Genomic DNA, 141,889 nt, shown 5'->3' with positions numbered 1-141,889 from the left:
GTCTGTTGCCTCAGTCCATGGAAGGGACAATAATGGGACTCACCTGGGACCAGGAGCTCCAGGGGGTCACTGGGGTGTGACCACACCTGGGGGGTGTTCCTGTAAAAGCCATAGCATCTGAACATCCATCTGTGGCTGGGGGTCACGGGGCCCACAGGGAACAGGGCCTGGTACTGCCCTGTGCTGTGTCGTTGTGAGTCCAGGGTCCAGGAGAGCCTGAGTTCTCCTTCCTCTCTCAGAATGAACCTGTCAAACCCCTGCCCTGAGCCACACTGGAGGGTCACGTTCTCTCCTGAGGTCACGACAGGACTGGGCAGGGCTGAGAGGCTGGGTTTGCTGTAGGATCCTAGGAGGGGAGGAGGCAGAATGTTAAATGGGGTCACACCTCCCTCGTGTCCCCCAGGGCTGGGCTGTGAGAGGGCAGAGGCCCTGAGAGCAGCCCCTTCCTGAGGGCAGAGCCTGAGGCTGGGACCCCTGAATGTCCCCTCACCTGTTACCACCAGCTCCAGGGTGTCACTGAGCGCTGACCTGCCAGAGGGGCTGCGATAGTAACAGTAATATCTCCCTGCATCATTGCCTGTCACTTGATTGATGGAGAACTTGCCCTTGTTTATGGACCTCCATTGATGATGTATTTCTTCTTTATACAGATAGAACTCATTGCCTTCCTGGGTCCCCCGACAGGAGATGGTAACGCTGCTCCCCCAGGAGATGACAGAACCTGGATCAGCCCTGATGTCAGGTTTGAGGAGGGTCCCTGGAAGAAAACCAGAGGTTGATTACAAAAACATTCCCCACCCCTCATTCCCTTGCTCTCCTCAGGACCCTCACACTTTATCACCTCATCCCAAGATCTCTGGGCTCCCTCCTGAGCCCCAGAGGTGAAGTAAGAGGTGGACATGGAGCCTGGGAGGACTCACCTGCCTGCGTGTTCGTCCTCTGGCCCAGACTCAGCCCTGGAAGAGAGACCCAGTCAGAGATTTGCACCCAGATGACAAGCTGATTCCCTTCCCATCAGGGCCCGTCCACTAGAGCTGCCTGAGTCTGAGGTTCTGCATGAACAAGGGGTGTAGCCACCTACCCCTTCCCCACATCCACAACTGACCGAGGCAGAGAAGAGCGGGGAGGAGGGACGTCATGGCACCTGCTCTGAGTGCTCTGCAGATGGACGGGACCCTGCGCCTGAGGACGGAGATGCACAGGAAGTGGTGAGTCAGGAGCTTCTGCTGCCTTCCGGGTTCGCACAGCTGGGCACCCACAGCAGGGGACTCCCCCGACGGGGCCTGGCTCTGGGTTTCCCCAGGATGAGGGATCAGGAGGAGTGAACTATCTCAGGAGACAGCTCAGCAATATCAGACGTCTCTCCTGATTGTCAGGGTCTCATCTCTCCGCCTCGTCCAAACTCCTGCTCAGAGAGGGTGGGACCCGGTTCTGGGCTTGACTCAGCCCCTGACAGCCGGGCGCTAAACAGCACAATGAGAATCTGACCACAGCTCCTGAGGGGGCTCACTGTTCATAGATTCTGCTGAGGAGTTTCCCAGTGGCCACCGCATTTCCACAACTGTCCCTGTGTCTGAGGGTGCCGGCAGGTCCACATCCACGCCAACACTTAGTGTTTTCTGCTTTTTTTTTTTTTTTAGCCATTCAGTGCATGTATTGGTACCACCCTGTGATTTACTGTACGTTTCTTGGATGATGTACAAAACTCACCACCTTTTACAAACATTACTGCACGTTTGCACGTCAGTGTGAGTTGCTTGCTCGAGTTTCTTGCTTGCCTTCCTGTTGTCTGCTTTCAGGTGACAGCTTTGTGGCTGTTTCTTCAGTGACCTGAGTCCCAGTCCATCGTCTCATTGTGGCATCACAACCCTCTTCTCCCACGGTGTCCACGGTGTAGCTTCCTTTTTGCTCTCAAGCTGGTGTTGACAAAGAACAGAACTTCCGAGTAGTAGTGGATCCCACTGAGCCCATTTTCCTCTAAGTTCGTGGTTTTGTGTCCCAAAGCTTCTGCACAGTAAAGGAAACCAGCTTCAAAATGGAAAGGGAACTCACTGTACGGGAGAACATGTTCACCAATGATACATCCGATAAGGGGTGAGTTTCTAAAATAGACAAAGAACTCATACAACTCAACACCAGGAAGACAAGCAATCCAATTAAAGAAGAAACATCGGTAACAAAAATAAATTAATAAAAAATGATTTAAAAAATAAAAGAAAAAAGAAATAAAAATGGGCAGAGGATCTAAATAGACACCTCTCCAAACAGGACATACAGATGCCCAATAGACATATAAAAAATTGCTCAACGTCACCAATCATCAGAGTGATGCAAATTAAAACAACTATGAAGTATCCCCTCTCACCTGTCAGAATGGCCGCCTTCAACAAACCATCAAACAACAAGTGCTGGCGAGGGTGTGGAGAAAAGGGGACTCTAGTACACTGCTGGTGGGAATGCAGACTGGTGCAGCCACTATGGAAAACAAAACGGTGTTACCTCAAAAAATTAAAAATTGAACTGCCATTTGACCCAGTGATCCCACTTCTAGGAATATACCCTAAGAAACCTGAAACCCCAACCAGAAAGAATATATGTACCCCTATGTTCATAGCAGCTCTATTTACAATAGGTAAGATCTGGAAACAGCCCAAGTGTCCATCAGTAGACGAATGGATAAAAACACAGTGGAACACTAGCCGCTGTAAGAAAGAAATATCTCTTGCCCTTTGAGACAACATGGAGAGATCTGGAGATTATTTTGCTGAGTAAAATAAGCCAGTTGGATAAAGACAAGTATCACTTGATCTCACTTCTATGTGGATTCTAATGAAGAAACTAGACTAAAGAACAAAATAGGTCCGGAGACACGGAAGCATGAAACAGACTGACAGATCTCAGAGGGAAGGAGGGCGGGGGGAAGGAAGAGATTAACCAAAGAACTTATGTGCATACATGTATAACCAATGGACCCAGATAATAGTGCAGTGAAGAACTGGGGTGGGGCGGGAGCTGGGTTGAGGGGGACAAAGGGGGGGAAATGGGGGGCATCTACAATACTCTCAACAATTTTAAAAAATGTTTAAGAAGTAAACTTTGTCTCCCACAAACTAATGAGATAGTTTCCTGTTATTTTTGCTAAAGAAAAAGCGATTGATTTACTCTTCATATTTTGACCTCTAGTCTATCTGACATCGACTTTGTGGACGATACGAGGCAGGTTCGGAAGTTCACCTTGTTGCGTAGACGCACCAACTGGTCCAGCACAGTGTGAGGGAGAGACCAGGATCTGCCCCCTGCCCTGCGAGGATCTCCGTAATGATTCAGGTGACTCCACACGAGTGGTCTGAGTCTGGCTTCTTCCTTCTGCCTCACTGGACGAGGAATCTAAATTTCTCAAGCCTCCAAAATTTCCATCTGCTTTGGATGACTGGTTTCACTTCCTCCGTATCAAAATCAAGAAGTGTTCTCGCCACATTGGTGGGGCTGGGGTTGGGATCCCTGAGCTAGAAATCAGGGAAGTGAGACTAAGAGAGGACGTACACTGCTCAAGTGTCCTTCAGCCATTCAGAGGGTAGTGTCACAACGGATATTTACACTGTGTGTGTGTGTGTGTGTGTGTGTTTACTGCCTTCAGACAGGACTCTCATGAGTGTCCATTTTGTCTGAATCCTGAGAGGTCTCCACGGTTTGAAGAGGAGAGTGACGCCCAGCTTCAAAGATGACACCCAACATATACACAATGGAGTACTATGCAGCTGTAGAAAAGAAAGATCTCTTATCCTTTGAGATGACAGGGAGGGACCTGGAAAGTATCATCCTAAATGAAACAAGCCAAACAGAGAAAGACAAGTGTCATATGATCTCACTTATCTGTGGAATATAATGAACATAACAGTCTGAGGAATGGGGTAGTCCCAGAGATGTGGAAGTGGGGTACAGACTGACAATCCCCAAAAGAGGGGGTGGTGGGGGAGAGATAAACTACAGAACTTATATGCATGTGTGCATGAACAATGGACATGGACGACAAAGCTGGGGACAGGGTGGGGTGAGAGAGAGGGGGGGGGATCAGTGGGGGGAGAAACATCTGTAACAAAAATAAATTAATTAAAAAAATAAAATAAGATGCCCTGGCCGGTTTGGCTCAGCGGTTGGAGCGTCGGCCTGCGGTCCAGAGAGACCCGGGTTCGGTTCCCGCTAAGGGCACGTACCTTGGTTGCAGTTTGTCCCCGGCCCTGGTTGGTCGTGCGGGTGGCAGCCACTCGATGTGTCCCTTTCACATCGATGTTTCTCTCTCTCTCTCTCTCTCTCTCTCTCTCTCTCTCTCTCTCTCTCTCTCTCTCTTCCTCTCTCTCCCTCCAGCTCTATCTGAACAAAAAATGGGAAAATGTCCTCGGTGAGGATAAAAAAAATAAATAAATAAATAAAAATAAAAATAAAATAAGATATAAATTTTTTTTAAAAAAAGGTGACACCCAGCTTGAAAAGGCAGACATGACTCAAATGATTTACCCCAAGGAGATGGAAGGAGAGATCCCCCTGCTCACAGAAACAGAAAGTCAGGTGGAAACAGTGTGAGGACAACCTGGGATCCAGGGCCAGAGGAAGGGCTGAGCTGCCCTGTGGGAGCAGAAGCACATTGCACAGCCCCCAGGCTCGTCCCTCCCCCACCCCTTGGCTCCCTGTCTCTGAGGGCACCTTGCTGTCCCCATCAGCAAGGCAGGAAGGGAAGGTCAACTCCCCACCCCCCAAGGCAGTGGTCATGTCTACTTCTTCCCTGAGTTCTTAGCTCCACACCCTCACTCCCTTCTCCAGTTCATCCTCCACATAGGAGTCTAACTTCCTTCCAGAATCTGTCCATCAATCTCTTCCTGGTCCTCACTGTCTTTATGGTAAATCCGGACTCTTCATTCCGAGTGGAAGGCGGCTCATGGCCGTCCAGATGCGACCCTCCGACCTCAGCCTTCATTTATGCTTCCCTCAACCAGACACGTGCTGTGACCCCGTGAACACACACTCACACGTACACACTCACACATACTCAGAAACGCACACTCACGCACATAGCACGAGGCGGGCATTCAACACTTTCATGCTTCTCCAGATCTACTTTTCAGAACCACGTAGACCTCACAAACCCCTTCCCACACCTCTAGCTTGGACGAGAAATAACCCTGAGGTTCCTTCTTCTCGCTTCTCTTCTGGATGTGCTTGTGACTGACCAAAGGTAGGCGAGAATTATACGGCAAATCCATATAGAGCCTTTTAGGTAACATTGTGCTTGACACACAATATTAGAATTCATTACTGCTGCCATTTTTATGGTTGACTTTATTACGGATGCCTCCCAATTTTTCCCTTATGCTCCCCTCCACCTAACCCCTGCCCACCCCAGGCCTTCCCGATGCGATTGTCTGGGCCCGTGGGTTATGCATACATGTTCTTTGGTTAGTCTCCTTCTGTTCCCTCCCACACGCCACCCACCACTAAGATCTGTTATTCTGTTCCATGAGTCAGTGTTTCTGGACTTATTTGTTCTTCAGCTTATTTTGTTCATTCGATTCCACATGTAAGTGAGATCATATATTTGTATTTATCTAATTGGCTTACTTCGCTTAGCATAATAGTCTCCAGGTCCATCCATGCTATCTCAAAGGGTAAGATTTCCTTCTTTTTAATGGCCACATCGTATTTCATTGAGCAAATGTACCACAGCTTTTTTATCCACTCCTCTACCGATGGGTACTTGGGCTGTTTCCAGATCTTATCTATTGTAAATAATGCTGCTATGAACATAGGGGTACATGTATTCTTTCTGGTTGGTGTTTCAGGCTTCTTCTTGTTGTTTATTTTTTATATTTTTCTTTTTAATCCTCACCCGGGGATATTTTCTATTTATCTTCAGATAGAGTGGGAGAGAGAGAAAGGAAGAGAAAGAGAAACATCAGTGTGTGAGGGACACATCGACTGGTTGCCTCCCGCATGGCCCTGACCAGTGGCAGGGACAAAAACCAAAGTACGTGCCCTTGGATAGAATTGAACCCGCGACTCATTGGTCCATGGTCCAACGCTCTACCGCTGAGCCAAGCCAGCCAGGAAGTCCTTGAGCATTCTTATAACCATTGTTTTCAACTCTGCATCTGGTATTTTAGTTGCTTCCATTTAATTGAACTCCTTTTCTAGAGATTTCTCCTGTTCTTTCCTTTGGAGCATATTTCTTTGTTTCCCCATCTTGTCTCTGTGTATGAGGTAGATCTATTATGACTCCCAAACTTGTCAGGATGGCTTTATGATAGAGGTGTCTTGTTGGGCTCAGTAGCCCAATTTTACAGATCACCTGAGCTCAATGCTCCAGGAATATTTCTCATGGGTTATGTGCAACTTTCTCTTGTAGTTGAGTTTTGACTGCTGTTGGCTCTTTCATGAATGGCGTTAACCCTTCAGGCTGGCTGGCTTTGAGGATAAACCTCGATCACTGTCGTGGCTCCACAGGGGCTGCCTTCTGAGGCAGAGTTGTTCCCCACAGGGTCTGGTGTGTATGGCACCCATCTTATATTCTGACCAGGCCTTCCATTTAAATGTGAAATTTTGTCCAAAGAAGGATTTAAGCCCCATTAGACACCTCTTGAGAAAAAATGCTTACTTCTAATCTGAAAAATAAACAGGAAGATTGGTCTCCTCTTGGACTATACCCAAACAAAGTTCTTTGGGAATGAACCAATCCCTGTGGGGCAATAAATGTAGAAATTCTCTGACGTTGGGTTCCGACTTCATATTTCCTGTGAATCAATCTGTTTTTTGAGCGTCTGTCATTCTAATGTTCCTAACAAGAGGCTAACTGGACTAAGGACGTGTAGGGATCATGGCCTCCAGAGATACCACCCTCCTCTGTTTTGGTGAGTCCTAAAAGGCCAGTGGGTTAGAGGGAAGATGGAGGAACCCCAAAATAGTTAGGGTCCCTCTTACCGTGAGGAGTCAGTGCTCTTAGTGGCTGCCAAGGAGAGTCTGGTCTCCTTAGTGGAGAGATGCTCTTTGCCCAGATATCTGTCACTGGGTCTGTCCAAGTCAATTCTAGCTTGTGGGTCTCAGCTGTCAAGTTGTCTAGTTGACCTTGTAGGGCTTATTCAACTCACGCCATGCTGTCTGGGGATGCATGATGGTTGCAGAGCTCCTACAGATGAAAGCCTTGGGGATGGATTCTAGATGATCAAACTAAAAGAGGAACCTCAATGTCATGTTTGCTGTGGGAGAAAAAATGGCACTCTGCGTGTCACTATGTAGGGTAATTTTATTTAAAAAAATAAACTTTAATGAATTATAGGATAACGAAATTCTAAAATCAGTGCCACAGAACATGTATGCATAACCCATGGACACAGACAACAGCGTGGCAATGGCCAGAGGAAAGGGGGGCAGATGAGGGAAAAGTGGGGGGGGGAGGCCTACGGAGACATCTGTAAGACTGTCAACAACCAAAACAAAGAAAAATTTTAATAAAATTTCAACACTCAAAATAAATAAATGAAAAATGCAATGAAATGAAAGATCCAGCAGATTTAAAGCAATAAAATCAGGGCTAACAGATTATATAACAAAATTCTAAAATCCATGAGTTGGTAAGACCAACTCAACTTTAAAGAAAATTTGGGGGGTTTTTTCAATCTCTTCATTATCCCTTCAAGAGAGCCCAAGACTGAGAAAACTACCTAGCCTTCAAGAGATCCAAATAAGAAAATGTTGAGAAATAATAAAACCATGAAGTCATAGAAGGTCTATGTGTAGGGTGATTTTTCATAGAGATTGAAAACTGGAGGATTGATTCTCTCTCTCTCTCTCTCTCTCTCTCTCTCTCTCTCTCTCTCTCTCTCTCTCTCTCCCTCTCTCTTAGTGCTCTGTCTGACCCAGAGGATTCAGACACCAGAAGGTGTTTCCCTAATCTTCCCCGTACCTCCCCATACCCCCTCTACCTTCAGCTCTGGGATAGATGGGCTGGAAAGAGTCTAAAGCCAAAATTGATTCCAACTTTATTCCCCTTTCTGCTTGTCTCTACTGTGTTCCTCTTGCATAATTTCTATTTCTATCTCCAGACCCCTCAAACCCATCAATCACAGAACTGAATTTAGTGTTTTCCTCCCTCTGTTTTTTTGTTTTTTTTTTTAATCAAAAGTGTGTTTTCCTGAAGATTTCCAACTGCAGAGATGAGAAAGTCAGGACGCCCAATATTCTTCCTTATGTTGCCCCTACTAGTTTTCACAGCCCAATTCTCCCCAGTCTATCCAATTGCCTTATTTAAAGGGATGCCGCTGCCCAGGCCAGTTTTGCTCAGTGGTTAGAGCACCAGCCCAAAGACCAAGGGGTCTCAGGTTCGATTCCCAGTCGAGGGCACGTGCCTGGGTTGCAGGTTCCATCCCTGGCCCCAGTCAGGGTCAGGCAGTAGGCAACTGATCCATGTGTCTCTCTTACATTAATGTTTCTCTCTCTCCCTCTCTCATTCTTTTTCACTCTCTCTTTAAAAAAATCAATAAAAAAATATCCTCAGGTGAGGACTAATAAAGGGATACTGCCTTAGTCCAACCCTACTGCCCCACCTGTGTAGTCCTCTGTGCCGCTGCAATACTAAGTCCTCAGTAGTACTAAATCACTACTGTGTATTCCGTTATCACCACTCCCCCGCCACTACTGTGCTGGCCCCCTGATGAGTGTGACCCCATATTCATCCATGTCTTCTCTCTTCCAGCTAGCTCCTTGTAAAGACTGCAGCCTGGATTATTTGCATCTTCAAAATACAAATAGGTTTGTCTCCCTCTTAAAACTCTTTAGTAGTCTATCTGCAGGTAAACCTAAAGACTTCCCCAGGTCTTCTCAGCCATGCCCACTGGGACTTGTGTCTGCTCCTTTGATGTGGCTTCCACTCTCCCTCTGAGCCTCTGCTTCTTAGCTTCTCCTTTACTCGTTGCACTTTATTAACTCAGGGACTTCTCCCATTGTCCCTTCTACCTGCAATGCTCCAACCCTGCCTATCCACCTCACCTCGGCAGTTCCTACTCATCCTCTTCTCTCAGCTGAACCCTCACGTCTGTTATCAGATTTCCCAATTCTACACCTTTCTTCTGCAGGCCCCGTTATGCTAGGCAAAATACGCCAAATGCATAAAGACAAATACGGTATGATTTCACTGATATGAGGTACCTAGAGGAGGCAAATTCATGGAGACAGAAAATAGATTAGAGGTTACCATATGTGGGGGGAGGGGAGGAAATGAGGAACTGTTGCTTTAATGGTGATAGGGTTTCTGTTTGGAGTCATGATGGTGGTAATATTTAAACAAAATGATAAATGCAATTAACACCACTGAGTTGCACTCCTAAAAGTGGTTAAAATGGTACAAATTTTAACGCATCTTTATTGTTGAATGTATTACAGATGTTCCCCCCTTTTATCCCCAATCCTGCCCCCCTCCTGCCTTCCCCACACTATTGTCAGTGTCCATCAGTTATGCACATATGCTTAGAAGTTCTTTGGGTTATCCCATCCTGCCCTCCCTCCCCTCTTCCCTTTGAGGTTCATCAGTCTAACAACCAATTTGTGCTTCTTAATTCCTTCATCTTTGTCACCCACCCTCCCAGCCCTGACCCATCTGGCAAGGTACAAAAGGTTCTCTGTATCTCTGAGTCTGTTTCTGTTCAGCTAGCTCATTTTTTTGTAGATTCAATTGCTGATAGATACGTGTTAATGGCAATTTTATTGTTCATATTTTTGTTCTTCTTCTCCTTCAAGAAAACCCTTCAACATTTCACGTAATACTGGTTTGGTGGTGATGAACTCCTTTAGCTTCTTCTTGTCTGAGAAACTCTTGATATGTCCATCAATTCTAAAAGATAGTTTTGCAGGATAGAATTATCTTTGTTGTAGGTCGTTGCTTTTCATCACCTTGAATATTTCTTGCCATTCCTTTCTGGTCTGCAAAGTTTCTTTTGAGAAATCAGCTGACAGTCTTATGGGAGCTCCTCTGTAGGTGACAAACTGCTTTTTCTCTTGCTGCTTTTAAGATTTTCTCTTTGTCTTTAACCTTTGGCATTTTGATAATGATGTTTCTTGGTGTGGACCTTTTTGGGTTCATCTTGTTTGGGATTCTTTGTGCTTCCTGGACTTCTATGTCTGTTTCCTTCACCAAGTTAGGAAAGTTTTCTGTCATTATTTTTTCAAATAGGTTTTCAATTTCTTGTTCTTTCTCTTCTCCTTCTGGAGCCCCTATGACACGAATGTTGGCACACTTGAGAAGGCTCCTTATACTATCCTCATTTTTTTTATTCTTTTTTCTTTTTGCTGTTCTGATTGGGTGTTTTATGCTACCTTATATTCCAAATTGATGGTTTGCTTCTTGGCTTTACCTACTTTACTATTGCATCCCTGTAAATTATTCTTTATTTCAGTTAGTGCCTCCTTCATTTCTGACTGGTCCTTTTTTATGTTGTTGATGTTCTCATTAAGTTCCTTGGAGGTTTCCTTAAGTTCCTTGAATGTCTTACCAAGTTCCTTGAGCAACCTTATAACCAGTGTTTTGCACTCTACATCTGGTTGATTGCTTATCTCCATTTTGTTTAATTCTTTTCCTGGAGTTTTGTTCTTTTCTTTCATTTGGGACGTTTCTTTGTCTCCTCATTTTGGCTGCTTCTCTGTGTTTGTTTCTATGTGTTAGGTAGAGCTGCTATGTCTCCTAGGCTTTGTAGGGTGGACTATTGTTGTAGGTGTTCTGTAGGATCCAGTTCCTGATCACCCCAGGTGGGCCCTCAAAGTGCAACTCTAGTGTGGACTGTACACCCTTCTGTTGTAATTGAGTCTTGATTGTTGTTGGCACGTCAATGGGATGGATTTACTCCGGCTGATCAGCTGCAAGGAATGGTTGTGCCCACTGACCACTGGCCTATGACTACCTTGGAGGATCAGCTGTGTAGGGGCCCACCACACAAAGCAAGACTTACTTCAACAGGGTTCTGCTACCCACTGAGTCCATTCCTTGAATGTGTCACTTTTGGAGGTGGTTGGGTGGTGGCGTTTCGATGTGGTCTGAAGCTATCCACTGGGTGTGCTGGCTCTGGGGCAAGGTCAGCCTCTGCCTGCGTTCTATTCGCGGCCACCTGGCATAAGCTACAGAGTGATCTGAAGATGGATGCTTCTTGTGCTGTGCTTGGAGGTGCCCAGGAAAAGCCAAGTTGTGAGCCAAGGCTGGTTACTTCTAGTGCCAGGCCTGGGGCCACTTAATGAGAGGTATGGGGCTCACTGAGACCAGATGCTGCTTGTTTGAGAGATTTTAGGAAACTCTCTTGGATGCAGGATCCAAGACAGGCCTATCCTATGGTAAAGCCTTTGGAAACAGATTGGGTGGGCCAAAGATGGATTGATGGTTGCCTAAAGCTAGGAGAGTGGAGAGGTAATGGGCAGTGACTGCTAATGGGTGTTGGTTTCTTTGGTGGGAGGGTGGTGAAAAGTTCTAAAATTACATTGTGGCAGTGATGGAACAATTCCATGAATATACAAAAAACATTGAATTATACACTTTGAATGGGTCGATTGCATCATGTGTCAATTATAGCTCAATACTTTTAAGTTTATGTTTTACTGTTCATATTATTACAGGTGCCCCCTATGATGTTGCTTTTTAAAGAACCAGAAATGAATTATTAGTTACATTCTTGCTGTCACTTGGTGTTTACATGGTTGAGTCATGACTTAAAATCCATCGTGTCCAACATGACTGACAGTCTGTACCTCAGGGGAACACTGGGGATGAATGAAATAGAAACAGAAGACAGACTTAGTAAGGATGGTCAGTATGGTTGACCTGGGGGTGTGGTGTCAAGAAGAGACACTCCAGGATTGGAGGTGATCACCCGACACCTCTAATTAGCTAGATGAAACATGGCATTGATTTAGCTTCTTTGGGCTCGTTCCTCACCAGCAAACTAGTGAAATAAATAGTATCAGCTTCATGAAGTTACCATGAGGATTCAATGCATTAGCCATTGCTGACCACCCAGAACAGTAGCTGACATAATGCAATTTTCAGGCCCTGGCCAGGTAGCTCAGTTGGTGGAAGCATCACCCCGATGCACCAAGGTTGCAGGTTCAATCCCCAGTCAGGACACCTACCAGAAATGACCGATGAAGGCATAAATATGTAGGACAATAAATTGATCTCTCTCTCTCTCTCTCTCTCTCTCTCTCTCTCTCTCAAATTAATTTTTTTTTTTAAAGAAAACAATTTTCAAGTCTGGTTAACACAACATGCCTCTAAAGATGGTTCTATCTTCAGATTTAACACTCTGTTGAATTTAACACTGTTCCACTCTGAGTGGCCTCCTACACCCAAAGTCTACGTTGGTGAGTTCTGGAGCAATAAAAGGGGGGAAGGAGGAAATAATCACTTATTATATGCTCTCCCCATTTCCACACCAACATTAAAGACTTACTATAAAGCCAAAATGAGGCAGTGTGGTGTTGGCAAAAGACTAGACAAACGAAGGAAAGAGAATAAAGACGTCAGCAACCCACTTGAATGTGGTCAACTGGCCTTTGACAAAGAAGCACACGCAACGGAGCAAAGATAGTCTTTTTTTCTTTTCAACAAATGGTTCTTGAACAACTAAACATCCACCTACAAAAAATAATAAGAATACTCTAGACATGGACCTTACACCCTTCACAAAAATGGACTCAACATGGATCACAGAGCTACGTTTGAAATGCAAACTTGAAATCTCCTAGAAGAGAGAAGAATATGCTCACCATTCCAGAGTATCCATTTTCCTGCTGCTAGTCAGTTTCTCCCCAAAGGACAACTAGCTCTCTCCTGAGTCAAAGACTCACTCACTAGTAACCTTACCTTCATGCTATGGATGAAGCTCGGGTTTAAAAAGATGAGAGATGGAGATATTTCATGAAGGAGGATGAAGACAAGATGCTCTGTTGATCCAGAGACATCTTTCTCATCTATAGGTGAGCTTGCCCTATCATCTCCTTCAAAATAGCCACCCTGGCCTCCCTCCCCCATGTTTTAGTATCTACATGTTTCCACAGGCCAAGTGTGATTAAAACCCATAGCACACAGCCCACTTTCTCACAAACATAAGCTGTGTTCTCTCTATGTCTATGTGGTCAACCTGGAAACTCTGATGGGTGGCCCTGAGTTCTCACCCATTATTTCCTGTGCACCCGTCAAGGCTAAGGTCTCCGAATCATGCAAAACTGAAAGTTAGCTTGAAACACTTCACTTTATTCTTGATTAGCCCTGTCCTGGAAAACCCCCAGAATAAAAGGACAAGACATTAGCCATCCAACAGGTGAATCTGTACCCAGCGAGAACAGAATTTCTAATTCTAGGTCAACATCTGCCTAGGAGGGGAGTTTTTTGTTAGTTTTGGTTTGCTTTTTTTGGTTTGGGTTTGTTTGTTTTTGATAATCCTCACTAGAGGATTTTTTTTTCCTTTGAAATTGAGAGAGAGAGACAGACAGAAAGAGAGAGACATTGATGTGAGCGAGACACAGCGATTGGTTGCCTCCCATAGGTGCCCCAGCCAGGGCCAGGGATCAAACCTGCAACCCAGGGACATGCCCTTGACCAGGAATACAGCCCAAGACCCTTTGGTGTGCAGGCCAATGCTCTAACCACTGAACCACACCGGCCAGGGCTGCCTGGGAGTTTGACATCCAAGCTCTGATTTCAATCAATAATGAGTATTTCACTTCCCCCCACACACCAAGGTAGCTTCTGAGCAAGATGTCTATACACATAGGAATGACATATTATAAGAACATCGAAGTAGAGACTGTCTAGACAGACAGAAGAGATGCACATTGGCTGGAGAAGAAAAACGCTGAAATTTGGAGCTGAGGATTGAAGACCACAGAAAATAATGGAATGGAAGGCTGTGATGTGTAAGAACATGGATTAACCTGGGGGACATGATGCTGAGTGAAATAAGCCAGACACACAAGGACTGATATTACTTGTATAAGGATGAAACTGTTCTATATTTTTTTCAGTTACAGTTTACGTTCAATATTATTTGGTATGAGTTTTAGGTGGACAGCACAGTGGTTAGACTGGCATACACTTTGCAAAGTGGGCCCCTTGATATTCCCACTGCCCACCTGACACCATACCTACTTATCACAATATTATTGACTGTATTCTCTATGCTGTACCTGACATTCCCAAGACTATTTTGTAACTGCCTATCTGAAATGGTTCTATATTTTCATTGAGGTGCTTTTATCAAAACCCATAGAACTAAACATCAAGAAAGTGACTTTTACTGTATAAGAATGTGAGTGGGAAAATAGTCAACAACACTAAGAAGTAAGAACAGCCCTGGAGGGTTTGGCTCAGTGGTGAAAGTGTCAGCCCGTGAAACAAGAGTCATGGGTTGAATTCTGGTCAAGGGCATGTACCTGGATTGCAGTCTAGCCCCTGGCCCTGGTCGGGTCATGCGGGAGGCAACTAGTTAGTGTGTGTCTCTCTCATATCCATGTCTCTCTCTCTCTTTCTCTCTCTCTCTCTCTCCACCCTCCCTTCTTCCCTCCCTCCCTCCCACTTTCTCTGAAGATAAACTGAAAAAAATATATCCTCGGGTGAGGATATTGAAAAAGAAAAAAGTAAGAACAGCTTTGGCTCAGCAGTTGGAGCGTCTGTCCCTGGACCAAAGGGTCACAGGTTTGATTCCTGGTCAGGGGCACGTACCCTGGGTTGCAGGTTCCATCCCTGTTCCCAGTTGAGGTCATAAAGGAGGCAACCAATCGGTATGTCTCTTTAGTGTCAACGTTTCTCTCTCTCTCTCTCTCTCTCTCTCTCCCCCTCCCTCCCTCCCTCCATACCCCCCTTCCACTCTATCTAAAAATCAATAAAAAAGTACCCTAGGCTGAGGAATGAAAAATAAAATAAAATAATAAAATGATTCTAGCCCTGGCCAGGTAGCTCAGTTGTCTAGAGCACTGACCCAATATGGTTCAATCCCCAGTCAAGGCACTTGCAAGAATCAACCAATGAATGCATCAATAAGTGGAACAACAAATCTCTCTCTCTCTCTCTCTCTCTCTCTCAATTTAAAAGATTATTCTAACCTTGACTGGTTTGACTCAGCAGTTAGAGCATTGTCCTATGGACCAAAGAGGTCATGTGGGAGGCACAGTCAGTGTGTGTCTCTCTCACATTGATGTTTCTCTCCCTCTCTCTCTCCCTCCCTCCCTCTGTCTCTCCCTCCCTCCCTCCCTTCCTCCCTCCCTCCCTCCCTTCCACTTTATCTGAAGATAAATGGAAAAACATATATATCCTCAGGTCAAGATTTTTTCTAAAAAATGATTCTAAGGTTTTTGCTCAAACACTGCCCGATGTCTCCCCTGAGCATAATGTCCACATTTCGAAATGTAGACGTTGACCCAGAAAATAGTTTCAGGCAGAGCAGACAATTGTCGGAGGATCTGGTTAGGCCTCGGACACGACCAGAGGTATCACGAGGGCCACACCCTCTGCTCGCGCCACATGGTCAGAGGTAGGGGAAGAGCTGTGACCCTTCTGGTAAGCCAGTGGCTGTGAATGCACCATGGTGATGGGTGCCGGACCTCACCTACCACATCCTGTGCATCTGCCTGGCCTGCTGGGTGCCGTCTCCACCCAGCCGATCCACATTCACCCAGTCAGCTCAGCTATGCCTTCTCCACTCACCGCCCTGCTCTGCCTCGGTGAGTTCCCTTGTGCAGGGGAGATGGAAACCAGGGTCCGGGTGCAGCCAGCCCCCTGTGTTATTATTCCTGTCTTCCAGGTCTGTGTCTGAGCCAGAGGGTCAGCGCCCAGAAGCGTGAGTCCTTTATTCAAAGCCTCAGTGTCACTGTTCTGGGTTCAGACTGGGCCTAAGGTCCACATTTCAAAGTGTAGACGTTGACCCAGAAATGAGTCGCAGGTGGGGCGGATGGTTGTCTCCACCTGGCTTGCTGGGCAGGCTTGAGGCTGGCCGCTGGGTGGAACCGGGGGTGGGGATGGGGTGGGAATGGGCTTTGTCTGGAACTCCAGTCTCTGATTCCCTCCCAGAGAGCCTCTCCAAGCCTGTCATCTGGGCCAAACCCAATTTCATGATCCCAAACGGAATGCCGGTAATGATCTGGTGCCAGGGAACCGGCACGGCCGTCGAGTACCAACTGTATTTTGAGAAACAACTTTCTGACTGGAAGAAACCGGACCCACCTGGGCAGATGAGCAAAGTAAACTTCTTCATCCAGACCATGAGCTTACAGACTGCAGGGCAGTACCGGTGCCTCTACCGAATTGGGGAGCACTGGTCAGAGCCAAGTGACCCCCTGGAACTGGTGGTAACAGGTAACTGTCCCATTCTGTAGCTAGCGTCATCTCCGCAGCCTGAATCCTGGGGAGAATCTCCACCGATTAACCTCCTTTAGTCTTCCCCCGATCTCACACAGATACTGTTTTTCTTGGGAGAGGGGCGATGATCAATTCCTACAGGGGTTCTCTATTGAGGGTTATCTCTACGTCCTAGGATCAGATCTGGCTTGGGTCAAATCCTTCTGGTAAGAGGCTCTGAGATGGATGTTTGTGTGCACCACCTGTGATGGATGAACAAAGAACAGGCTGGGGGAGGGGGGGGTTGTGAGACTGTGATACTTCATCTGAACCCGGCCAAGTATGTGTGGGGCTCAGGACCTGAGACGGCCCTTCCCAGTCATCTCAGAATGATGCTAGGGGTTCCGCCAGATACCCCCACCCTTGGGCACTTGTGTTTTTCGCAGGAGAAGACAGACCTTGAGTCAAAGTCAGGATCCGTAAATCAGTTAGGCAGCTCATGAGGAGAAACCGCGGCAAGGAAGGAGACCAAGCAGAACTTCGTAAATGTGATTGGGAAGGAGCGTAATCTGGGGTGTACTTCAGCCGAGGGGTGTTCTCAGACGCAGGCAAAGAGAGAATCGCTTGGCTTTTGCCGTGGCTGGTTTCGCTCAGCGGTTGGAGCATCAGCCCACAGACCAAAGAGTTCCAGGTTGGATTCTGGTCAAGGGCATGTACCTCGGTTGCAGTTCATTCCTGGCCCTGGTTGAGGTCAGGCAGGAGGCAACCAATTGAGGTGTCTCTCTCACATCGATGTTTCTCTCTCTCTCTTTCTCAACCGCCTCCCATCCCCCGCCACTCTGTCAGTAGATAAATGGAAAAATATCCTCGGGTGAGGATTTAAACACACACACGCGCACACACACACACAGCTTTAGTACACCCATGTTCATGGAAGCCTGGCTCACCATCGCCAAAAGACAGAAACAACCCATGTGTCTATCAGCAAATGAAGGGATAAACTAAGCAGGATCGATCCACACAGCGCAATGTTATTCAGACTTAGAAGGGAAGAAAATTCTGACACGGGAACAAACCTTTAGTGAAATAAGTCTGTCACGAAAGGACAAGACTTTATGGTTCCACTTACCTGAGGTACCTAGAATAGTCCAAGTCATCGAGACAGAAAGTAGGATAGGAGTTAGGGGCGGTGCCAGGCTAAGGGGAAGGGAAATTGAAACTGATGGTGTAACAGGGACAGAGTTTCCGTTTTGCAAAATGGAAAGAGTTCTGTGGATGATGGTGGTACAACCACGGGAATGTGCTTCATATCCCGAAACTGTACTTTAAAATGGTTGAGATGGTACATTTTGAGATGTACAGGTACTTTACAGCAATTAAAAATAATTATTTATGTATTTATTTATTTATGTTACAACATAGATGTCCGTCCAACTCCTGAGTCCCTGATACATGGGTCTGGGGCAGAGCCTGAGAATTTGAGGATATTTTTACATTTATCTTCAGACAGAGAGGAAGGGAGAGAGAGAGAGAGAGAAACATTGACATGAGGGAGACACATGGATTTGTTGCCACCCACACGACCCAACCAGGGCCGGAGACAAACTGCAACCGAGGTACGTGCCCTTGGCTGGAATCAAACCCACGACTCTGTGGTCCGCAGGCCAACACCTAACTGCTGAGCCAAAACAGCCAGAGTGAGAATTTGAATTTCTAAAACGCTTCCAGGTGGCGCCGATGTTACTGGTCCCAAGGACCAAACTGAGAACCACGGTGTAGGGTGATTCCCAGAGAGAGACTTGTATTAACATCCCTGAGAGATGCAGAAGTGTCTCCGTGCTGAAGGGCAAGATCTTGGAGAGTACATCCATGACCAAGACAAATTTAGAAAACAGCCCTGGCCTGTTTGGCTCAGCTGTTAGAGCGTCGGCCTGCCGTCCACTGAGACCTGGGTTCGGTTCCCGCTAAGGGCATGTACATCGGTTGCAGTTTGTCCCCGGCCCTGGTTGGGTCATGCGGGTGGCAGCCACTCGAAGTGTCCCTTCCACGTCGATGTTTCTCTCTCTCTCTCTCCCTCTCTCTCTCTCTCTCTCTCTCTCTCTCTCTTCTCCCACTCTATCTGAACAAAAAAATAATAATTTAGGAAACAGAAGACACTGAGCTTCTAGGAGTGACTCCCGGTCTTAAAGACAAGGGGGTGAGAGGTATAGGAGGCAGGATAAAGATGCTCATTACTGTCCGGCTGGTGTGGCTCAGTGGATTGAGTGTCAGCCCACGAACGGAGAGGTCCTGGTTTGATTCCCAGTCAGGGGGCGTGCAGGAGACTGCCAATCAATGTTTCTCTCTCACATGAATGTTTCTATCTCTCTCTCTCCTTTCCTCTCTCTAAATAATCGATAAAACATTTTTTTTAATGCTGTTCACCTGCCAACAACCTTCTCTCGCAGGGATGTATGACACACCTACCCTCAGGATTCACCCTGGGCCTGAGGTGATCCCAGGGGAAAACGTGACTTTCTACTGCGATCTGGAGACAGCCACAAAGACGTTCTTTCTGCTCAAGGAGGGACCATCCAACCACCCACAGCACAGATCTGGGAAAACGCCGGCCGAGTTCCTCATGGGCCCTGTGACGACAGCGCACAGAGGGACATACATTTGTTTCGGTTCTTATAGCAACTGTGTATGGTCTTTCCCCAGTGAGCCTGTGACGCTCCTGGTCACAGGTAAAGAACCCTCTCATTTCTCCTCGTGCCCTCTCTGGAACCCCAAGTGAACCCCAAATAATGAAGGATAAGTGGAAAGATGTAGAGACAGCAGGTCCCTCCCACCATCATCTCAAGCACTTCGTTCCCATTGATTGCTCATGAGGAAGAACACCAGATGAATAGGGAGGGACGCGCACAGAGAATAGGTGGGAAGACCAAAGGAAACCCAAAACCCTTACTTTTTGTCCCTGTCTCCATTGTCAGGAGCTGCCGGGGTCGCCAACCCTGCACCCACAGAACAGCCCTCTTCTTCTGGTGAGTAACAGTTACTCCTGAACTTGGGGAGGGAATCAAAGCCCCCCAAGACCATCACCTACAGCCGCATCGGTCAACCCCACAGATACCCTTGCCCTCGCGACACCTGTATTCTGGCAGGAGAAGACAGACCATGAATCAAGGTCAAGATACATAGATCAATTAGGTAACTTGAGAGGAGGAATTGGTAATATAAAAAAAGACAAAGCAGCTGCATAGTACTCCATTGTGTACATGTACCACAGCTTTTTTATCCACTCATCTACTGATGGACACTTGGGCTGTTTCCAGATCTTAGGTATTGTAAATAGTGCTGCTATGAACATAGGGGCGCATATATTCTTTCTGATTGGTGTTTCAGGTTTCTTAGGGTATACTCCTAGAAGTGGGATCACTGGGTCAAAGGGCAGCTCAATTTTTAACTTTTTGAGGTAACACCAAAGGGTTTTCCACAGTGGCTGCACCAGTCTGCATTCCCACCAGCAGTGCACTAGAGTCTTATCCTTTGAGGCGACATGGAGGGACCTAGAGGGTATCATGCTAAGCGAAACAAGCCAAGCAGAGAAAGACAAATATCCCATGATCTCACTTATTGGTGGAATATAATGAACTAAACAAACTGCTCAACCAAATAGACCCAGAGACATAGAGGTGGGGTACAGACTGGCAAGCCTCAGAGGAGAGGGGTTTGGTGGGGGAAGAAATCAACCACAGAACTTACATGCATGTACGCATGACCAATAAACATAGACCACAAAGCTGGGGACGGGAAAGGGGGGAGAAGGAAAGAGGGTGTCAATGGGGGGAAAATGAGAAACATCTGTAACAAAAACAAATTCATAAATAAAACATTAATTCATTTTTAAAAATAAAATTAATTAATTGATTTTAAAAAGACAAAGCAAGACAGTCGGCGTGAAGGTGGTCGGGAGGGCAGGTAGCAATATTCGGCAGCATGGCCTCGGTTGTCCTCACCGAGAAGGAAGCATCCCAGGAAACACTGTGACCACCTGGACAAAGAAGGTTCCAGAGAGAGCAGGTGGCCACGGCATGCGCCCTAAGGAGGCCAGTGGGTCTGGAAATGTCAAATTGGGGATGCGGCGAGGCCCAGGCAGCTCATGTAAGACCTTGAAGACCAGGGCAAGCCTAGATTTTACTATGTGTGAGGAAGAAGATACGACGTCGATTAACTTAATGAGGGAACGGAGGCTCAGAGAGAAGACTGGCATGAAGGCACATGCCTGTTCGTCCTAGAGCTGAATTCCTCCCCGAGTCCACCTGCTTTTTAACTCTTCCTCAGCCAGATGAAGCCACTAGGACCCGGAGGGTGAGGTGGGGACCTTGAAAAGCAGCCAAATGCCATGGGGTGTGTCCAAGAGAAAGAGCTGCTGGTGGAAATGGTTGACATCCTCTCTTTCCTTCACTTATCCACTTTTTTTTATCACCTGCAGACTCTTGGAAGCCCCACATGTTGACCACCAAGAGGGGTTTCCATAAAGGTAAGCAAGACGCTGAGGGGGTGTCGACGCTGAAGAACGAAGTTGGCAAAGGAGTACGACCTGGGAGAGAGAGGGCATGAGCTGGTATTCCTGTGTTCCCGCCGGTGATGCTTGTTCTTGTGCTCCCAGATCTCGCCTTGTGGGATCACACCTCCGAGAACCTCTTTCGGATGGGTCTGGCTTTCCTGGTCCTGGTGGCCCTCGTGTGCCTCCTGGCCGAAGACAGACTTTCTAGGAAGAAGACGGAAGAGCAAGTGAACCGGGCTTCCGGTCAAGAACGCAGGATGGCGTTCAGAACCCTGAATGGGTGACCAAGAGATCTGGTGGCCGTAGGTAACCCTGAAAGCTGATCGTAACCTTGGGTTGTGGGTTCAACAGAAAGCAAGGAACAATGGCGTGGCGTTGGATGAACCATCCTGAAGAAGGAGGGTGAAGATGCTAACTTTTGTTGTCAGGCAAATCCCACTGTCTCTTCTAAGGTCTAAGTATAATTTTGTCGACATTGAATGTGTTGGGGTGACATTGGTTAATAAATTACGTAGGTTTCAGGGGTACAGTGCTATCACACATCATCTGGGTATTGTAGTGTGTGTTCATCACCCCAAGTCAAATCTTCTTCCATCACCACTGATCCCCCTTCACCCCCTTCTACCTCCCCCTGCCCCCTTTTCCCTCTGGTAATCACCATACTGTTGTCTATGAGGTGTTTTTTTGTGGTTTGGTTTTGTTTCTTTTAATCTTCACCCAAGGACACTTTTCTATTTATCTTCAGAGAGGGATGGAGAGACACAGTGTGAGAAACACCAACATGAGAGAGATGTATCGACCGGTTGCCTCCCACGCAACCCCAACCAGGGCTGGGGACTAACCCCAACCAAGATACATGCCCTTGACCGGAATCTAACCCTTGGCTCTTTGGTGCGAGGGCCGACACTAACTGCTGAGCCAAACCGACCAGGGTGTTCTGTTTTTTCACTTAATCTCTTTACCTTTTTCGCCCAGCCCAGAAGCCATCCTCCTTCTGACTATATTCAGTGGTCTCACAGAATTCACGTTTTAATTTGAACAGTTTTAGGCTCTTTTTAGTTCAAACACTTTAAGAGTTGTTGTTGTTTTTTTCCTAAAATTGATTTATCAGAGTCCTATTCATTAGAACCTCCAGTCTATTATTAAGTGGGAGTAATGATAGCAGGTGGCCTTTTCTTACCACCAATGTTGAAGGGAGTATTTTTAGGATCTTACCATTGTGTAAGCTAATTGTTATGATGTTTTGTAGATACTGTCCCCATTGGAAAATTCCTTTGTAATCTTCTCTTGCTAGGCTTATTTCTATTTCTTGTTGTTGTTGTTGTTAATCCTCATCCAAGGATATTTTTCCCATTGATTTTTAGAAAGAGTAGAAGGGAGGGAGAGAGAGAAACATCAATGTGAGAAAGACACACCAAGCCCTGGCCGGTTTGGCTCAGCGGTTAGAGCGTCGGCCTGCGGTCCTGAGAGACCCGGGTTCGGTTCCCGCTAGGCACACGTACCTCGGTTGCAGTTTGTCCCTGGCCCTGGTTGGGTCGTGTGGGTGGCAACCACTCGACGTGTCCCTTTCACGTCGATGTTTCTCTCTCTGTCTCTCCCTCCCACACTCTATCTGAACAAAAAAAAAAAAATAGAAAAAATGTCCTCGGGTGAGAATAAAAAAAGAAAAAAAAAGAAAGACACATCAATTGGTTGCCTCCCACATGTGCCCCAACCGAAGCTGGGGTTTGAACCAGGCACGTGCCCTTGACCAGGAGGCAACCCCATGACCCTTAGGTGCATGGGTTGATGCTTTAACCACTGAGCCACACTGGCCAGAGCAGCTTATTCCTATTTGAAGATAAGAAGGAACATATCCAGTGAGACCAGTTAGGAGGCTTCTGTATTGTTCTAGGTGGAAGTTGCTCACTACTCAGAGGAGGTGGGAACCCGTCACATATTTTAGGCACAGAAGCCAGACTTCATTTTATGGTTTAGAAGTGATGACTGAGCCTGTGGCAGAGTCCCAAACAACTCTGAAGTTTGTAATCTGGGCAACAGCATGGATGGAAGGGACATTTTCCCCTCTAATTCCCACCCATCGGTGTTGCTACTGTAAATGAACCCTGAGCGCTGTGGTAAGAAGAAGATATTTGGGGGCAGAGTTCGGAGATGCCAATTAGCAACTCATCTTCCCAAAGTGAAATATTTTCCATTGAAATATAATTGGAAATATAATATAACTATAATTGCAACATTGTGTACGTTTAAGGGGTGCAGCGTGTTTACTTGATACATTTCTAGTTTGCAATATGATTGCCACGGTGACATTCAGTAACACCTGTATGGGGTCACATAATTATTTCTTTTTTTGTGGTGGGAATAATTAAGACCTAGTTCCTTCGAATAATACAATATTGCTGTCTATCGTCACTGTACTGTGCTTTCTCTCTCCAGGACTTATTGATCTACTCATTGCAAGTTTTTACTTCTATTTATTTTTTTTTTCAAATTAAGAGAGCTTTAATAACCGCACTGCGACTGTCCCATCCTACACAGAGGAGAGAGCAGCCGCAAGTTTTTAGTTTTAAACAACATCTCCTCACTTCCTCCACCCCCAGCCCCTGGCATCCACCACTTACTGAGTTCCTATAAGTTCAGCTTTTTTAGATTCCGCCTACACTTTTTAAAATTTATTTTTACGGTTTCCGCTATTACACATGTCTGCATTTCCCCCCTTTGCTCTGGCCAACACCACACTATTGTCTGGGTCTGTGGATTATGCATCTTTGGCTAATCCCTTCACCTCACATAGAGATATCATACAGTATTTGCCTCTCTTTGCCTGACTTATGTGACTTTGCATAACGCCCTTAAGGTTCATCCCTGATGTTCCAAATGGCAAGATTTATTTGGTGTTTTGTTTTGTTTGGGGTGGTATTTTGTTTCTTTTTTCATCTTCGCCCGAGGGTATTTTTTTATTTATCTTCAGATAGGGGGGAGGGGAGAGAGAGAAACATCAATGTGAGAGAGGCACATTGATTGGCTGCTTCCTGCACGACCCTGAACAGGGCCAGGGACGAACCACAACCCAGGTATGTGTCCTTGACCAGAATCAAAACTGCGATTCTTTGGTCCACGGGTCAACGCTCTAACCATTGAGGCAAACCAGCCAGGGCAAAATGTCTTTGTTTCTAATAGCTGAATAACACTACAGTGTGTGTGTGTGTGTGTGTGTGTGTGTGTGTAACCTGTCTCCCTTTCTCAAGGTGTCTACAGGCTGGGCCATCCGATTTTGCAGGTTGATGCTACAATATCCTGGTCTCGTGGGCATTAGAAAAGGTGATGTGCAAAAAATGATACAGCATCTCCGTTCCTGACCTCAGCCCAACCTCTCTGCCTTCTGCATTTATCCCAAGTTTTTGCATATTCCCATCGACAACAGTAAGACCAGATAACCATTCTGCCTTCCCTGTCTTTTCTTCATCCCATTTCATTCAATACATCTCTTCAGAGTTGGTAGGGGGAGAGGACCCAATTCTATCTCCATTGCACCCTGAGTTTCTAGAGCAAGATACCTGTCTTCTATTTCCACCTTCCATTTGCCAAAGGAGGGGGGGCGGTAGCTCCTTCTTGGCCATGTTAAGAGGACCTGATGTCCCCTTAGGGATCTACCAACTTCCCACAGTTATTACCTCACCACCACTACCACCACCACCGAGAACAAAGTTTCCCAACTCTGAGTTAGAAGTAAAAGCTACAGCCTCAGGACATGGCGACAATTCTGCAGGGAGGATGTCCGTCTCTCCAGTCTTACTGGGCCATGGCTGAGGCACCCAGTTTCCCTGAGCCATTACCCACACCTGCAGCGTTTGCTTTGCCCCCTCGTGTCTCTTCAACCACTGGAAACTGGTTTCTCACCCACCCTTCCTCCGAAGCTGTTTTCGTGACAGCGCTAGTGCGTTTCCTAGAATTTGCAATGGACCTTCTGAACCTTTTATCTTGGTGCCCCTGTCTATGACCACTTCCTCCTTGACTCACCGGCTGTCTCCGCCCGTTCTCTAACTGTCCCTGTACCCTCAGGTTTTCAGACTCTGTAGTGCTGCAGCTTTGGGGTTCGCCGGACAGACCCACCTGTCTCTGGACACAAGTCTGGGTTGATCTCATTAAACTCCATGGTTTTAATTTCTCCAAGGTGGAGGCCCAAATCCTCTGTTTCTCTGAATCTAGTGCTTTTTGTTTTTCTGAAACCTCAGATTATTTTTATCAGTTTTGTTTTGTTTTGTTTTTTTTTTTTTACTAATCTGAACTCATCTTTCCACCTACAAAGTTGTCCCTCTAACTTGTAAACGTTGACACCCTGTTCAGGGTCTCTTTGTTTTGTTCGTGGTACCTACACTTGTGCTTCTGATCACTGTTAGAAAAATGTGTCTCATGAGTTGGCGGATAATAATACAGTTGGTCGTTTCTGGGTTTCTGGGTAGAGAGCTATATGTTTATTATTTCTCCCAACAAGCATCCTCCTATCTACTTGTCTTTTGACATTCTGGTCAGGTTAAATTTATGTATAAACATTTCTTTTTCCAGAAGGTTCAGTACAAGAGTGTATATTTCTCTTTTATTATTATTGATTTTGAGAGAGATAAAGCAGGGAAAGAGAAAGAGAGAAACATTGGTTTGTTAGTTCACTTATTTATGCATTCATTGGTTGGTTCTTGTATGCACCCCCACCAGAGATTGAACCCACAATTTTGGCATATTGGGAGGGCGTTCCTACCCATGGAGCGAATCAACCAGGGCTCTATTTTTTTAACTTTAAAATTTTTTTATTTTTTAAGTTGATAGAATTTTACACCTGAAACCTATATAATCTTATTAACCGATGTCACCTGAAGAAATTCAATTTAAAAAATAAATGTTGATTGTATATAGACATTGTATATATGGACATTAAAGAATAGGCTGTCTTCTAATAAATTAGAATAGAATAGAATAGAATAGAATAGAATAGAATAGAATAGAATAGAATAGAATAGAATAGACAATAAAATATAACATAAATAATTTCATTATTTTATTCATGTCACATGTTTCGGTGGCAACTGACAGCACTGTGACTGACGTGCCCTCGTTGGTAAATAGTGCCTACTCCCATGCTCCTGCATTTCACCGGGAAAATCTCACAAACCCTAATGCACACTGCCCTCATCTTTCCCATGAAGCTTCTTTTTCTTTAGATTGCTTCTGACATGTATGTCATGTATGTTTCTATGGTAGAAGGTACTTGTTTAACTTAATAATCAATGTAATTGTTGTGTAGAATGCTGCATAATGCAATGGTTAATGTAAAAAAAAAAAAAAAAAAAAACAGGATGAGGCGGTCACTCACTTGCAAATCAGACACTCCCGAGGTGGACCTCCCTCCTGACGTATGCATGCCTGAGACTTTTCAAACTCAGGCTGTTATCAGGAGTTCTCAACCCCCACACTACTGTCACCTGGGGCCAGGTAACCCTGACTGGTGAGGGACTGTCTTAGAAACCACAGGGGGTTGGCTAAGACAATGGAAATGTCTTCTCTCAGTTTGGAGGCTGAGAATTCCAAGATCAATGTGCTGGCCAATTTGGCTCCTGATAAGGAAACTCTTCCTATATGACATGATGAAGGGTCTTTTTGAAGAAAAAGATAAAATGTATGAACAAACAAAATGGCAATGAATACATGTCTATCAACAATGGAATCTACAAACAAAATGAACAGATAGAACAGAAACATTCTCATAGATACAGAAAACATTTTGTTGGTTGCCAGTTGGGAGAAGGGTTGGGGGAATGGTGAAAAAGGTGAAGGGATTAAGAAGCACAAATTCATTGCTAGACTGACAAACCTCAAAGGGAAAGGGGTTGGGGGGGTGGGAAGAAATAAACCAAAGAACTTATATGCATAGCCAATGGACACAGACAATAGTGTAGGAAAAGGTGGGAGGGGGGGCGGGAGTGGGGAGGAGGGGGTCAATGGGGGAAAAATGTGGAACATCTGTAATACATTTTACATCCAACAATAAAGATTTGAAAAAAAAAAAAAAAGAAAGAAAGAAAACTCTTCCTGGTTTCATTGAATCCCCAGTCAATACATTCACTTTTCTACCTTGAGTTTCAAAAGTTTCAGTTCTGGGGTTAAGTCTTTGTCATAGATATTTCTGCATAGTAAAGCAATCAACATAAAACAGCTCTTCCTGACTTACAGGAAGACTTACTTCCTTTTTCCTGGCCATGTACCACCTGCTTCACCTTTTCTTTTCTTTTTTCTTTTTTTTTTTTGTAATTAAGACTTTCTTTATTTGCTTTGAAAAACTGTATATTTGGTTGAAAAGTGTATGCTGTAAATTCTTCTAAAGTATTTGAAATTAAATAATTATTTGTATAAGATAAAATCCACTCTGTATTTCATTTGTCCATAAGATAAGAAATGAAAAAGTTGTAAATATTATTAGATGGATGAGACGTGAAAGGCTAATAATAATCAGTTCTTATTAGAAAGATAAACTGGGAAAACTTTGGGATATAAAGACAACATATCACAAGATATATTGAAGAGAGTTTACTTTAACAAATTACAAATTGAAAAAAATCATTAGCTGTCAAGGGACAATCATTTTACAACTATTTTCAAGAATGGAAAATATTGACTAGCTGTGTGAATACAAACAAGACTGTATACTAAAGAGTGAGCACAAAACGTCTTCCTTGGGAAAACACAGGAACAAAACCTTTTCGGTCTACAAGACATAAAAACGCAATAAAACTTTTAGCAGTTGTTATAGGGTGTTTAAACTGCAGTTTTGCCTGTTCACCTTGGAAACTTCTGTTGATTTCACCAAGGTAAACTGCTTAGCAGAAGTAGAATTAATTTTAAAACCTAAAAGAGAGAGATTATGCCATTAAAAACAAAAAGTTTTAACAATATACAAAGCATTTTATTTTTTTAAATATTTTTATTATGCAATTAATATATTTTTGTTACGGATGTTTCTCCTTTTTCCCCCATTGACACCCTCCCATGCCCGCCCCCTCCCCCACAGCACTGTAGTCTATGTGCATTGGTTATGCTTATATGCATAAGTTCTTTGGTTTATCTCTTCCCTCCCTCCAACCCCCTCCTCTAAGGTCTAGACATAGAAGTAGGGTTCAGACTGCTTCTTCTTTTCATGATACCACCAGTCCTACTGACTCAGGACCTCGCCCTGATGACCTCATTGAATCTTCATGGCTCCTAAAAGCCTTATCCCCAAATACAGTCAGACTAGAGGTTTGGGGCGTCAGCATTTGGGGTTGGGGGGAGAGATGCACAATTCAATCCATAGCAGTGACCTTCCTGGGCATTGCATAATGTTGAACAGCCTGGCCTCTACCCGTGAGATTCCAGGAGCGACCCTCCACACACACACACACACACAACTGTGACAACCAAAAATATCTCTGGATATAACCCTAAATAACCACTGTCTTGGAAGGCTACAAACAAGGTGATAGGAGAAAGCAAGCATGGTGGGGGAGGGGCCTACATGTGGTCTGGCCAGGGAGCCGCTGGTGTGTGAATCATCGGCCACACCCAGAACGCCCACCCACCGAGCAGAGCAATGGAGAGCCCGAGGCGGGTGCATTCTTGGGGAACCTGCAGGAGCCACAGCAGGGCGGGAGCAGAAGGAGCCGGGCAGAAACCTTTGCGCAAGGTGAGTGGAGACCTCCGCGGCACCTGAGGGAGCACTTGTTCGCCTTTCTGTCGGTGAAAGAGCTCACTGTTTCCCTTTTCCACCTCTGCTCTGCCTCTTTTCATTGCCCTGGAACCCCATGGAGAGTTCTCTAAAAATGGGGGTGCCCTCTATTCCTTCTCTGAATCTGAAACGTACAGCAAGTAAAGAGAGAACTTTCGGATCATGAGAGCTGTACCCTGTCCTCAAGCTAACGGAACTCTTAGGTAGCGATTTCTCCCCGCAGAGAGCTCCAAGTGTTATAACCCAGTAATTCTCCATCTGCTAGAAGAAGGAAGCTCTCCTGGGTTCCTTGAGCCCGAGTTGTTTTTGCAAAAATTCTTGAAGAGATGCATCAGCCATGACCATGAGCTTAACTAATCAGGAGATGCCAGACGGGGCGATGAGGCATTCAAGGCTAGGGTTTAGTAAACATTAAGAAATATAAAACAAACAACTTGTACAGCTACTAACTGCTGATATCTGCTTCTGTCCACGCAGCTTGCTTGCTCTGCTAAACCCTTGAGTAACCCCTGTCCTATATAAGCAACCCTCCCCCTGAGCTCGGGGCTGCAGTTCTCCTCTGTGTAGGTTGGCTGCAGTCCCTGTGCAGGTAATAAAGCTCCTAATATTCAAAATTACTTGATGTCTGAGTGAGGATGACTCTCCTGGGTTACAACACAAGGTTGTACTTCTTCTTAGACCAACAGTACTCCGATTTAGCGATTACAACTGGTATTTTAATAAATCAGCTGTCTCCTGGACTGTTCAAATCAGGGGGAGCGGGGGGATGGGGGTGTCTTATTCTAAGTTCAGTTTGGAAATTTGCCCTGAACTTGCAGCCCTGCCTTTCCCCCACACTGAGTGGTTGAAGGTGATGGACAGAATCAGCTAAGCCAGGTTTCTCGGCCTCAGCACCGCTGAAAGTTGGGACCAGATCATTCTTTGTTGGGGGAGGGGCCGCACTGTACACCGTGGGATGTTTAGCAGCATCTCTGGGCTCCACCGTCAGATGCCAGGAGCATCCCCTCCCGCAGCTGTGACAACCAAGAATATCTCCAGATACTGAGTTGGGGAGTGGGGGTGGGGGAGACAGGGATCACCCCCAGTTGAGAACCACTGGTTTGGAGGGAGACCCAGGAGGCCCGCCTGGGCCCCAGAGCGGTATCTAGACAAACTCTGAGCCAGACTCCAGCACACTGAGTTAGGATGGGAGGTTGAGCCTCGGATCTACTGGTGCCCCCCTGGGTCTATGATGGAATGTTCCACCTCTGCCCTTCTTGGTCTCTGGTGAAATGTTCCGTTTCCTTCCCCACGCCCACCCCTCACCCCTCACCCCCTCACCCCGACTGTGATGCATTGCCCCCCCCCCTCACTCCCCTGGGTCTATGATAGAATGTTCCACCTCTGCCTCCCAGGTCTGTGATGGAATGTTCCACCTCTGCCCTTGGTCTATGGTGAAATGTTCTGCCTCTGTTTCCTTCCCCACTCCCACCCCCCAACCCCCCGTCTGTGATGCATTGTCTCCCTCTCTGACTCCCCTGGGTCTATGATGGACTCTTCCATCTCTGGCCTCCCCCATCTATGATGGACTGTTCCCCCTCTGACTCTCCCTCCCACCCCCACCCCGGTCTATGATGGACTGTTCCCCCGCTGACCCCCCACCCGTCTATGATGCAGTGTTTCACCTCTGCCCCCTCCCAATCGATGATGGACTGTTCCACCCCCCCCAGCTATGATGGACTGTTCCATCCTGGAGGCCCCAGCACAGACCTCCTGTTGGGAGCTTGGCCTCAGCCCAGCTGCAAGGCACGTCTGGCCGGTATCCTGGGAAGAACCCTGTGCCCTGAGCCTCCCTGGATTCAGCTCTGTGCCATTCTCCCTACTGAGACTTTCAGAGAGGTGAGCTTAGGACCCCAACTCTGTCTTCACAAGCACTTGGCAGGGAGGAAGAAGAGGGTTCAATGAGATGTTGGGGGGAGGATTCACCTTCCCAGGCCTGATCTCTGGCTCATACTCAAGCCTGAATAAACCGTGGTAAGATCCGCCCAAAATCAAGAGTCTCCCTCCTTCCTGGGCAGGTATGGCCCTCCACCCTCTCTGGGGCTCACCGAGGCTCAACAAGAAACAGTGGGAGCCCTGACCCTGCAACCCTCTGGCCCCTAACCCTGCAGAGCTGCGCCCTGAAGGATGGGTGCTGGGAGGTCAGGTGGAGCTGCAGGCTGTGGGGAGTGGGGCTCCCCTGACATGGTGAGGCGGAGGGTTTAACCCCTGCTGTCTGCAGGAAAGAGAAGAAAAAACTAAACTCTTCCTCCCTGACTTTGGCTGCCCAGGGTGGACAGCAGCCTGCAAATCCACCTCAGACGAGAAGCCTCACCTGCTCTCAGCAGTGAGGTGTTCAACCTGAGGCGGGCACAAGGATTGCGTGGTGGGAGCTGCCCCGTGCATGGCACCCTGGTCTCTGCCCACTGAAAGCACCAGTCAGGAAGCTGATTCATGGTTCCCAGGGGCGGGGTCGGGAATGCAGAGTGACCCTTTAATGGGCAGAGCGGTTCCTTCTGGGGTGGTGAGAGAGTTCTGGAAACTGGGCAGTGGTGACGGTTGCACAACATTTTGAATATACCACATGCTGCTTCAGTGTACAGCTCGAGACGGTCAAACAGAAGGGCACCCTCGTGCCCTGCCGGCGGGACTGCAGACTGCTGCAGCCACTGTGGAAACAGTGTGGAGTTTCTTCAAAAATTTTAAAATGGCCCGGCCAGTGTGGTTCAGTGGATTGGGCGTCAGTCCCATGGACTGAGAGGTCCTGGTTCGATTTCCGGTCAGGGCACATGCGGGGGTTGCAGGCTGATCCCTGCTTGCAGGAGGCAACAAATGGGTATTTCTGTCACACACGGATGTTTCTATCTCTCTCTCCCTTCCTCTCTCTCTAAAAAGTCAATTAAAACATATGTTTTTAAATTTTTAAATGGAACTGCTATCTGAACCAGTGATCCCACTACTAGGAATATATCCTAGGAGTCCTGAAACGCCAATCAGAAAGTATATATGTACCCCTATGTTCATAGCAACACTATTTACAATAGCCAAGATCTGAAAACAGCCCAAGTGCCCATCAGTAGAGGAGTGGATACAAAAGCTGTGGTACGTTTACACAGTGGAATACTATGCAGCTGTAAAAATAGAAGGAACTCTTACCCTTTCAGACAGCATGGATGGACCTGGAGAGCATTATGCTAAGTAAAAGAAGCCAGTCAGAGAAAGACAAATACCATATGACCTCCCTTATGTGTGGTGTTATCATGTGTCAGCGAGATAACCAGAGATGCACAGCCAAATTGTAAAGGAGTCCTTTATTCTCGCCGGTGGGCAGCGGAGGGCATAGTCTCCCCTCAGATCAGCAGCCACGATTCTTCTTGCTCATCTGATTTTAAAGACAGAAGCCCCATCCTCATTTTGTGCCCTCCCCCTCAGAGGACCAGTACAATAGTGGGTGTGACAGCAATTACAGAAGTCAGAATTAGCATTATTCACTGGGCTCATGAGTACCTACCTGCAAATGCCAGCAATTACCGGTACTCGAAACTGCAAATGCTCCCAACACATGGGGCAGCTATAATCTTAGGCAAAATTTCTTTACTTCTAGGGGTAATTGACCTATTATTGGAAATATACCAAGGAAAGTCCACGGATGATAAAAAAAAAAAAAAAAAAAAAAAAAGGAGTCATTTAGTCGCCTTAGCCAAGAGACCTACATAAGAATGGAATCTAGTCACCTTAACCTTGGGACCCAGGTCAGTGGAAACTAATGAGCAAAACAAACTGATAAACAAAGTAGAACCAGAGGCATGGATACATGGAACAGACTGACTGGCAGAAGCCAGAGGGAGGGGGGACTGGATGAAAAAGGTGAAGGGATTAGCCAAAGAACATATATGCACCACCCATGGACACGGACAACATTGTGGTGAGGGCAAGAGAGAGGGGCTGGGGGCTGGGTGGTGGTGGGTAAAGGCGGGGAAAGTAGGGGACATCGGTGATAGTGACAACAATAAAAAATGATTAAAATAGTAAGTTTGATGTCATGTGTATTTTACAACAACAACAACAAAAAATGTCTCTAATGTTGCCAAGTGTCCCGTATGGGGCAAAGTTGCCCTCAGTTGAGGACTACTGTGTTATTCTGTGGTGGTGAGTAGGGAGACCACGGATCTAGGGTTTTTCTATTTCAGTGCTGTTGACATTCAGGCTGGGTGTTTCTTTGTTTGAGGGGATTGTCCTGTGCATTGTTGACATGTTTGGCAGCATCCCTGGTCTCCACCCATTAGATGCCAGGAGCGTCCCCTAGTCATGACAATAAAAATATTGAAAATATCCTGGAGATATTTTTGGCTCAATGGTTAGGGCGTGGGCCCACGAACCAATGCATCACAGTTCAATTCTGGCCAAGGGCATGTACCTCAGTTGCAGTTCAGTCCCCAGCCCTGGTCGAAGTCATGCAGGAGGCAACGGGTCTTTGTGTCTCTCTTGAATCGTTGCTTCTCTCTCCCCCTTGCTCCCTCCTACTCTACCTGAAGATAAATGGAAAAAGTATCCTCGGGTGAGGATTATTTTTAAAAATTACTCTGGCCAGTGTGGCTCAGTTGGTTGGGCATCATCCCGTGCACCAAAAGGTCACCAGTTCAATTCCCAGTCAGGGCACATGCCCGGGTTGCAGGCTCCATCCCTGGAAGGGGGCATACAGGAGGCAGCCAACTGATGTTTCTCTCCCTCCTTTTCTCTCTCTCTAAAAAAAAAAAAAAATCAGTAAGCCCTAGTGGGTCTGGCTTAGCAGTTAGAGCTTAGGCCCAGGGACTGAAGAGTCACAGGTTCGATTCCCGTCAAGGGCACGTACCTGGGTTGTGGGTTCACTCCCCAGCCTCGGTCTGAGTCATGTGGGAGGCAACCAATCAATATGTTTCTCTCATGTCGATGTTTCTCTCTCTCTCTCCCTCTCTCTCCCTCTCTCTCCCTCTCTCTCCCTCTCTCTCCTTCCCTCCCACTCTTTTTTTTTTTTTTTTTTTAGTCCTCACCCAAGGACATTTTTGTATTTATTTCCAGATAGAGTGGGAGGGAGAGAAGGAAGAAGACAGAGATAAAAACATCGATTTGAGAAAGACGTTGACTGGTTGCCACCCACACGACCCCAGTCGGGTTTGGGGACCAACTGCAACCGAGGTACATGCCTTTAGCAGGAACCGAACCCAGTTCTCTGGTCTGCAGGCCAATTTTCTAACCGCTGAGCCAAACCGGCCAGGGACCTCCCACTCTATCTTAAAAAAAAAAAAAAAATCAATGGAAAGATATTGTCAGGTGAGGATTAACCAAAAATAATAATAATAAATAAATAAATAAAAATCAATTAAAGTAATAAATGCAGCTTCAAACATAGTGCACTTTGCTTTTTTATTATCCTGTGTCCTTATGCAAGAAAACACATTCGACATAAAGTGGGTACATGACTCGTGCAGAACCCGCTGTAAACCAGCGAGTATGAGCTCACGCCTCGGTTTTGACCCAGTAATTGACACGGGACCTGTACATCGCTAGACAGTGTTCTCAGCCGTGCGTTCAGAAAAGGAAGTCACAATAGGGGGGTCTGCTGGCTCCCCCGGCCTTCCAATCTATTGTCAGCGTGGGGTTGCTGTCTCTCAATTCCTCCAGCAGCTTCTGGGTTCGCGCACTGGCTTCGCACGTCTTCAGCCTGAGTGTCTTTAACCGGCAGGGACTGCGTTTCAAAGCCTCCAAGAGCGCCGTGGTTCCCCTCTGCCCCAACGTGTTCTGGCCCAGGTCCAGGGCCTCCAGCCGCTGGTTGCTGGTGAGCGCAGAGGCGAGATCCTCACAACAGAAAGGCGAGATGGAGCAGCCACAGAGTCTGTTGAGAGAGAGAACAGGTGCTGAATCGCTCGCCCAGCAAGACAGACAGCCCTCAGAGGGAGGGTGGGAGGGCGGGCTGGAAGAGATTAATCAAAGAACTGCTATGCATATATGCATAGCCCGTGGACACAGACAACAGACAGGTTAAGGCCTGGTGTGGAGCCAGGTGGAGGTGGACAAAAGGGAGGAAATGAGGGCCATCTGTAATACGCTCTACAATAAAATTAATTAATTAATTTTTTTTTTTATCCTCACCTGAGGATATTCTTCCATTTTTTGTTCAGATAGAACAGGAGGGAGAGAGAGAGAGAGAAACATCGATGTGAAGGGACACATCAAGTGGCTGCCACCCGCACGACCAACCAGGGCCAGGGACAAACTGCAACCAAGGTACGTGCCCTTAGCGGGAATCGATCCCGGGTCTCTCTGTACCACAGGCCGACACTCCAACCACTGAGCCAAACCGGCCAGGGCAAAATTAATTATTTTTAAAAAGCACTTTCAGCCCGGCTGGTGTGGCTCAGTGGCTGAACATCAACCCATGCACCAACAGGTCCCGGTTCCATTACCGGTCAGGGCACATGCCCAGGTTGTGGGCCCGATCCCCAGTGGGGGGCATGCAGGAGGTGGCCAATAAACATTCTCTCTCATGGATGTTTCTGTCTCTCTCTCTCTCTCTAAAATAAATAAAGAGCCCTGGCTGGTTTGGCTCAGTTGGCCCGTGGACCAGAGACACCAGGGTTCGGTTCCTGCTAGGGGCACGTACCTTGGTTGCAATTTGTCCCTGGTCCCCGTTGGGGTTGTGTGGGTGGCAGCCACTCGATGTGTCTCTCTCACATAGATGTTTCTCTCTCTCTCTTTCTCCCTCTCTCCTTCCTGCTCTATCTGAAGATGAATGCAAAAATGTCCTCGAGTGAGGATAAAAATAAAATAAAATGAATAAAGAAAAAAATTAAAAATAAAATGCACTTTCACTTAAAATATTTCAAATATACCAAAAAAAAAAAAAGAATAATGTAATAAACACTTATACACACTAATTTAAAAAGTCCTTATTCAGAACCTGCTGTTAGCCACACCCCAACTTGCTAGTAATGAAGAGACGGGGGTGGGGAGAGCTTTTTCTTCACAGAGCTTATTTTGGGGACATGGGACATCAGGACATGTTTTGAAGACCATATGGATGAGTTGTTAGGATAAATCCAGTAGAGAGAAGGATTAGGTAGGTTGACGGTGGTCAGTGAATTTTCGTTGGGAAGATGCTATGAGGAAAAAATAAATAAAAACTAAGGGACGGTGTAGCTGAGATGCCAACCTATGGTATATAAGTCACAAGAGGACCCCGTAGGTCTTGGAGGCTACTGTCAAAACCTTCCGATTTTATCTGCAGCAAATGGGAGGCTTTCAAGTCTTCTGAAACATAGGTGCTGCTCTGGCTGGTGTGGCTCAGTTGCCTGGGCATCGTCCCATGCACCAAAAGGTCGCCAGTTTGATTCCCGGTTAGAGCACATGCCCTGGTTGGGGGCATGCAGGAGGCAGCCGATCAATGTTTTGCTCTCACATTGATGTTTCTCTCTCTCTCTCTCTCTCTCTCTCTCTCTCTCTCTCTCTCTCTCAAAAAATACAATATTTAGCCCTGGCCGGTTTGGCTCAGTGGTTGGAGCATCGGCCTGCGGACCAGAGAGTCCCAGGTTCGGTTCTCACTAGGGGCACATACCCCCCCCAAAAAAAAGTCAATAAAAATACAATATTTTTGTCTTAGAAAGAAACAGATGCTGTGGTTTGGCTGGAACCTTGAAAGGTGCCTCGGGGTGCTGGGTTGAGAATAAACTGCAGGAATTCAAGGCCAGCACCTGTAGACCAGCTCAGAGATCGCGTGGCCCCTGGTGGCTCAAGTGAGTGTTAGCAGTGGTGGGGCAGACGGTTATCTTCAAGGTGCCGGGAAGGAGGAGCCCCAGAATGGTTCAAATTTGAGGTGTTAAATGGAGGGGAAAGTAAAACATCAGGAGCCTTAGAGAACGTGACCAGAAGGATAGGACAGTGGTTCTTTCGACCCAGCAGCCCATAGAGTTAACTGTACACACGAATGCATGTATGTGATCATGGCTTTCACTGTTCACCTGCTTTTTCCAGAACTCCTTCTAGACCAAAAGATGCCACTGCCCATGAAGGACGGAGGGAGGTGCTATTTAGAGTCGACAGAGCTCCAGCCAGCTTATATAGAGCTGAGTGGGCTGGCTCAAGCCACACCGACCCCTCAGTCACGTGCCCTTGCCCCCTCTACACACCTATGTGTGGCACCTCCAACCATCCTTCAGCTGCTCCAGGAGCTGTGACAGGCAGGGGATACAGAAAATAGATTCCATCCCCCCTCCAAAATAACAGTTACAATGCATAAATGAGTGAACAAATGGTGGTATCGCCATACAATGGTATATGGCTTAGCCGCAGAAGGAATGAAGTACTTCCACACGTTACAATGTGGAGAAACCTTGAATATATTGTGGAATATTACTCGGCCATCAAAAAGAATGAAATCTGACCATGTGGTTGGACCTAGAGGGTATGATGCTCAATGAAATAAATCAGGCAGAGAAAGACAAATACCATATGATTTCACTTGTATGTGGAATCTAATGAATAAACTAAGCAAACCAAATAGAAACAGACTCATAGACACAGAGAACAGACTGATGGTTGTCAAAAGGGAGAGGGGTTGAGGGACAGAATGAAAAAGGCAAAGGGATTAAGAAGAGAAAAAAAAAACCCTCATAGACACAGAAACGATATGGTGATCACCAGAGGGGAATGGGGTATGGGAGGTAGAAAAGGGTAAAGGGGGGATGAATGATGATGGAAGGAGACTTGGGGTGGTGAACACACAATACAATATCCAGATGATGTATTGGAGAATTGAGTGCCTGAAACCAATATAATCTCATTAATCAATACCACAATAAATTCAATTTTAAAAAGTTAAAAAAAATTTTTTTAAGAATTGTCCATATAGTAAAGGAAAAATTGAATGTCAGAGGTCACAGCTAGAAGATATTAGATGGGATCTAAACCATGTTGTCAAAGCCCCGGGTTTCATGCCTGTGCTGGGGCACGGGGTCCTTGTTCAGCTATCTAGAACAGTGATCCCCGTCTCTGGATGCTGTGAATTTGTATGTTCAGCATCTTCACCAACTTGCAATTCAGGGGAGCTCAAACCTGATGGAATATTGGATTCCTCCAGGGAAAGCCTGGTCTCCAAGACTTTAAAGAGTTCCCCAGGTCCAGCCAAGTTGGAAAACCAAAGTACCTGGTGTTCTAGAGGTCTTTCTGGTTTCTGCAAGTCTGAGCAAGTTTTTACATGACCCAGGCTCTCTTTCCACTGGGGTTCTGGTTGCAAAGGAGGTTGCATCGGTGAGACTTGAAGAGAGACATGCTGCACAGCTCACCATTCGTTGATGGAGACGTTGCATTTCCTGAGTGCTGAGCTTGGGCAGGTCCACAGTATTCTAATCACTGGACCCAGCACAGGCAACATATTCCTGAAATCCATCCCCACCTGCATCTACTTTTCCAGTCCTTCTGAATGACCCTGACCCTCTTACCTGTATCCAACTTCGGCAGGGGTTTTGCTCCTAACATTGGACCCGCCGCGATACGATTACAGTCTATACCCCAAAAATACCTCAGAGAGGTTAAATATTTCCAAAACACCTTTAAAGCGAGCAGAAGTACCTACCCCAGGCATCTGAGGTTGCAGTCTGGCTTCTTCAAAGCCTCACAGAGAAACCGCAATCCGGTCGCGATGGGATTGAGACCCAGGTCCAAGTGGGTCAGGCTGGAGCCTCCTTGAAGAAGATCTGAGAGATGTTTGCAGCCTCGTCTGGTTATGTTGCACTGACACACTCTACAAAGACAGCCATGAGAGAAGTCTGTCATCTCTCTGTGACACACGCCCTGCAAAGGGACTGTTACCTCCGACACCAGGTCTCGTCTACCTGGAGCCACACGCTTTCAGAGGGGCTTGTCCATAGCCTACAAACGGAATGATGGTTATGTGATCACTGCCCGTCTAAGTGATAGCGAGTGAAACTGGCTTCTGAATACCACCTTCGATTGTGGATAAACACACACACACACCTTCTAAGATACAGGTGTTCCTAGAATGGCAGCATCTTACAAGTCAAGAGCTTAGGCTCTGGGTACGGACAAACCTGGGACTGGATCTGAGTTCTAGTTTATTTTTCTTTTTTTTTTTTTAATGTTTCCACTGTAGTTCACATTGAATCACTCATATGTGGAATCTGATGAACGAACAAGCAAAACAGAGACAGACTCATAGACACAGAGCAGGTTGACAGCTGTCAGGGCGGGGGGGGAGTTAGGGGGCTAGGTGGAGTGGGGAAGGGATTGAGTGAAAAAGAAAAAAACTCATGGACAGGCACAACAGTGTGGTGATTGCCAGGGGTGGAGGTGGGTGCAGGGAGGTGGAGGGGGTATAAGTGGGATAAATGGTTTGACTCGGGGTGGTGAACACACAAGACAGTGCACAGGTGATGTGTTGTGGAATCGTGCCCCTGAAACCTATATAATTTTATTAGCCAGTGTCACCCCAATAAATTCAATCAAAAGGGGAAATTAAAATTAAAAAATAAAATAAGCCCGGCCAGTGTGGCTCAGTGGATTGAGCATCATCCCAGGGACTGAGAGGTTCTGGTTCGATTCCCAGTCAGGGTACATGCCTGGGTTGTGGGCTCAATCCCCAATAGGGGGTGTGCAGGAGGCAGTTGATTGATGTCTCTCACAGGTGAGAAACATCAATCAACTGCCTCCTGCACACATCAATGTTTCTAACTCTCCCTTTCTCTCTCTCTAAAAAAGTAATAAAAACATATTTAAAAATAAGTACATAAAATAGGGCTGTCTACATAATGTCATATATGAAAATTTGTGTTCCCATGAACACTGTTTAGGGGAGATTATGAACTTCTTTATTTTCTCTGTTTACTATAAGCTGAATACTTGTTTTTTCCTCTTTAGACTTAAATGATTGGGGCATGTCTAGATTAAGGCATATCTTTTTTGGTTTTTACTTTGACATTTTTAATTTACTTTTCCATTGCAGTTCACATACAATGTTACATTTGTTGCAGATGTACAACACCCTGATTAGACATGTATTTATATACCTTACAAAGTGACCCCCCTGATAAGTCTAGTGCCACCTGGCCCCATACATCATTATTACAATATTATTGGCTATATTCCCCATGCTGTACTTTAATCCCTGTGATGTATCTTAGACTGAGACATCAGGTGTTTCTAGGACCAGCTAGAAGCCATGGAAATAACTGTCAGACCGTCTTTTTAGGAGAAAAAGAGTCCTAGAGAAGTCAAACCCAGATAGAATTTCTGAGCAGAAATAGGTCTCCAACTCTACACAGTCTCTTGAATGTTGACTTCCCTGTGATTCCAATGGGCACGGGTAGTCCACGCTGGGCTTGTTCCCAGGTAACGAGGTCAGTGAACTACAGTCCATGGGTCACATCCAGCCCACCACCTGTGTGGGTTTTTTTAATTGAATTTATTGGGGTGACCTTGGTTCACTAAACCATACCGGTTTCAAGTGTACAACTCAACAAAAAACATCATCTGCACATTGCATCGTGCACCCATCACCCAAAGCAAAGTCTCTTTCCATTCCCGTTTATCCCCCCTTTGCCCACCTCCACCTTCCCCCAGTCCCCCTTCCCTCCACCTTTTTTGTAAGTAACATTTCAATAGAACACAACTACACTCATTCTTCTGTGTGGTCATGTGACAGCAGAGTTGAATAACTGGGATGGAGATCATATGGTCCACAAAGCCTAAAATATTCACCGTCTGGCTCTTTGAAGAAAAAAAAAAAGTTTGAACCCATACCCTGTAACTCAATCCATTCCCAACTGCAGGAAGAAGTATGTCATATGAACTTGAAGAACACACACAAAACGTCAGACTTGAGCCCTTGGTATGCTCAGTGGTTACAGCGTCAGCCTGCACTCTAAGGGGTCTTGGGTTCAATTTCCAGTCAAGGGCACCTACCTGGGTTACAGGTTTAATCCTCAGTCAGGGCACATGCGGGAGGCAACCAACAGATGTGTTTCTCTGTCTCTTTCTACCTACCACCACCCCTTTCCACTCTCTCTAGAAATTAATGGAAAAAATATCCTTGGGTGAGGATTAACCAAAAAAGAGTCACATCTGCCCTGGCCGGTTTGGCTCAGTGATTAAAGTGTTGGCCCACAGAGCAATGAGTCTCGGGTTTGATTCTGACCAAGGGCATGTACCTTCGTTGTGATTTGATCCCTGGCCCTGGTCGGGGTCGTGCAGGAGGCACCAATTGATGTGTCTCTCACATTAATGTTTCTTTCTCTCACTCTCTTCCTCTCTCCTCTCTCCCTCCCACTCTATTGGGAAAAAAAAAATCAATGGAAAAATATCCTGGGGTGAGGGTAAAGATTTAAAGAAAAAAGTCAGATCTGAGAACCCATCTCTATCCCAAATTCCCAGGATAAAAGAGACCAGAAGGTAAACTCTGTCCTGAAAGGCAGACAAATAAGAGCATCTCTGTTTCTACCCAGTGTTTCCCAAATTTGTATCAGGGTCTTACCAGTTTCATTCAACTAGAATTAAGTGGTCTCCTCTCTTTCCTATGTGTCTGCACACACACACACACACACACACACACACACACACACATACACAGAGCCAGTGAGGACTTACACCAGGGTCTGTAGTTGACATTCAGGGTAACTCAAGCCCTCACACAGAAGTCTCACCCCGCCATCCCCAAGGTTATTCTTGGCCAAGCACAGGTGTGTCAGCCTCCGGTTGACCATCAAAACGGAAGAGAGCTCCTTGCAACAGACTTCCGTAAGGTGACAGTTCTCCAACCTGTGGAAGGACCACACCCATGGTAAGATGGTGAGAACATTCCCAGAGCCCAACCTTCTCTGCTGAGAGCTATGGTTGTTCACCCCCACCCTCTGTATCTTGTGCCCTGAAGGATCAGAAATGAGAGACAGTCAGCCACTATGGAAAACAGTGTGGAATTTACTCAAAAAATTAAAACTGAAACTACCGTTTGACCCAGCAATCCCACTTCTAGGAACATATCCTAAGAAGCCTGAAACATCAGTCAGAAAGAACATATGCTCATATGTTCATAGCAGCATTATTTACAATAGCAGAAACAGCCCAACTGCCCATCAGTAGATGAGTGGATGAAAAAGCTGTGGTACATCTACACAATAGAATACTATGCAGCTGTGAAAAAGAAGGACCTCTTACCCTTTTTGACAGCATAGAGGGACCTGGAGAGCATTATGCTAAGCAAAATAAACCAGTCAGAGAAAGACAAGTATCACATGATCTCACTTATATTTGGAATCTAATGAGCAAAATAAATTGATGAACAAAATAGGTCCAGAGGCATGGAGGCATGGAACAGACACAGATCTCAGAGGTTGGCAGAGGGGCGGAAAGAGATTAACAAAAGAACTTACATATACATGTATATGTAAGTAGACACAGACAATAGTGTGGTAAAAGCCTGGGGTGGGGTAGAGGCTGGGATGAGGATGGTAAAGGGGGAGGGGAGGTGGAATTGGAGGACATCAGTAATACTGTCAACAATTTTTGTTAAAAAGAATAAAATGTATGATTCATCTGCCTAAGACCAAAACTAGAAACCAGGTGTTGTGCACATCAGTAGGTTGCCCAGTGAACATGGGTGTTGCCATACCTCTTCTCTATGTGGTTCCAGATCTCAACACAAAGATGCCCCATGGGAAAAGAGGAGACACTTACGATAACCTCTGCAGGAAGCACTTTGGGTGTCTCAGACTCAAACACAGCAACTTGACACCCTCATCCTGGAGCTCACTGGCTGTGAGGTCCAGAGATTGCAGGGACTGGTTGATTTTGAGGGCTGAGAAGAAATCATCCCACTGTTGCGTGAGGTCAGAACAAGACCCCAACCTGTGGGATGCATGGGGACAAGTCATTCTCCTGAGAAACAGAGAGCCCCTACCAGCTTATCACGCTTCCTTGAAGGTTGTATCCTTGACTTTCATCTCATTTTGCTCCTAAAGGTGTCCAACCCTGGCCTAAAGGATTGGAAAGACTTGATCTCATTTGCTTCTTCGAATATCCCCATGGCCATTCAGTCAATGTGCAGCCTCTTCACAAATATGTAATACAATTCTACGTGAAGTTTCACCAACATGACCTGCTAGTTTCCTTCACATTTCATTTTTTAATAAGATCATGTTCCCTGCCGAAGTCTGTTCTAATCTCATTGATGTCTAGATACATGATTCTACAGGGGATCCCTGGCCAGGTGGCTCAGTTGGCTGGAGCTTCATCCCATACACCTAAAAGGTAGTGGTTTGATTCCCAGTCAGGGCACATACCTAGGTTACAGGTTTGATTCCCAGTCCGGGTACATATGGGAGGCAACCAATCAATGTCTCTCTATGTGTGTATGTGTCTTTCTCTCCGTCTCCCCATCTCCCCATCTCCCCATCTGACTGTCCCAGGCAGGGCACATAGGTTTGATCCCTGCTCAAGACGTGTACAGGAGGCAACCGATCAATGTTTCGCTCTCACATCGATGTTTCACCCTCTCCACTCCCCCTTCCTCTCTCTTTAAAAATCAATAAAAATACATCCTTCGGTGAGGATTTTAAAAAATTTAAAATGGGCCCTGGCCCGTTTGGCTCAGCGGTTAGAGCGTCGGGCTGCGGTCCAGAGAGACGCGGGTTCGGTTCCCGCTAAGGGCGCATACCTTGGTTGCAGTTTGTCCCCGGCCCTGGTCGGTCGTGCGGGTGGCAGCCACTCGATGTGTTCCTTTCACGTCGATGTTTCTCTCTCTCTCTGTTCCTCTCTCTGCCTCCCACTCTACCTGAACAAAAAAATGGAAAAATGTCCTCGGGTGAGGATAAAAAAAAAAAAAAAATTTAAAATGGAACTGTCTTTTGATCCAGTGATCCCACTTCTGGGAATATGTCCCAAGAAACCCAAAACACAAACCAGAAAGAATATAGGCACCCCTATGTTCATAGCAGTGTTATTTACAATAGGCAAAATCTGGAAACTGCCTAAGTGCCAATCAGCAGATGAATGGATAAAAAAGCTGTGGTATATTTACACAATGGAATGCTATGCAGCCATAAAAAATAAGAAAATCTTACCTTTTGCAGCAGCATGGATGGACCTGGAGACTATTATGCTAAGTGAAATAAGCCAGTCAGAGAAAGACAAATACCATATGATCTCACTTATAAGTGGAATCTAATGAACAAAATAAGCTGATGAACAAAATAGAACCAGAGGCATGGATACATGGAACAGACCGACAGAGGTCAGAGGGGAGGTGCGTGGGACAGACAGGATGAAAGAAGGTGATTAGCTAAAGAACATATATGCACAGCCCATAGACACAGGCAACAATATGGGGCTGGGTGGTAGTGGGCAAAGGGTGGGTAAAATGGGGACATCTGCAATAATGCCCACAATTAAAATAAAGTAAAAAAAAAATGGTGCCCCAAAGATGGATGATGGTGATCAGAGTACTTGTTATGGGCATTCACTGAGGAATGGGGACTCTCTCAAACCATTGAGCCACCAAGAATCAGGACCCCTGATGCTTCTACTGGGTTACTGAGAGGGCAGTTCAGGTCAACAGCTGCTCTGAATCCCAGCAGAAAGGCAACACGCTGCCTGAAATGTTTCATCCCTAAGCTAGAGGATGACACAAAATTCTAGGTGTGTCTTTGCATTCGGGGCTCATTATTCAATGCGGTAAATCAGCTGGGTGGAGAGAGAGAGTAGAGGCTGAAACCCCAGGTTCTATTGGAGAAGATGCTCCCCCCATGCAGTGTGATAGCCAATCAGAGAGGTACCCTGGTCTGCGCAGCTCACTCAGCTCACAGCCATGACAGAGGTACCTGAGATACTGCAGGTTACACCTCCTGTGCTTCAGGGCCTCACACAACAGCAGCAGCAGCATCTTATCACCGTGGACACTGCCTTCCAGGGTCAGGTGCGTCAAGGTCTTCTTACCAATGAGAGCTAGACAGAAGTCCCGATAGGCGTCCGTGGGGGAGACGTTTTTAATCCTAAGAAATAGAAGGGAGGCGGGGTTCCATGTTGGGTGCTGAAGATGGTTGGTGCTCGGAACACTGTGAGGGGAGACGTCACAAGTCAGGACAGAAAAGGGAAAGCTGGTTAGTTCCCAAGTCAACTAACTTGAAGGAAAGTCAATGGCAAGATGGCTGGGAAAGAGCAAAATGAGTTGTGAATGGAAGAAGTATTGGGTGATGGGGGCAGACAGAATCAGAGGATGATGAGGTTAGCATACCTTGTCTTTGCTCATGCAATTTCTGAGATAAAATAGCCTTATCCTCTCTTTTTAAATATTTTTATTGGCCTGGCCAGTGTGGCTTAGTGGTTGAGCATTGACCCATGCACGAAGAGGTCACTGGTTTGATTCCCATTCAGGGCACGTGCCCAGGTTGTGGGCCCCATCCCCAGTGGGAGGGCATGCAGGAAGCAGTCGATCAATGTTCTCTCTCATCAATGTTTCTATCTTTCTTTCCCTCTCCCTTCTTCTCTCTCTAAAATCAATAAAGGGAAATTTTCAAAAAATAAATATTTTCATTGATTGTTAGAGAGAGAGGGAGAGAGAGAAAGAAAACATCAATGTGAAAGCAAAACATGGATCTGCTGCCTCCTGCACGCCACCTACTGGGGATCAAACCTGCACCCTGGGCATGTGCTCTAGCTGGGTATTGAACTGGCAATCTTTTGGTGCATGGGACAAGGCCCAACAAACTGAGCCACACTGGCCAGGGCTCCTTAATTTTGCATTACTATCATCTTCTTCAGCATTGAGCTCACGCACGTCTTCCCCTCTCCGTCATGCCTACTGCCATTTTCTAGTAAGAATAAATCACATCTTCCCATAACCCCTCGTGGTCTCTATATTTCTATAAAGCAGTAATGATGTAGGCTATAGTACATTATGCTTATTAAGTTAGTAAATAAACTGTGGACTCCTTGATGGTATGGACCCTTAAGAGTTGTTGTTCTTTAACTCAGACACAGACAACAGTATGGTGGTTACCAGAGGGAAAGGGGGTAGTGGGTAGTAAAGGGTAAAGGGGGTCAAATATATGGTGATAGAAGGAGATTTGACTTTGGGTGGTGGACACAAAATGCAATATGCAGATCATGTATCATAGAATACTACACTTGAAACCCGTATGATCTTATCAACCAATGCCACCCCAATAAATTTAATTTAAAAATAAATAAGAAAAAGTTATGTTGTTTTCTTGTCATCCAGCATGATTGTGGAATTTTACACGGGATTAAAATAAATTCTAAATGACCTATAACATGGATTTTTCTCTAATCAAACTCTGGGCTTCAAGAAACAATTCGATGTTTGAAATGGTGTACACTTGGCCCAGTGATCCCACTTCTGGGAATATATCTTAAGAATTGCAAAACACTAACCAGAAAAAATATATGCACCCCTATGTTCACAGCAGTGTTATTTACAATAACTAAGATCTGGAAACAGCCCAAGTGTTCATCAATAGATGAGTGGATAAAAAAGCTGTGGTACATTTACACAATGGAATATTATGCAGCTGTAAAAAAGAAGGATCTCTTACCCTTTGAGACAGCATGGAGGGACCTGAAGATGATTATGTTAAGTAAATTAAGCCAGTCAGAGAAAGACAAGTACCACATGATCTCACTTATATGTGGAATCTAATGAACAAAATAAACTGATTAATAAAATAGAAGAGGCATGAATACAAGAAACAGACTGATGGACCTCGGAGGGAAGGGGGCAGGAAGAGATTAACCAAAGAACTTATATTTATATATTAATTACCCAAGAACATAGACAATAGGGTGGTGAAGGCCTGGGGTGGAGTGGAAACTGGGTGGAGGGGGGCAATGGGGGAAAAGAGAGGGGACATGTGTAATACTTTCAAAAATAAAGTTTTTTTAAAGAACAATAAAAATAACATAAAATCCAGCCCCCAAAAACATGATGCCTGGGGAGAGCCATTGCAAGGTTAGCTTCTACTTACACCATCTTCTGGAGGTGACAGGTGACACGGGTTATCTGATCACAAAGAATCCTCACAGAGGAGTGACTTAGGAAGCTATGATTCACATCCAGAAAGCTCAGGTTCTTGTTTGAACTAAGCACAGAGCAGAGATCTGTCCAGAGACACAGGGCATGATGGTCATGCTTGGACCTAGGAGAGAGTGACAGAAAAAAGCACCTATTAAAAGAGCATATGGGGCCCTGGCCGGTTTGGCTCAGCGGTTAGAGCATCGGCCTGCGGTACAGAGAGACCCGGGTTCAGTTCCCGCTAAGGGCATGTACCTCGGTTGCAGTTTGTCCCCGGCCCTGGTTGGTCGTGCGGGTGGCAGCCACTCGATGTGTCCCTTCACGTCGATGTTTCTCTCTCTCTCTCCCTCTCTCTCCCTCCTGCTCTATCTGAACAAAAAATGGAAAAATGTCCTCGGGTGAGGAGAAAAAAAAAAAAGAGCATATGGGCCTGGCCAGTGTGGCTCAGTGGATTGAGCATTGTCCCATGGACTGAGAGGTCCCAGTTCTATTTCTGGTCAGGGCACATGCCCAAATTGCGGGATCCATTCCCAGTATGGGGCATGAGGAGACAGCCCATGGATGTATCTCTTTTACACTGATATTTCTATCTCTCCCTTCCTCTCTCTATGAAATAAATAAATAAATAAAAACATTTTTTAAATAAATATAAAATGCATATGGAATGCAGACTGGTGCAGCCACTGTGGAAAACAGTATTGAGTTTGCTCAAAAAATTAAAAATGAAACTGCCATTTGACCCAGCAATCCCACTTCTGGGAATATATTCTAAAACCCCTGAAATGCCAATCAGAAAGATTGTATGCATCCCTATGTTCATAGCAGCACTATTTACAATAGCCAATACATGTAAATAGCTCAAGTGCCCATCAGTAGATGAATGGATAAAAAAGCTGTGGTACATGTACAAAAGAGAATACTATACAGCTGTATAAAAGAAAGACCTCTTACCCTTTGAGACAGCATGGAGAGACCTGGAGAGTGTTATGCTAAGTTAAAAAAAAAAAAGCCAATCAGACAAAAACAAATATCACATGATCTCACTTATTTGTGGAAGAAGATAAAATGAACAACAAAATAATTCCCAAGGAATGGAAGCATGGAACAGACTGATAGATCTCAGAGATGGTGGGCAGGAATGAGAAGAGATAAACCAAAGAACTTACATACTTATATGCAAAGCCCATGGACACAGACAGTAGTGTGGTAAAGGCCTGGGGTGGGCTGAGGATGGGAAGAGGGGTATAAAGAGGGGGTAGGAATGAGGGACATCTGTAATACTGTCAAGAATAAAAAATATATTTTTAAGTACTTATGGGACCCAGCTAGTGTGGCTCAGTGGTTGAGCATTGACCCATGCAGCAAGAGGTCGCTGGTTCGATTCTCAGTCAGGATATATGCCCAGGTTCTAGGCCAGATCCCCAGTGCAGGGTATGCATCAGGCAGCCAGTGGATGTTCTCTCTCATCGATGTTTCTATCTCTTTCTCCTTCTCCCTTTCTCTCTCTCTAAAATCCATAAAGAAAAAATAAAAATGTTTTAAGTACTTATGGGGCCCTGGATGAATAGCTTGAATGCTTAAAGCATCCCAATACACCAAGGTTTCAGGTTCGATCCCTGGTCAGAATACGGAGTACAAGGGGGAAGTGAGAGGGAAATAATAGACATCTGTAAAAATGTCAACAACAAAAAATAAACTTAAAAAATTAAAACAATGAAAAATATGCCCCCCCCCAAAAAAAGAATCAACCAATAAGTGCATAAGTGGAAAAACAAACTGATGTTTCTCTCTCAAAATCCATCAATAAATTTGTGTTAAAGTACATATGGGGAAAGTAATAAGAATCAATGGTTGTCCTGCAGAGGACAAACCAAATGAAAAAGGGACCTACAGAGTGGGAGAAGATATTCTCAAATCATAGATCTGATAAGGAGTAGATATTAAAAATATATAAAGAACTCATACAGCTCAATAGAAAAAACTCCAATTATAAAAAGGGCAGAGGACCTCAATAGACTTTCCAAATATGATATACAGGTGGCTGACAGGTACATGAAAATGTGGTCGATGTCACTAATCATTAGAGAGGTGTAAATTAAAGCCACAATGAGATATCACCTCACACCTGCCAGAATGGCTGCCATCAACAAACCCTCAAACAACAAGTACTGGTGAGGGTGTGGAGAAAAGGAGACTCTAGTGCACTGTTGACAGGAATGCTTTGGTGTGGCCACCGTGGAAAACACTATGGAGCTTCCCTAAAAATTAAAAATAGAGCTACCACCCAGGCCAGTTTGGCTCAGCGGTTACAGCATCAGCCCTCAGACTCAAAGGACGAGGGTTCAATTCTCAGTCAAGCGCACATACCTGGGTTGCAGGTTCAATCCCCAGCCCCATTTGGGGTCATTCAGGAGGCAACCAATTCATGAGAGCTCTCTGCCCCTCTGCCCCTCTGCCTCACTCCCTTCCAGTCTATCTAAAAATCAATAGAAAAATATCCTCCAGTGAGGATTAACAAAAAAAATAGAGCTGCCACATGACCCAGATATTCCACTCTTGGGTATATATCCTAAGAAAACAAAAATCACTGTCTCAATAAGATAGCTATCTCCCGTCTTGGCTGGTTTGGATTAGCGTTTAGAGCATCAGCCTGTGGACCACTGAGTTATGGGTTCAATTCCGGTCAAGGGCACGTACCTCAGTTGCAGTTTGTCCCCAGCCCTGGTTGGGGTTGTGCAGGAGTCAACCTGTCAATGTGTCCCTCTCACATCGATGTTTCTCTCTCTCTCTCTCACTTCCTCTCTCTCCCTCCCACTCTATCTGAAAAAAGGTGGAAAAATGTCCTCAGGTAAGGTTGAAAAAAACAAAAACATACACATATAAGAGGCCGAGAGTGTCTTGGGACATCCTGAATCTCTTCCCCACATGAAAACTGTGACCCAGAAATGGACAAAGACTGGACTTTAGGTGGTGAGCACACAGTGGTGTATATAGATGTCGTATCATAAAATGATCCGCCTGAAGTTTATGCAGTGTTAAGAATTAATGGTAACCAAAAAATTAAACGTTCCAAAGCCCTTATTCCTGATGTAAACATCATGGGATCCACCTTGAGTGGTGGTGATCCGGCGGGAAGAGATTCCAACAGGAAGAAAATACTGCCCTTGAGCCTCAGGGGGCCGGACACTGTCCTCCCCCAGGAGCATGGATGAGGCTCAAGGCGGGAAAAGGAGTCGAGCAGGGGAGGAGAGTTCTTACCTCTCCACCCACGTGTCTGGTTCCGAGGCACCCTCGTTCTCCAGGAAAACCCCCTTCTCCACCCGCAGGGACACTCTCCGCAAGTCCCCACAGTGCTTGAAGCAGAAGGCGGACTGCGCCAGGTCCACCGGGCTCTGCAGGTGCAGGGACACCTCCCGGACGTGCCCCGTGGCCTCCTTCACCAGCGACTCCTCCTGGGACTCGTAGAGACAGGACACCGCCTCCTTCACGTCTGTCCTGCAGGAGAAGGGCCCGTGCCCACCGGACAGGCCTTTCAGGAGTTCCTGCCTGAGCCCCAGGGACACGCGGACGCCGAACGTGGCCTCCAGCTCCCGGGCTCGCTCCTCGTTGGCGAGGCCGAACAAGAAGTGGCCCACGGGCGTCAGGTCGGGGTTCTTCAGCCTCTCCTCCTTGGAGAGCAGCGCCTGCACGTCCTCAGTGTCCCCCCTGCCGCCGTCCCCGGCTGCCCGCTCCCCGCTGTCCAGCGCGTAGAACACGGCGGCCAGAAACTGCTGGACGCTGAGGTGCAGGAAGACATAGCAGCCCTCACAGTCGGTGTCCACCTGCAGGAGGTTCTTGTCCAGGAAAGGGCGCAGGTCAGACTCCTGGACCCCGACTCTCCCGAGGTCTCCTCGGTCGAACGCGGACGTCTGCGTCCAGACGCCCTCGGCGGCCAGGACACACAGGGCCCGCAGGGGCGCGGGGAGGTGCTGCGGGGCGCTGCGCCCGGGCGCCGGCGGGAACTGGCCGCACAGGAAACGCAGGAACAGGGAGGTGGCGGTCCGGCAGGTCAGCGCGGGGTCCGCCCCCTCGTCCATCCGCAGTTTCAGACACGTGCACACGACCCAGCACACGGCGGGGGCCGAGCCCAGGCGGAGCAAGGCCGGGTTGCCCCGCATCGCCTCGAAAGCGCGCAGGGCTTGGTCTTCCTCCTCGAAGTGCTGCAGGAAATACTCCCTCCTGTCCTGCTCCAACAGCCCCTCCACCTCGATGAACACGGGCTGATCCACCAACAGGCGGAGCTGTCTCAGGGCGCCCGGGCGCGTGGTGACCAGCAACGTGGCCTTGGGCAACAGCTTTCTCATCAGCAAACTGCCCAGCAGGACGGGCGCCGGCTTCTGCTGCTCCCAGTCGCCACAGATGTCGTGGAGGAGTGACCCCGAGGGGACTCTCAGCTCATCGAAGCCGTCGATGACAAACAGGAGTTTCTGCTCTTGGGCTAGGACCTCGGGCCCGGCTTGCTGCACCTCTGGGCGCTGCTTAGAGATCAGCTCTGCAAAAGTGCACGGCCCCTGGCGACGGAGTTCCTTGCAGCTGAGATAGAGAGTGGAACTGAGTGACTCCGAGCGCGTGTCCTGGGTCCAGTCCAGCATCCACTTCTTGGCCAGCGTGGTTTTCCCCACGCCCGCCGGGCCATGCACGACCACCGTCAGGGGCCTTAGCTGTGTGAGTATTTGAGCTTTCGAGAAGGATGTGAATTTCTGGCTTCCCTGGGTGACTGTACAGTGAAAGTCATCCGCTTCTCCACACCCAAATGTACGCTTCCAGATAGAATAAAATTTCTCCATGGTGTTGCTCTGTTATTTTTCCCCTGTAACGATAGGCAATGGGAGAAAGTTGGGGCGCTAGTCCTATTTAACCAGAAAGTTAACTTTTACAAGGACCAGAAATGAGGAATACCAGCAAGAAACAGAGTATCTCGTAATGTACCGCACAGCCAACGTATGACTATACGATCATCTGTGAGACAGTATTTACCCACCTGGCTTTTGTAACCTCCAAGACCCCTTCTGTCTTGCTCAGCTTTGGGTTATCAATTCTCTGCACTCATGTGCCCTTTGTAAAATATCCGTGGATGTCAGCTTGACCCACAGGGTTATTTGTACTTCCTAGATTAGACACTGTCACAGACAGAGAAAACTTAACATATTCTTTTTTTTTTTTTAATCCTCACCCAAGGATATTTTCCCATTTATTCTCAGACAGAGAGGGAGGGAGGGAGGGAGGGAGGGAGGGAAGGAGGGGGAGAGGGAGAGAGAGAAAGAGAGAGAGAGAAATTTCTGTGTGAGAGAGACATGTCCATTGGTTGCCTCCCACACAAACTTGCAGAACCCAAGATTGTGCTTGAATGTCCGTGTCATGGATGATTTTGTCCTGATAGTGTCCTTTTCAATGCCGTCTTCAATCAGCATGCATTTGGTTTTGTGAGGACATAAAAAGGAGACTGGGTCACCCAGGTCACAGAGAGTCATTCAAAGGGGCACACAGCCCTGGTCAGTGTGGCTCAATGGTTAGAGTGTAGGCCAGTGCAACAAAGGGTTTGGGGTTTGCATCCTGGTCAAGGGCATGTACCTGAGTTACAGGTTCCATCCCAGGCCTCAGTCAAGGAGCATGCAGGAGGCAACCAATTTATGTGTCTCTCTCCCTCTCCCTCCCTCCCTTCCATTCTCTCTATAAATCAATGGGGAAACATTCTTGAATGAGGATTAACAAAAAAGGGGGGGTGACACTGGTGGGGGTGAGCCAAATAAAATTAGGTGAAGGGATTAAACAAAGAACATGTTTGTGGCCCAGCCAATGTGGCTCTGTGGTTGAGCATCAACCGGTGCACCAAGAGGTCACTGGTTTGATTCCCTGTCAGGGCACATGCCCAGGTTATAGGCCTGATCCCCAGGGGGAGGCATGCAAGAGGCAACCAATTGATGTTGTCTCTCATTGATGTTTCTCTCTCTCTCTCTCTCCCTCTCTTTCTCTCTCCCCCCTTCCTCTCTCTCTAAAATCAATAAAGAAAACAAATTTTATTTTTAAAAAAAGAACATATTTGTGTAACCCATAGACCCAAACAATAGTGTGGTGATGGCCAAGGCAAGGGGGTTCAGGGGCTGGCTGAAGGTGGGCAAAGGGGGGAGAATGGGGTACATCGGCAATAGTGTCAGCAATAAAAAAATGTTTAAATTAAATTTTTAAAAAGCTAAGCAATCCAGAGGGGTATATTACTGTTAAGTAAATACCTACTTTTTTTCAGGATTCACTCGTTTCCCACTAATGCCCTTTTCTGTTATAGTAGCCCATTCACATTACATTTCCTCAAATGGGTATTTTTGTCAGTCTCGATGAGCAAGTTATAGGTCATAAACGCAAACCTATAGTGCTATACTAATAAAATATCTATTTTATCTATTTTTCATCATGAAAAAGAGGGGGGACAGCATATCTGCCCCTGTTTTTGGTTCAGATTGAAGGAAGCAATTTTGGGGAGGCAGTGGGGTTAGGAGGTAGAAGCCAGACTTGAGTGGCCCAGGACACACAGGTGCAGCAAGGATCACAGAATCCCAAGTGGGAGAGCAAGAACCTAGGGTCCTGGCCACGAGAGCCCACAGGGTAGGCAGAGGGGTAAAGTTTGGCAAACAGACCACCACAAGGAGAAAATAAGGTCTGATGGCCTTTCCTATAAGACAATGAGGAGGACTACAGTGCGATACCACCTCACACCTGTCAGAATGGCCTCCATCAACAAATCATCAAACAACAAGTGTTGGCGAGGGTGTGGAGAAAAGGGGACTCTAGTACACTGTTGGTGGCAATGCAGACTGGTGCAGCCACTATGGAAAACACTATGGTGTTACTCAAAAAATTAAAAATGGGACCAGCCGGTGTGGCTCAGTGGTTGAGCAGCGACCCATGCACCAAGAGGTCACCAGTTTGATTCCCGGTCAAGGCATATGCCCAGGTTGTGGGCCAAATCCCCCGTGGAGGGCATGCAGGAGGCAGCCATTTGATGTTCTTTCTCATAGATGTTTCTATCTCTCTCTCCTTTCCTCTCTCTCTCTAAAAGCAATAAGGAAAAAAAAACTTTAATAATAAATCAATTTTTTTAAAAAAATTAAAAATGGATCTGCCATTTGACCCAGGGATCCCACTTCCAGGAATAAAATAAATCCTAAGAAGCCTGAAACACCAATCAGGCAGAATATCGGCACCCCTATGTTCACAGCAGCACTATTTACAATAGCTAAGATCTGGAAGAGATTCACCAAAGAACTTACATACATCTATGCAAAAGTAATGGATACAGCCCTGGCCAGTTTGGCTCAGTGGTTAGAGCATCGGCCTGCGGTCTGGAAAGACCCGGGTTCGGTTCCCGCTAAGGGCACGTACTTCGGTTGCAGTTTGTCCCCGGCCCTGGTTGGTCGTGCGGGTGGCAGCCACTCGATGTGTCCCTTCACGTCGATGTTTATCTCTCTCTCTCCTTTCTCTCTCTCCCTCCCACTCTATCTGTACAAAATATGGAAAAATATCTTCTGGTGAGAATTAAAAAAAAAAAAAAAGTAATGGATACAAACAATAGTATGGAGAAGGCTTGGGTTGGGGCAGGGCTGGGAGGAGGGGGTAAATTGGGTACACCTCTAATACTGTCAAGTGAGGAGGGAAGAGGCTGGTACCTACAGACAGAACACACAGGAAACCTGTGTGAAGCTGGCAGGCAGGTGAACAGAAAGTCTCCAGTGGGTCTATCACGAGCACTGCTTACAGATGAACAATTTGGTCTTCGCGTGGCTCGGAGGAGACCAGCCAGAATGGAAATTAACACCAACTGAGATCTGCTCACTTTCTAGCCAGGGAGCCCCAGACAGCAGACCCCCAGCAGATATTAGAGCCACATGGGGCCAGGCAGCATAAGCTCTCCGCACCCCCCAGGGGATGGCCCCAACTCCCAAAGGGAGAAATGGGGTGCAGTCAGAGGAGGAAACAAGAAAGGAATTTCTGGTTCCGTCCAAACGTGTAAGAAGGAATGTGCGCAGTTGAGAACCCCGGCAGACCCTGGTCCAATAACTGTGGGTAATAAATTATTTCAATCCAGTTTTCACGGATCCCCCCTGTTCATCCAGCTGCCCCGCGTGGAACCACGTGATGCCAAATGGCAGGAGCCCCTTCCCTGAGTGTCGACGCCTGGTGATCGCAGCAGTTCATCCTTCTCTCTACCCCGTCCATTGTGAAACAGTTCCCACCCAGAACACATGGGTGGGGGAGAAAAGGAAGTTAGAGATGTGGGTACATTTTGGGGCAGATAAGACTTGAGAGGGAGCCTTGGATAATGAATAACAAGCAGTGAGTTGATGAGGACGGACAAGTCCCATGGGGAGCCAGGTGAATAGCTTTGTCCTGGGAGGGGATGAAGGGCGGTTCTCTATTTGAATAGGTCTGAGTGATGAAGAATGAACACCAGAGTTGATAAACCCAGGAGCTGAGCAGAATGAGCCTGAGAGGTTCTATCATCGTGGTGAAATAAAAATAAAGGCATCTGGGCACTGGGCCGGGTAGTTCAGTTAGTTAGAGCACCCTACTGATATGCCAAGATTGCGGTTTCAGCATGGTCAGGGTACACATATGAGTCAACCAATAAATGCATAAATTAAGTCAATCAATGAATGCATAAATTAAGTCAACCAATGAATGCATAAATTAAGTCAACCAATGAATGCATAAATTAAGTCAACCAATAATGCATAAGTAAGTCAACCAATGATACATAAGTAAGTCAAGCAATGATGCATAAGTAAGTCAAGCAATGATGCATAAATTAAGTCAACCAATGATGCATAAATGAGTCAACCAATGAATGCATAAATGAGTCAACCAATGAATGCATAAATGAGTCAACCAATGAATGCATAAATAAGTCAACCAATGAATGCATAAATGAGTCAACCAATGAATGCATAAATAAGTCAACCAATGAATGCATAAATAAGTAACCAATAAGTAAATAAATAGCAAAATAAAGGCACCTGCTATACTGTACACCTGAAACGAGTATAAAATAATATTGAATATCAACTGTAATAGAAGAATAAAGTTGATCATGCTATGCCGCAAAAAAATTATTATTTTCTTTTTTTTAGTAAAGGCACTTGCTGGGAGGAAGTGCTGTGCCACAGCCTAGAAGGACAGAATTGTTACAGACTCCACACATGTCACTAGCAACAATGCCTGCATATTCTGTCGCCACAGGTATTTGTGGGGGGAGGAGGGTTGTAAATTCCATGACATCACTCTCCTGGAACCTGCATTTTTGCAACACTTGCATCTATCTTTTGGGACCTAGCCATGATACCATCCAATCTACAGATGAAAGACTAAAAACAGCCCGAGTGCCCATCAGTAGAGGAGTGGATAAAAAGCTGTGGTACCTTTACACAATGGAATACTATGCAGCTGTAAAGGAGGAGGAGGAGAAGGAGGAGAAGGAGAAGGAGGAGGAGGAGGAGGAGGAGGAGGAGGAGGAGGAGGAGGAGGAAGAGGAGAAAATCTTACCCTTTGCAACAGCATGGATGGATCTGGACAGCATTATGCTAAGTGAAATAAGCCAGTCAGAGAAAGAAATACCACATGATCTCACTTACAGGTGGAATCTAATGAACAAAATAAACTGAAGAACAAAATAGAACCAGATGCATGGATACATGAAATAAACTAACAGATCTTAGAGGGGAGGGGGAAATGGATGCAAGAAGGTGAAGTGATTAGCTAAAGAACATATATGTGTAGCACATGGACACAGACAACAGTGTGGTGATGGTCAGAGGGAAAGGGGGGTAGGGGTTGGGTGGATGTGGGTAAAGAAAGGGGAATGAGGACATCTGTAGTAGTGTCAATAACTTTTTTTTTTTTAAGACTGAAACTCAAAGTCATGCCCAGCTTGAAATGACAGTGGGGAGGCAAAGACACCACAGATGGGCAAGAGGGGTCTCTTTGGGGGCCACAGAAATGTTTTGAAATCGGATTGTGGCACTCCTACCAAAAATCATGGCACACTTCCAGCAAGTGGATTTGACGAGATGGGAATATACCTCAGTGGAACACTTAAAATAACATCAGAAGAAAAAGATTGCATGTGGCATCACAGGCAGCTGCCCCTCAGAGTCTGTTTCCTCATCCTTATAAAAGGAGGTTCAGCCTGAAGACCTCAGAAAATCATCTAAAAAAACCTCACAGCAAACATTAAAGTTTGCAACGTTATGTGTGGTAGAGACTAAACGGCTGTTTACTAAAAAGAGGAAACAGAGAAAGAGGTACAAGCACTGGTACTCACCTCCCTGAGGCTAGGGCTTACTTCCAGCCTGAGGGCATTTCATGCAAAGGAAATCTCCAATAAGAGGAGTTCTTCTGCTAACCCAAGCTCTGTGATTGGCCGATGGGACCCTGGTGGGAGCACATCTCCCTGCCCAGGGTGGAATAACCCCACTAATGATAATCAATGGATGTTCCTTGATCTTTACATTGAGGCTCACATTGAAATGACCTGGGCCCTATTTTCGGTGATTTTAATTGAATTGGTCTGAGGTGGGCTTTAGAGAACCAGGAGCCTTTAGAAGCTCCCCTGGTGATTCTAATGCTCAATCTTGCTTCTAGACCATCTAGGGTTTTCAGACTCAACACTACTGACCTTTGGAGATGCATGATTTTTTGCTTTGGGGTGGGGGTAGAGCTGTCTCGACTACAGTAGTAGAGTGTTTATCAGCATCCCTGGCCTCCTCCCACTAGGTGTCAGTAGCATTTGCAGTTGTGATGGTCGAAAATGTTTCCACAGCCCAAGTGTCCATCAATAGATGAGTGGATAAAACAGCTGTGGTACATTTACACAATGAAGCACTATGCAGCTGTAAAAAAAGAAAGATCTCGTATCCTTTGAGACAACATGAAGGGACCTGGAGAGTATTGTGCTAAGTGAAATAAGGCAATCAGAGAAACAGATATAGCACACGATCTCACTGATTTGTGGAATATAATGAATAAAATAAACTGATGAACAAAATAGACCCAGAGACATAGAAGTAAGGTTCAGACTGACAAACGTCAGAGGAGGAGGATGGGTGGGAGGAAAGAGATAAATCAAAGAACTTATATGCATGTATGCATAACCAATGAACATAGACAGCAATGCTGGCAGTGTGGGGCGGGATCAGGAGGAGGGTGTCAATGGGGGGAAAAGAGAAACATCTGTAACAAAAATAAATTAATTAAAAAATAAAAATTAAATTAAGAATTTTTTTAATGTTTCCAAACATTGTCAGATGTCCCCTGGGGGACCAACTGGACCCCAGTTGAGACCCACTGACGTGATTGCAACTAAGTGCAAGTATATTGAAATGCACACACATTCTATGTTAAATAAAATGTACATATCACAACAAACTCAGCTGTTCTACAGGTGATGTATGAATGTGTGTTGACATTTAAATGTGACAAATTTAAATGAGACATTTCAATGTGTATTAATCTAAAATATTTTTTATTTTATTTTATTTTAATCCCCACCCAAAGATATTTTTCTCTTTATCATCATATAGAGTTGGAGGGAGGAAGAGAAAGAGAAACATCGATGTGAGAGAGACACATCAACTGGTTGCCTCCCACACGACCCTGACCAGGGCCAGGGACAAACTGCAACCAAGGTACGTGCTCTTGACTGGAGTCGAATCTTCAACTCATTGGTCCACAGGCTGACGCTCTAACCACTGAGAAAAACCGGCCAGGGCTAAATTATTTTATATTATTTCTTATGTGTATTGATTTTGACTCCTTTTGCCCATTTGGAAGCCAATTTTTTCCTGGAAAAATTGAATATTCTCTAGGCTCTATTACTGGAAATTAGACTGTGGCTACATAAAATGAATGAAAGAATTCAACAAATCATTTGTTTGTTTGTTTGTTTGTTTGTTTGTTTGGTTGGTTGGTTGGTTGGTTGGTTGGTTGGTTGGTTGGTTATTTATTGGAGGGTCTTGGAAATTTTCTCTCCAAGATACTTGCTTCTCTCCAGGATTATGGCTCTAAGACAGAGAGAGAGCGCTTGTTAGACCTATCTAACTTTAGCATTTAGGGGGGAAAGTAGGGAGAAGAAGTAGAGAAATACCTCACACCTGTCAGAATGGCCGCCATCAACAAATCATCAAACAACAAGTGTTGGCAAGGGTGTGGAGAAAAGGGGACTCTAGTACACTGCTGGTGGGAATGCAGACTGGTGCAGCCACTATGGAAAACATTATGGTGTTACCTCAAAAAATTAAAAATTGAATTGACATTTGACCCAGTGATCCCACTTTTAGGAATATACCCTAAGAAGCCTGAAACACCAATCAGAAAGACTATATGTACCTCCATGTTTGTAGCAGCACTATTTATAATAGCTAAGATCTGGAAACGGCCTGAATGTCCATCAGTAGACGAATGGATAAAAAAGCTGTGGTCCATGTACACAATGGAGTACTATGCAGCTGTAAGAAAAAAAGATCTCTTATCATTTGAGATGACATGGAAGGATCTGGAGACTATGATGCTAAGTGAAACAAGCCAAGCAGAGAAAGACAACTATCACATGATCTCATTTATTTGTGGAATATAATAAACATAACAGTCTGAGGAATTGGGTAGACCCAGACACGTGGAAGTAGGGTACAGACTGACAACCCTCAGAAGAGGGGGTGGTGGTGGGAAGAAAGAGATAAACCACAGAACTTATATGCATGTACACATAATGGATGGACACAAACAACAAAGCCAGGTATGGGGTGGGGGGATGGGGAGGAGGGTGTCAATGGGGAAAAAAAGGAGAAACATCTGTAACAAAAATAAATTAATAAAAAATGTTTTTAAATCAATAAAAACATTTTAAAAAGGAGAAGGAAGCTTGAACTGTTAGCTAAGCACAATAACTAACTAGCTAGTTAACTAAATAAATCAGCACATGCACAAATTAAACTATACAGTTGTTTATTCACACACACACACACACACACTTATTTCAGAAAACCAACTGGAAGGCGAAATAATCACATATATATTTATGGACTCATATGTTCCATGAGCCAGTTATTCCATTATTCCATTTAATCATCCTATGACATCTGTGTGCTCATAACATCCCCCATTTATAATGGAAGAAGTTGAGACTAAAAGATTGAGTGACACCCCACCCCCACCCCAAGTTCACAGAATTCACAGGTGGCAGGGGAGTGGAATGGATTTAAACAGACTTCTGTTGGAATGAGTGAGTCTGAGTGGGGTAGACAGAGCCTGAAATGGTGGTTAAGTATGAAAAAGAGGAACTACATGACCAGAAGAGAGCACAGGATGAACTGATAAGAAGCCACAATTAAAAATACTTTAACAGAATGCCCAGTGTCGTTAAAACAGATCTCAGCCAGACCATGGGTCTCTGCAAGGGGGCAGATGAACCACATGACCAAGGCAGGACTGTCACCTGGAGTGGGAGAAATAAAAACCACCCTCTCAGTCACCTGCTTCAAAATAAATTCTCCAGCTTGCTGGCATGGCTCAGTGGATTGAGCATTGTTCCATGGACTGAGAAATCCTGGTTTGATTCCCGATCAGGGCACATGCCTGGGTTGCAGGCTCGATCTCCCAATGGGGACATGCAAAAGGCAGCCAATTGATGTTTCTCTCTCACATGGATGTTTCTATCTCTCTCTCCCTTCCTCTCTCTCTAAAAAATCAATAAAAACGTATTTTAAAAAAAGAAATAAGTTCTCCAAATCCTGCTGTTTGTGACAACGTGAATGAACCCTGGAGGACATTATGCTAAGTGGAGTAAGTCAGAGAAAAACAAATACTGCATAATATCAGTTATAAGTGAAATCTAAAAACACTGAACTCACAGAAACAAAGAGTAGAATGGTTGTTACCAGGGGCTGGGGTGGCAGAAATGAGAGATGTTGACCAAAGGATACAAACTTTCTGTTATATGATGAATAAGTCCTGATTTCCATTTTTTAATTGGATTCTTTGTCTTCCTTTTGTTGAGTTGTATGAGTACTCTATATATTTTGGAAATTAACCCCTTATTTAATGTATCGTTGGCAATTATCCTCTCCCATATGGTGGGTTCCCTTTTCATTTTTATGCTGTTCAGAAGCTTTTTAGTTTGATGTAATCTCACGTATTAATTTTTTTCTTTGGTTCTCTTGCATTAGGTGATGTATTGGTGAAGTCTGTTGTGGTTATGTCTGAAATTTTGTGGCCCACATTTTCTTCTAGGGTTTTTATGGATTCACAAGCCGCATGTAAGTCTTTTGTCCATTTTAAGTCTATCCTTGTGTATGGTGTAAGTGGGTGGCCTAGTTTCTTTTTTTGCATGTAGCTGTCCAATTTTTCCAACACCATTTATTAAAGAGGCTGTCTTTTCTCCACTGTATGCTCTTGCCACCTTTGTCCAATATTAATTGAGTATAATGTCTTTGGTCAATTTCTGGGTTCTCTGTTCTGTTCCACTGATCTATCTATATGCCTATTCTTGGGCCAGTTCCAGGCTGTTTTGATTACAGTGGCTTTGTAGTATAACCAGATATCTGGTATTGTTCTCCCTCCTACTTTTTTTTTTTTTTTTCAAGATTGCTGTGGCTATTCAGGGTCTTTTTTGGTTTCATATAAACTTTTGGACAATTTGTTCTAGTTCTGTGAAATATATCATTGATATTTTAATGGGGATTGCTTTGACTCTATAGATTGTTTTGGGTAGTACGGACATTTTAATAATGTCCATTCTTCCAATTCATGAACAAGGTATGTGCTTCCACTTTTTTATTTCTTCCTCTATTTCTTTCTTCAACATCCTGTACTTTTCTGAAAACAGGTCTTCTACTTCTTTGGTTAAGTGTATTCCTAGGTATCTTATTTTTATTGCTGCAATAATAAATGGGATTGTTTTTGTAGTTTCTCTTTCTGTGAGTTTGTTATTGGTGTATAAGAATGCCATCGATTTCTTGATGTTAATTTTGTATCCTGCTACTTTGCCAAATTCATTTATTAAATCTAGTAGATTTTTTATGGAGTCTTTAGGGTTTTCTATGTACAATATGTCATCTGCAAATAATGACAGTTTCACTTCCTCTTTTAGGATTTGAATCTCTTTTATTTTTTCTTCTTGTCTAATTGCTGTGGCTAAGACTTCCAGCACTATGTTAAATAAGACTGGCCAGTTTGGCTCAGCGGTTAGAGCATCGGCCTGTGGTCCAGAGAGACCTGGGTTCGGTTCCCGCTAAGGGCACGTACTTTGGTTGCAGTTTGTCCCCGGCCCTGGTTGGGTCGTGCGGGTGGCAACCACTCGATGTGTCCCTTTCACATCGATGTTTCTCTCTCTCTCTCTCCCTCCCACTCCATCTGAACAAAATATCAAAAAATGTCCTCGGGTAAGGATTAAAAAAAAAAAAGACTGGCAAAAGTGGGCATCCCTGTCTTGTTTCTGTTCTTAAGGGAAAGACTTTTAGTTTTTGCCCTTGAGTATAATGTTGGCTGTAGGTTTTTCATAAGTAGCTTTTATTAAGTTGAGATATTATCCTCTATTCCCACTTTGCTGAGCATTTTATCAGAAATGGGAGCCAGATTTTGTCAAATGCTTTTTAAGCATCTATTGATATGATCATATGATTTTTATCTTTCATTTTGTTTATGTGGTGTATTACATTTATTTGCAAGTATTGTACCTTGCATCCCTGGAATGAATCCCACTTGGTCATGGTGAATAATTTTTTTAATGTATTGCTGGATCCAATTTGCTACTATTTTGTTAAGGATTTTGGCATCTATGTTCATCAGGAATGTTGACCTGCAGTTTTCTTTCTTTGTAGTGTCTTTACCTGGTATGGAATTAGAATTATGCTGGCCTTATAAAAAGAGTTTGGAAGTCCTCCTTCTTCTTGAATTTGTTGGTATAGTTTGAGGAGAGTGGGTGTTAGTTCTTCTTTGAATGTTCAGTAAAACTCTCCTGTGAAGCTGCCCAGGCCTGGACTTCTGTTTGCTGGGAGTTTATTGGTTACATCTTCAATCTCCTTAGTCGTTGGTCTGTTCAACTTTTCTGTCTCTTCCCGGTTCAGTTTTGGGAGACTGTGATTTTATAAATTTGTCTATTTTGCCTAGATGGTCCAATTTGTTGGCGTGTAATTGTTCATAGTATTTTTTAACGATTGTTGGTATTTCTGTGGTGTCAGTTGTTACTTCTCCTATTTTGTTTCTGATTTTGTTTATTTGGGTCCTCTTTCTTTGTTTCTTGGTAGTCTAACTAGAGGTTCATCAATCTTGTTTATCTTTTCAAAGAACCAGCCTTTTGTTTCATTGATCTTTTGAATTAGTTGTTGTTGTTGTTATTGTTGATGTTTTTTAGTTTCTATATAATTTATTTCCACTCTGACCTTTTCTATTTCTTTCCTTCTACTTGTTCTGGGTTTTTCTTTTTGTTTACATTCTAGTTCTTTAAGTTGTGAGGTTAGATAGTCAATAAGTCATTTTTCTTGTTTCTTGAGGTAGGCCTGTAGTGCTATGAACTTCCCTCTCAGGACTTCTTTCACTGCATCCCATAGGTTTTGTGTTGTTGTGTGTTCATTTTCATTGGTTTCCAGGAACTTTTTTTTTATTTATTTGTTTTTGTTACAGATGTTTCTCATTTTTCCCCCATTGACACCCTCCTCCCCTTCTCCCCACCCCATCTCCAGCTCTGTTGTCTATGTTCATTGGCCATGCATATATGCATGTAAGTTCTGTGGTTTATCTCTTCCCCCTAAACCCCACTCCTCTGAATCTTGTCAGTCTGTACCCCGCCTCTATGTCTCTGGATTAATTTTGTTCAGCAGTTTGTTTAGTTCATTATATTCCACAAATAAGTGAGATCATGTGATATTTGTCTTTCTCTGCTTGGCTTGTATCACTTAGCATAATACTCTCCAGGTCGGAAGTTTTTTATTTTTCCCTTGATCTCTTTGATAACCCATTCATTGTTTAATAACATGCTATTTAGCCAGCATGTGTTTGAGTGTTCTTATTATAATTAATTTCTAGTTTCATGTCACTGTAATATGAGAGAATGCTTGATATGATTTCAATCTTCTTGAACTTGTAGAGACTTAGTTTGTGTCCTAACAGATGGTCTATGAGAAGAATGTGAATTCTGATGTTTTAGTGTGTAATTCTCTGTAAATATCTATTAAATCCATTTGATCTAGTGCATCATTTAGAGTCTCTGTTGCATTGTTAATTTTTTTTCTAGAGGATCTATCCAGTGATGTCAGTGAGTTGTTGAAGTGCCCTGCTATTATTGTGTTGCTGTCAACTTCTCCTTTGTAGTCTTCCAGAAGTTTTTAGTATATTTTGGTGCTTCTATATTGGATGCATATATGTTTACAAAGGTTATATCCTCCTGTTGGATAGATCCTTTCAATATTATGTAGTGGCCTTCTCTGTCTCCAGTCGTGGTCTTTATTTTGAATTGCATTTTATCAGATATGAGTGTTGCTACCCCAGCTTTTTTTTCCTTTCCATTTGCTTGGAAAAAATTTTTCCATACAACATATATATGAGTCATGCTTTCTTATCCATTCAGCTACTTTGTGTCTTTTCGTTGGAATATTTAATCCATTTACATTTAAGGTTATTATTGATATGTACTTATTTATTGCCACTTTTATTTATTATGGCTATGTTTCTCTCTATATTTCTTCTGCCTATTATAGCAGTCCTTTTAACATTTCCTGCAGTGCTAGTTAGGTTTAATGTATTCCCTTATCTTTTTTTTTTTCCTGAGAAGCTCTTTGTTTCACCTTCTATTTTGAATGATAGCCTTGATAGATAAAGTAGTCTTGGATTCAGATCTTTGTTTTGTATTGCCTTGAATACTGCATGCCGTTCCTTTCTGGCCTGTAGTTTCTGTTGCAAAATCAGCTGATAGCCTTATGGGGGTTCCTTTGTAGGTAACCTGTTGCTTTTTTCTTGATACCTTTAAGATTCTCTCATCTTTCATTTTTAGCATTTCAATTATGATGTGTCTTGGTGTGGGCCTCCTTGAGTTCTTCTTACTTGGAGCTCTCTTCACTTCCTGAACTTGTATGCCCTTTTCCTTCAACAAGTTAGGAAAGTTTTCTGTCACTATTTCTTCAAATATATTCTCTAACCCTTGTCATTTTCTTCTTCTTCTGGAACTCCTATGATGTGTATGTTATTATATTTCATGTTGTCCCACAGCTATCTTAAACTGTCCTCTTGTTTGGTAATTGTTTTTTTCATTTTGGTTCTCTGATTGAGTGATTTTTATCTACTCTGTCTTTTAATTTACTTATCTGATCCTCAGCTTCCTCTAATATGCTGGTTATTTCTTCCAAATGTGTTCTTTATTTCTGCTATGTCATTCTTCATTTCTGCTTGGTGATCTTTCATTTCCAATTGGTTGATTTTTATTGTTTCTATATCTTTACTCATGCTGTTGAGCTTCCTCATAATCATTACTCTGGAATCTACCTCTGATAACTTGTTTAATTCCATTTCATTTATCCCTTCTTCTGTAGAATTCTCTTGTTTTTTCATTTGAGAGTTGTTTCTTTGTTTCACCATTTTGGCTGTCTCAGTGGGTTTTGGAGCCTACCAAATTTTCCCTGTGGGTGTCAGTGTTCTGCTAATTGTGGCTCCCTCTACTGGGTTTGGCTGAGTATGGAAGGGACCATGTTAAACACCAATGTCTACTCTTTCTTTCCTGGGTAGAGTCACAGGCCAAGAAATTTTAAATTTTCCCAGAGTTTTTGCCTGCAGGCTTACTGTTTGTCTTAGTTACTTGATGAGCCTCAGGTTGCAGCCCTCAGCCTAATGAAAAAATCCCTCAGGTGGGTAGGGTAAGAGGATTCCCAGCACATGGGGCCATTGCTTTTCCTGGGCTAAAATTGTTTTGAGAAGAAAGTGGTTTCTGTAGTGTGGGTTATTGGTTCAGTGCAGGGATCCAGGCCTCAGGCTTCACAGCTCACTCCCAGAACCATGACCCCAACACTGAGAACCAGGTCCAAAGCTGAAAGCTTTCCGACCCTTTTCTCTGCCTACTGGCTGGCAGGTCGTCTCTGGCTATTTGTGAGCCTCAGGTTGCACTTCTCCGGCCAGGTGGTGTTACATTCCAAGGGAGGGAAAGTTGCTTCTCCCCAGGCTATGGCCACTCTGGGAAGGGGCTCCTTGAGGAAAATGGCTCCTGTCCTGTGGGGAAAGTGACTCAGCATAGAACTCCTGATGGCTTCCCTACAGGTCTCTCCCCAGTGCCATGAGCTCCTCACACGGTTCCAGTCCAGCCCGCCCTCCCTCTGCTGGCGAGTGGATGTAGCTGTAATTTAGTGCACTGGCCCTTCAGGTAAATGCCAGTGTTTCCCATGTCTCTCCCTGCTGGACAAAACCTCTGCTCTGATGATTTTCTTGGCCAGCTGTTATGTGGGCACCTTTTCCTGTTCCACCACTCTGTGCTGGGGAGCCAGCCTGGGGTTTTAACCTCCGGTTTCTCAGAGGGAACTGCTCACAGCTAAGACAGTCTTCAGCTGTTGCCCATGGGCACCCAGCAAGGTCTCTCAACCTCCGCAGCTCCTACCAGTCTTGATTTGAGGTCTTCTTTATTCAGGGTTCTCTCCAGCTGCTCTTTGGTTGGTTTTTCCTGATGACTTGTCTTTATTTTGGTTGTAATTCCAATTTGGTCTTCGGAGATGGTCTGCGTGACTTCCATTCACTCCACCACCATTTTTCTCTCAGAAGTTCCAACTTTAGATGCAGGAGCCATGGGCTCACAGAGTAGTTCAGAACAGACCTCAGACTGGGAACTGCTTCTGTCCTGTTCTTTACTTGTGAACTTCCTGCTGCTGCTCACTTTATACAAAAAAATTAAATGGTCATGAGGGAATGGGGACAGAATATACGGACCCAGCTGGACTGATAGAGATTGAAGGTTCAGATGAGTAATATCTTCATAATTTCAGTTGCATCTGCAAGACTAACCCAGAAGAGGTTGTAAAATGCCTTCACTCTAGGAGTGAGAACTGAGGCCATCACAATTCCCACCACTTCCTGTTGCTGTGTTGACTTTTAGAGAAGTCTGTTTCTCATAAAAGCAGCATCCCTGAAGCCAGCAGGCCAGCTAGACTGAGGATCATGGCTGTGGTTCTTCACACTCTGCTCTGTCTTGGTGAGTCTGGGCAGAAGGGTCAGGGTGCTAACACAACACTGCAGGGAATAGGCTGGTGGTTCTATGTCACTGGACTGTTCTCCATTATAAATGAACAGACACAACAGAAACAGACTCACAGACACAGAGAACAGATTGATGGTTTCCAGAGAAGAGGGGGTTTGGGACCTGGGTGAAAAGTGTGAAGGGATTGAGAAGTATAGATTGGTAGCGACAGAATAGTCACAGGGATATAAAGTACAGCATAGGGAATAGAGTCAATACTGTAGCAATTATGTATGGTGCCAGGTGGGTACTGGAAATAGCAAGGGGAAACACTTCATAAAGTATATGATTGTCTAACCACTGAAATGCATACGAAATAATGTTGAATGTGAATTTTAATTGAAAAAAAAATGAGTTGTTCTCACCCAATGTTTCCTTCCAGGGTTGTATCTAAGTCAGAGCACTCAGGTGCAGGAGGGTGAGTATTCTTTTAATATTTCAAGAACTGAGTAGGGTTTGGCCAGATATCAGCTCTCTTGGGATCTGGGAGGAGTGGTCTCGGCATTTAACCTCATGGCTGTAAGGGAGGAAGGTGTAGAGAATGGTTTGAGAAACAAATACACCTGTAAATGTATCACCTCTTCTTCTAGGGTATCTTCCTCCACCTGTTATCAAAGGTCTGCCTGGATCCATGGTTCTGTCTAAGAAACCAGTGACCATCCTGTGCGATGGGCCTCCAGAAGCCGAAGCATATGAAATATATAAAATGAAAGGACCTGAGCTTAGAGACAGAACAAAGTCATTGGTGACAGGGAAGAGCAACACTGTAAATATCTCAGAGATAAAACCAGACCTATCGGGATTGTACCGCTGTTCTTACAGGAGTGGAAGGAACTGGTCCCTGGTCAGTGAACCTCTGTATCTGGTGATGACTGGTGAGTGAGACCCAGGCAACAGAGCCAGGAGAGATCTCTTTGCAGAGGGGAGAACCAGGCTCCGAGATACAAGCAGGAAGCAGCAAAGTCTCTCTCTCTCTCTAGGGAGGAGTCAGGGATGATGCAGAGACAGGGTCCCTCAGAGCGGGACATGGAGGGAACAGAAACCAGAGCCCTGCCTACTCTTGGGGAACAGAAAGGGACAGTGGGTGGATGTGACCTCCTCTTTATCACCAAACTTCTTTCTTTCCAGGGGCTTATGAAAAACCCTCACTCTCGAGCTTGAGTGGCACCGCGGTGGCTTCGGGAAACAATGTGACATTACTGTGTTTCTCAAAAGATAAGTTTCAGGCATTTATTCTCATGAAAGATGGACTTCCCACCATCCAGAGAAAAAGCTCCGCACACAAGAACAACAAACATCAGGCTGTCTTCCACTTGGGCCGTGTTACCTCCACTCAGGCAGGAACCTACAGATGCTGTGGTGCCTTCGACGATTACCCTTATGTGTGTTCTCATCTCAGTGACCCATTACAGCTTGTGGTCAATGGTAAGAAGCCTGTCCCCCTGTATGTCCCCTCCTGACGTCGATGATGTTTAGTGAGAGTGAAGATTGGGAAAAAAGAAGAGAGTGGGCTGAGGAGGTGGTGTCTGCACCCTGTCCTTAGACATGAAGCTGTGAGGTCAACCTCATTCCTTACCCACCATGCAGCCCTCCTACCACGTGCCCAGGGCTTGATGAGGTCATGTAGGTCATTGCAAGTCTATGTAGAGAGAGCCTGGAAAAAAATAAAGAAAACACCCCCATTTCCTTTTTTTAATATGTTTTTATTGATATTAGAGAGAGAAAAGGGAATGAAGAGAAAGAAAGAGAGAGAGAGAGAGAGAGAGAGAGAAAGAAAGAGAGAAAGAGAGAGAGAGAAAGAGAGAGAAAGAAAGAGGAAGGAAGGAAGGAAGGAAGGAAGGAAGGAAGGAAGGAAGGAAGGAAGGAAAAGAAAGAAAGAAAGAAAGATGGAAAGAAAGAAAGAAAGAAAGAAAGAAAGAAAGAAAGAAAGAAAGAAGAAAAGAAGGAAGGAAAGAAAGAAAGAAGGAAGGAAAGAAGGAAGGAAAGAAAGAAAGAAGGAAGGAAAGAAGGAAGGAAAGAAAGAAAGAAGGAAAGAAAGAAGGAAGGAAAGAAAGAAGGAAGGAAAGAAAGAAGGAAGGAAAGAAAGAAGGAAGGAAAGAAAGAAGGAAGGAAAGAAAGAAGGAAGGAAAGAAAGAAAGAAGGAAAGAAAGAAAGAAGGAAAGAAAGAAAGAAGGAAAGAAGGAAAGAAAGAAAGAAGGAAAGAAAGAAAGAAGGAAAGAAAGAAGAAGGAAAGAAGAAAGAAAGAAAGAAAGAAGAAAGAAAGAAAGAAAGAAAGAAGAAAGAAAGAAAAAGAAACACTGATGAGAAAGAAACATTTGTCAGCTGTCTCCTCCACACGCCGTACTGGGGATCGAACCCATAACTCGGGCATGTGTCCTGACCAGGAATTGAATTCTTGACTTTCTGGTGCATGGGACAATGAGCCACACCCACTGGGCAAAACCATTCACGTTTCATCTTCACTTGCAGAAGTTCCTGACGGTCCCACACCCACAGAGCCCAGACATCCACAAGGTGAGTCACTGAGTTGGATGGAAAACAAAAAGTATAAGTTTCCATATCTCTTCTCTCAGACTTGGAGTAAGCTTTTTAAGAGGACTTCTGATGGCTAGAGGCAGGGAGCAAATGGATCAAGAAGTGGGGCTGTTTTCCATTAAGGAGAGCAGAAGGCTACGTGGTCTGTGGATGGCAAAACCCATCTGTAGTGTCCATAGATACCATTCACCACCGACCCACATGCCAGTGTTCCTGAGTGTCATCATCCTCATCATGATCTCTACTCCCAGAAGGCAGATACTCTATATCAACCCTAGACCATTGAGATCATCAGATAACATTTTCTCCGGAGGCTTCATCCCTGTCCTGCACTGAAAGCTATTTGTACAACTAATTCACAGTGTTCTCTTGCTCGTCTTTTCCTTCCTATAAACCTCATTTTCTCCACACATAAGGAAGCAAATTCTGTAAAGGATTAAGAAGGACTGTTGAAAGGCAGGGATACGTGGCATAGACTGAGAGTTGTCAGAGGGGAGGGGGTTTGGGGGACTAGATGAAAGAAGGTAAAGAGATTAAACAAAAAACATGTACATATATGAGTATATGTGATAGATGATAGATGATAGATAGATGATAGATAGATAGATAGATAGATAGATAGATAGATAGATGATAGATAGATGATAGATAGATAGATAGATAGATAGATAGATAGATAGATGATAGATAGATAGATGATAGATAGATAGATGATAGATAGATAGATAGATAGATAGATAGATAGATAGATAGATAGATAGATAGATAGATAGATAGATAGATAGATAGATAGATAGATAGATAGATAGATAGATGATAGATAGATAGATGATAGATAGATGATAGATAGATAGATAGATAGATAGATAGATAGATAGATAGATAGATAGATAGATAGATATGCACACAGACATCAGTGTTTTATTGAGTTGTACATGTGAAGCTTCTATGGTCTTGCAAACCAATGTCACCCCAATAAATTCAATAAAATAAATAAGAACAAAAGAAGGACGACTGAACCAAGATCTTCTGTGGTTGTGGCCAGGATCAGTGAGTCCCTCCATGTTGAGAAAAGTTTAGTGTAAGCTTGCCTCCAGCCCCACGACACATCCCTGTCAGTGCCTGTGACATGCATGTATTGCAGGACCACTCACAGATAGACACCTGTGTTTTCAAAGGTGGAGCAGGGCAAGGTGAGGAGGTTTGTGTTGGACTTGTTGCTTCTGAGATGGTCATGCAACATCTTCCACGCATTCAAGAGTTGGTTTTATATGTCATGATGTAGAACAGCAATCATTAAGCATAAAGATTGCAGATAACATAAGGGAGATAACCCGGATACCATGGTAGAGTGAGAAGAAAGTCCTACAGGGAAACATCGACGTACAAATCTATGGGGGTAAAAAAAAAAAAAAAAAAAAGTGCCTTATTTTACTTAGCATAAGAATCTCTAGGTCGCCCTGGCTGGTTTGGCTCAGCAGTTAGAGCGTCGGCCTGCGGTCCGGAGAGACCCGGGTTCGGTTCCCGCTAAGGGCACGTACTTCAGTTGCAGTTTGTCCCTGGCCCTGGTTGGTCGTGCGGGTGGCAGCCACTCGATGTGTCCCTTTCACATCGATGTTTCTCTCTCTCTCTCTCTTCCTCTCTCTCCCTCCCTCTCTATCTGTACAAAAAATGGAAACATATCCTTGGGTGAGGATAAAAAAAAAAAAGAATCTCTAGGTCTAACCATGAGCAGCTCAATTCTTAATTCTTGAAGCAAGCGCTCCCATGAGCTTTGCTCTCTGGACACTCTCTTTAATCTCTATTACATTTATTGCAGTGACATTGGTTAATAACATTATAAGTTTTAAGTGTACGATTCTATAGTACATCATCTGTATATTGTATTGTGTGCTCACCACCCAGACTCAAGCCTGATATATCATCATATATTTGACCCCCTTTACCCTTATCACTTCCCTGCCCCTCCGGCAACCAACCTTCTTGACTGTGTCTCTGAGTTTTTGTGTGTTTGCATTGTCCACGTGTTGCTTTCTGTTTTATATCCCACGCATGCGTGCAATCATATGGTTCTTAATTTTTTTTTTCAATTGACATATCTTGTTTAGCATGATATTGACACTCTTGATTTCTCTTAGCTGGCTCTTTCCTGAACTGTCTTGTCTCAGCAAATAGTGTCTATCATGGGCCAGATCACAGATGACACTAGACACAGGTCAGCATGGTCATGTTCCCACGAAGCGTCACGTACGGGCGCTGAAATCTGGGTTTCAGGTGTTTGCACACGTCATAAAATATTCTTCTTCTCTCGATCGATGTCAACAGGTTAAAAGCATAAACATCCACCCTAAGAACAAGGTCCACACAAAAACAGCCGATCCCGATATTGACACAAATCTCCATAGATAAGATCTTTCTTTTGAGGAGGAGGAACGCAAGAACTTTATTGACATAAAAGTGCGAGTAAATGTGTTAAAACCTAAAAAGGGAGAACTTGGAGAGCACCCCGCTTCAAGCATGGCACCAGCTGCAGATGAGACTCTTTCCAGATGTTGCAGTCAGACAGGGTGTATCCATCTTCCAGCTGTTTTCCCGCAAAGCTCAACCTCTGCTGATCAGCAGGGATGCCCCCTTGTTCCTGGATCTTGACCTTGACGTTCTCAGTCATGTCACTGGGCTCCACCTCCAGGGTGATAGTCTTTCAATTAAGGTCTTCACCAATGTGTGCATCCCTCCTCTGAGGGGGATAGCCAAGACAGAGGACAGCCCCTCTCCTCCAATCAGCAGAGGTTGATCTTTGCTGGGAAGATGGCATACCCTGTCTTACTACCATATCCAAGTTCTTTCTCATCTGTGACTTCATGGCCCAAGCAAATAAGGTGACCAAAAGCCATTCCCTTTATTTATTTATTTGTTTATTTTTAAGAAATAGGGGTGTTACCCAGCCATTGTTGCTCAGTGGTTGAGTGTCGACTCATGCACCAAGAGGGAGCCAGTTTAATTCCAGGTCAGGGCACATGCCCAGGTTGTGGGCCCCATCCCCAGTAGGGGGCATGCAGGAGGTGGCCAATCGATGTTCTCTCTCATCAATGTTTCCATCTCTCCCTCTCCCTTCCTCTCTCTCTAAAATCAATTTTAAAAATTTTTTTTAAAGAAACAGGGTATTAACCTAAAAAATAAAAGGCCTTTGCCTGGCCAGTGTGGCTCAGTGGTTGAGTGTCGACCCATGTGCTAAGAGGTCGTCGGTTTGATTCCCGGTCAGGGCACATGCTCAGGTTGTGGGCCCAATCCCCAGTAGGGTGCACTCAGGAGGCAGTCAATTGATGTTCTTTCTCATCGATGTTTCCATCTCTCTCTCCCCCTCCCTTCCTCTCTCACTAAAATCAAGAAAGAGAAAATATTATATAAATAAATAAATGAAATTTCTGCACAGTTACAAAATTAAATCAAAGCAATGTTTGTTTTTTTCAATTTTCAGTCCCGTAGTCATGATATCTGCTTTCTTGTCTTGCAGACGGTTCTTTGGGACACAGTGCTGCTAAGCCTGAGTCCCAGTGTTATGTTGCCCTGTTTTTACCATTCCAGGGTTTGAGCTGTAAGACATCCAGACAGTTCCTCTAGGGCAAAGTTCCAGGTCCATTTTATTTTATTTTATTTTATTGTTAATTCTCACCAGGATATTTTTCTTTTCTTCTCTTTTTTTTTTTTTAATCCCCACTCAAGGATATTTTTCCATTGGTTTTTAGATAGAGTGGAAGGGACGGAGGGAGAGAGAGAGAGAAACACAGATGTGAGAGGGATGCCTCAATTGGTTGCCTCTCGCAAGACCCTGACCAGGGCCAGGGATTGAGCCTGCGACCCAGGTACCTGCCCCTGACCGGGAATCACACCCACAACCCTCCGGTCCTCAGGCCTATGCTCTAACCACTGAGCAACAGCGGCCACAGCACCCGATCCATTTTAAAGTGTCTCTGTTTACAGTATGATTCACAGGAGCCGACAGTTCGAGATTGTGCTGGGTCTGGAAGAGCAGGCAGGCCCTGTGCCTTCTGTGAAGGTACTTTAGACAGGGCAGCTTGATCCAACACTATTTTATTTTTGATCCAACACTATTTCCTCTGTAGCCCCACACCACAACCCAACCAAGGGCTACCAGCACGCTCTGGTTGGTGTCTCAGCGGCCAGCATCATCAGCATCATCAGCATCATCAGCATCATCGTCCTCTTCCTCTTCGTCATCCGCCATTGCAAAGCCAGGACCGGTACGTCCTTCGGAGAGGAAGGGAAGCTGAGCAGAGACCCCAGTGGTGCAAATCATTCAGGGAACTGGGGAGGGGCGTTCGCTGGGGGCGGGGCAGCCAGATGTGGAGACATGGGCTGGTTTGCTGATTCAAGCTGTGGTTGCAATAGCTTTCTTTTCACTTATTATTTTTTTTAATCCTCACCCGAGGACATTTTTGCATTTTTCTTCAGACAGAGCGGGAGGGAGAAGGGGAAAGAGAGAGAGAAATATCTACGTGAGAGAGACACATGGACTAGTTGCCACCCACAGGACCCCAACTGGGGTTGGGGACAAACTGCAACCGAGGTACATGCCCTTAGCGGGAACCAAACCCTGGACTCTCCGGTCCGCTGGCCAACACTCTAACCGCTGAGCCAGACTGGCCAGGGCAACTTTCTTTTTATTGATTGATTGATATTGAGGGAAAGAGAGAGAGAGAGAGACAGAGACAGAGAGAGACATCAATCTGTTGTTCCATGTATTTATACATTCATTGGTGGATTCTTGTATGTGCCCTGACTGGGGATAAAAGCTGAAACCTTGGCCTATAGGGACAACACTCTAAGCTGCCGAGCTACCCGGCCAGGGCCTTGTGATAACTTTCTGAGCCCCAGCTTCTGTCAGTGAAAGCAAAAGACAGGGCTGGGGAAGCCCACAACAGCGTCTCAGAAGACTGGACCCCGTCTGTTCTGGTCTGTCCCGTCACAGAAAGCCGTGCATTGGGAGGCTGAGCCCGCCTTCAGTTCTCAGTCCCGGAGGCGCGGAGGTCCTCCACGGGCGTGCTAGCGCTCTGGTCCCTGGTGGGGTTCCCTTGCAGACGGCGGCCTTCTCGCTGGGCCCTCACACGGCGGCAGAGAGAAGGAGCTGGGGCTCGAAGGCCGTGAATCCCACTGTGAGGATCCCACCCTCATGACCCCCTCTCAACCTAATCGCTTCCCAGAGGCACCACCTTCTAGTAACACCGCAGTGGTGTTAGGGTTTCAGCACCTGTGCCTGAGGGGAAGTCAAACATGCGGTCCTTGCCCTGGTCCGTTTGCTCAGCTGGTTAGAGGGTCGTCCCAGACACCGAAAGGTTGTGGGTTCTGTTCCCGGTCAGGTCACATGCTCAGGTTGCTGGTTCGATCCGGGTCAGGACGCACACAGGACGTCATCGGTTTGATGTTTCTCTCTCAAGAAAAAATTAAACCCTGGCCAGTGTGGTTTCGTGGTTAGAGCGGTGGCCCATGTACCAAAGGGTCTCGGGTTTGATTCCCAGTCAAGGGCACATACCTGCGTTTCAGGTTTGATCTCTGGCCCCCGTGAGAGTTGTTCAAGAAGCAAACAATCCATGTGTCTCTCTCACATCAATCTCTCTCTCTCTCTCTCTCCTCTTCCCTCCCTTCCACTCTATCTAAAAATTAATGAAGAAATATCCTTGGGTGAGGATGAAATCTGTGTGTGTTGTCCTCAGGTGAGGTTAACAAAAAAAAAAAAAATTTTTTTTAATGTAATATGCAGCCCCGCCCAGCCAGTATGGCTCAGTGGTTGACCATGGACCCATGCACCAAGAGGTCACCGATTCGATTCCCAGTCAGGGCACATGCCCAGGTTGTGAGCCAAATCCCCACTGGGGGGCATGCAGGAGGCGGCCAATCGATGTTCTCTCTCATCGATGTCTCTATCTCTCTCTCTCTTCCTTCTTCTCTCTCTAGAATCAGTTTTAAAAAATTGTTTTTAATGTGCAGCCCCTAACAAGGTCCTCTTCCCTTCAGATACCGCCAAGAGAGAGAGACAGCCACAGAGAGCGGGACCCATGAATGGACGGGTAAGAGTTCCCTCCTCGACTCTCCCCCACGACCCCCGACAATTCCTTGGTCCCCGACATAACACTATCATATCATATCCTCCCTTCCTTCCTCAGGCCTCTGGAGCTACAGACTCACAGGATGTTACCTACTTCCAAGTGGACTTCAATGTCCCCACCCAGGGGACAGCTTCAGCACCCTCCTCATTGCCCGGGCAGACCCAGACCAGCGAGTATGCAATGGTCACCCTGAGATGAGCCATCCTCTGGACAATACAACTCAGAGCTCTCACCCTGGCCGGTATGGCTCAGTGGTTAGAGTGTCAGCCCGCGGTCCCGAGAGACCCGGGTTCGATTCCCGCTAAGAGCACATACCTCGGTTGCAGTTAGTCCCGAGCCCCAGTTGGGGTCATGTGGGTGGCAACCACTCGATGGGTCTCTCACGTCAATGTTTCTCTCTCTCTCTCTCCCCCTTCCTCCCAACCTCCCACTCTGTCTGAAGATAAATGCAAAAATGTCCTCAGGTGAGGATTAAAAAAAAAAAGACTCAGCCCTGGCTGGTTTGGCTCAGCGTTTAGAGCGTCCGCCTGCGGTCCAGAGAGACCCGGGTTCGGTTCCCGCTAAGGGCATGTACCTCGGTTGCAGTTTGTTCCCGGCCCTGGTTGGTCATGCGGGTGGCAGCCACTCGATGTGTCCCTTTCACGTCGATGTTTCTCTCTCTCTCTCTTCCTCTCTCTCCCTCCCACTCTATCTGTACAAAAAATGGAAAAATGTCCTCGGGTGAGGATAAAAAATAAAAAAAAAGACTCGGAGGTCTCTGTTGGAAGGCCCCTCCTCTGGCATCATTGCTTCTAAATCTGGGGCTGTCAGCTAAGCTGAGGGGACCCACATACACAGAGGCCCTACTGTTCCCTAAATCCTCTTGGGTGCCAGGTTTTATGGAATAGCCTACATGTACAGAAAAGATTCTAAAACCGTCCCTCTTGCTAGGTGGCCCAGTTAATTGAAGCGTGGTCCCATACACCAAAAGGTTGCAGGTTCGATTCTAGTCAAGGCACATACCTAGGTTGTGAGTTCGATCCCCAGTCAGGGCACATGCAGGGGGCAACCGATTGATGTTTCTGTCTCACATCAATGTTTCTCTCTCTTGCCTGGCCGGTGTGGCTGAGTGGTTGAGCATTGACCCATGCATCAAGAGGTCATCAGGCCCTGGCCGGTTTGGCTCAGCGGTTAGAGCATCGGCCTGCAGTCGGAGAGACCCGGGTTCGGTTCCCACTAAGGGCATATACCTCGGTTGCAGTTTGTCCCCGGCCCTGGTTGGTCGTGCGGGTGGCAGCCACTCGATGTGTCCCTTTCACGTCGATGTTTCTCTCTCTCTCTCTCTTCCTCTCTCTCCCTCCCACTCTATCTGTGCAAAAAATGAAAAAAATGTCCTCGGGTGAGGATAAAAAAAAAAAGAGGTCATCGGTTCGATTCCCAGTCAGGGCACATGCCCAGGTTGTGGGTTCAATCCCCAGTGGGAGACATGCAGGAGGCAGCCAATCGATGTTTTCTTTCATTGATGTTTCTCTCTCTCTCCCTCTCCTCTCTCTAAAATCAATAAAGAAAAAAAAAATTTTTTACAGAAGCTATATCAGAGAAGGTCAGGTCTGAGCCAAAATTAGGTCATGAGCATGAAAAGAAAGAGCAGAATTTAGAGCTCCCCCGAGGCTGCGGCAGCGGACAGGCTGCTGTGATGGAGTCAGAGGAAGACGCTGGGGCTCTCCTCTCTAGGAGCACACCCCCACCTTGCTCCTCCTTCTCTTCTTCCCACCTGGGCATTGCCTTGCCCCCTCTGTCCTCTAAGCTCCTACGGCCCCTTTTCCACCTCTGTGACTTTTCTAAACTGAATTGTAAGAAAAAATAAAGCAGGCAGAAGTCTCCATTCTGCAAAAGTCCTGGAGAGCACTTGACCACGTGTCTCAGAATTTACGATGAGTCCCACTCAAGTCGACATGCCTCGTTGGGGAACTAGACCTGAAGGGGTTGGTTCCAGAATGCGGAATCCACAGGAAGTCTCGGTTCAGTATTCTGTAAATAGCCACAGAAAAACACACATGTGCACACAAACACTCACACACACCACACTCACAGAATGTTATGCAAAAGTTGGCCATCAAGTGGTAAAGACAAGTATGTACATGACCGAATGGAAAACGATCTAGTCATTGAAATCAGCTATATTTACATATTTAGATAATATGTAATATACTACATATTATACCAGTTACATATTCTAACATATTATATGTAATTATCTACACATATATTTGCATATGTGCCTATTCAGACATTAATATGATGTATAATAGATTATACATGTAATATACTATCATCTATTATATGTAAAATATTTATATCTATATGCATGATTTAAATGACTGAACAGTTTTCCATTTGATCATGTAAATAATTATAATTCAGGGTCTCATGTATTACATATATAATTGCAGGGTACAAATGAGCCTATTTGATGATAACTTTTGGATGGTAGGAAACAGAATAATTTCCTTTGTTCTTTTTTTTAATTAAATTTATTGAGGAGACATTGGTTCACAAAACCATACAGGTTTCAAGTGTACAGCTCAATAAAACACCTGCACACTACACTGTGCGTCCAACGCCCCAAGCAAAGTCTCTGTCCGTCCCCATTATCCTGCCCTTTGCCCTCCTCACATACCCCCACACACCCACCCTGACATTTGAATCAGGAAGACATTATTTCTATAAAAATAAATCTACTTTAAAACATTCGCCCTGGCCAGTTTGGCTCAGCGATTTGAGCATCGGCCCACAGATGGGAGAGTCCCAGGTTCGGTTCCCGCTAAGGGCACGTACCTCGGTTGCAGTCGGTCCCTGGCCCTGGTCAGGTCGTGTGGGAGGCATTCAGTCAATGTGGCTCTATCACATCGATGTTTCTCTCTGTCTCTCTCTCTCTCCCTCCCTCCCACTCTATCTGATAAGTAGAAAAATATCCTCAGGTGAGGAATTAAAAAAAAAAAAGATTGCAGGTCAGATTCCCCGGTTAGGGCACATAGAAGAATCAATCAACGAATGCAGAGATGAATGGAACAACAAATCTCTCTCTCTCTCTCATCATTTTTTTTTTAAATACCTGTATGCGAGCAGGAGGCACCCAGTCACAGCTGAAGCTTCCAAGTCCTGGTTCGCACGCTGGGCCACGATTACGATCACCTGGCCATCTTTAACGACCACTGACATCTGAGCAGCCCCCACTGACCCATACGTCCGAATCTCTGGGCGCTGGGACTTGGAAATGATGCTCCGCACAGGTGAGTTGTAGAGCAGCCCTGGTAAAGAATGCTGAGAACACAGCCCTCAAATTAAAGAAATGACCGCCACCTCTTGGTAATCACATTGGATGCAGAGACACAGGATTGGGCTGCCAAGGGCCAATCACAGAGCTCGGGCGGAAAGAGGAGCTTTTTTATGGGAGGGTTGTCCAACCCTCTGCCCTCTTAGCCAGAGAGTAGATCCAGGTGTTGGCGAGGTGAGTAACATCCCGGCTTCTTCTTGACTCCGTGCGTCTATTTCTTCATTCAACGGTTAAGTCTGCACTAAAAATTCCTCCCCCTTTATTCTTTTTAACATGTGCACGTTAAACCTTTGAAGGATTACAGCAGCTTCACGTCAGATTCCCTTTTGTGAAAAGACGGAACCGTCTTGGAGGGGAAGCCTCTGGTCGTGACTCCTAGAACTCTGAACGGTTTTTGTTGTGTGTTTTTTTGTGCTGAATCCCAACATCCTAAGGTCTCTGGATATAAGTGTAAACTGGATGAACTTGGCTCCAAATGAGAACAGTATAAAATACCCTGTTCTGTTTGAAACATGCTATTCGGAAAGTCTTAAGGGTAAAGACACACTCAGTAGGTCAGCAGGCTGAGGTGTTACTGTGTGAAGCATTGGTTGTGCATACATGCATATAAGTTCAGTGGTCTAACTCTTCCCTCCCCCCACCTCCCTCTTCTGAGGTTTGTCAACCTCTACCCACACCCATGTCTCTCGGTCCCTTCTGTTCATCAGCTTGTTTTGTTCATTATATTCCACAAATAGGTGAGATCATGTGGTATTTGTCTTCCTCTGATTGGCTTATTTCACTTACATAATACTCTCCAGGGCCCTCCATGTCCTCTCAAAGGAAAAGAGATCTATCTTTCTTACAGCTGCATAGTACTCCATTGTGTACATGCACCACCGCTTTCTTATCCACTCATCTATTGATGAACACGTGGGCTGTTTCCAGATCTGAGCAATTGTAAATAGAATGGCCGCCATCAACAAATCATCACGAGTGCTGGCGAGGGTGTGGAGAAAAGGGGACTCTAGTACACTGCTGGTGGGGATGCAGACGGGTGCAGCCACTATGGAAAACAATATGGTGTTACCTCAAAAAGTTAAAAATTGATATGCATTTGACCCCATGATTTCAGTCCTAAGAATATACACTAAGAAGCCTGAAACGCCAATCAGAAAGAATATATGTACCCCTGTGTTCACAGAACCACTATTTACAATTGTTCATGTAACAATTCCACACCTAAGTGTCCCATTTACTTTTACATTTCAATGTAAATACAGGCACTGAACATTTGGGTGTGTGTACACTATTTCTGTGTAAGATTCGTTTCATTGTAACCACACTGCGTATATAACTTTCCTCTTTTCCACTGTAATGATACCAGGAGTATGGGGTTACGATCAACAACCTTGAAAACCCACCAGGTGTTGACACATTCCACTTACTCTGTTTCCCAGTTTAACAGAACATTCGACTCTGTGTTTAATCAGCTGACTTTCTCTCCTGCAAAGCCTGTATTTTTGTATCTGATGCTGGGGAATGTTAGGGCGGTGTCTGTTGGAATCAGTTCTCGGAGGAATTGAGATCACGGGTTCTGAAATAAGACAGCTTTGATTAGACTGTTGGCGTCCACACTTCACAGCTGGGTGACAAGAGACCATCACTAACCTCTCCAAATTTCCTCTCTCTGTGTTTTAAAGGCTCATCCTTACCAATGACCTCATTCAACTCTTTCCAAAAGGGCTAAATTATATGCTTCACACCTGATTAGCATATAAATGGCATTGAAAATGAGGTGGTTGCCAAGGTCTTTCTTTCTTTTTTTTTTAGTCTTTTATTTTTTTGTTGACACTATTACAGATGTTCCTCATTTTCCACCCCTTTGCCTACCTCCACCCAGCCCCCCCCCCCCCCCCCCCCCCCCCCCGTCCTCCCTCTCCTGGCCCTCACAAAACTGTTGTCTGTGTCCATGGGTTATGCATATACCTTCTTTGGCTAATCTCTCCACCTTATTTCATCCAGTTCTTCTCCCTTCCCCTCTAGCATCTGTCAGTCTGTTCCGTGTATCCATGCCTCTGGTTCTATTTTGTTCATCAGTTTATTTTGTTCATTAGATTCACATATGAGTGAAATCATATGGTACTTGTCTTTCTCTGACTGGCTTCTTTTACTTAGCATAATAATCTCCAGGTCCATCCGTGCTGTCGCAAAGGGTAAGATTCCCTTCTTTTTCATGCCTGCATAGTATTCCATTGCCAAAAGCTCGGCTCTCCCACACAGGACAGGATGGAACCTTCTGCACAGCTGGATTTCAACCTGCGGCCTCTTCTGGAACAGCTCAACCAGGACGAGTTGAGCAAGTTCAAGTCTCTGCTGAGGACCCTTTTCCCACAAGATGGGTTACAGCACATTTCCCAAACAGAGGTAGACGAGGCCGATGGGAAGTGCCTGGCAGAAATTCTCACCACCCGCTGCCCCCTCTCTTGGGTAGAGACAACGACCATCCAGGTCTTTGACAAGATGAACCGAGCAGATCTGTCTAAGAGAGCTAAGGATGAACTTACAGGTGAGCAGAAGCTGTCCACACTTTGTCCTAGAAGGAAGGAGTGATAGGGACCAGGGTTTGAGGAACACAGAGATAATGTTGAGCCGAGTAGTATTCCATTGTGTAATTGTACCACAGCTTTTTTATCCACTTATCTGCTGATGGTGTCCTACAATATATTTTTTTCTTTATTGATTTCAGAGAGAGGGAGGGAGAGGGAGAGAGAGACATTGACAAGAGAAAACATCAATCGACCACCTCCTGCACACCCCCTACTGGGGATCAGCCCACAACCTGGGCATGTGGCCTGACCAGGAATCAAACTGGCAACCTTTTGGTACATGGGTCAATGTTCAACCACTGAGCCACAGTGGCTGGGCTCATAGGATGTATTTTCAAAAGCAGGATCACTGGGTCAAACAACAGCTTTTGTTTTTAATTTTTAAGGAAACTCCATACTGTTTTCCACAGTGGCTGCACCAGTCTGCATTCCCACAAACAGTGTATGAAGGTTCCCTTTTCTCCACATCCTCCCCAGCACCTGTGGGTTGATTTATTGATGATAACCATTCTGGCAGATGTGAGGTGATATCTCATTGTGGGTTTTGTTTTTGTGTGTGTGTGTTTTTTTATCCTCAACCGAGGACATTTTTTGTTCAGATAGAGTGGGATGGAGAGAGAGAGAGAGAAACATCAATGTGAAAAAGACACATCAAGTGGCTGCCTCCCACATGACCCAACCAGGACAGGGGACAAACTGCAACTGAGGTACATGCCCTTAGTGGGAACCAGACCCGAGTCTCTCTGGACCGCAGGCTGATGCTCTAACCACTGAGCAAAACTGGCCAGGGCTCTCATTGTGGTTTTAATTTGCATCTCTCTGATGTCCTCCAAGATATCAAATTACTACACACCCTGTGTTTTGTTTTCAATTCCTATTTATAGTGTTTCCTTCCCACATAGTATGTCTATAAACATACTTGCACAAACTCACAAATTGAAATCCTTACTTTTCTTGAGATCGGCAGCATTCAGGGCTGGGTGAGTCTTTTTTGGGTGAGGAAGAGACATTCTGTGCATTATAGGATATTTAACGTCATCCCTGGTACCCAATGCTAGCATCCCAACACTTTTAATTGTATATGCTTACAGCACACTGCCCCCCACTGGTGACAACCAAAAATGTCTCTACACATTGCCAAATGTCCCCTTGGGGGCAACTTTCACAATTTACGGGGGAGCTTTAAATATACTGATATCTAGAACCTGTCGCCAGAGATACTGATTTAACTAATTGATCTATGACTCCCCCTAGGCATGAAAATTTTTTTTATTACAGTTGACATTGAATATTTTATATTAGTTGTAGGTGTACGGCATAGTGGTTAGACATCCATATACCTTACAAAGTGATTGCCCCAATAAGTCTAGTGTCCACCTGACACCACCCATGGTTATTACAATATTATTGACTAGATTCCCTGTGCTGCACTTGACATCCCTGTGACTACTTTGCAGCGACTAATTTGTACTTCTTCATCCCCTCCCCATTTCCACTCAGCTCCCCAAACCCCGTCCCACCTTACAGCCACCAGTCTGGTGTCTGTATCTGAGTCTGTTTCTGTTTGGGTGGTTTATTTTGTTCTTTAGACTCCACCTAGAAGTGAAATCATACGAACTCGTCTTTCTCTGACAGGCATATTTCACTCAGCAGAATTCTCTCTAGACCCATCCATAGGCATGGAATCCTTCCAAGCTTCCTAGGTGACGCCTGTGTATATCCAAGTTTGTTTGCTCAATCCTCACCCAAGGACTTGTTTTTATTGATTTAGAGAGAGAGAGAGAGAGAGAGAGAGAGGGGTGAGAGACAAATAGGAGCTACCTCTCCTATGTGCCCTGACCAAGGATCAAACCCACAACCTAGGTATGTGCCCTGACTGGAAATCGAACCTGTAACCTTTTTTTTTTTTTAATAAGTGTAATGTAACATTTATTGGTTCAACTGCTTTTTTCTTTTTGCTTGATGAGACAAATTTTAATAATTGTAGGTATTACAATTTTTTTCTTTTTTTATTAATTAATTTTTGTTACAGATGTTTCTCCTTTTTCCCCCACTGATTCTCCCCACCCCCTCCCTCCCTGCCCTTTCCCCAGTTTGTTGTCCATGTCCACTGTTCATGCACACATGCATATAAGTTCTGTGGTTTATCTCTTCCCCACCCCCCCCCACCCCTATTTAGGGGATTGTCAGTCTGTATCCCATTTCCGCGTCTCTGGGACTACCCCCTTCCTCAGACTGTTATGTTCATTATATTCCACAAATAACTTCCATTTGACCCAGTGATCCCACTTCTAGGAATATACCCTAAGAAGCCTGAAACACCAATCAGCAAGAATATATGTACCCCCAGGTTTGTAGCAGCACTATTTACAATAGCTAAGATCTGGAAACAGCCCAAGTGTCCATCAGTAGATGAATGGATAAAAAAGCTGTGGTACATATACACAATGGAGTACTACGCAGCTGTAAGGAAGAAAGATCTCTTATCCTTTGAGACTACATGGAGGGACCTGGAAAGTATCATCCTAAGTGAAACAAGCCAAACAGAGAAAGACAAGTTTCATATGTAACCTTTTTTTTATTATTATTCTTCACCAGGGGATATTTTCCCATTTATCATTAGATAGAGTGGGAGGGAGGGAGAGAGAGAAAGAGACAGAGAGAAACATTGATGTGATAGAGTCACATCGACTGTTTGCCTCCCGCACAACCTGACCAGGACCAGGGATGAACTGCAACCAAAGTACATGCCCTTGACTGGAATTGAACCCGCAACTCATTGGTCTTCAGGCCGATGCTCTAACCACTGAGTCAAACCAGCCAGGGTGAACCTGCCACCTTTGGCTGCCCGGGACGACACTCCCACCAACGGAGCCACCCAGCTGGGGCTGTATCCAAGGTTTTATAATGTAGTGTAGGTCTCTGCTGCTTGATACAGTAGTCAGGTGACACTTTGGAGCCCTTGAAATGTGACTCATTCAAATTGCCATGTGCTAAGCGTTAAAATACACCCCAGCTTTTACCTACAGTGCTCTGTGCGCTGACTCATTAGTAACTCATATGCTGATGAAGTGGTGACCTTTTTAGATCATTGCTGAGGAAAAAAAATAAGATGCACCTCTTCTTACCTTTTGCAAAGTGGCTCCTAGGAACCTTCTGACTATATGGGTAGCCTGCTTCTATAGCAGGCAATGTGTTTGTCTTGCAGCACACGGCTCTTGCAATATTTTTTCTCTCTCTTGCCTCTCAGCAGGGTTTCAAACAATTCTAATTCCAATCTTATGATTTAAAAAAAAAATTGCTGCCCGGCCAATATGGCTCCGTGGTTGAGTGTCAACCCATGCACCAAGAGGTCACCGGTTCAATTCCTGGTGGCTGCACCACTTATTTATACATTATTTGGTTGATTCTTTCTTTTTTTTTTTTTTTTCCATTGGTTGATTCTTGCATGTGCCCTGATCTGGGATTGAACCTACAACGTTGATGTATTGGAATGACACTCTAAACAAATGAGCTACTTGGCCAGGGGTCTGATCATGTGTTCTTAACTCCCTAGAGAGTCCCTTACCAGAAAAGGCATGTCAGCTGGACGTCATGCCTGTCACACTTGATCTTGCCTACATCCTTTTTTTTTTTTTTCTTGATTGATTTTAGAGAGGGAAGAGCGGAGAGGGAAAGAGAGAAACATCGATAAGAGAGAATATCAATTGGCCGCCTCCTGCACACCCCCACTGGGGATCAGGCCTACAACCTGGGCATGTGCCCTGATGGGGAATCAAACTGGTGACCTCCTGGTACATGGGTCCATGCTCAGCCACTGAGCCATGCCGGCCAGGCTCACATAACCCCGGGCTCCTTAACTCCATGTCATCTGGCCTTAAATATTGAGACCCAGTTGTTGACCTTGAACCACCTTGAAGTGCCACTGCCTGCCAGACAGAACACTCCAGACTAGTATATTGACAAGCCCATCATGTACCCTCTTTTCTTCAGGGATAACACGGACTCGGGAACCTCAGTGTGCAAACCCAGCAGAAATACAACCGCATTCAGAAGGAGAAGGAAAAGCGACAGGTTGGTCTTAGAACGTCCCGTGTTGGAACAAGCTAAGGGCAGCCCCAACCTCTTTTTCTCCACTATATGGAGTCACCAATTATCTCTCGGAGGCATCTCCTCCTTAAAAGAGGGAAATGAACATCAGAAAGAATTAGAGTTCGCTTCCTACAAAATTAGGAGTGTGTCGGAGAGAGCTTCTCTTAGATGTTTGCACTTGAAAATGCCCCACTTTAATTACATCCCACTGAGACCCTCACTGGGCTATGGGGGCAAAAACTTGCCCCAGCTGGTCTACGTAACATCAGTGGTTCTCTCAAGGCCTCCTGGTGGTGGTTTTGAATGGCTTTTTTTTTCCCCCAATTTTTATTAATTTATTTTTGTTACAGATGTTTCTCTTTTTTGCCCCCTAGACACCCTCCTCCCTATTCTGTCCCCCACCCCCTTAGCATTGTTGTCTATGTCCATTGGTTATGCATACATGCATATAAGTTCTTTGGTTCACCTTATTCATTCCTCCCGCCCCCCCAGCTCTGAGGTCTGTCAGTCTGAACCATACTCCTTTCTATGTCTCCGGGTCTATTTTGTTCATCAGCCCACCTTGTTCATTATATTCTACAAATAAGTGAGATTATGTGGTATTTGTCTTTCTCTGATAGACTTACTTTGCTTAGCATAATACTCCCAAGGTGCCTCCATGTTGACTCAAAGGATAAGAGATCTTTCTAGCAGCTGCATAGTATTTCATTATATATATGTACCATAGCTTTTTTTTCCCCCCTCATCCGAGGGCACTTTTGCATTTATCTTCGGAAAGAGCAGGAGGGAGAGAGGGAGGAAGAGAGAGAGAGAAACATCTATGTGAGAGAGACACATCAAGTGGTCACCACCCATACGACCCAACCAGAGCCTGGGACAAACTGAAACCGAGGTATGTGCCCTTCGCGGGAACCGAACCCGGGACTCTCTGGTCTGTGGGCCGATGCTCCAACAGCCGAGCCAAACCGGCCAGGGCTGTATCACAGCTTTTTTATCCACTCATCTATTGATGGGCACTTGGGCTGTTTCCAGATCTTAGCTATTGTAAATAGTGCTGCTATGAACATGGGGGTACATATATTCCTTCTGATTGGTGTTTCAGGCTTCTTAGGATATATTCCTAGAAGTGGGATCACTGGGTCAACTCAATTTTTAATTTTTTGAGGAAACACTGTACTGTTTTCCATAGTGGCTGCACCAGTCTGCATTCCCACCAGCAGTGTACTAGAGTCCCCTTTTCTCCACACCCTCGCCAGCACTTGTTGTTTGATGATGTGTTGATGGCAGCCATTCTGGTGCAGGTGTGAGGTGATACCTCATGAATGGCTTCAATGAAGTACAATCTATGCATCATAAATGTTACTCATGTTAACCACATCTTTTTCACCCAGCTCCCCAACTCCCCTACCCTTTGTTGACCATCAGCTTATTCTATCTATGACTCCGTTTTTGTTCTGTTTGTTCGTTTCTCTGGGGGCTTTTATTGTTTTGTTTTTTAGATTCTGCATGTAAGTAAAATCATATGGTACTTGTCTTTCTCTGTCTGACTTACTTCCCTGAGCATAGTACCATCTAGGTCCATCCATGTTGTCGCCAGTGGCAAGATTTCCTTCTTTTTCCTGGCTGTGTAGTATTCTATTGTGTATAGAGGACACCTGTTGTGTGTCAAGGTCACTTTGATTTCTATTTTCAAGAGCTCACACAAGTGCAGGGAGAGAGTGTCACACACCAAGAAGAAGTAACAGAAAGATTGGAAGGAGAGAAGCCAGGTCAGCCTCATACCTTCCACGAGTTGGGCTTGGTGGCAGGTGGCTCTTTGGAAACCTAACTTCTCCATTTGTTTTGGGTTTTGGGTTTTTCTTCCTTACTTCACACCAAGTCCTTTTTTCCTAGTGATTAACCAGCGATATCCTGTCTCTCTCCTACCTCATGCTACTGAAGGCAAACAAGGTACACACAGCCCTGCATGAAAGACATTTGGGCAAATCTGCAAGACAAACATTTGGCCTGGAGCCACTGAAGATGTCCATAAGTTCACCCAGAGATATGAGAAGTTTGTCCCCTTCCGTGATCCGAAAATGCTCCCAGGGCCGTTCCCACACACGGTGGTCCTGCATGGCCCCGCCGGCGTGGGGAAAACCACGCTGGCCAAGAAGTGGATGCTGGACTGGACCCAGGACACGTGCTCGGAGTCACTCATTTCCACTCTCTATCTCAGCTGCAAGGAGCTCCGTCGCCAGGGGCCGTGCACTTTTGCAGAGCTGATCTCTAAGCAGCGCCCAGAGGTGCAGCAAGCCGGGCCCGAGGGTCTAGCCCAAGAGCAGAAACTCCTGTTTGTCATCGACGGCTTCGATGAGCTGAGAGTCCCCTCGGGGTCACTCCTCCACGACATCTGTGGCGACTGGGAGCAGCAGAAGCCGGCGCCCGTCCTGCTGGGCAGTTTGCTGATGAGAAAGCTGTTGCCCAAGGCCACGTTGCTGGTCACCACGCGCCCAGGCGCCCTGAGACAGCTCCGCCTGTTGGTGCATCAGCCCGTGTTCATCGAGGTGGAGGGGCTGTTGGAGCAGGACAGGAGGGAGTATTTCCTGCAGCACTTCGAGGAGGAAGGCCAAGCCCTGCGCGCTTTCGAGGCGATGCGGGGCAACCCAGCCTTGCTCCGCCTGGGCTCGGCCCCCGCCGTGTGCTGGGTCGTGTGCACGTGTCTGAAACTGCGGATGGACGAGGGGGCGGACCCCGCGCTGACCTGCCGGACCGCCACCTCCCTGTTCCTGCGTTTCCTGTGCGGCCAGTTCCCGCCGGGCCCCGGGCGCAGCGCCCCGCAGCACCTCCCCGCGCCCCTGCGGGCCCTGTGTGTCCTGGCTGCCGAGGGCGTCTGGACGCAGACGTCCGCGTTCGACCGAGGAGACCTCGGGAGACTCGGCGTCCAGGAGTCTGACCTGCGCCCCTTCCTGGACAAGAACCTCCTGCAGGTGGACACCGACTGTGAGGGCTGCTATGTCTTCCTCCACCTCAGCGTCCAGCAGTTTCTGGCCGCCGTGTTCTACGCGCTGGACAGCGGGGAGCGGGCAGCCGGGGACGGCGGCAGGGGGACACTGGGGACGTGCAGGCGCTGCTCTCCAAGGAGGAGAGGCTGAAGAACCCCGACCTGACGCCCGTGGGCCACTTCTTGTTCGGCCTCGCCAACGAGGAGCGAGCCCGGGAGCTGGAGGCCACGTTCGGCGTCCGCGTGTCCCTGGGGCTCAGGCAGGAACTCCTGAAAGGCCTGTCCGGCGGGCACGGGCCCTTCTCCTGCAGGACAGACGTGAAGGAGGCGGTGTCCTGTCTCTACGAGTCCCAGGAGGAGTCGCTGGTGAAGGAGGCCGCGGGGCACGTCCGGGAGGTGTCCCTGCACCTGCAGAGCCCGGTGGACCTGGCGCAGTGCGCCTTCTGCTTCAAGCACTGTGGGGACTTGCGGAGAGTGTCCCTGCAGGTGGAGAAGGGGGTTTTCCTGGAGAACGAGGGTGCCTCCGAACCAGACACGTGGGTGGAGAGGTAAGAACTCTCCTCCCCTGCTCGACTCCTTTTCCCGCCTTGAGCCTCATCCGTGCTCCTGGGGGAGGGCGGTCTCCGGCCCCCTGAGGCTCAAGGGCAGTATTTTCTTCCTGTTGGAATCTCTTCCCGCCGGATCACCACTCAAGGTGGATCCCATGATGTTTAGATCAGGAATAGGGGCTTTGGAACCAGACCTTGTTTGGGGACCTTCCTTCAACTGAGCAAATTTTTTTTTATTCATTGTTGAAAGTATTACAGATGTCCCCCACTTTTCCCCCATTGCTCCACTCCACTTTAGGACATGTTTATATTGATTTTAATTTTTTTTTTCTTTATTGATTTGAGAGAGAGAGGAAAGGAGAGGGAGAGATAGAAACATAGATGAGAGAGAACATTAATTGGCCGCCTCCTGCACGCCCTCCACTGGGGATCGGGCCCACAACCTGGGCATGTGCCCTGACCGGGAATCAAACCGGCGACCACTTGGTGCAGAGTCAATGCTCAGCCACTGAGCCACACACATCGATTGGCCACCTCCTGCACGCCCTCCACTGGGGATCGGGCCCACAACCTGGGCATGTGCCCTGACCGGGAATCAAACCGGTGACCTCTTGGTGCAGAGTCAATGCTCAGCCACTGAGCCACACCAGCTGGGCCCTCCTCCAACTTTTAGAGTTGTACTTATTTACTAAGGGCATGTGCCCAGAGCAACCCTAATAACCCTCCCGGTGACTTACAAATGTGAGCTTTCTCTCCCACAGTCTGTGGTAAATCCCCTCCTGTCTCTCTTCCCCGTAGGTCCCAGCGTGATCAGCAGGCGTTTCCATTCTGGGTAGAACTTTGCTCTATGTTAAGCTCAAACCAGAACCTGATATTTCTGGACATCAGTCACAGCTTTCTCAGTACCTCCGCAGTTAGGATTCTCTGCGAAAAGATAGCCTCTGCCCCCCGCCACCTCCAGCACATGGTGTAAGTAGGAGCTACGCCCAGGATTACAAACCCTGAGGGCATGACCGAGCTTTTGGAGCAGTCTTTGCATTCTTGTCCCTGACTCCAACCAAGTACTCAAGACACAAGACATGGAGGTGGTTTGGTCCCTCAATGTGTCTACTGAATCATATAAAGTAATTTTTCCCAGTTTTCTTGTGGCAAAATGTGCATGACATCAAACTAACCACCTTAACCATCTCCAGGAGTGCCGTTTGCTGGCGTTCAGTATGTTTATAGTGTGTGGCCATCACCACCATAAGTCTCCACAACACTTCTCCTCTTGTGAATCTCAAACTTTGTACTCATTTCGTGTATTGATGTTGAGAGAGAGAGATTGGTTTGTTGTTCCACGTATCTGTGCACTCATAGGTTCATTCTTTTGTTGTTGTTTGTCCTCACCCAAGGATATTTTTCCGTTAATTCTTTAGAGAGTGAAAGGGAGGAAGGGAGAGAGAAACATCAATGTGAGAGACACATCGATTGGTTGTCTCCTGCCCATGCTCCAACCAGGACCAGGGATCAAACCTACAACCTAGGTACCTGCCCTTGACTGGGAATCAAACCCTCAACCCTCCAGTGCATGGCCAACGCTCTAACCGCCAAGAAACACTGGCCAGGGCCATTAATTGCTTTTTGTATGTGCCCTATCTGGGAATCAAACCCACAACCTTGGCGTATCAAGACGATGTTCTAACTAACTGAGCTACCCAACCAGGGCCAAACTTTGTGCCTATTAAATCATAACTCTCTACCACCCCTACTCCCCAACCCCTGGCAACACCATTCTACTTCTTTACAAAGTAATTTTAACAAAATGCGAAACATAGTTGAACAAAACACCACAAGGAACATCAAGAGTATGATGGCAGTTTCGATCCTAGTATGACAACCACAGGCCCTGGCCGGGTGGCTCAGTTGGTGGAACATCATCCCATGCACTGAAGGGTCACAGGTTCGATTCCCAGTCAAGGCACATACCCAGGTTGTGGGTTTGATCCCCAGTCCGGGAGCAGACAGGAAGCAGCTGATAGATGTTTCTCATATAGATGTTTCTCTCCATCTCCCTTCCTCTCTCTCTCTCTCTCTAGAATCAATGAAAAATAGCCTCACAGAAAAAGAAAGAAATTGGAGCTTCTAATAGTTTCTAAAATGAGATGTTCGTCAGGGGTACAAAGTTTCAGATATGTGAGACGAATAAATCCTGGAGACCTAACGAGAGATTGGGCCCTAAGTGTTCTCACCACAAAATAAAGAAAGGGAACAGTGACTAAGAGAGGGGATGGGTATGCCAATAGCTTGATTGTGGTGATGACCTCACCTCACCAGGTACATGCATATCGAAACATTGTCGTATACCGTAAATATATACATTTTTTTTCTTTATTGATATTAGAGAGAGAGGAAGGGAGAGGGAGAGATGGAAACATCGATGAGAGAGAACATCAATCGGCTGCCCCCTGCATGCCCCCCACTGGGGATCAGACCCACAACCTGGGCATGTGCCCTGATCGGGAATCAAACTGGTGACTTCTTGGTGCATGGGTCCCTGCTCAACCACTGAGCCACACCGGCTGAGCAAATATATACAATTTGTATTTGCTGCTGATTCTTCAATAAAGGTGAAAATATTTTTAAAAATAGTTTCTGATGTTTAAATATACTGTATCCTTTTGTTTTTGTGTCTAGGTAGTGTACATAGACACTCGTTAACCTTTGCTTTCTCTGCCCTAGTCTCAAGGATATTTCCCCAGCTGATGCTTACCGAAATTTCTGCGCCGTTTTTGGTGGTTTTGAGTCCCTCACGCACCTGACCCTTCAAGGAAGTGATCAGAAGAATATGCTTCCCATACTGTGTGAGGTCTTAAAGCACCCGAAGTGTAATCTGCAGTATCTCAGGTAGATCTCACCGTCGCTGTGAACCCTTGGCCTGTGAAGACAGCTGCCGCACGCCTATTCAGCAATTCTGCGTAAATTAGGGTGGGAGGGAATATCTCCTTCTGACTGGCAATGTTGCCACTCAGGGTACACGTCCCAGAATAGCAGACGGGCTGGAGTTCAGTTTCTACTTGTGTTATCGCTGGACAACTGTGTGTCATAGCTCTGAGTCCGAAACAAACTCCCAGGTAATGTAGCGTTACCGTCCTCAACCAGAGATCATTTGTTTATGGTTCATGTCTCTCCTGCGGCATGATTCAGAATACCAGCTACGGGCCTTCTGTTTCTAGCAAAGGACCAGGGGCTCCCCTTCCTGGTCTGAGGGACCTCCCCTTGGGAAGTTCGCCATGTGGTTGCTCCATAATGATGGTTATCACTCATCATCGGGGTCCACTGGTCCTCACGTCACCACACGTGAATAGTAAGAGAAAACAGTTGAACGTGATCTGTTGGTGTCAAATGATGGCTCTCCTTCTACGGATAGAATCTAGGGCTATTCAACGAGGTCTTCTCCCCCTCGGTAGAATAGAATAATGCCCATCTCACACGGACTTGAGGATTGAATGAAACCACTTCCGACCACATACACATTCAGAGTAGGTGCTGTCATCACGAGTCATTCTAATGGCTTTCGTTTCTCTCCCCTGTGAGGATCCACCAGGAAAATACCTTGTGTCCTTTCAAGATTTGGGGGTCACTGATTTGTTTCTCAGTGACTAAATGGACACCCCCAAATGGAAGGAGACTCCATATGCGTTTGGCTTGTTTGGGCGGAAGCGATCAGGATTCGATTTTGTCTTCCAATTCCCAAGCTGACTTGGCTTCCTCTCCTATAGCTGAGACTTAGAGAGGAAAGTGTTTTCACTGAGTTTTAGTAAATTTTAGCTATGTGGCAAATATCCCACTAGGCACATACTTTGTGTGAATTTTCATGTGAAGTTAGGACTTATTCCCGACGTAAAGATAAATTTAAGTAACCAGACCACGTTTTCATACGTAGCCAATGGAAGAACCAGGATTTTTATTTTTATTTATTTATTTTTTTAATCCTCACCCGAGGACATTTTTCCATTTTTTGTTCACATAGAGTGAGAGGGAGAGAGAGGAAGAGAAAGAGAGAGAGAGAAACATCGACGTGAAAGGGACACATCGAGTGGCTGCCACCCGCACGACCCAACCAGGGCCGAGGACAAACTGCAACCGAGGTACATGCCCTTAGCGGGAACTGAAACCAGGTCTCTCTGGATCGCAGGCTAACGCTCTAACTGCTGAGCAAAACTGGCCAGGGCAGAACGAGGATTTTTAGAAACCTCACCCTAAAGGCCATGAGATACATGTAATATTCCAATGAAATCTCATTGCCCCATAATAAGAATTCCCAGTCACCCAGGATCAAATGTTACATGATATGCTTAATTGACTATATTTCTAAGTAATTTGTCCTCCACATGTGATCTCCAGACCAACAGTAAGAACATCCCCTAGAAACTTTTTGTTTAATTGATTTGTTAGAGAGAGGAATTAGAGAGAGATCAATTTAATGTTCCACTTATTTATTCATTCATTGGTTGATTCTTGTGTGAACCTGCAATCTTGCATATCAGGATAATGCTCTGACCAACTGAGCTACCAAACCAGGGCCAATCAGAAACTTCTTAAAATCCAAATTCTTGAGTCTTACATAGATCTTCTCAATCAGATTCTGGGTATGTGACCCTAGACTTTCTTTTAACTCACCTTCCAGGTGATTGTAGGATTCCTGAAAACATTGATTTCAGGACTCCGCGCCCAGGGTTTCTGGAGATTTGCATTTCTAGCTGGTTGCCAAAAAGTGGTGATGCAGGTGGTCCAGGGAACCCCACTTTGACAGCCACCACTCCAAACCGTGTAGTCCAGGGTGTCGAATAACGGAGAAAAGTGAGGGATGAAACAGTGGTCCAGGGTCTGGTTCTCAAGGGTGACTTCCTCCCGTGTCTCCTACAGGTTGGGATCTTGTTCCGCCACCACCCAGCAGTGGGCTGACTTCTCCTCCTCCCTCCGATTCAGCCAGTCCCTCATGTGCTTGAACCTCACGGGAAATGAGCTCCAAGATGAAGGAGCCAAGCGGCTGTACCTGACTCTGAGACACCCCAGGTGCTTTCTTCAACGGTTATCGTAAGTGTCTCTTTTCCCTGGGGCGTCTTTGTGTTTCGATCTGGGACCACGTGGAGAAGAGCGACGGTGATACCCATACTCTCTGGGCAGCCTGCTGATGTAGACACTTGGTTCTCGTGCACCTCACTCCCCTCGCTCCTGTTCCTTCGCGAATGTGGTCACTAACCCGTGCGCGATCATCGAGAGAAGGCGAAGAAGAAAAGCACTCAGCTGAGAGGGCCGGGCTGCTGTGGGGATGTTCTCACCATCTTACCAGGGGTGTGCTCCTTCTGCAGGTTGGAAAACTGTCAACTTACAGGAGCTTACTGCAAGGAGCTGTCTTCTGCGTTGATCGTCAACCCGAGGCTGACGCACCTGTGCTTGGCCAAGAACAACCTTGGGGATCAGGGGGTAAAACTTCTGTGTGAGGGCTTGAGCTACCCTGAAAGTCAACTGCAGACCCTGGTGTAAGTCCCACTGGCTCTGTGTGTGTGTGCGCGTGTGCATGCATGTGTGTGCATGCGTGTGTGTGCGTGTGCGTGTGTGAGTGTGCTGCATTCCAGTAGGAATGAATCATTTTTCTGAATACCCCAAGTATGTTGCGGATGGTTCGATCTGGTAAGACCTTGGGAGAGAGTGATAGCAAAAAAAAAAAATGAAATACAAGTGTTATTAATATTTCTATAGGAATTTGGAAGATGTAGCTGACTTCTAAGTTTTATTTTTTTTTTTAATTTTTTTTTTATCCTCACCCGAGGACACTTTTCCATTTTTTGTACAGATAGAGAGGGAGGAAGAGGAAGAGAGAGAGAGAGAGAAACATCGACGTGAAAGGGACACATCGAGCGGCTGCCACCCGCACGACCGACCAGGGCCGGAGACAAACTGCAACCAAGGTACATGCCCTTAGCGGGAACCGAACCCGGGTCTCTCCGGACCGCAGGCCGATGCTCTAACCGCTGAGCCAAACCGGCCAGGGCTAAGTTTTATTTTTTTATGTGTATTCTTAGAACTACATAACATAAACTATACCTGCAGTTGGATATAGATAGTGTTATTGACCAACAAACTCGATATACTGCTCCTATAAATACTAATATCATAGGACAAATTTTTAGATGGAAATGGGGCTGCACTGTTTCTATTTGGAGGTTTTGTTCAGTTTTAACATCTCTGTTGTTCTTGTTATCTATGAAACCACCTCCAATAGTTAGTAACTTGTCAACTTTTCCTAAGTTTGATCTCAGCTATGCCTTAACCCCCACCCCCACCCCCCAACCTGGTAACTATGCACTCCCTTATAATTCCATGTAGTATTTAGTTTACAGTTGGAAAGAGATAAAAAGAATTTTCCCCTATAAGCTAAGCCCCCAAACACTATACTAATATGAAGTTCCATAGGGAATAAGATGCTACCCACCCACTAGCCCTCTCTGCAAATCAAATTGTGCTAGAAGTTGCCATCATCCAAGGCATCGAAACAGAAAAACAAGGTTTGCCAGAGATGATTTTATCCAGTGCTCCTAGCCTTATCTCTTCCTCTGTGCAGATGAGGAAACTGAGACTTAGACATTAGGCCTTATCAATTTTGGCCCTAACCAGGTAGCTCAGTTAGTTAGCGCATCGTCCTGATACTCCAAGGTTTTGGGCTCAATGCCCGGTCAGAGCACATACAAGAGTCAACCAATGAATGCATAAACAAGTGGATCAACAAAATGATCTCTCTCTCTCTCTCTCTCTCTCTCTCTCTCTCTCTCTCTCTCTCTCACATGCACACACACACACCAATAAATGTTAAAATATTAAAAAATAAAACAGTTAAGGTGAAATACCACTGATATTCTGTGTAGTTAGATAACTGAAAGCTAGGATCTAGTACCAGATATGTTCAGCTCAGAGCTGGTGCCCTCCACATCTAAGATGCTACGTTTCTAGCCCTGGCTGGTGTGGTTTAGTTGGTTGGGTGTCATCCCATGGACCAAAGGTGGCTGGTTTAATTCTGAGTAGGGCACATGCCTGGGTTTCAGGCTGTATCCCCAGTAGGGGGCTTGCAGGAGACAGCCCACCAATGTTTCTCTCTCATATAGATGTTTCTTGTTTCTCTCTCATATAGATGTTTCTCTCTCTCTCTCTCTCTCTCTCTCTCTCTCTCTCTCTCTCTCTCTCCGCCCCTCCTTCCTCTCTCTCCCTAAAAAAAATTTAATAGTATACTTGATCTTAGCCAAAGGCCGGGAAATAATTGAAACATATTTTTTTATCCTCACTCGAGGACATTTTTTCATTTTTTGTTTAGATAGAGTGGGAGAAAGGGAGAGGAAGAGAGAGAGAGAAATATCGATGTAAAAGGGACACAAGTGGCTGCCACCCACACGACCAACCAGGGCCGGGGACAAACTGCAACTGAGGTACGTGCCCTTAGCGGGAACCGAACCCGGGTCTCTCTGGACCACAGGCCGACACTCTAACCGCTGAGCCAAACTGGCCAGGGCTAGAAACATATTTTTAAAAGAAACTACTCTTCTAGTAACTAGATTTAGGAATAATTGGGCACTACCCCAAGAGAAGGTGGCGGACCAAGTTCAGATGGAAATTATCTACCCCGTGGTTAGAGTAGAAATAATATAGACCAGCTGTCTTGGTTTCTCATTGCTTCTGTGACAAATTATCCTGAACGAAGAAGCTTGGAAAAACACAAATTTGGGCTCTCAGAGTTTTGGAGTGCTCACTGGGCTAAAATCCAGGTGTAGGCAGGGCTGCACTCCTTGAGGCTCAAGGGGAGAACCCGTATCCTTAACTTTTCCAGCTTCTACAGGCCCCCACATTCCTCAGCTTATGGCCCCTTCTTCTGTCTTCAAAGCCAGTAGAGAGTGTCTCCAAATACCCTTCTGTCTTCCTCATCACATCTCTCCCTCCAGTTTGGACTGTACTTCCTCCTTCTCACAAGGATCCTGTGATTCCATTGGGTGTTCCTGGATAATTGCTGGATCTCAAGATCCTTAACTCATCCTGTCGACAAGGTCCCCTTTCGTGGATGTAACATATATGTGTAGAGACCAGAGATTAAGATGTAGACGTCTTTGGTGGGGAGAAGGGAGCGTCATTCTGTCTGTCCCACTGCCCCACGATTTCATGTCCATGTGTCCACTGTCTAAACCCATGGCTTGAGGTCGTCGATCATGGTTTGGGTACATCACACCAGTGAGAACTGACAGAGGTGTTGTTATTGTTGTTGTTCATCGTATGCTTATTATATTAAAACAAAATCCTTCACTGGGTGAAAGAAAACTTTTTATTATTGACACTTATAGACATTCCCCACCCCTTTACCCAACTTCACCCAGCCCCGCCCCCCTCCCTCTGGCCAGCACCACACTGTTGCCTGTGTCCATGGGCTGTGCATATACGTTCTTTGGCTAATCCCTTCACCTTCTTTCATCCAGTGCCTCCCACCCTCTCTCCCCTCCGACCTCTGTCAGTCTGTCCCATGTATCCATTCCTCTGAAAAGAGCAGTAAAGAAGTGGATAAAAAAGCTGTGGTACATTTGCACAATGGAGTACTACACAGCTGTGAAAAAGAAGGAACTCTTACCCTTTGCAACAGCATGGATGGACCTGGAGAGCATTATGCTGAGCAAAATAAGCCAATCAGAGAAATACAAGTACCATATGCTCTCACTTATAGTGGAATCTAATGAACAAAATAGAAACAGAAGCATGGATACCTGGAACAGAGTGACAGATGTCAGAGGGGAGGGGGATGGGGGGACTGGATGAAAGAAGGTGAAGGGATTAGCCAAAGAACATATATGCGCCCTGGCCAGTTTGGCTCAGCGGTTAGAGTGTCGGCCTGTGGTCTGGAGAGACCCGGGTTCGGTTCCCACTAAGGGCACGTACTTCGGTTGCAGTTTGTCCCCAGCCCTGGTTGGTCGTGCGGGAGGCAGCCACTCGATGTGTCCCTTCACGTCGATGTTTCTCTCTCTCTCTCCCTTCCTCTCTCTCCCTCCCACTCTTTCTGTACAAAAAATGGAAAAATATCCTCGGGTGAGGATTAAAAAAAAAAAAAAAACATATATGCATAGGCTATGGACACAGACAACAGTGTGGTGGGGGCCAGAGGGAGGGGTGATGGGAGCTGGGTGAAGGGGGGCAATGGGGAAAAATGGGGACACATAAAATAGTCCAAAATTTTTTAAACCAATGAAATAAATAGATGGAGAGAGGGGTGGATGGATGGAGAGAGGGGTGGATGGATGGAGAGATGGGTGATGGATGGATGATATATGGATGGAGAGATGGAAGATAGATAGATAGATGATAGATAGATGATAGATAGATAGATAGATGATAGATAGATAGATGATAGATAGATAGATAGATAGATGATAGATAGATAGATAGATAGATAGATAGATAGATAGATAGATGATAGAATAAACTGACTAACCGAGGTTTCGCTCTCCTTCATGTGATTGACTTCCAGGCTATTCCACTGCAACATTACCTGCGACGGCTGCATTAAGCTCTCGATGCTTCTCCATCAAAACTCCAACCTTACACGCTTGGATCTGGGGCTGAACCACATTGGAATTACCGGGATGAAGTTTCTGTGTGAGGCTTTGAAGCAACCACCGTGTAAACTAAGCTGCCTGTGGTAATTATGTTTCTTTAATCTGTATCTGAAATGAAACATCAGTGTAGCACGTCATTCCCCTACCAACTCTAACAAAAAAGGTTAGAGTATGTAAAATTCAGTATTTGTAAAATCTTCTAGAATAGCCCTGGCTGGGTAGCTCCATTGATTAGAGTGTTGTCCAGACGTACCAAGGTGATAAGTTTAGTCCCCAGTCAGGGCACATACAAAAAACAACCAACAAATGTTTGAATGAGTGGAACAACAAATCGATGTTTCTTTCTCTCTTTCTCTCTCTCTCTCTCTCCCCCCCCACCTCTTCCTCTCTCCTGAATCCATAATTTTTTTTTTAATATTTAACATTGTTTTGTTTACTCAAAACAAAATCCTTCATGTGTCATCTTTTATTCCTTTTTCCTTTCAAATATCAAGTCTAATCCTTGTTCAACTCATGTTACCCCCTTCCAGATATCTAGGTCTGTTCTCCACCCCTACACACATACTAGTAACATGTGGGTTGTTGTAGAGCCTTCAAAGCAATCTGTATTCTGCCTTCTTTGTTTTCCTAATTTTTCAACCAAGCATTAGACTAACTTCTAACGTGTAATTTATCACCTTTCTGATCAACACCCTCCTTCCAAATAAAATGCTAAGTTTACAATGACCAAAGGGCTTCATTCAAGCTGGCCCTCTCTTATCTATGACCATTGACAACCCTCCCTGGCTCACTGTCAAGATGGCTACCTTGATGTTGTTTGACATGCTAATCATATGCAACCTCAGGACCTTTGCACAAGCTGTTGCTCTGCCTGGAGGGCTCCCACTCCAGCTCTCTGTATGGCTCATCCTCTTCACCCACTCAGGTCTTCTTCAACCATTGTAGTGAGGAACCCCAGCTTCTCCCTTTACCCTTTGTGCTTCATAGCCCTCCTCTATATTGAACTAGTATGTGACACACTGTATTCATTGCTCTGTTTCCTATTACCAAACTCTGAGGGAAGAGACTCGGGTGGTTCACTGTTGGATCTCCAACACCTGAGAGCGTGCCTGGCATGTAAGCTGGTGCCAGTAAGCATTGAGTGAGTGAACGAGTGAGTGAGTGAGTGAGTGAGTGATGGGTGAATGAATGAATGAGTAAATGAGTGAGTGAGTGAACGAGTGAGTGAGTGAACAAGTGAGTGAGTGAGTGATGGGTGAATGAATGAATGAGTAAACGAGTGAGTGAGTGAACGAGTGAGTGAGTGAACAAGTGAGTGAGTGAGTGAGTGATGGGTGAATGAATGAATGAGTGAACGAGTGAGTGAGTGAACGAGTGAGTGAGTGAGGAACAAACGCACACACGAATGAATGTTTGTGTTCCACCTACAGGTTATGGGGGTGTGCGATCACCCCTGCCAGTTGTGAAGACCTGTCATCTGCCCTCAGCAGTAACAAAAGCCTCGTCACTCTGGACCTGGGCCAGAATCCCCTGGAGTCCAGCGGAGTAAAGATGCTGTGTGATGCCCTGAAGCTTCAAAGTTGCTCTCTCCAGAAACTCAGGTACGATCCTCCTACGCCCCACCAGCAGGGTTTGCTCCATGACTGTAGATTTCAGAGGAGACACCAAGGACAGGATTTCTCATAGGTGCGTCTGTTGCTGACATTCAGTTTTTATCCATCGATGTTCAGTCACCGGATAACTCGTCTGTCCATTCCTCTTGTTGCTTTGGTAGATAAGATGAGTCAAAAGATACTACCAGCCATGGCCAGGTAGCTCAGTTGGTTAGAGTATTATCCCAATACGTCAATGTTGTGGGTTCAATCCCCGATCAGGGCACATGCAAAAATCAACCAACGGGCCTGGCCGGTTAGGCTCAGCGGTGGAGCGTCGGCCGGCAGACCAAAGAGTCACGGGTTCAATTCCAGTCAAGGGCACGTGCTTCGGTTGTAGATTGGTCCCAGCCCTTATCAGGGATCATGTGGGAGGCAACCAGTCAATGTGTTTCTCACATACATGTTTCTCTCTCTCTCTCTCTCTCTCTCTCTCTATCTATCTATCTATCTATCTCTCTCTCCCACTCTATATGAAGATACAATGGTAAACAGTATCCTCAGGTGAGAATTTAAAAAAAAAAAAAAAAAAAAAGGAATCAACCAATGGCCCAGCCAGTGTGGCTCAGTGTTTGAGCGTCAACCCATGCACCAAGGGGTCACCAGTTCAATTCTCGATCAGGGCATATGCCCAGGTTGTGGGCCAGATCCCCAGTGAGGGGCATGCAGGAGGCAGCCCGTCGATGTCCTTTCTCATCAATGTTTTTATCTCTCTCTCCCTTCCTCTCTCTCTAAATTAGGTAAAGAAAAAAAATATTCAAAAAGAATCAACCAATGAATGCATCAATAAGTGGAACAACAAATCAATGTTTCTCTCTCTCTCTCCCCCACTCCCCCACTCCCCCACTCTCTCTCTCTCTCTCTCTCTCTCTCTTTAATCAATAAATAATAAAAAAGATAAGACCAAAACGCAACCTGTAGTCAAGAAGCTGGACTTAGGACTTCCCTAAGTGAAGGGCAGGGATGGTGGCCAGCCAGTGTTCTCATGCCATGCTTTCAGAAAGGGTATGTTGGGGGCTGTATCAGTCACAGAAGTCTAGAGGGTCAACATCAGCCCTAGAGGTATGTTCTCTGATGTAAATCTGCTGTCTGGTGAGCGTGGCCGGTGATAGGAGAAGCAATCACTAACTGTCCTCATCTGCTTGCTCCTCAAAGCCGGTTGACATTGAGTTCTGTTCTTTCCCTACTGCGGAGGCAACAAAGAACCACAGAATTCTTCCTAAGAGTGTGGAAACTTCCTGAAACTCTCAGATGGGACATAGATCATTGATATCTTAAAATGATCATAATTATGTAGAAGAAACATTACATATATATTTTTTGTTTTTAATTGTTTGTTGTTGTTAATCCTCACCTGAGGATATGTTTCCATTGATTTTTTAGATAGAATGGAAGGGACAGAGGGATAGAAAGAGAAACATTGATGTGAGAGAGATGTATCAATTGGTTGCCTCCCACATGACCCTGACCAAGGCTGGGGATCAAACCTGCAACTCAGGTATGTGCCCTTGACTGGAAATTGAACCCAAGACCCTTCAGTCTGAGGGCCAATGTGCTAACCACTGAGCATGACCAGCCAGGGTTCCACAGTATCATTAACCACAGTCACCACACTGTGCATTAGCTCCTCCGACTTAATCCACCTTATGACTAAAAGTTGGTTACACGGATGCATTGGAATCTCAAACAACAAAACAAAAATTGATTCCTATCCTAGCAAAACCAGGACTACCATGCCAACAAGAAACATGACAGCTACTTGCCTTGGTCTTCTATTTTTATACACATTTTTGTTTCATTATTTCCTGTGCCCTCCCACTTCATACACATGGCTGGCTCTAGTTACCAACAGGTGAATCCTAGTAATGAGGCCACTATCTATCAGCAGAGGTTAAAGAAAGTGTGGTCATTAGTAGTATCATGTAGCCACAGGAGGATAAAAAGCTGGTCCAACTTGGGTTGAGTTTGTATGTTTCATCTTGGATCTACCTTGTCATACGAGTTGACAAAGTAAGACATGGAGCAGGTAGGTATTAGAGCTATGTCACAAGTGTATTCATCAATTCCATCTCTCACACCAAGTATCATACGATAATCACCCAAGATCATCCACGCATTCAAAGCTAGACAGTGGCTTTATGCCATTAACAGTGGTTCTCAACCTTCCTAATGCCATGACCCTTGGATACATTTCCTCATGTTGTATGGGGGCGTATTTGCAAGTGGGTGGACCCTCCTGAAGACGGATAGAGGAGTGGTGTGTTGGTTCCTAAGACCATCAGAAATATGTGTTTTCCGATGGTCTTAGGCGACCCCTGTGAAAGGGTCATTGGACCCCCAAAGGGGTCGCAACCCACAGGTTGAGAACTGCATTAGGAGGATAACCTGATACTATATTTTTTTCCCTATCAAGTCAATATGGAATTTTACTTAGCAATATAGACTAATAAATAAAGGTGGTCTCTGCTGTAAAAAAAAAAAAAATCCCTAAAGCATGAGACTTTTGGGCACTTCGGGGTCTGGAATGACTCTCCCTGAAGCAACAAGAAACCATTGACTCCCCTCATTGTACCACCAGGTTGAAGATAGATCAGTCTGATGCCCAAATCCAGAATCTGCTGAAAGAAATCAAAGAGAGCAACCCAAAACTGACTATTGAGGGAGATTATGAAGAGCCCAAAAATAAAAGACCTTCTTCTCATGAGTTTATTTTCTGAATCCCCCTGGAGCTACTCATCCTCCCTCCAGTCAAGGCATGGATCTTTGAGGAGACGGGGACCTTCCTGTGAGCCCTCTTGGGGACTTTTGTCTCTGGACCTGATGCCATGTCAGCCTTGATGGTGTCTCCTATCTGCACAGAACACACACACACACGTCACTTAATCCCATTATCATTTGATGTCCCCTTATCACGAGTGTATCAAGAAAATAAAGGTGAAAGCATTTGTGAAGGAGGTGGTCTTTATTGATGGATTTAGACCAAATGTAGAAGTCCACCCGGAACCCATCTGAGAGAAGGTTGAAGAAAGGGGGGGGGGGGACATGATGGACCAGTGAGGGAGCCTTAAGTAGACATCAATGACGAAACTTTGGCATCCACTGAATTCCTTCCGTCCCAAACAGAGGGAGTTGTTCAGCAGAAAGCCAAATAGACACCAACTCATCAGCTCCTTGTTGGAGCACCAAGAAGACCCCCCCTTTCCACAGTTGTAGCCTCTACCATCTTGCCCTCATACCCCACACACACTCTAAGTCCCCTCTCTGCTCTCATGACTCATCTCTTGGATACAACCAAGTCTTGAGGTTCTCACAGTGGCTTCTACAGTCAACTCCCATCCTGACGACCGTGTGCTTTCTGGGTCGGTGGGAGGGGTGGGAGCGGTCTATGGACAGCTCTGAGCCGGTACAGCGGGGATTTCTTTCGGCTGTGCCAGTCTTCCACCAGGAACCCCACCAGCAGCATGAGAATCACAGCCCCAAGGCATATCCGGGCCAGGTTCTCCTTCATGTAGGACTGATGGATGAGACCTGGGGGATGAAGAGAGACAGGTGCAGGGCACTAGAACCCATCTCTGGGACCCCCTCCAAACCACATCTTGGGTTTCTCATAGTCATATCTTCCCTTGATTTTTCCTTTTTTTTTTTTTCATTTATTTTTGTCACAGATGTTTCTCCTTCTTCCCCATTGACACCTTTCTCCCAACCCCCCCCCCCCCGCCTCTCCACGTTGTTGTCTATGTCCATTGGTTATGCATATATCCATATAAGTTATTTGGTTTATTTCTTCCCCCCCCCACCTCCCTCCTCAGAGGTTTGTCAATGTCAACCGTACTCCTTTCTATGTCTCTGGGTCTATTTTGTTCATCAGCTTATTTTGTTCATTATATTCCACAAATAAGTGAAATGATGTGACATCTGTCTTTCCCTGATTGGCTTATTTCGCTTAGCATAATACTCTCTAGGTCCCTCCATGTCATCTCAAAGGATAAGAAATCTTTCTTATGACCCAGTGATCCCACTTCTAGGAATATATCCTAAGAAGCCTGAGACACCAATAAGAAAGAATATATGTACCCCCGTGTTTGTAGCAGCACTATTTACAATGGCTAAGATCTGGACACAGCCCAAGTGTCCATCAGTATATGCGTGGATTAAAAAAAAGCTGTGGATGCCCTGGCTGGTTTGGCTCAGCGGTTAGAGCATCCATCTGCGGTCCGGAGAGACCCGGGTTCGGTTCCCGCTAAGGGCATGTACCTCGGTTGCAGTTTGTCCCCGGCCCTGGTTGGTCGTGTGGGTGGCAGCCACTCGATGTGTCCCTTTCACATCGATGTTTCCCTCTCTCTCTCTCTCTCTTCCTCTCCCTCCCACTCTATCTGTGCAAAAAATGGAAAAATGTCCTCGGGTGAAGATAAAAAAATAAATAGATAAATAAATAAATAAATAAATAAGCTGTGGTACGTGTACACAATGGAATACTATGCAGCTGTAAGAAAGAAAGATCTCATACTCGTAGCTCTCATCTGAGATCCTGTTACTCTCCGCCAGCGAAGATGCCAATCCATTCCTGGAGGGTCCCTCCCCTCTTCACCAGGATCAGGGCTAGATAAGCCCAGTTTCCTAAATATAACATCTTCTGAACACCCCTCACAAGCCTCTGATACAACCTGCCCTGTGCACGGACACTACCTGGTTATTTCACTGACTGTGGAAGAAAAGATTATTATAAGGGGTGGGGAGAGAGATGGAATTGATCTTTCTCTGATCATCGAGAAGACCTCAACCTTCCCAACTCTGAGCTTTATATACTATTACCCCCCCCCTTAATACTTGATACACCAGGACCCGAGACCCCAAAGCCATAGCTTCTGTACAGGGAGAACAGTGAGCTTTGATACAGGGGGTGGGGAGAAGGACGGTCCAGAGAGGACCACATACTCACCAGTTGTAGGGTCTGGATTCTTTATAACAATGGTAGTAGTCTTAGAAGTCTCTGGGATCAAAAAGAGGAATAGCAAGGTATTGAAACAATTGCCTCTTCCCTGTCGATGTAAAAAGTAAACTAGTAATGGCCTTAGCTGGGTAACTCAGTTGGTTAAAGCGTTGTCCTGATAACGCCAAAGTTGTGGATTTCATCGCCAGTCAGGGCACATGCAAGAGTCAGCCAATGGCCCTGGCCAGTTTGGCCCAGGGGTGAGAGTGTCAGCCCACAGACCAATGAGTTATGGGTTTGATTCCAGTCAAGGGCACGTGCCTCGGTTGCAGTTCATCCCCGGTCCTGGTTGGGGTTGTGCTGGAGACAGCCAGTCAATGTGTCCCTCTCACATTGATGTTTCTCTCCCTCTCCCTCCCTCTCTCTCCCTCCCACTTGTCCAAAGATAAATGGAAAAATATCCTCGGGTGAGAAATAAAAAGTAATAAAAAAAAAGAGTCAGCCAATGAATACATAAATAAATGGAACATCAAATCAATGTTTCTCTCTATATATCAAATCAATAAATAAAATTTGAAATAATAACAATAAGGCACAGTGTTTGACATGTAAATAGCACTCTACACACACTAGCTCTTCTCTTATTCCACAAGTATTGCCTGAGATTTTCCAGGTGCTCAGTCATGTGATGTCCTTTGGGGACCCAAAGGTGCATCAGACAGAGGTCAGAAGAGAAGCCTCTAAAACTGGGGCAACCCTGTGGCTCCCACAGAATTCAGTGTGCTAGTCTTCGGGGTGACATCCCAGACCAGCAACAGCCTTACCAGGGGACTTGTTAGAAATGAAAATCAGCCCTGGCCGGTTTGGCTCAGCAGTTAGAGCGTCGGCCTGCGGTCCAGAGAGACCCGGGTTCAGTTCCCGCTAAGGGCACGTACCTCGGTTGCAGTTTGTCCCCCGCCCTGGTTGGGTCGTGCGGGTGGCAACCACTCGATGTGTCCCTTTCACATCGATGTTTCTCTCTCTCTTTCTCTTCCTCTCTCTCCCTCTCACTATGTGAACAAAAAATGGAAAAAATGTCCTCAGGTGAGGATTAAAAAGAAGAAGAACAAGGAGTCCCCATGCCTTGCACCCCAGACAGCAGGGTGAACCCCTCAGGACTTACCTGTTGCAGAGGAAGGTGCTTCTGTGGGTAACCTGCTGGGTGTCCCAGAAGTCCCTGAGAAAGCAGAAAAAGAGGGAATTGTGTGCCCTGTAAGCTGTGGGTTCCGAGCATAAAGACAAAACATCCCTGCCACCCAGATTCCTCCCTGGAAAAGGAATATGTATATATGTTTTTTGGCTAATCCTTTTGCCTTATTGCATTCTTTATAAACACACACTTTCCTCAACAGGTAATTCTCAAGCCCACAAACATTTGAGAACCACTAATCAAAGAAACCAGAGGTTTGCCCGGCCGGTGTGGCTCCGTGGTTGAGCATCAACCTTGCACCAAGAGGTCACCAGTTCAATTCCCGGTCAGGGCACACACCCAGGTTGTGGGCCAGATCCCCAGTGGGGGGCATGCAGGAGGCGGCCACTCAATGTTCTCACTCATCGATGTTTCTATATCTTTCTCTTCCTCTCTCTCCCTCACACACTATCTGAACAAAAAATGGAAAAATGTCCTCAGGTGAGGATTAAAAAGAAGAAGAACAAGGAGTCTCCATGCCTTGTACTGCAGACAGCAGGGTGAACCCCTCAGGACTTACCTGTTGCAGAGGAAGGTGCTTCTGTGGGTAACCTGCTGGGTGTCCCAGAGGTCCCTGAGAAAGCAGAAAAAGAGGGAATTGTGTGCCCTGTAAGCTGTGGATTCCGAGCATAAAGACAAAACATCCCTGCCACCCAGATTCCTCACCTGGAAAAGGAATATGTATATATGTTTTTTGGCTAATCCTCTTGCCTTATTGCATTCTTTATAAACACACACTCCCCCCAACAGGTAATTCTCAAGCCCACAAACATTTGAGAACCACTAATCAAAGAAACCAGAGGTTTGCTCGGCCGGTGTGGCTCCGTGGTTGAGCATCGACCCCTGCACCAAGAGGTCGCCGGTTCAATTCCCGGTCAGGGCACATACCCAGGTTGTGGGCCAGGTCCCCAGTGGGGGGCATGCAGGAAGCGGCCAATCAATGTTCTCGCTCATCGATGTTCCTATATCTTTCTCTTCCTCTCTCTCCCTCACACACTATCTGAACAAAAAATGGAAAAATGTCCTCAGGTGAGGATTAAAAAAAAGAACAAGGAGTCTCCATGCCTTGTACCGCAGACAGCAGGGTGAACCCCTCAGGACTTACCTGTTGCAGAGGAAGGTGCTTCTGTGGGTGACCTGCTGGGTGTCCCAGAGGTCCCTGAGAAAGCAGAAAAAGAGGGAATTGTGTGCCCTGTAAGCTGTGGATTCCGAGCATAAAGACAAAACATCCCTGCCACCCAGATTCCTCACCTGGAAAAGGAATATGTATATATGTTTTTTGGCTAATCCTTTTGCCTTATTACATTCTTTATAAACACACACTCCCCCCAACAGGTAATTCTCAAGCCCACAAACATTTGAGAACCACTAATCAAAGAAACCAGAGGTTTGCTCGGCCGGTGTGGCTCCGTGGTTGAGCATCGACCCCTGCACCAAGAGGTCGCCGGTTCAATTCCCAGTCAGAGCACACACCCAGGTTGTGGGCCCGATCCCCAGTGGGGGGCGTGCAGGAGGCGGCCACTCAATGTTCTCGCTCATCGATGTTTCTTTTTTTTTTTTTTTTTTTTATCCTCACCCAAGGATTTTTTTCCATTTTTTGTACAGATAGAGTGGGAGGGAGAGAGAGGAAGGGAGAGAGAGTGAGAAACATCGACGTGAAGGGACACATCGAGTGGCTGCCACCCGCACGACCAACCAGGGCCGGGGACAACCTGCAACCGAAGTACGTGCCCTTAGCGGGAACCGAACCCGGTTCTCTCCGGACCGCAGGCCGACGCTCTAACCGCTGAGCCAAACTGGCCAGGGCTCATCGATGTTTCTATATCTTTCTCTTCCTCTCTCTCCCTCACACACTATCTGAACATAAAATGGAAAAATGTCCTCAGGTGAGGATTAAAAAGAAGAAGAACAAGGAGTCCCCATGCCTTGCACCACAGACAGCAGGGTGAACCCCTCAGGACTTACCTGTTGCAGAGGAAGGTGCTTCTGTGGGTAACAAGCTAGATGTCCCAGAGGTCCCTGAGAAAGCAGAAAAAGAGGGAATTGTGTGCCCTGTAAGCTGTGGATTCCGAGCATAAAGACAAAACATCCCTGCCACCCAGATTCCTCACCTGGAAAAGGAATATGAAGCTTACATCACCTCAATGTTAAGTAGCATTTGAAAGGCACCCTTACCCTGGAGAACATTGTGCTAAGTGAAATAAGCCAGTCACGGAAAGACACATACCGTGTGATTTCACTCATACGTGGAATCTAATGAACCAGCTGAACTAACAAGGAAAATAGAGACAGACTCATACATAGAGAGCAGGTTGACGGCTCTGGTTTTGGGGGGTGGAGGGGTTGAGCAAAAAAGACAAACAAAAAAAAAAGAGAAAGAAGTCATGGACATGGACAACAGTGTGGTGATGGTGGGGGTGGGTGGAGGTGGAGGAGGATATAGAGAGATAAATAATGATGAAAAAAAATTTTTTTTTCTTATCCTCACCCGAGGATATTTTTCCATTTTTTGTACAGATAGAGTGGGAGGGAGAGAGAGGAAGGGAGAGAGAGAGAGAGAAACATCGACGTGAAGGGACACATCGAGTGGCTGCCACCCGCACGACCAACCAGGGCCGGGGACAAACTGCAACCGAAGTACGTGCCCTTAGCGGGAACCGAACCCGGGTCTCTCCGGACCGCAGGCCGACGCTCTAACCGCTGAGCCAAACTGGCCAGGGCATGATGAAAAAATTTTAATTTAATTTAAGAAGAAAAAAAAAGGCACCCCTAGCACATTCTGGGGCTAATTGGTAATGACAACCCCTATCCTTGTCTCTGCAATGTGAACCCCATTTCTGCCCTTTTACCTGTCCCCTTATTTTGTTCCTGGGAGCAAGACCTGCTCTTAGAGGTAGAGGAGGTGACAGGAACAGTGAGATCAAGGGGCACGTACCCATGTGGGACGAAGGGGGTGCCTCAGGAACAAAACACAGCCCCTCCCCATTTCCCGCCCACCCTGCCCCCACACAGGCTGTGCCGCTGCACCTGTCAGCTGACCTCATTCTCACCACAAGTCCACCCACCAGCAGGCAGCGCCACCCAGTGCTCCCACCTGGGAATCTCTGCTCGAAGGTCCACATGGAACACTGCTTGGACAAGCCTCCCGTTCTAGGTGCTAACAGGACTATGTACTTCCTTCTTATCGCTTTTCATTCCATTACAGTGGGCGTGCCATTCTGTGTGAGTGTCAGACGCAGAGGTGGAACAGGTGCTTCTAATTCCCAGTGGTTATCACGGTCACAACTATAATTGTGTTGGATGTGTCTTTGAACATTACTTGCTCTACTCATATATATATATATGAGTATTTATATATGTGAGTATTTATATATGTGAGTATATATGTGAGTATTTATATATATGAGTATATGAGTATTTATATATATGAGTATATATATGAGTATTTATATATATGAGTATATGTGAATATTTAAAAATTAGTATATATTTATATATATGAGTATATATATGAGTATACATGAGTATTTATATATGAGTATTTATATATGAATATATATGAGTATATATGAGTATATATGAGTATTTTTATATGAGCATATATATGAGTATTTATATATATGAGTATTTATATATATGAGTATATGTATGAGTATTTATATATGAGTATATATGAGTATTGATATATGTATATGAGTATATATATGAGTCTTTATATATGAGTATTTATATGAATATATGAGTGTATATGAGTATATATGAGTATTTTATATGAGCATATATATGAGTATTTTTATATGAGTATATATATGAGTATTTATATATATATGAGTATATGTATGAGTATTTATATATATGAGTATATATGAGTATTGATGTATATGAGTATATATATGAGTATTTATATATGAATATATATATATATTGGGTGTGTGTGTGTGTGTGTAAGGAGAAACACACTGTGGATGGAGTGCAATCATGCAGCTGGGCTGGGCTGAGAGGGCTTGGCAAAGACTTCTAAGAGAGAACACACTCTGGTGCTGACATAAAGTGAGCACCTATGGGTTCTTCCCCTTGGAACTTACATCAGAGCCTGGGAAGACAGAGGGAAAACAGTCTGGTCTGCACCCCCCTTACCTGTGACCACAAGCTCCAGGGGGTCACTGGGAGCTGACCACAGGTACGGGGACTTGCTGGAAAAGCTGTAGCATTGGTAGGACCCACTGTGGGCAGCCGTCACCATGATGGGGAAACTGGCCCGGTACCACGTCTCTTGTGGCCTCTTGTGGGGGCCAGCGTCCCCCTTCTTGTACAGAGCATATTGGTCAAAACCATATCTGCTCTGACACTGTAGAGTCACATCTTCTCCAGGGGACACCACCAGTCTGGGCTTGACTGAGAGCGTGGGCTTCTCATAAACTCCTGAGAACAAAAAGAACTCTGATGTTCAAGACAGTGACCACTGTTTCGGCTGGGAGTGAGAAGGTTCCCCCGCCTCTCTAAAAGCTAAGGAACTTCCCACATGTATTTATTCTGGGGAGGCCACTCCCTACCAGCTCACAAAGTTCTTAAGGGAACAAGACTGAAATCATATCATAGCGCCCAGGCTTCGATCCTGATTCTGCCTGTTAGGGGTTGTCCGAGCCTGCACATAAATTCCTTCTATCTGTGTGCCTCTGCATTCCCTACTTTGCAATGGGAATGACTGAATGAAACAGTATGTATTCACTTAGCGGAGTACCTAATCCACAGCCAGCACTTAAAACACGATGGTTGTAACAAAGTAGCTTGAGCTTCTATTGTTTGTGCCACAGTATCCCATGGTTCTATTGTTACTTTGTATCCAAAGACCAGCTTCCAAGTGCTGTTCCAAGCTCATGACTCACATCAACATATCCAATCCTCACAGACCTATGAATAAATGATCCAAGGTCATAAGATAGGAGGCAGAACCAAACTTTGCAATCACAGCCATGAGCTCCAGGTTCTCTGCTCCTAAAAATGAGCCCACGCTACTATATAATGGAATCAAATTATCATCATGAACATGACAATCTTTGCCTGGCACATACCGTTCCCAACAGAAGCTGCCTGAGAATTAGGGCTCATTTATTTATTTATCGATTTCTTTTTTCCCTTGGCAACACTTATATGTCCATCAGTGTGCTCAGAAATAAAATTCTCATCAGGAAGAGAGAATAGACAATAACTGAGATAAATAAGTAAACATGAGTACATCAGAAAGTGATGAGCGCCATTTAAATCAGGTGCAATTTTCTCCCTGGCTGGGTGGCTCCATTGGTGGGGCATCATCCCATGCACCAAAAGTCTGTGGGTTCAATTCTTGGTCAGACCAAATACCCAGGTTGTGGGTTCAATCCCCAGTCAGGGTGCATGCAGGATGCAATCAACTGATGTTTCTCTGTCACATCAATGTTTCTCTCTCTCTCCATCTACTTCTCCCTTGCTCTCTAAAATAATCAATAAAAACATATCCTCAGATGAGGATTTTTTTTAAAAAAAGGACAGGTGGCCCTGGTCGGTTTAGCTCAGTGGTTGGAGCTTTGGCCCAAGGACCAATGAGTCCAGGTTCAATTCCAGTCAAGGGGCAGATATCTTGGTTGTGGTTCATTCCTGGTCCTGGTCAGGTCATGTGGGAGGCAACCAGTCGATGTGGCTCTATCACATCATTGTTTCTCTCTCTCTCTCTCTCTCTCTCTCTCTCTCTCTCTCTGTCTCTCTCTCTCCCCCTCTCTCCCTCCCTCCCACTCTATCTGATCAGAAATGAAAGACTATCCTCAGGTGAGGAATAAAAATAAAAAATAAATGAAAAAGAAAGGGTGAGAGAAAAACTCAATAATCAAGATAAATACTGTGTTAATACAATTCTTAAATGGAAATTAATGCAAACACATCCACGGTGAAAAAAATATATCAAAATTGGGGTCACACTGAAACCAGAAGCAAAGTCTCCAAGTATTTCTGCATATGTTTTAGAGTTAACAGAATGTTGGGAAAGATATTGAAATGTCTCAAAGTAAGTTACTAAAACTCACTACTTTATTTCAAGTTTGAATCGTTAATTTTTTTTAATAATTTTTTTCCTTTATTGATTTTAGAGAGAGAGGAAGAGAGAGATAGAAACATCAATGAGAGAAAACATCGATTGGCCGCCTCCTGCATGCCCCCCACTGGGGATTGGGCCCAAACCTGGGCATGTGCCCTGACTGGGAATTGAACCAGTGACCTCTTGGTGCAGGGGTCGGCGCCCAACAACTGAACCACACCGGCTGGGCCAAATAGTGTATTTATACCAAGAAATTAAACAGGATTTATTATCATTTGATTCTCCCTTTTTCATGGAAGCAAACTCATCAACAATATTTTCAAAATCTACTTCGGAAAATAACTATTTAAAATCTGTGAGAAAAGGACACCTAAGTTGAGAACATTTTATTCCATCAGAAAATCAAAATAAAAATGCATTTAAAATAAAATAAAAACGCACGTGGATGGGGGGTGCTCGTCATTCCTCCTGCCTCAGGCCGGGCTATGGCTGAGAATTCTGTCACTACTTAGAATGGTGATGTTTAGCCCTGGCCGGTCTGGCTCAGCGATTAGAGCGTCGGCCGGCATACCAGAGAGGCCTGGGTTCAGTTCCTGCTAAGGACATGCATCTCGGTTGCAGTTTGTCCCGGGTCGTGTGGGTGGCAGCTACTCGTGTGTCTCTCTCACATCAATGTTGCTCTCTCTCTCTTCCTCCTTCTCTCCCTCCCACTCTATCTAAAGCTAAATGCAAAAATGTCCTCAGGTGAGGATAAAAATAAACAATAAATAAAATGGTGGTGTTTTGTTCATTGTGGATATTGTCCCATTAATTTTGCTTTCTTCCCCCCCCTTTTTATTGAACTTACGGGGGTGACACTGGTTAACAAAATTATACAGGTTTTAGGGGCACAATCCCACAACACATCATCTGTACACTGTACTGTGTGTTTATCACCCCAAGTCAAGTCTCCATCCATCACCATTTGTCCCCCCAGTAGCCTCCTCCTCTTCCCCCTCCCCCTCCCCAGGGCAATCACCACACTGTTGTTCATGTCCATGATTTTTTTTCATTTTTTCTTTTTTTGGGGGGGGGCTCAATCCTTCCACCCACCCCCACAGCTGTCAGCCTGCTCTCTGTCTATGAGTCTGTTTCTATTTTGCTTGTTAGTTTATTTTGTTTATTACAGTCCATATAGGAGTGAAATCACATGGTCCTTGTCTTTCTCTGACTGGCTTGTTTCACTTAATTTTGTAGGCAAATACTGCATTAACAGCCCAACCTGTGTGACCCAATGGAGTAAGCATCATCCCGTGGACTGAGGTCCTGGTTCAATTCCCGGTCAGGGCACCTGCCCAAGCACATGCAAGAGGCAGCTGATCAGTGTTTCTCTCTCACATTGATGTTTCTCTCTCTCCCTTCTGCTCTCTCTAAAAAAATCAATAAAGCCCTGGCCGGTTTGGCTCAGCGGTTAGAGCATCGGCCTGCGGTACGGAGAGACCCGGGTTCAGTTCCCGCTAAGGGCATGTACTTCGGTTGCAGTTTGTCCCCGGCCCTGGTTGGTCGTGCGGGTGGCAGCCACTCGATGTGTCCCTTCACGTCGATGTTTCTCTCTCTCTCTCCCTTCCTCTCTCTCTCTCCCACTCTACTGTACAAAAAATGGAAAAATGTCCTCGGGTGAGGATAAAAAAAAAAAACCCACAATAAAAAAATCAATAAAAATCTATTTTTTTAAAATAGATATATATTGCATTAACATATTATTTATCTTGATAGCTGATTTTGGGGGGGCCCCTTGCCTACCCCATGCAAGGCTAGTACATTACTCACCCCACCTTAATCCTGGCCCCCAGGAACACTGAATTTACTCTCATCGCCATCCCCATTTTCACCCTCTTCGAGCCCAGAACTGAGCGCCATGGAGCCCTGAGGCCGCACATCCAGCCACACCCCGCCCTGTCCAGTTACCAGTGGCCACCAGCTCCAGCAGCTCGCTAGCAGGAGACCAGAGGCTCCCGTTCTGGTAAGAACAACGGTACTCTCCAGCATTGTGTCGTTTCATGGCTGAGATATAGAGGACATCCTCGTCCTTATAGTCCCTGGGTTTCAGCTTCTCCAGGCGGTACAAGTCCACGCCGGGGGGGCCCCGGCAACGGATGGTCACTGGCGTCTCCAGGGGCACAAGGGCACTGGGCAGGGCCTGGAGGGAGGGCTTGGGGAGTGGGCCTGAAAGGCAAGCGGAGGGTCGTGGAGGTCAGCTGGGCCCTCACCCCTCCTGCCCTCACACTGGCTGAACCCGGAGGAGGGACCCGAACTCACCGATCTGAGCTTGTAGCCCCTGCCCCAGACACAGTCCTGAGGACAGAAGAAAAGGACCAAAGGCTAGGACCTTGCGGGAACCCACACTTCCTGTGCGCTGGGCACTGCGATCAGACATTTGGATGCGTTGGTATGTCTTTCGCCGTCATTGTTTTGAAGATACACGTGACCAGAATTGAAGTGACAGAAACTAACCATAAAAGGCCACTATCGCCCGGCCGGTGTGGCTCAGTGGCTGAGCATCAACCCATCACCAAGAGGTTGCTGGTTCAATCCCCAGTCATGGCACATGCCCAGGTTGTGGGCCCGGTCCCCAGTGAAGGCGGCCAATCGATGTCCTCTCTCATCTATGTTTCTATCTCTCTCTTTCTCTCTCCCTTCCTCTCTCTCTAAACTTAATAAAGAAAAAAAACTTTTTTAAAAAAGGCCACTATTGCCCTGGCCGGTTTGGCTCAGCGGTTAGAGCGTCGACCTGCGGTCCGGAGAGACCCGGGTTCGGTTCCCGCTAAGGGCATGTACCTCGGTTGCAGTTTGTCCCCAGCCCTGGTTGGTCATGCGGGTGGCGGCCACTCGATGTGTCCTTTCACATCGATGTTCCTCTCTCTCTCTCTGTTCCTCTCTCTCCCTCCCACTCTACCTGAACAAAAAAAAAAAAAATGGGAAAATGTCCTCGGGTGAGGATAAAAAAATAAAATAAAATAAAAATAAAAAAGGCCACTATTATGCAAGTGCAGGTATATGGAGTGTTCAGAACAAGGACATGTGTCTGGAGACAGTCATACATCAGAAGGTGGCAGGGCCAGGGTACGGAAGGTTGAGGGGTGAGTGTTATGGGTGTGACATGTCCTCTTTATTCTAATCCTCACTAGAGGAGGACATCTTTCCCACTGACTTTTAGAGGGTGCGGAAGGGAAGGAGGAAGAGAGAGAGAGAGAGAGACATCGATGTGAGAGAGACACATCAGTTGGTTGCCTCCCACACTCGCCCTGGCTGGACTAGGGATAAACCTGCAACCCAGATACTTGCCCTTGACCGGGAATCAAACCTGCGACCCTTCCAGTGTGAGGACCGGTGCTCCAACCACTGAGCAACACTGGCCAGGGCCAGAGTTTCCTCGTCAAAGAATTAAAGTGTGTTGGAACCAGAGTGATAACGGTACGACCCTGTTAATGTCATCAATGGCAATTCTTATGTTAAGTATATCATTTTTTTTTTTTAATCCTCATCCGAGGACATTTTTCCATTTTTTGTACAGACAGAGTGGAAGGGAGAGAGAGAGAGAGGAAAACATCGACGTGAAAGGGACACATCGAGTGGCTGCCACCCGCACGACCAACCAGGGCCGGGGACAAACTGCAACCGAGGTACATGCCCTTAGCGGGAACCGAATCCGGGCCTCTCCGGACCGCAGGCGGACGCTCTAACCGCTGATCCAAACCGGCCAGGGCAAGTATATCATTTTAACACGACTTTTTTTCAATGCCCTCCGCTCGCCCCAGCTCCCTCCAGGACCCCCGGCCCCTGCACACGCTCCTGACAACTAGATAGAGAATGACCTCTTCTTTCAGAAGGGATCTGTGGGCTGGGTCTCATTTCTTCCCAGCTTTGTCGAGATGTAACTGACGTGTTACATTGTGTAAGTTTAAGGTGGGCAGTGTGTTGATTTGATACATTTATATATTGCAAAATGATTTCCATGGTGGCATCAGCTAACACCTCCATCTTGTCACATAACTGCTATTTCTTTTTTTGGTGAGGACATTTAAGATCTACTCTCTTAGCAACTTTCAAGTATATAATACCGTATTGTTAACTATAGTCAACATGGTGTACATTAGACCCCAGAACGTATTCATCTCTTAACTGGAAGTTTGTATCCTCTGACCATCATTTCCCTCACCCCCAGCCCCTGGTGACCACGTTTCCACTCTCCACTTCTGTGAGTTTGGCTTTTTTTGGATTCTGTAAATGAGATCATGCAGTATTTTCTTCCTCTGTCTGTCTCATCTCACTTAGCATAACACCCTTAAGGTCCATCCATGTTGTTGCAAATGGCAGGATTATCTGTCCCAGGATCGTGAGGAAAATTGACAGATTAACTCTGTAACCTAGTCCTGATATCACCGAGTCCACCTTTTGTTTTTTAAGAGTGGTGTTGTGGCTCAGTGGTTAATCATCAACCCAGGCACCAAGAGGTCTCTGGTTCGATTCCCGGTCAGGGCACATGCCCAGGTTGTGGGCCAAATCCCCAGTGGGGGGCATGCAGGAGGCGGCCAATCGGTGTTCTCTCTCATCGATGTTTCCATCTGCCCTGGCTGGCTTGACTCAGCAGTTAGAGCATCAGCATGAAGAGCAATGAGTCTTGGGTTTGATTATGGTCAACGGCATGTACCTTGGTTGCAGTTTGGTCCCCAGCCCTGGTGGAGATCAGGTGGGAATCAACCAATCGATGTGTCTCTCTCACATCGAAATTCCTCCCTCTCTCTCTCTCTCTCTCTCTCTCTCTCTCTCTCCCTCCCTCCCTCCCACTCTATCTGAAGATAAACAGGGTGGGGAGAAGTATCTTCAGATCAGGATTTTAAAATAAATAAATAAAGTCGGTAAACATATCCTCGGGTGAGGATAAAAAGAAAGAGTGGGAGAGCCCTGGCCAGTTTGGCTCAGCGGTTAGAGCATCGGCCCGTGGACCAGAGAGTCCCGGGTTCAGTTCCCGCTAAGAGCATGTACCTTGGTTGCAGTTTGTCCCCGGCCCTGGTTGGGATCGTGTGGGTGGCAACCTGTCGATGTGTCTCTCTCACATCGATGTTTCTCTCTCTCTCTCTCTTCCTCCCTCTCTCCCTCCTACTCTATCTAAAGATAAATGCAAAAAAAAAAAAGTCCTCCAGCGAGAATTAAAAAAAAAAAGGAGAAAGAGTAGGAGAAAGTTACAGCCAATTCTAGGAAACCTTTGTTCATTTCCTGCCCCGGCCATGAATAGACTAGAATAACTCAGACAAGCACTCCACCTCCCTGGGTCCCCACCCAGTGAACGAGGGGCTCTCATAGGTCACCTCTTGCTGCAAAATCCATGGCTCATGCCATTTTTAAACAATGCATTGTCTCACACCCCAGCGCCTGTCCCTTGGCACCCCCCAGATCAACCCTGAGGACTCACCAAGACAGAAGAGAGCATTCAGGGATGGGGACATGGCTCCACAGCTCGTCCTGAGCTCTGTGGCCCAGGAGGGAAGCGTGAGGGGCTGGAGCAGGGACACCGGATGTGCTGAGGGCGAAGAACGCCCCCCTCCCTTCCCTTACCAGCCTGGCCTTTCCCCACTGAGGCTTATCAAACTGGAGCGGCCCCTCCGTGGAATGACTCACCCACAAGCTCCAAGGATCCTCACTTATCTCCTGCCACCAGCCCAGTGAGACACTGCCCACACCCCAATCCTCCCTAAACTTCCTGACGTTCACCGGGGACGTGCAAATCAAAACCCCAGTGAGATACCATTTTGCACCTACGAGGGTGGATGTCGTCAACAAGCAAGACAGGTGTTGGCGAGGATGTGGAGAGGTGGGGACCGTCATGCATGGCTGGCCAGACTGTAAAGGTGCAGCCACTACCGAAAACAGTTCAGTGGATCCTCAGATGTTCAGCATTGAACCACCACATGACCCGGCCATTCACTTCTGAGGACACACCCGAAAGAATTTTTTTTTTTTTTTTTTGTGATCCTCAGTTGAGGATATTTTACTATTGATTTTCAGATAGAGTGGAAGGGAGGGAGGGAGAGAGGGAGAGAAACATTGATGTGAGAGAGACACATCGATTGGTTGCCTCCCAAATGACCCCAACCGGGGCGGGGATCAAACCTGCAACCTAGGTATGTGCCCTTGACCGGACTCGAACCTGAGATTCTTTGGTCCGCGGGCCGACACTGTAACCACTGAGCCAAACTGGCCCGGGAACCCGAAAAAATGTAAACAGAAGCTAAGCCCAGCCAGAGTGGCTCAGTAGATGGGTCGTCACCCTGTGCACAGACTAGCTGCCGGTTTGACTCCCGGTCAGGGCACAGGCCTGGGTTACGTGGGTGTTTGGTCCCTGGTCGGGGCACATACAGAAGGCAACTAATTAATCTTTCATCCTCACATCAGTGTTCCTCTCTCACATCCATGTCTCTCTCCCTCTCTCTCTCCCTTTCTCTCTCTAAGGCTGTCCTCAGGTGAGGATCAAATAAAAAACCTAAATAGATGTTTGCACACCCATGCTCACAGAAGCATTATTCACTAAAGCTAAAAAGTGGGAGGAACCCAGGTGTCCACTCTTGGATGAATGAACAATGAACAAACTGTGGGCCCCACCGGTGTGGCTCAGCGGATGGAGCGTCCTCCCAGGGACTGAGAGGTCCGGGTTCGATTCCTGGTCAGGGCACATGCCTGGATTGTGAACTCGATCCCCAGTAGGGGGCGTGCAGGCGGCATCCGATGGATGTTTCTCTCTCCCGTCTATGCTTCTATCTCTTCCTTCCTCTCTCTCTCTCTCTAAAAAATCAGTAAAAACATATTTTTAAAAAATAATGACATATGATCTCACTTATTTGTGGAATATAATGAACATAACAGTCTGAGGAATGGGGTCGTCCCAGAGACGTGGAAGTGGGGTACAGACTGACAATCCCCAGAAGAGGGGGTGGTGGGAGAGCAATAAACCACAGAACTTACATGCATGTATGTGTGAACAATGGACATGGACAACAAGGCTGGGGACAGGGCGGGGAGGGAGGCGGAGGAGGGAATCAGTGGGGGGGAAAGGAGAAACATCTGTAACAAAAATGAATTAATTAATTAAATTTTAAAAATCATGCTAAAGTAAGGTTTTAAAATAAGTAAATAAAATCAAAGAGAAATGTATCAAAGCAGGAGGAGACGATAAGTCCCCCTCCGTGTACCCTCTGTAGGAATCCCTCTCGTGGGCCAATTGTTTCGTTTTCCAGTTTGGTTCCTTCGCAAACAACCCTGTTCACTCCTGCCTGGTCTGAAGACCCGGTTCTCACAGCTCCGGAACCGTATCTGTGTCCTCGTCCGTCAGCGGCCCCCTCCCACATAACTGCCCTGACTGCATTCACCAAGTCCAAGCAGAAGAGTGGCCCCCAGGACACGAGCCCGCACCTCCCCTGAACCTGCCATCTGCACAGGAGGACACTCCCAGGACGGGCCGCCTGGGGCTTTGTGGCCTGCACTCGGGGTGACCACATCCCCCGCTAAACAGGAAGAGGTCGTCCTCCTGTGGGGCAAGACAAGCCTCTCTGAGCTCAACCGCCTCACCGGGCGCGCCCCACATTTCTCTGTGGGTTTCCTGCTGCGGTCTTCCAGCCACAGACACGTGGGAGACATCGCTGTGCTGTCCACGAGGGCCTGCGTGTCCACTGCAGGACAACTGCTGCGGGTGTACAGAGAGCGGAGTCGAACGCGCAGAATCAGTTGACCCTGTTGCAGACGGAGCTGCGGACCAAAGTCCACCTTGAGAATTGGGGGGCGGTGTTGGATAACGACTGTGTGTGCCCTGGCGTTTCCGGACGCAGGGCTGGCGGTTTGGGGTCATTCAGACAGTTTTCCTCCGATGTGTTCTTTTTTTTTTTTTTTTTCTCCGCTGTGTTCTTAAATAGTTAACGCTCCTGGTTGCTAGTGTGAAAACTTTTTCGGACAAGTGCGCCCTCTGCTGTCAGGGCGGTGAAGTACACGTTTTTATTAGGGAGAGAGGTTTATGTCCCTTCCCCCACGCCTCCTGCAATACCCTAATTTCCCCCCTTTCTCCTTTTTTCCTTGACCATGCAGAGTCCAAAAGGTGCCCCTCCTCTACCTTTTAGAATCTCTTTTTAGAAAAGAGATTCACTTTTCTAAGACCGCTGTCAGCTTCAGATCTGTCTGAACGCTTTTTTTTTTTTTTCACTCTCTCTTTGTGGTGGTGGTTTTCACAGAACTTCAGGCCTGCGGGTAGCACCGTTTATCACACTTGTGTGTTTGGGGTTGTTTTTTTTTTCACATTGTCCTGGGGCATCCATATGATATATCCATGTAATGGGCTCGTGGGCGGGCTTTTGTAGGTTTTTTTGTTTTTGTTTTTTGGTTGTTTTGTTTTAAGAATATGGTCCATCTTTGTGCAATGGTATAGGAAGGCCTCCAAGATCGAGGACCGCAAGGGAAGCAAGGAAGGATGCAGAAGTAGATCGCCGCATGCTACCGTGGGGGGAGGGGGGGAGCCTTCCTTGGATTTACTGGACTTAAATTAACTTTATTCTAGTAATCCATTCCCAGGGTTCAAATATGTTTAAAATGTATGAAACGATAGAAATGGGTGGGTTTTCCTTTTCCATTTCACTTTAAAATGTCTATAAGTTCAGACATTCTCTTTTCGTTTTGGTTTTGGGTTTTTTGTTTTGTTTTGTTTTTTATCCTCACCTGAGGACATTTTTCCATGTTTTATTCAGATAGGGAGGGAGGGAGGGAGGGAGGGAGAAACATCGACGTGAAGGGACACATCGAGTGGCTGCCACCCGCACGACCAACCAGGGCCACCGGGGACAAACTGCAACCGAGGTACATGCCCTTAGCGGGAACCAAACCCGGGTCTCTCTGGACCACAGGCCGACGCTCTAACCGCTGAGCCAAATCGGCCAGGGCTGTTTTTATTGATTTTAAAGAGAGAAAGGAAGGGAGAGAGAGAGAAACACTGGTTGCAGACCGGTGCCCCTTGCCACAGGCTGTTTGTGTTTCCAGCAAAGGAGGACCGTGGACCGGCTCCCACTCAACCACAATCGGCCGGGACCTGAACATCACCCTGCACCGCTGTTAGACTGGGCTCGTCTTCCACCCCAGCCTGAGGCCCTGGAGAGCCTCTCCCAAATGTGCCCAGGCTCACGCCGATCAGTGCCAGGCCTGAGCGGCCCGCGAGCTGGGACCTGCCACCGCAGAGCAGGGGCGGGAGAGGAGGCGGCCGTGACGTGCGTAAACCTCGCCTTGGGAGCCGCCTGTTTGGGGAGGGACCCTGCCTTCAGATCAAGGGCCACGGGGGGCGAGGGGGGGGACTCCCAGATTTACCCGCGTGTCCACACGAAGGACCCAATCCCGGATCTCAGACGAGCCCGACACTGAGTGTTTTGTTTCCTTTGACGCTCCGCCCCCGGTATAAGCGCCCAGGGAATCCCAGCGGCGTCGGTCCGCTGGAGAAAACCCCGGGCTTGTAACACGTCTTGCCCCAGACTCGGCTGCCCCGAGGCGGTCGGGCTCTGTTGCCACAGCCTGTGACCATTTGCACGGTTCCCACAACGAAGGCAAACGAAACCCACCGGCTCCCAGCACCTGGCCTCCGCCCGCGCTCCATCCCAATTAACCACAGGTGCGCCGGGTCCGTCTCCACCGCGGTGGTGTCCAGCTCCTAACGCCAACAGCCCGGGAACTGGACCCCGGCCCGTCTACATCAGTGGTTCCCGAGGGACGGTGACTGTCCCCTCCCAGGGCGCACCTAGCTGTGTCTGGAGACAATTTGGTTGCCACACCTGCGGGGGAGGGGCTGCTAGCATCTGGCGTAGAGGCCAGGGATGCTGGTCCGCACCCGGTGCGCCCAGGGCGGCCGCCCCCTCAGGCCCACTGGTCCCAGAGCTGGGGTTGGAAAACCCTGCTTCGAGTCCATTATGTGAGGGACATTCTTGGGTGTTTTCAGTATGTTCTTATTGAGCTTTTGGAGAGAGACAGAAACGCAGATGTGAGAGAGAAACAACCATCAGCTGTCTCCTGCACGCCCCCTACTGGGGGTGGAGCGCACAAGGGCATGTGCCCTGACCGGGAATCCAACCCGGAATCCAACCGGGACCTCTCGGTCCATGGGAGGACGCTCCATCCACTGAGCCACACCGGCCTGGCTGTTGATGGGTTTTAAGATGAGCACGTAGCTCTGTGCCAATGTGGCTCAGTGGTTAGAGTGTTGTCCTGCGCACTGGGTTTGATTCCCACTCAAAGGCACGTACCTGGGTTGCGGGTTTCACCCCCAGGCCCAGTCGCGGTGCATGAAGGAGGCAAACAATCTCTCTCTCTCTCTCTCTCTCTCTCTCTCTCTCTCTCCACTCCTTCCCTTCCACTCTCTCAAAATCAGTGGAGAAAATATCCTCAGGGGAGGAATTCTTTAAAAGAACCCTTTTCCCAAATTAGGTGATGTTCACCAGTACCAGGGGTTAGGGTGTGGACGTAACTTAAGGGCCACCATCAACCCGCTAGGGACACCCAGCCTTGGAGTGAAGTTGACCCTGGTGGTGGTTAAATAGTCGGGCAGATGAAATCCTGACAATGTCACCGAACCCAGCCTGTCCCCACCCCACCCCAGACCTCCTGTAGGAAACCGTGGTGCCGGGGAGAGCAGCCCAGCTAACACCCACCCAGTGCGCCCTGGCCTGTTGCCAGCACCCCAAGGCATCCTGGCATAATTCCCAGACCCCAAAGAGTGTATGAGGCTTCACCCTGACCTGGGTTCCTTTCTGTGAAGCGTCTACCCCCCCACAACCCCACAAACCATGGCCCTTTCTCCTCCGTTTCCTCGGTCAGCTTGCTACTTTGCCACAATCTCCTGTCTGGGCGTCTGTGGTTTTGAGGGTGTTTTTCGATGGGGTTTTTAATTATCTTTCATCGACAAAGGTTATAGCTGGGTTTGTGAGTCACCTCAAAGCCTCTGGGGACATAGAGAAGGATGACACCAGACTGTGTGTCTGTGGTTCTTGGGGTTTCTCGGTTTGAAGAGGAAGCAGATGTCGGTCGTGAGGGTTTGCGGAATCAACCCCAAGCCTCCCTCACACGTGGCTGCACAAGAGGCTTCCTCCTCTCGTCTGGACCCACCACCAACCCCCCAAAACAGGGTGGGCTTCAGAATCACACTTTTTTTTTTTTTCCCTCATCCGAGGACATTTTTCGATATTTTGTTCAGATAGAGTGAGAGGGAGAGAGAGAGAGAGAAACATCGACGTGAAAGCGACACATCGAGTGGTTGCCACCCACACGACCCAACCAGGGCCAGGGACAAACTGCAACCGAGGTACATGCCCTTAGCGGGAACCGAACCCGGGTCTCTCCGGACCGCAGTCCGACGCTCCAACCGCTGAGCCAAACCGGCCAGGGCCAGAATCACACTTTTAATTTCAATCCTCTTCTTGCTAAGACACCCTGTGGACTTTTCAAACGCCCAGAGCGCCGGCCCGATGTGGCTCAGTCATTCCGTCAGGGCATGTGCCCGGGTGCGGGCAGGTCTCCAGTGGGGACATGCTGGAGGCAGCCGACCGGTGTGCTCTCATCGGTGTTTCTCTCTCCCTCTCCCTTCCCCTCGCTCTAAAATCAATATAGAAAAATATTTTTTTTAAAAGGGCCATTGCCCTGGCCGGTTTGGCTCAGCAGTTAGAGCATCAGCCTGCGGTCCTGAGAAACCCGGGTTCGGTTCCCGCTAAGGGCACGTACCTTGGTTGCAGTTTGTCCCCAACCCTGGCTCGGTTGTGCGGGTGGCAGCCACTCGATGTGTCCCTTTCACATCGATGTTTCTCTCTCTCTCTCTCTCTCTGTTCCTCTCTCTCCCTCCCACTCTACCTGAACAAAAAATGGAAAAATGTCCTCGAGCGAGGATAAAAAAATAAATAAAGAAATAAAAGTCCACAGGGCATTATTATTATTATTATTATTATTATTGAAGAGCACGTTTAAAAGTCCACAGGGCACTATTGTTGTTGTTGTTGTTGTTGTTGTTATTATTATTATTATTATTATTAAAGAGCAAGTTTAAAAGTCCACAGGGCACCCCGGCTGGTTTGGCTCGGCGGTTAGAGCATCGGCTCGCAGACCAATGAGTTGCCGGTTCGATTCTGGTCAAGGGCACGTACATCTACATCTCCAGTCCTGATTGGGTCATGCAGGAGGCAACCAGTCGATGTATCTCTCTCATATCAATGTTTCTCTATGTCTGTCTCTCCACCCCCCCTTCCACTCTATCAGACAATAAATGGAAAAATATCCTTGGGTGAGGATTTTGTTTTTTAAAAAGTCCACAGCCTTGGCTGGTTTGACTCAGCGGTTAGAGTGTCAGCCGGTGGACCGGAGAGTCCCGGGTTCAGTTTTCACTAAGGGCACATACCTCGGTTGTGGTTGGTCCCCAGCCCTGGCTGGGGTTGTATGGGTGGAAGCCAGTTGATGTGCCTCTCTCATGTTGATGTTTCTCTCTCTCTCTCTTCCTCCCTCTCTCCCTCCTGCTCTATCTGAAGATGAATGCAAAAATGTCTTCGGGTGAGGATTTTTTTAAAAAGTCCACAGGGCAAGAGAAGGTCGTGATCCCAGGCATCCTGGGTCCTCAGCAGCAGCTGGTGTGTTGTTCACGCTGTGCGGGATGTGACTTGGGGATAACGGGCCAGGTTTGTGTCTCCCTGTTCAGGGGTATGCCCTTTGCCCCCCACCACCACCACCGCACCTGGCCAGGGTCTGGCACACGATGACCCTCAGAAAACTTTCCCTAGCAAAGAATGCTCAGCACACCATCCTGTGAGGTAGTCAAGTGATTCTGCACACTTTACAGTTGGGGAAACAGAGGCTCAGAGAGGATCCTGGAGGTGTACAAGGTCCCCTCAGGGGACTAGGAACTTGATCATGTCTATCACTGTGGCCCACATCTGAGGGAGCCAGCTCCTCCCTCAGCAGTTCCCAGTTTAGATTCCCAAGAAAGGCCTCTGATGGCCCAGCTCACCTGTGGTCAGTGCCCACCTGGAGTCCAATCCACTGTGGCCAGAAGAGAGGGCAGGCCAATGCTGCCACCTAGAGGGTGATGTGAGCATGGCAGCCAGCATCCCTTGGTCGATGCTGCCACCTCGTGGCTGCTGCGGTGTGGCAGCCAGGTTTCTGGATCTTGAGGCTCACGCTGTCAATACTGCCACCTAGAGGGCGGTGAGGACCTGGCATCCAGCCTTGGCCTTGCAGCTCCATCCTGATGAGTCCACCTCCCTGATGGTTTGCACGCCTGCCCCCGGGTTATTTGGGGAGGAACTGTCCCCACAGAGAGGACCCCTAGGACATCTTCAAGCCCACCAGACGGGCACTTTCAGCCCAAAGCCTCCGGGCTACCTCCTCATCCTCAGCCTCGGGGGCCGGCGCCTTCTCTTTGAGCCCATCGAAGTACTTTCCAGAAACGCCCTCCAGTTCCTCTGCCACCGCCAGGTAGGTGCTGGGCTGGGCCGCCAGCTGGGGGCTCTTGACCAGCAGCCAGAAGATGGGCCCTGCAATCGGCCCACAGCGTTCAGTCCTCAGACATTCAGAGGGGAAGATACAAAAAGCCCGAGTCCACCCCAGCGCACAGGGCCCACGGAACCAGAGGCTGGCCTGGAGCCAAGCCCACCGTCAGGCTCTTGCTCCTGTGGTTCCCACCACCAGCAATTCCCTTCCCTAGCACATCCCTCCAGAAGCAGGGACCAGCCTACAAGCTGCCTCCTCCAGGAAGCCTCCTGGCTTTGCCCAGGCAAATGGAAGTTCTCCCTCCTTTTTATCCAGCCCAAGTCCCCACCGTGCCTCATCCTGCTTTAAAATAATTTTTATTTATTGAATGTCTCCAGTGTCCACCTCAGCTTAAAATCTTTGCCACCTGGGAGGGCGGGATGGAGAAGAGGGTGGCTGGGTGGGGGGGAACACCTATAACAAAAATAAATTAATAAAAATTGGGAAACAAAAGCCCTGGTCAGTTTGGCTCCGCCGTTAGAATGTCGGCCTGCGGACCAGAGAGTCCCGGGTTCAGTTCCCGCTAAGGGCATGGACCTCGGTTGCAGTTTGTCCCCAGCCCTGGTTGGGGTCGTGTGGGTGGCAACCACTCAATGTGTCTCTCTCACATCGATGTTTCTCTCTCTCTCTCTCTCTTTCCCCTTCTCCCTCCCACTCTATCTGAAGATAAATGCAAAAATGTCCTCGGGTGAGAATAAAAAATTTAAAAAATGGGGGGAAAAAATTCTTTGCCACCTGACACCCACTCACTAAATGGTTTTCAGGATTATGAATGCTAGTTACAAAGTTCTAATTATTCCACTGCAGTCTGGGCCAGGCACTGTGCTGGTCCTTTTACGGGCGGTCTCATCTCTAACCCTCCCAGTGACAGTGACAGTACTATTCTGGTCCTCCCTTTGCATGAGGACATGGAGTCTCAGAGAGGTCCCTGCCCTGGGTGGCACAGGCAGTTTGGGGTGAAGCTGAGGTAACCTCTGAGACATGGCTTTATCAACAAAGGGCTCTGGCCTGTTTCCTGGGACTATCCTGAGGCTGGCCGGCCAGCTCGACACAGAAAAGTAACCTGTCCTTGGTACCACAGAGGGAGCACAGCCAAGCCATTCAGACAGTCTCTGAGTGTGACGATAACTTTGTCAACTTGACCGGCTAATGGACCACCAGAGAGCTGGAGGAACCTCATTTCTGGGTGTGTCTGTGAGGGTGTGCCCAGAGAAATGAGCCTTTGAATCGAGAGACTGAGTAAAGAAAGCCCAGGTGGGCAGCATGCAGTCAGTTGAGGGCCAGAACAGGACACAAAGGTGAGGAAGGGTGAATTCACTCTCGGCTTGATCAAGCCGGGACATCCATCTCTTCCTGCAGTCGGCCTTTGGTGCTCGTGGCCTGCAGACTCAGACTGAGACTACACCATCAGCTTCCCTGGACCTCCGTGCCCAGGGCAGATCGTGGGACTTCTCAGCCTCCACACACCATGAGCCAATCTCTCCTAATAAATCTTCTAGATATATAGATATATAGAGCTATATCCCATTGGTTCCGACTCATATACTGAAGGAGGTTCCTGCGCCCAAGCTGGGAGGGCAGGGTTCAGCGAGCGGACCCCAGGCCAGGAGGGGACTTACCGAGCGTGAAGCTGGAGAAGGTGGAGCTATGCATGCCCGTGTGTCTGCCCAGCTCTGTCCTGGCCACGCCAGGGTGCAGAGCGTTGACGGTCACGCCCGTGCCTGGGGAGAGAACGGAAGGATGGGGTAGGGGGGGAAGACAGACGCCAGATTCCCTCCTTACCAGGAAGCCTGACGCTGTCCATCCTGAGCTCTGGGGCTCCCCCATATCCTGCCCTTGAACCCACAGGACCCTCTTGAAGCCTCCATCCAGGTGGTTTCATCTTGCAGGGCGGCTGTCCACAGCAGAGCCTCTCCTCCTGAGTGAGTGCTGACATCCTGTGGAGGGCTTGAGTAGCCCAGGCCACTGGGCCCCGCCCCAGAGGTCTGATGCAGTGGGTCAGGGCGGGGTCTGACAGGCCCCCAGGTGAGCTCACACTGCTGGCCCACACACCCTCTAGGAGAAGCAAGGGCCAAGGGCAGACTTCAAGGTGAGAACTACGGACACTGAGGTCTCATCACTCTTTAACCCATGCATCGGAGGTGTCCAGCAGCGTCCCCAGCTTCTGTCCACTGGATGCCAGTAGCAACACCGCCTTCGAAGTGACAACCAAAAGTATCTCCAGATATTGCCAAATGTCCACTGGCCTGGAGCACCAAAGGTTCAGATGCCAAAGAAGGCATGATTGATTATTGATGTCTGCTGCAAGCACTAGTAGGGAGCTTGGTGGTGTGTGATTAGTAATGTCTGTGCCAGGTACCGGGGGAGCCTGGTGTGTGTGATTGATTAGTGATGTCTGCTCCAGGTACCAGCGGGGAGCCTGGTGTGTGTGATTGATTAGTGATGTCTGCTCCAGGTACCAGTGGGGAGCCTGGTGTGTGTGATTGATTAGTGATGTCTGCTCCAGGTACCAGCGGGGAGCCTGGTGTGTGTGATTGATTAGCGATGTCTGCTCCAGGTACCAGCAGGGAGCCTGGTGTGTGTGATTGATTAGTGATGTCTGCTCCAGGTACCAGCAGGGAGCCTGGTGGTGTGTGTCAAGCATTTGCCTACTCCGTCCTAGAGCCCAGGCTTGACCTCCCATGGCTCAGAGTCACAGCAGGACTGTTCCAGGCTCCGAGCGAAGGAACAGTGACGTCACACACACCTTGCAGCCGCCGGCTCAGCTCCTTGGTGAAGAGGACCACCGCCAGCTTACTCTGGCAGTAGGCCGCTTTGGTGTTGTACTTCCTCTTCTCCCAGTTCAGGTCATCAAAGTCAATGTGCCCAGCAACGTGGGCCAAGGACGAGAGGTTGATGATCCGCGAAGGGGCCGAAGCCTTCAGCTTATCCAGCAGTAAGTTTGTCAGAAGAAAGTGACCTGGAAGAAAGATAACAACAAGATAACCGTCCTTGAACTCTTACCAGGTGCCCAGGAGCGTGCTAAGGACCTTACCTTATCTCACCCTCCCAATAACACATGGTTCTCTTCCGGAAGCAACATGGAACCCCCAGGGGACACTTGGCAACATCTGGAGACAATTTTGATGGTCACAACTGTGGCACATAGGGATGCTACTGCCATCTAGTGGGTGGAGGCCAGGGGTGCTGCTCAACGTCCTACAACGCACAGGGCAGTCCACACAACAAGGAATTGTGCAGCCACAAATGTCAAGCACTCTGAGATCAGTAGAAAAAAAGACTGCCTTCTGCCTCCCAAAATCTTTTCTCCACTTCTTCAATAATAGAATTTTGGGCTATGCCCAAGACAGCTCAGTGAAAGACTACATTTCCCAGACTCCTCTGCAACTAGATTGGCCACGTGATTAGTCCCAGCCAATAGGGCATGATAGTTTGTGTGTGTGTGTGTGTGTGTGTGTGTGTGTGTGTGTGTAGGGTTGAGTTGTGTCTCCCTACTCCCCTAAAAAATATGTTCAAGTCCTACCTTCTAGAACCTCAGAATGTGACCTCATTTGAAGACAGGATCTTTACAGAGATAATAAGTTCAAGTAAGGTCGTTAGGCTGGGGCCTCATCCAATATGTCCCATTGCCCCCTGGCCCTTCCTAACCAAACCCCAGGCACATGCAGAGTGTCAACAGATAGACTGACAGAGTAACTGAAGGACAGGCTGAGACTGAAGGACAAAGAGATAAAAAGTCGAGAGACTGCCCTGGCCAGTTTGGCTCAGCGGTAGAACGTTGGCCCATGGACCAATGAGTCACGGGTTAGATTCTGGCCAAGGGCACATACCTTGATTGCAGTTCGTCCCCGGCCCTGGTCAGGGTCATGCGGTAGGCAACCAGTTGATATGTCCCTCTCACATCAATGTTTCTCTTTTCCTCTCTCTCTCCCTTTCTCTCCCTCCTACTCAGTCTGAAAATGAATAGAAAAATATCCTCAGGTGAAGATTGAAAAGAAAAAAAAATTCGAGAGACTGATGGAGGATCCCAAAGACTTTATGAGCATCCAGCAAGAAACAGGCAACTCCCTCAGCAGCTGCATGACCCCATGAGTGGCCACCAGGCCGACTTGGAGAGTGGAGGAGGACACCCCGTCCACAAGCCTGTGTTTGACCCACTAGGGACCTGCTCACATCCCAGGCGGATGCCAACAGCACAGCTCACAGCCTCACCCAGGTGGTTCACGCCAAGCTGCATCTCGAAGCCATCCTCCGTGGTCCAGTGTGGGCACCGCATCACAGCCGCGTTGTTGACCAGGATGTGCACTTTCTCCTCCTCTGGAAGACACGGGTCAGGGCAAACGCATCAGCTCCGGGCCTGTGCTGGGCTGAACCACGTCCCCCCAACGTTAGCGTCCACCTGTGGGTGTGACCTTTCTTTGGAAACAGAGTCTTTGTGGAAGTAATCAAGCAAAGATGAGGTCACAGGGTGGGCCCTTGTCCAGTGACTGGTGTCCTCATGAGAAATGGACACAGACATGCCCTGGCCGGTTTGGCTCAGCGGTTAGAATGTCGGCCTGCGGTCCAGAGAGATCTGGGTTTGGTTCCTGCTAAGGGCATGTACCTCGGTTGCAGTTTGTCTCCCGCCCTGGTTGGGTCGTGTGGATGGCAACCACTCGATGTGTCCCTTACACATCGATGTTTCTCTCTTTCTCTCTCTCTCCCTTCCACTCTATCTGAACAAAATATCAAAAAATGTCCTCAGGTGAGGATAAAAAAAAAAAAAGAAATGGACACAGACAAATGCATGTGAGATGGCGGCATGACAACGGAGGCAGAGTGGAGAGATGTAGCTACAAGCCAAGGAACACCAGCATGGACGGCCACCACTAGAAGCCGGGGGAGGGAGGGAGGGAGGGAGGGAGGACTCAACCCTTGCAGCCCTGCCTATCCCTGATCTCAGATTTCTCGCCACACACTGGGCAACCAGCATAACAAGAATCTGTCACCCCCAGTTCTGGAGGCTGGAAGCCAAAGACCAAGGTGCCTTGCAGGGCTGGTTTCCTCTGAGAACATGACAGATAAACGGTTCCCTGCCAATGCTCACCATGGGGACAGCTGTCTTGTCCCTGTGTCTGCGTCCGAACCTCCTCTTCTTCTAAGGACGCCAGTCAGGTTGGCCTAGGACCCAACCCTATTGACCTTGTTTTCACTTGAGTACCTCTGTCAAGACCCCATCTCTATATCAAGTCACTTTCTGAGTTCCTGGGAGGGCGAAGACCTCCACACATCTTTTTGTGGGGGAGACAGGAACAAATCGGTAACGCCCCCAAAGTGGTTTTCAGGATCAACAGAAATGACGAATTGGTCATCTGGCACCTAATAAACAGCCTCTATTTTGATCTCTATTTGGGGGCAGAGGGGTGTAGCACAGCCGTCAGGAACACAAGCTCCGGAGCCCATCAGACAGGGGTTCAAATCCCCGCCTCTATCCACTCTGTGATCTCAGCCAAGTCACACAGCACCTCTGTGACTCAGTTTCCCCCTCTGTAATTCTTCCCACGTGTTATTCATGTGTATTGTTAAAATAAAGAACCGTATGCTGGTTCAATCCTGGGTTTCGGCCCCTAATCATAATTATTATTATTATAAAAAAGAACAGTAGCTATGTTTTCACAGTGAAAATTTCACGATATAGGGGAAAGAGGTTAACAGTAAGTACCCTGGGGTTGGCGCGGAATCAATAGTGTTTAGTTCTTCTTTACCGACCAGGATGACCTGTTCAGAATTTTATAGATTTTCCCATAAGAAACATGTATTTCTTTGCATCAGAGGTTTAAAAATTAAAAAAAAAAAAGTACATGTTTATTGGTTCACCTCTTCTGGCCCTGGCCAGTTTGGCTCAGCGGTTAGAGCGTCGGCCTGCGGTCCGGAGAGACCCGGGTTCGGTTCCCGCTAAGGGCACGTACTTCGGTTGCAGTTTGTCCCCGGCCCTGGTTGGTCATGCGGGTGGCAGCCACTCGATGTGTCCCTTCACGTCGATGTTTCTCTCTCTCTCCCTTCCTCTCTCTCCCTCCCACTCTATCTGTACAAAAAATGGAAAAATATCCTTGGGTGAGGATAAAAAAAAAAAAAAAAAAAAACCTCCTCTGTCTCCCGGCTAGCTTTCCTGCTTCTATTTAACATGCAGCCAAGTGGAGAGGAACAGACTGTCCCCAAAATCTGCAGACATCGTCACACATGTGACCAATAACACGTACACGAAGACGGACATTCGCGGCAGCCCTGAAAAGGCCAGAAGCCAACCTGCCAACCTGTGGGAGCCACAGGACAGGACACAATGTAGCCGCAAGAAAAGAATAAAGAAATACAATGTAGCCACAATGAAAGAATAAAGAAATACAATGTAGCCGCAAGAACAAGGTAACTCTGCCCTCACCGATCTGTGAGAGAGAATCGGGGAGAAAAAGCCGGGGCAGCACTGGGCGCACAACAGGCTCCACTTTGTACAAAAAGGCCAAGGGTCAGTGGCACACCTGCCTGCTTAATAAGTGTGTGGCTTCTCTCCAGAAGGACAGGCGAGCGCTCAGCACAGGTGAGGAAGGCGGCTGGGAGCTGGGGGCAGGTGTGGTAGGGAGACGTTTGGCTGTCTCCTCTCTTGTACTTTTTTTTTTTTGGTACGTGTTCCTAGCGGGACCAAACCCAAGACTCTCTGGTCTGCAGGCCGATGCTCCAACCGCTGAGCCAAACCAGCCAGGGCTCTCTTGTACTTTCTGAACATTTAAGACTGCCAGCGTTACTGCTATTCAAAATAAATTAATACGTGAACAGTTCAGAGAACACCAGGTGGGAAGCAAAACGAGTGAGTCAGCAATCAAAGGGATAAGTGCAGAAAAACTCGAAGCTGAGCCTTGGATTTGTGAAAAGAAACGTCCAGCAAAGAAGTGGGAGCCCCTGTGGATTGTTATGGTCGTGTGCCCACAGAACTTGGGGTTCCTTGGAGGCACACCCTCAATCTGACTCATCTGAGTGTCCCCGGTGTCACCCGAAAGAGACAGAAAGCTTCAGGAAACAATGGATGAATCACTGTTCCTGCCCCTCTTGCCCTGGCCAACTCTTCCTCAGCGTCCCATCCCGGCCTCCGCATCTTGTAGGATCCAAGCTAATACAGAAGGATTTTGTTTTCCTGCAGAGCAGGAGTCAGCAAACATTCTCTGTCAGGGACCAGACAGCCCTGGCCAGTGTGGCTCGGTTGGTTGGGCGTTGTCCCTGTACACCGAAAGGTTGCACATTCGATTCCCGGTCAGGGGACAGGCCCAGGTTGCTGGCTTGATCTCAGGTAGAGAGCATGCAGGAGGCAGCCGATCGATGCTTTGCTCTCGCATTGATGTTCCTCTCTTTCCCTCTCCCTTCCTCTCTAAAAATTAATTTAAAAAAAATTTTTTTTTTTAAAACCTGACGGTTAAGATGATTGGCTTTCACAGGCTTAAGGTCCCGGCCTGGTTCAATTCCAGAGTCCCCAGAGCCTGGCTGCCCGAGATCTCACCCCACGGGGCCAGCACCCTCCCTCCTACCTGCAATGATCCTCGCTGCAAATTCTCGGATGGACTTCAGGGAGGCCAAGTCCAGGTGCCGTGCATTGACGTGGTGATTCAGGGTCTCCCCACGAATGTCCTTTGCTGCTGCCTCACACTTCTCCATGTCTCGACAGGCCAGGATGATGTTGCCTCCTTGGAAGCCCAGAATTTTTTTAAAAAAAATTTTAAGATCCACTCCTAGATAAGTATATGCCCAATACAAATGAAAGCATAAGCCTGCACAAAAACGTGGACACGTGTTCACAACAGCACCATTCACAATAGCTCAAAGGTGGAAACCCAAGTATCCACAAATAAATAAACAGAAGAAAAAATATATATATGGCCTGTCCATTCAAAGGAATATTATTCAACTATGAAAAAGGAAGGAAGTTCTGACCCATGCTATACCACAGAACATGAGGCTGAGTAAAAGAAACCATACAGCCAAGGACATGCAGTATATGATTCAATTTCTATAAAATGTCTAGAACAGGCAAATCCATGGAAGGTAGATTCATGGTTTCCTAGGGAGGGGTGAATAATCAGGGGATGACTAAGGAAAGCAAGATTTCATTTTGCGTGTTGAAAATGTTCTAATTGAGAGTGGAAGCCCTAAGTGATTTTGCTCAGAGGTTACAGCATCAGCACATGCACCAAAGAGTCTCGGGTCTGATTCCCCGTCAAGGGCATGTACCTGAACTGCAGGTTCAATTCCCAGTCCCAGTCGGGGCACATACAGGAGGCAACCCATTAATGTGTCTCTCTCACATTGATGTTTCTCTCTCTCCCTCTAAAATCAATGAAAACACATTTTTTAAAAAAGAAAAACCAGCCCTGGCCGGTTTGGCTCAGCGGTTAGAGCGTCGATCTGCGGTCCTGAGAGACCCGGGTTCGGTTCCCGCTAAGGGCACGTACCTCGGTTGCAGTTTGTCCCCGGCCCTGGTCGGTCGTGCGGGTGGCAGCCACTCGATGTGTTCCTTTCACATCGATGTTTCTCTCTCTCTCTCTCTCTGTTCCTCTCTCTCCCTCCCACTCTACCTGAACAAAAAAAAAAAAAAAAAAATTAAAAAAAAGAAAAACCAGCCCTGGCCAGTTTTGCTCAGTGGTTAGAGCGTCGACCTGTGGTCCAGAGAGACCTGGGTTCGGTTCCCGCTAAGGGCATGTACCTTGGTTGCAGTTTGTCCCCGGCCCTGGTTGGGTTGTGCGGGTGGCAGCCACTCGAAGTGTCCCTTTCACATTGATGTTTCTCTCTCTGTCTCTCCCTCCCACTCTATCTGAAAAAAAAGAAAAGAAAAATGTCCTTGGGTGAGGATAAAAAAAAAAAAAAAAAAGAAAAGAAAAACCAAAACCAAAATATGTCGAGCATCTACAGCCTCTGTTGAGACCCTGAACACCCCCTAACCTCTCCCGGGGCTTAAACAGGTGTGAGTTTGGCTTCTGCCAACTGCAAGAAAAAAATCGGATAACCTGGACGTCCCCTGGAAAGCAAACCCTCCACCTCAGCCTCCAACAGGGAAAGCACGACCTCGCCTCTTTTTTTTTCAATTACAGTTGACAGTCAATATTAAATTAGTTTCAGGTGTACAGCATCGTGATCAGACATTTATATATAACTTACAAAGTGATCCCCCCGATAAGCCTTGTACCCCTCTGCCACCATCCATAGTGATTACAGTATTATTGACTATATTCCCTGTGCTGTACTTTACACCTCCATGACTATTCTGTAACTGCCAATCTGTGCTTCTTAGTCCCTTCCCCTTTGTCATCCAGCTCCTGCCTCCGAGGACTTCACCTCTTCTGGCCAGCTCCAAGGCCGTCTGCTTCCCGATGCCAGTGTTGGCGCCTGTCACGATGACAGTCTTCCCCTGAATGGTGGCCTTGCTGGGACAGGCCCCACCGGCAACATAGTCCCTGCAGGCAAGAAAGCATGCTCGGTTCCATCTCTGTCCACTCACCACAGGTGACCCCCACTGCTTTGATCTCAGGCAAATGACCCCTCTGAACTTGTGTCCCCCCAACGGAAACAACTTTGCATAACTCCATGAGCCGTTGTCACATTACAGGCAAAGTGTGGGGCACAGCACGGCGTGAGGAGGCCTCCAGGTTGTGACAACTGTTATTTTATATAGACCCACTGTGTTTGTTAAAACAGGCAAATGTGCCCTGGCCACTTTGGCTCAGTGGTTGAGCGTCAGCCTGCGAACCAGAGAGTCCCAGGTTCGGTTCCCGCTGAGGGCACGTATCACAAATGTGCCCTGGCTGGTGTGGCCGGTGTGGCTCAGCTGGTTGGGCGTCATCCTGTGCATCAAAAGGTTGCCGGTTTGATTCCCGGTCAGGACACATGCCCCGGTTGCAGGCTCCATCCCCAGTAGGAGGCATGCAGGAGGCAGTCGATCGATGTTTCTCTCTCACATTGATGTTTCTCTCTCTCTCCCTTCCTCTCTCTATAAAAAAAAAAATCAATAAAATATATATATGTATATATATAAACTAGCCCAGCTGGTGTGGCTCAGTGGATGAGCATCCACCCATGCACCAGGAGGTTGCCAGTTCAATTCCTGGTCAAGGGACATGCCCAGGTTGTGGGCCCGATCCCCAGTGGGGGGCATGCAGGAGGCGGCCAATCAATGTTCTCTGTCTCCCTCTCCCTTCCTCTCTCTGAAATCAATAAAGAAAAAAAATTATTGCCCTGGCCAGTTCGGCTCAGCAGTTAGAGCATCGGCCCTCGGACCAGAGAGTCCCAGGTTTGGTTCCCACTATGGGCATGTACCTCGGTTGTGGTTCGTCCTCACCCCAGTTGAGGTCATGTGGGTGGCAACCAATGTGTCTCTCTCACATTAATGTTTCTCTCTCTCTTTTCCTCCCTCTCTCCCTCCCACTCTATCTGAAGATAAATGCAAAAGTGTACTCGAGTGAGGATTAAAAAAAGAAAATATATATTAAAAAAAATCAATAAAGTAGCCCTGGTCGGTTTGGCTCAGCGGTTAGAGCATCGGCCTGCGGTCCGGAGAGACCCGGGTTCGGTTCCCGCTAAGGGCACGTACCTCGGTTGCAGTTTGTCCCCGGCCCTGGTTGGTCGTGTGGTGGCAGCCACTCGATGTGTCCCTTTCACATCGATGTTTCTGTCTCTCTGTCTCTTCCTCTCTCTCTCCCTCCCACTCTATCTGTACAAAAAATGGAAAAATGTCCTCGGGTGAGGATAAAAAATAAAAATAAATAAATAAAGTATAAAAAAAATCAATAAAGTAATAAAAACAAAAACAAAACCACTTCATTATTGCAGAGAGGTCTACTGGCCAGTGCAGCTATAGAACAGTTGGTAACTGTTTGGGGGTTTGGGGGTCTTTTTTTAAGTGAGCTAGGCTAGGAAAGACAAGAACTGTGAATATCTACATCTCATGCTATACGGCCTTTTCCTTCCCCAAGCTGCACACACTTCTGTTTCTCTGACTCCGGATAAGAGAGCGCAGGTGACATACATTCCCCTTGCACCGGGGCCAGTGACACGGGGAACTGCTCGATCACTACCTGCCGAGTGACTTCATTCATCAATGAAAAGCCCGGAAGCAACAAGACCAAAATGTTTACAAGGGCCGGGAACCGCCCCTTCCTCTGGGTGACCTTGGCGGTGACCTGCCGGCTCGGGGCTTAGGTGTGTCCCCACGTTTTCCAGGGGAGCTGCTGGTGGGGTGAGCCGGTGGGCGAGGCGTTGGTGGGCTGCACCCCGCCTCGCCTCCCTTGGCTGCCGATCCGAGCCCGCACTCACTCACCTGAGCAGCACGGCGCCACCCACCGCCGAGCCCAGCAGGGACATCGGCACGATGTAGCGGTTCATGCCGGGCTGGAGCGCGACCCAGCGCGGAGCAGACCGCGGACCCGCCGCCCGCGTGGCGCCAAGGAGCGTGCGACCTGGGATTCACGTGGGGAAGGGCAGGCGAGGCGGGCCCCGCTGACTTCCTGAAAGGGGCGGGGCCGGGGCGGGGCATGGGGCGGGGCTTCCAGGGCGGGCCCTATGGGGATGGGCCGTGAGCGCTACCCCTGCTGGGAATGGTAGTTTACGGGGCTGGGGGCGTGGCTGGGAGCTGGAGGCGGAGTCGGAGGGGCGGGGCCTGCGCTCTGTTGTAATGACGTCACACTCGCTCCGCTGCAAGGCGCCGCGCCGTTCTAGGTGAAACGAGTATTGCAATCCTGCAGCTGCCGCTTCAGGGCTGCGACTCTGGGCGTCCTTCAAATGCATCAGCCTGGCCCTGGCCTGTTTGGCTCAGAGGTTAGAGCGTCAGCCTGCGGTCCAGAGAGACCCGGGTTCAGTTCCCGCTAAGGGCATGTACCTCGGTTGCAGTTTGTCCCCGACCCTGGCTGGGTTGTGCAGGTGGCAGCCACTCGATGTGTCTCTTTCACGTCGAGGTTTCCCTCTCTCTCTTCCTCCCACTCTATCTGAACAAAATAAGAAAAAATGTCCTCCGGTGAGGATTAAAAAAATAATAATAAAGAAAATAAAATTAATAAAGAAAAAAAATTTTTTTTAATGTATCAGCCTGCTTCCTCGTCTGTAAAGGTGTTCGACAATAATACCTTCCTCGCCCTGGCGTTGGGCTCAGCGGTTGGAGCGTTGGCCTACGGTCCAGAGAGACCTGGATTCGGTCCCCACTAAGGGCATGTACCTCGGTTGCAGTTGTTGGTCGTGCGGGTGGCAGACACTCGATGTGTCCCTTTCACATCGATGTTTCTCTCTCTCTCTTCCTCTCTCTCCTTCCCACTCTATCTGAACAAAAAATAGGGGGGAAAAAATGTCTTGCGGTGAGGATTAAAAAAAAAAAAATGTCCTCGGGTGAGGATAAAAAATAATAAAATAATAATAACAATAATAATACCTTCCTCGTAGACTATGGCTGAATTTTAGAATTTTCATGCTCAGAAATGAGGACCTACCAACCCAAAGAGGAGGAGGCTGCGGGCCTGGACTCCTGGGTCTGAGGGAGGAGGGGCTGGGGGCCTGGACTCCTGGGTCTGAGGAGGAGGGGCTGGGGGCCTGGACTCCTGGTCTGAGGGCGAAAGGCTGGGTGTTTGGACTCCCGGACCTGAGGGACCCTGTAGCCGACCCTAAGGACTGGTTCTATAGGATTCTAGTTATATGACATTCCAGGAAAGACAAAACTACAGTGAAAGAATGAAGCTCAGTGGTTGGGTCAGAGGGTGTGGGGGAAGTGATTACTGGAAAGGGAATTTTGGTGGGTTTTGGAAATAGCCTCAATCTTCATCCTACTGGTGTTTATATACCTGACTGTGTACATTTGTCAAACCTCGGTGTGTTCACTTAAAAATAGTGAATTTTGCCCTGGCCGGTTTGTCTCAGCGGTTGGAGTGGTGGCCCATGAACCAAAGACTTTGGGGTTCGATTCCAGTCAAGGGCAGGTACCTCAGTTGTGGTTGGTCCCCAGCCCAGGTCAGGGTCCAGGGTCCTGCAGCAGTGCAGGAGGCAACCTCTCTCTCTCTCTCTCTCTCTCTCTCTCTCTCTCTCCCTCCCTGCCACTCCATCTGAAGATAAGTGGGAAAATAAAAATATCCTCTGTTGAGGATTTTTTAAAAAGTGGATTTTATTGCATGTAAGTTAGACTGTGATAAAGCTGACTAAAAAGAAAAACAGCACTCTAGAGATTTTTATAATTTTGTTTGAGAAATAATTTGGCAACAAGTACTTCATTTGATTTATTATTGGATTGGATTTGTCAGCAATCAACAGACATACTTGAGAATTCTTTGAAGTGAAAAATATCTGACTGATAAATTGTTTCCTACTGTCCCAAGAGGTTTTTGAATATTGGCTTGCACAATAAAGTTGATGTAATGTTTTGTTTTCTACACATGGAATGAAATGTGTTCACTTTGGTTCTGCAGCTTTTATAGTTTGGAGCTAACGATTTTTTTTTTTTCTTGGAGAGGTGTGTCTTATTTCTGTAGTGTCCTGAAAAGGCCAAAGGGAACACAACAGCCCTTGGTCCAGGATCTGTAATTGGAAACTCAGCCTAGGAGTGAGGGAAGACTTCCCAGAGGAAGGGAAACCCAAATAGGGTTTTGAAGTATAAGTAGGAATTCTTCAAGTGGAGCAAGTAGAGAGGTAAAATAGCATATGCAAAAGCTAGGAGTTATAAGACAACTTGCTTGGGGAGTGACAGATGTTTCAGATAACAGGAGGTTGGCTGGAAGGAGGAGGCAGCTGGCAAGACATGTGACTGAAGAGAAAAAAAATGTTTTAATTTTTTAAAACAATAATATCAGCCCTGGCCGGTTTGGCTCCACAGTTAGAGCGTCAATCCTCAGACAGAAGGGTCACAGGTTTGATTCCCAGTCAAGGTCATGTACCTGGAATGCAGGTTTGATTCCTGGCCCTGGTTGGGGTCATGCAGGAGGCAGCCAATGGATGTGTGTGTCTCTCTCCCTCCCTCCCTTCCATTCTATCTAAAAATCAATGGGAAAATATCCTCTGGTGAGGATTTAAAAAAATAAAATTAGCCCTGGCCGGTTTGGCTCAGCGGTTAGAGCGTCAGCCTGCGGTCCTGAGAGACGCGGGTTCGGTTCCCGCTAAGGGCACGTACCTCGGTTGCAGTTTGTCCCCGGCCCTGGTCGATTGTGCGGGTGGCAACCACTCGATGTGTTCCTTTCACATCGATGTCTCTCTCTCTCTCTGTTCCTCTCTCTCCCACTCTACCTGAACAAAAAATGAAAAAATGTCCTCGGGTGAGGATAAAAAAATTAAAAATTAAATTAAATTAAAAACAATAATACCAGATACTTCCCTGGCTAGGTGGCACAGTTGGTTGGAGCATTATCCCATACAACAAAAGTATGCAAGTTCGATTCTTGGTCAGGGCACATACCTAGGTTGTGAGTTCGATCACTGGTTGGGGCACATAGGTGAGGCAAATGATCTATGTTTTTCTCTCATATTTTGTTTCAAATTCCCATTCCACCTCTTGTTAGATGTGTAGCTTGAGCAGGGAATCCCCTCTTTCAACTTCTGGCTCCACTTGCCCACCAAAACGACAAAGAGTTGGTATCCATAATATGTAAAGAGCTCTTGTGAATCAATAAGAAGGGGAGGGGGAAACTCCACCAAAAGGGAGACGGGAGCATAGGCAAAGGGTATGATGGGCAATTTGCAAAGAAAGTTAACAAATGTAATGAAATTACTCAGCCTTACTGGAAGTCAAAGAAATGTTCGTTGAGATAATAACAACATATTTTCCACCTATCAGATTGACAGAATTGAAACCATGATAATACCGAGTGTTGACAAGGATGTAGTAAAACAGGTACTCATACCTGCCGATGGGAGTGTCAATTAGTACAGGCCTCCTGAAAGGCCATTCCAACACATGGCAAAACCTTCTGTGCATATCTTTGACCCAGCCTTCCCCTTGCAAGAATGTATGCAACTAATTGGTCATTGGGAAAGAAACATACATAGGAAAATGTTCCTCACAGCACTGTCTCCCTGTCATGGCGATACACTAGAAGCAAATAAAATCAACATCAATGTCATTGGCAGGAAAGTAGTCCTACTCTCTCCTCTTCCTATCTCTACACTCCTTCTGCAGTAAGTACTTAATGAGCACCTTTGTGTCCCAGGCATTGAGCTAAATCCTGGAAATTTGGCCATAAGACACACAGGGTCCCTGCCCTCACAGATCCCTCGACACAGACAGGTAAAGTTAATGTGTTTGTACATGTTTCCGGACAGACTCTGTCTACAGCTTTATCAGGGCTCTGACGTTGGCGAACACCCATGAGTTCCTTCATGCAGTGCCAACACAGGTGTGGGGGGGGGGGGCAGGCTGGCTCTCTCTTTTTGAAGTTTATATAGTAACATGTATAATTTTAGACTAAATAAAACACTATAATATTGTGCATGGGGTCTCTACCAGACAGTGTGATGGGTGATTTTATTTTATTTTGCTAATTATTTCCTTTATTGATTTTAAAGGGAGAGAGATAGAAACATCGATGAGAGAGAAATCAATTGGCCGCCTCCTGCATGCCCCC

General features: G+C 46.7%; 6 protein-coding genes and 1 long non-coding RNA gene across 15 annotated transcripts in view; 3 read left to right on the top strand and 4 right to left on the bottom strand.

Moving 5' to 3' along the window:
* Positions 1-1,288, bottom strand: part of LOC118638812 (leukocyte immunoglobulin-like receptor subfamily B member 3) — a 15,958-nt gene extending 14,670 nt beyond the window's left edge. Inside the window, 4 exon segments of the mRNA XM_036274934.1 lie at positions 44-346; positions 491-757; positions 921-956; positions 1,106-1,288. Coding sequence (XP_036130827.1) covers positions 44-346; positions 491-757; positions 921-956; positions 1,106-1,139 — 640 coding nt within the window. The 5' untranslated portion in view covers positions 1,140-1,288.
* Positions 1,289-15,603: 14,315 nt separating this feature from the next.
* NCR1 (natural cytotoxicity triggering receptor 1) lies at positions 15,604-24,898 on the top strand. Of its 3 annotated transcripts, XM_036275615.1 has the most exons (9): positions 15,604-15,741; positions 15,822-15,857; positions 16,088-16,372; positions 18,802-19,080; positions 19,327-19,377; positions 19,463-19,543; positions 20,829-20,876; positions 21,006-21,209; positions 24,184-24,898. In XM_036275615.1, the coding sequence occupies exons 1-8, from the start codon at positions 15,609-15,611 to the stop codon at positions 21,185-21,187; spliced, it is 1,095 nt and encodes a 364-aa protein (XP_036131508.1). In that variant the 5' UTR covers positions 15,604-15,608; the 3' UTR covers positions 21,188-21,209; positions 24,184-24,898. The 3 variants fall into 3 exon arrangements, with proteins under 3 accessions (XP_036131508.1, XP_036131507.1, XP_036131509.1); XM_036275614.1 differs by lacking the exon at positions 24,184-24,898 and having other exon boundaries at positions 21,006-21,522; XM_036275616.1 differs by lacking the exons at positions 19,463-19,543; positions 24,184-24,898 and having other exon boundaries at positions 21,006-21,522.
* A 9,344-nt stretch (positions 24,899-34,242) lies between these two features.
* LOC118638811 (NACHT, LRR and PYD domains-containing protein 2-like) lies at positions 34,243-54,994 on the bottom strand. The gene is made up of 8 exons (XM_036274933.1): positions 54,986-54,994; positions 50,003-51,579; positions 46,698-46,811; positions 44,535-44,705; positions 42,394-42,564; positions 41,308-41,478; positions 38,282-38,449; positions 34,243-34,546 (listed from the first exon to the last, which is right to left on the bottom strand). The coding sequence occupies exons 1-8, from the start codon at positions 54,992-54,994 to the stop codon at positions 34,243-34,245; spliced, it is 2,685 nt and encodes an 894-aa protein (XP_036130826.1).
* Positions 54,995-66,834: 11,840 nt separating this feature from the next.
* LOC118639206 lies at positions 66,835-68,431 on the top strand. Its single transcript, XR_004961159.1, has 3 exons — positions 66,835-66,989; positions 67,417-67,452; positions 68,163-68,431. It is a non-coding gene; the product is annotated as an uncharacterized LOC118639206 (long non-coding RNA).
* A 10,374-nt stretch (positions 68,432-78,805) lies between these two features.
* NLRP2 (NLR family pyrin domain containing 2) lies at positions 78,806-103,216 on the top strand. Its single transcript, XM_036274932.1, is given in 12 exon segments — positions 78,806-78,966; positions 81,211-81,558; positions 86,183-86,193; positions 87,664-88,768; positions 88,771-89,221; positions 90,020-90,190; positions 91,943-92,107; positions 94,130-94,300; positions 94,576-94,746; positions 98,760-98,930; positions 100,278-100,448; positions 103,078-103,216. Coding segments are annotated over 12 exon segments (3,090 nt in total). The 5' UTR covers positions 78,806-78,950.
* Positions 103,217-103,453: 237 nt separating this feature from the next.
* GP6 (glycoprotein VI platelet) lies at positions 103,454-118,230 on the bottom strand. 7 transcript variants are annotated; one of them, XM_036275218.1, is made up of 10 exons: positions 118,177-118,230; positions 115,023-115,058; positions 114,672-114,929; positions 110,795-111,079; positions 108,623-108,676; positions 107,763-107,816; positions 107,178-107,231; positions 106,592-106,645; positions 105,439-105,489; positions 103,454-104,027 (listed from the first exon to the last, which is right to left on the bottom strand). In XM_036275218.1, exons 1-10 carry the CDS (start codon positions 118,208-118,210, stop codon positions 103,825-103,827), a joined length of 1,083 nt encoding a protein of 360 aa, XP_036131111.1. In that variant the 5' UTR covers positions 118,211-118,230; the 3' UTR covers positions 103,454-103,824. The 7 variants fall into 7 exon arrangements, with proteins under 7 accessions (XP_036131111.1, XP_036131113.1, XP_036131112.1 ...); XM_036275220.1 differs by lacking the exon at positions 107,178-107,231; XM_036275219.1 differs by lacking the exon at positions 107,763-107,816 and having other exon boundaries at positions 118,177-118,229.
* Positions 118,231-125,571: 7,341 nt separating this feature from the next.
* RDH13 (retinol dehydrogenase 13) lies at positions 125,572-137,744 on the bottom strand. The gene is made up of 7 exons (XM_036274863.1): positions 137,620-137,744; positions 135,642-135,760; positions 133,841-133,996; positions 130,500-130,604; positions 129,034-129,246; positions 127,907-128,008; positions 125,572-126,292 (listed from the first exon to the last, which is right to left on the bottom strand). The coding sequence occupies exons 1-7, from the start codon at positions 137,682-137,684 to the stop codon at positions 126,084-126,086; spliced, it is 969 nt and encodes a 322-aa protein (XP_036130756.1). The 5' UTR covers positions 137,685-137,744; the 3' UTR covers positions 125,572-126,083.
* Positions 137,745-141,889: the final 4,145 nt, after the last annotated feature.

Source organism: Molossus molossus, unplaced genomic scaffold, assembly GCF_014108415.1.
Source record: "Molossus molossus isolate mMolMol1 unplaced genomic scaffold, mMolMol1.p scaffold_m16_p_21, whole genome shotgun sequence".
NCBI classification, from domain to species: Eukaryota; Metazoa; Chordata; class Mammalia; order Chiroptera; family Molossidae; genus Molossus; species Molossus molossus.
Note: the sequence above shows the minus strand (reverse complement) of the source record. Positions and strands in the feature narration are given on the sequence as shown.

Coding starts and splice junctions, on each gene's coding strand:
- GP6 (XM_036275218.1), bottom strand. CDS start 118,210: ATGTCCCCATCCCTGAATGCTCTCTTCTGTCTTG. Junction 107,232..107,762: donor AGCACCTTCCTCTGCAACAG/GTAAGTCCTGAG, acceptor CTGCTTTCTCAG/GGACCTCTGGGACACCCAGC. Junction 104,028..105,438: donor GAATCCAGACCCTACAACTG/GTGAGTATGTGG, acceptor TTCATCCCCCAG/GTCTCATCCATCAGTCCTAC.
- NCR1 (XM_036275615.1), top strand. CDS start 15,609: ATGGGTGCCGGACCTCACCTACCACATCCTGTGCATCTGCCTGGCCTG. Junction 15,742..15,821: donor CACCGCCCTGCTCTGCCTCG/GTGAGTTCCCTT, acceptor CCTGTCTTCCAG/GTCTGTGTCTGAGCCAGAGG. Junction 15,858..16,087: donor GAGGGTCAGCGCCCAGAAGC/GTGAGTCCTTTA, acceptor ATTCCCTCCCAG/AGAGCCTCTCCAAGCCTGTC.
- LOC118638811 (XM_036274933.1), bottom strand. Junction 46,812..50,002: donor CCAGACACGTGGGTGGAGAG/GTAAGAACTCTC, acceptor CTCTGTGCTTAG/TTCAAACAAGAACCTGAGCT. Junction 38,450..41,307: donor TGTCAACTACAGACCCTGGT/GTAAGTCCTCAC, acceptor CTGTCTTTGTAG/AGTGTGTCAGTGCAACATAA.
- RDH13 (XM_036274863.1), bottom strand. CDS start 137,684: ATGAACCGCTACATCGTGCCGATGTCCCTGCTGGGCTCGGCGGTGGGT. Junction 135,761..137,619: donor GGTGGCGCCGTGCTGCTCAG/GTGAGTGAGTGC, acceptor TCTTGCCTGCAG/GGACTATGTTGCCGGTGGGG. Junction 133,997..135,641: donor CTTGGAGCTGGCCAGAAGAG/GTGAAGTCCTCG, acceptor TGGGCTTCCAAG/GAGGCAACATCATCCTGGCC.